Here is a 140299-nt window from a genome sequence, read left to right as displayed (position 1 = left end):
GTTTGTGTGTATTTAGCTATCTAGGATTACTTATTCAGCTATGTTTCTCAGTTGATTAATGGATTACTGTGGAGATTCATATACAATGATTTTGCCTATAAATAGTATATTCATGGATTGGCTGCTCGAGGAGTGCATTATTTGCATCGACCTGGACCACTGCTCCAGGACTTGGGATTTATGGCCCTTCCAGTAAGTGAATTGCTTCATTTCTTTTCCTTTCGGTTAGAGTGTAGTTAGTAGAAACTCACTAATCAGTTGGGCACTATCTAATCCTTTTATTAGGAGCTCGGGCAAGACAAAGGTTATCTTAGTGAGAGTATATTTTCTTCCATCTTCATCTCCTTTGTCTTGGTAGGTAACCCTTGCTGTTTTTCTACTTGATTGCTCCTGTTAGTCTTTTACTCTGTTTACCCTTCTTGTATGCATGTGTTCTCTTCTTGTATGCATGTGTTCTCATGTGTCTGTTCTTCTCATCTGTTAAGATAATGGTTCAAAATAAATATGAACTGAAAAGCCAAACACTGGTGGCATGTTGTATGGGTTAAAAGTTAGCCTGAGATTAATCTTGTTTTACATAAGAATTACACAGTTGATTGTTGTCGTGATCAGGGGCAGAGGCTCATGGAGGCAAAACTGGGCCTCCACCCCCCATCCTCTATGCTTTGGTAGTTATTAATCCTAGCTTTGGTAGACTGTAATCTCATAGATGCTTATAGACTGCAGTTATAGTCATATCTGAAAAACTTTGATAGCTAGGAGCAGCAGTAGTTTTTTCAATTTGTCCCTCCTTAATCTTGGTCCACCCTCCACCACTGGTCGTGATTGCTTTAAATGAAACCTGATTGTATTCATTATTTAGTCCTCCAGTGTATATTTGGTATTCGGTCTTTTGGGTAATGGATCATAGTCAACTTATCACATTGATTTTTTTTTTTGGTTTGGTTGCCATTTCTTGGGTTTAACATCTTTAATAGCAGCAGAAGTCAAGAATATATCATAAAAAATGTTTGCTGGAAACGTTAACTAACTGTTGTTCATAGTATCATTCTGTTTGACATTCTTTTGATCACGGGATCTGCAGTTCTTCCTTTCTTTTGGGCACTTTTTGTGACGAGCCATCTTATACTGTATCAAACTTGATCTCACAACATGATTATCTTTATGCAGTGGACTTTCCATCCTTTTATTTATCACAGCAAACGTTTCTATACTGTGCTAATCTGGCGCAGGGTGCTTGCTTTTTTAGTTGTAAGTATAGTGTTCCTAGTTTTCATCCATATATGTTTCTTATGTTTGCCCTGAAGTACTTAGTGTATTTCATATTCTTTTATCTAGGCTTCACAATTTTTAAGGATTATTACATTCTATTCGACCCAGCTCCCAGGTCCAAATTATCATTGTCGTGAGGTAACCTTTTCGTTTGATATTATGCTCTGTTCTGGATTGCAGCTTGTGAACACATGTCACTCTGTCATATATGAAGTCATATAGCATTATCTCTGTAGGGCTCAAAACTGGCAACTCTTCCACCACCCAATAGTGTACTTGAAGTGCTCCTGATTAACTGTAAGTCTATTTTGTTGGTCGGCAGATTCTGTATTGAATTCTCTCTGATAAACCAGCAATTTGAAACGCCCTTTGCAGTTCCTCGTGGAGTACTTTATGGTTGTGGTGATTTGATATTTTCATCTCACATGATTTTCACCCTGGTTTTCGTTCGAACTTACCATAAATATGGTTCGAAAAGGTAATTATGTTTTACACCTAATCTTTTTGTTTGAACCCTATCATGTTCTTACTGTCTCCTGTGATTATTCCTGAAATGAAGCTGAACTGTGTATATTGTATTCAGGTTTATTAAGTTCCTTGCTTGGTTCATGGCTATAATTCAGAGTCTCCTTATAATTGCTTCTCGCAAGCACTACTCCGTTGATGTTGTTGTTGCATGGTATGCTAACTTCTGTCTCACTTCTCTGTTCTTTGGGTACTGCCTTGCTGTTAAACTGTTTTTTCATAATGCAGGTATACCGTAAACTTAGTAGTATTCTTTGTTGACAACAAGCTGCCAGGTACTGGTTTATGTCATATTACGACTTATGATTTATGCACACCTTGGTAGGTATACTTTTTTTAACAGGGCTTGCTGACATTTCTGTAGAAATGCCGGATCGGACGAGCGGGCTACCTTTGCTTCCATTAAGCTCCAAAGATAAAGAGGCCAGGCAGAAGGAGGAGAAAGACAGTAAACTGAAGGATGAGTTCCACAAGTTACTGAATGGGAACCATGTGGATGCTACTGATCGGGTAATGTAGATTTTATACTAAAACAACTCTTTACCAGGCAACCCTACTCATCCTATTTGGATCTGCGTAGCCATCTCTGTCACAACTGCATTAGACTGCTAATTGTTGATCTTTGTTTTATCACTAATAACCCTTTTCAAGGATCTATTAGTTTAATTACTTCCAAACCTCTCCTGAATCCCTTTTGTCTAGGCATTGCTGCCTGTATGTGTTGTGCTTGTGCTATGTCCTATCGCGGCCCACAATGCTGTACTTAACCGTGCCTGTTCCTGGCTTTCAGCGACAGCGGGCACAGATGAACGGGAGGCACGACGAAGACATCAATCACGCGCTCTCCGAGGCCACTGCCAACGGCACGTAGGGGGCTGGCGGCATCTGCTTTTCGCCGGGAGCTTTGTCCTTGGCGCTCGGAGGAGAATCCTCGCGGGTGCCGAGAAAAACTGCCCGGTTTCGGCCGGCCGCCTGTTGTCCTGAAGCCGTCCGAGATTCCAGCAATCCAGCCGCAGCATTCACATGCATCTTCCTGAACCGCCGTTGCGTTGCGCTGCGCAAGAATCAGAATCTCGTGGCGTTCCTCGGTACAGTTTTGCATCATACCTCATTGCAATGACATTTCTCAGGATGGCACAGGGGGAAAAATGATCTTGTTGTACATATTGATCCGCTAAAACATGCGTGCATTCGCCGCGGCCTTCCACCTCGATGAGCAATGATGCTTCGATGGCTGGTGCCTGAAGTGTGCAGGTTGGTGTTCCTTCGTGCCAACGCACTCATATTCGTTTCGTGCTGCGCTGGATAAGGTCAGAGCAGTCCACAAGACGGCACGTTAAGGCCAAGCGACAGCGCGGGAAGCCCTGCACGTGCGTTCTGTTGCGTCGCGTATACGGCGGAGCTGGGACTGCGGGCAGGCGTCGAGCGGCGCATGTGGTGAGTTGTGGAGTCGCTTTGTGGGTTGTCTGTGGGAGCTGCGAAAGACGTGCGAAGCGTGCCTCGAGCGCCATCGAGTGAGGCAGCGGGACAACCTGTTTTCTCGAATGAACTAGATTCAGATGATTTTGGCTGTGACGCGCCTGGGCAGCATTCATCGAATCTGTGTCCGGTACGGCGGTGCTGCAGCCCAACTGTTCAGACGACGATTAACCTGGTTAGCTGATCTATCCTTCACGAACCGCAGATTTACCGTGAGTGATGCTGTGCTGCATTCAAGTCGTTGCATGGGACCAGCATAGCACCATGAGTCCACACTAACACACAAAAAAAGAAAGCTAGACTCTCGGTTGAGCATTTCATTTTTTTAACTTTTTTTTTTGAGAAAATTTCTTTTTTTTAACTGTTGATCATTTCATTTGAATCACAACGCAAGGGCTCCATGACCTTCTCCAGCCTCTGGATTGGGCTTAAGAGCAACTCGAAGAGATTCTTTATATTATTTCTAATCGATAGGAATAGAGATATCGAAAAAAAATACCCTCAAACAACTTGTTTAAGTGGTTATCTAAATATAGCTATCATCTATTCTGGATTTCTCGCTAGCCGAAGATAGATAGCGAAAATAGTTCTCTAGAGTATATACAAGATATAGAAAAGCTGTTGGAGTATGAAAGCATATAGAAAATGATTTTTTATGTAGATAACTCTTCAGTTGAGGTGTTGATGAAGCTGTTTTGCAGTCCACAATAAGGTCAGAGCAGTCCACAATAACTCTTCAATTTAGAAAGTGAATTTTTGAAATACTTTTGGAGATGCTCTTAGGTTCGAGACTTAGATTTGAGTTACTCTTAGGTAGTTTTTGGTTTAGTTTTTGGATAAAGGAGATTGAATGCTCCTATCCTAAATTTGGTGATGGCGTTATTTTTATTTCTTTTTTAGTTAAAAAGAGATAAGACTGTTTCTGTTTTTATGTTTGGTTTGGACTTTGGACACAAAACTAGAGATGAGATGGTGACATGGTGCTCCCCAAACGTTAGCCTATATAACATTTTTCTCCTTTATCCCTATGGCCACACGTCGTTGCCGCTTAACTCCTCATGCCTAGTCTTTTTCTCGGTCTGACCCCAAGTTTAAGGGTTTGTTTGGCATAGCTCACAACAGTTTTTATGAGCTATTATGAGTTTTTTTTGGCAAACGCTCATTTTCAAAATAGCTTCATGGGTGAAGGTGTTTTTCTTCACTTACAAAGATATGAGTTGAGATGAAACTGCAAAAAATAGCTTATCCTAGTCCTCTCCCTCATTTCTCTCTTTCATCCATGCATGAAGGTGTTGATGAAGCTGTTTTGCCAAACATTTTTTTTTTCAAAATAGCTCAACTGCGTCTAGAAAGTTGCTAATGAAGCTCACTAGTGAAGCTGAGCTGTGCCAAATGAGTCTAACTTTAACCTGAAGCGCTAGCTTTCTCACCAAGGCTCAAGATCTATTAAGACCAATTCTTCACTCTGAATTGGCAGTCTCAAACCAAGCACACAATTAGGAGCCTCCCAACAACAACTCCACCAAAGTCACATAGTCCTCTACCGAGACATTTAGGAGGTAACGAACTCGAAGAGTACCAAGTCTCCAATCTTCACTTGATCAAACTCTAAACCAAGAGCGCAAACATGAACTCATTGACTTGAATTGTCCTCAAACCCTTCACAATGCCTTCCATTATGTGTGTACCTATTTCGGGTCGGAGAGAGCTCAAAATAAGCAGCGGAACACAAATTAAATAGGGTTATGTGTGAGCATCCAACTATTAGAAAAAAGACTACTAAAGAAAGCGCCACCAGATGTTCCACCAGGCTCTACTAAAGAGTACAGATAAACGATGCAAAGTTTCATCGTGCAAAATTTGAGGATGAAGAAAATATACAAAAGAGAAGGAACAAAAAAAATGTGCGGGTAAGCGGGTTATGGATCGAGGTGCAACTGACCCAATTATATTATGACTATAATTCAAAGAAAAATCATATCATGATTTCTCTTTTCTATTTCTCCTCGACGAATTTATTTTATTCTAAATTTTTACATGAACAACTTGCATCATCTATTAATCTATTCCATTCATATTTTAGTTGTGTTTTTCAAGCACTTTTGTGTGTGTGTGTGTGTGTTTTTTTTTTTTGAAATGGAACCAAAAAAGTGGCTCAGGATATGTTCTCTGTGCCAAGACAGACAGATAGTAGCACCCTCAAACTTGATATATGGCCATATGGGTGCGGTCATGTGGATGTCTTCATCATCCTTCCAAAAGCAAGAGGCTAGACAGGACCACCTTTTTGGTTGGGAAAACCAATCAGACAATCACAGAAACTATAGAAAGCTAATCCTCTGATGAACCGCAGTTTAAGTAAAGGAAGAGTAGAGTTTACAAGCGCATCCGCAAGTGTTACGGTGTTGTTGTGATTTGTGAACTTCTCCGCCTTGTTTAGTTCCTTAAGAAAAAAAATTTCGCGACACTGTAGCACTTTCGTTTGTTTGTGTTAATTATTGTCCAACTATAAATTAACTAGGCTCAAAAGATTCGTCTCGTCAATTCCGGTCAAACTGTGTAATTAGTTTTTATTTTCGTCTATATTTAATACTTCAGCGTCTAAAGATTCGATGTGACGGGAAATCTTGAAAAAATTTTGGGTTTTTAGGTGGAAGTAAACAAGGCGTTATTTGTGAACTTTTCCTGTAACCACAGGAAGGCATGATCCTCGCTTGCTGTACGCACGTACCGTTGTACGTATAGATAGGATCCGAATCCCTGCAGCTCTGAAGAAAAACTCATTGCGCTATAGTACACTTCGAAATTCAAACACGTCCATGCACGTTAATTGCACTTGCAAGCCGCGTTTACTCGCAACGCCTCGATCGTGCATTTATAATCGGGCCCGCAAGCAGGAACGTATCCCGTGAATCAGATAGATCAGGTCTTTTATTGTGTTCCTCTGCCTCTCTGCAACGCTGATAACTGCAGGCTCCCAGAATTCTGAGGCAGGCAGATCGAGCTCACCCAAGGAAAAGGAAGGATCATGTCACTGCCCACCCTCTGTCTGCACTCCCCACCATGAAACAAACCAAAGACAACATGCGCAAAGATCAACGAAAAACGCAATATCGCACACAGAAGCGAGAGCATTTAACAACCTTTTCTTTATTAATTACTTCCAGAGACATGCCTCAACGAGAGTAACCAGCTCACCATTTCACAAGGATTAGAAGCATCGGAACAAAGCGCGATCTGAGAGGAATCCTCACATGATGACCCCAAATCAACACGCCAGAACAACAAAACCGTTTGGAAGCTAGAAAATGACTAGTAGACTAACAACCCTCTCACCTCCACTCCACACGATGATAACACCAACCACGAAGCAACAGATCTTCTATTCCTTGCTTTCAACTAACTACATCTAGATTGGGCAGAGAAAGAAACGCTCAATCATGTTCCCTTTCTTGCGGGATCGTCACCATCTCTGATCTTTCTCTCTTTTTACCAACACAAAGAGTGCATCATCATCATACATAAATGCACTATCATCATCATCCCCACCATGTACTCTTTCTTGTACTACCATCTTCAAACTTTTGCTTCAACCCAGCCTGTTCTTTCAGATTTTGCTAGATCTTACCGACATGTTTGGAGTAATGGCTTTGGAGCTTTTTATTCAGGGCCCATGTGCGCCAACAACTTAATTAGCCAGGGACATTGAAGTGAAAGAGCCAAGAGATGACGAAGGCGAACACCATGCAAGCAAGGAGGAAGTTGAGAAACCGATGCCCTTGCCAGAACCTCCGAGTTTCAGCCGGTGGCGCTTGCACTGCAGCTACGTTGCCTGTTTCACTCCACTGGTCACTGAACTCTGGATCCCCCAAAACTACTACGTTGGATGCAGTTGAGCTACATATCTCACAGATCCTATAGCAAAGAACACGAGAGACATTTAGTTCATATACGCTATCAAATTGCATACAAATCATAAGAACTATACGGTACTTTATTTTTATTTTCTTTTTCACAGCAGAAGGGTAATAATTCGATGTCTCTAAGCATGTAAAAGAGAACAAGGTAGCAAACTTGGCTTCATATCATGCAAGGGATTAAAAAGCAAAGACAATCAGCTGTCCTAACAAGTATAAGAGCTGATACTCCTCTGAAAGAAAGGCTTAAGCCACATGGCTTGAAACAGATCTATGTTCCAAATGGATGCACCGACGAAAGTGTTTTATGTTCTACACAACAGGCGTAGCCATCTCTGCGTGTATTATTTGGATGTTTGCCTAATTTGCATGTGGTCAAGTCAGAGCACATTTTTTTTTGACAAAGTGGCATAAAACATGAAGAATAAACACAGGTTCATTTACTTCTAAGGTTCATTTACTTCTTTTGTTAACAATGTTTCTGTCCTTAATTGCGATTGCTAATTCAAACTAAAATCACCAGTATGTGTTACAAGTTTGAACTAATTACCAAAAAAAAACATCCTACCTGTTTTAAGATTTATACTGTAGAGAAATTTAGCAGACAAAATGAATTTGTAGGGAAAACCCTTGTGCTCAATTTGTGACTCCTAAGCCCCAATATTGATTAAGGTGGCAGTTCTTGTTTCCAATAACTAGAGATAGCAAAGTACTCCTATTCTTCTGCAGTACAAAGTTCTATAAAGCACCATCAATCTACTGAACTACAGAATTCCAATGTGTGCTAAATACATAATTGAAAGCCGCTCTTCTCTAGAAATATCTGCACCTACTTCCTGTAAGGGAAACACTTATCAATGAGATTCAAGTGCAACACTTTATGATTGCTGACTGCTGCCCACATCAATTTTTATGAAAGCATATACCTTGTGTAGTGGAAAGTGACACAACTACACTACCCCCTATGCCACAAAACAAAAAACAAAAACCCATGTCACAAGTACTCAAGCCAGACCACGTCAATCTATCAAGAACACACTTGGTCAACACAACACTCCATAAGCTCTACAAATTCTTAAAGAAAAAAAAAGAACACTCCAAGAGCAAACAGATAATGCACAGAATCTGTGAGAAAGCAGACTGAAAGAACACATGCGAACTTTATCCTCTTCAACAATCTCAACATTCGGGAATCCTACAAGCCTACTAATTAATCATTTGCTTTGCTTTTCCTCCCCATTTGCTGCTTTTACCTTTGGCCACCTAAAGCGAACGAAAACAACCGCCACCTGCTAAGATTCCCTAACCATGTGTTCGTGCACCACCAAATGCATTACCTTTCAGATAAAACCTATATCTGCAGTCAGTAAACCCTGAAAATCTGTGTTGCGTTCGTAGGGTGTAGGCCTAAAGGGCAGGCCGGCGTTGGTTAGCGTGCGTTTAATGTCTTAGGCCTTGTTCAGTTCGCAAAAACTTGTGAAAAATGGCACTGTAGCACTTTCGTTTTTATTTGACAAATATTGTCCAATTATAGAGTAACTAGGCTCAAAAGATGCATCTCGTGGTTTACAGATGAACTGTGCAAATAGTTTTTGTTTTCATGTATATTTAATGCTCCATGCATGTGCCGCAAGATTCAATGTGATGGAGAATCTTGAAAATTTTTTGGAACTAAACAAGGCCTTATTACATCTGCATTGTGTATCTCCTACTTAAAAATTAGGAGGACAATTTCAGAAGGAAAAGAAAATGACGAGTTTGCACATTGCTCCTAAATCCTAATGAACTAAATTGAATCGGACTGAATCACCGAGAGTTCATGGAGTGGGACTTACTTGTTGCCTCTGATCTTGAACCAGGTGTCGGCGCACTGCTTGTGGGCGTAGGATAAGTCCCCCTTGCAGGAGCAGCCGAGCGTGATGCCGGCGCCGGACTCAGCCGCCGTGCTCTCCAGGCCAAGGTGGCAAATGCGGCAGTTCTGTTCGGCCTTCTCAGGACTGGCCTTGATGATCTCGCTCAGTCCGGCCTCCAGGTCAACGTCCTCCAGCGAGCCCTCTGACACGCATGACGACTTCCTGCAGTGTTCTCCAGCGGCGTCGCCATCGGCGTCGGCGTCGACGGAGCTCGCGCGGGCGGAGGCGCACGGCGAGATGCAGTCCTGGTAGGCGGTGGAGTCCTGGCGCGAGTGCGACGCCCACGACCGGTCCTCCGCGTCCGAGAAGTACTGGGTTTCTACCTCGTCCCCGTCGTCGCCGTCCGCAAACTCAGGCACGTCACGGCGCAGCTCGCCGCGCTCGAGGTCTTCGGCGTCAGGGTGGTGGTCCATGGACGAATGCTCTCCACCGCCCACCATCCTCTCCTCCAGGGATGGAAACAATCTACTCAGACGAAAGGAATTAATCACGAAAACCAGAACCAATTAATCTAGCTAGCGCTTGCCAAGATCAAAACCCAACTCATCAAGAACACAGATTTATACCAAGAAAACATCAGCCGCCGCCGCCGCCGCCGCAGCGCTCTCGGCTCTCCAAATCCCGCCTCGTCCAAGAATCAAGAGCGAACCAAGAGGGCCAAAAGAAAGGCGGGCAATGCGATCGCGAATGGAATGGAACCCACTACTAATGCGGTAGTGGACGGGTCCTCGAGGGGTGGGGTTCCCGTGAGGTTTCTTGGTCCATTGCCGCAAGAAGACAAGGAGAAACCGGGGGAGAGAGAACGGATTATTATGTGCTGCACACACACAGCGAGGGGAAAAGAAGAGCGAGAAAGGGAAAGAAAAGCCTGTGCTTGCCGGGGGAGAGGGTGAGAGCAGGAGGTTGAGCTCTGAGGTCTCAACATCTTATGGCCATGACCACGGCCCACCCATGGGTCAAGAAGGATGGACAAAGAGTGTAGCTCAAGACTGCTTCCTGTGATCTGTCATCTGTGGATAATAATAATAATGGGCGGATAGCCGGATACAGTGGAGTTGGCAATGCAGCGGCGGTTTCTTTTCATTGGTTTTTGCCACTTATTTCTTTCAATAAAACATCATATTATACATATACCATTTTTCATGTAAAAGGTACAAAATAGAAAATGCCAATTCCACATTGAAAGAGGAATGTCCTGTGTTTACGCATATATGGTAGGAAAAAACACCTTTGGTTAGATAGAGAAACTATACTTAGGGCCTGTTTGGTTCCCTTTGCTAAACTTTAGCTAGCTAAAATTATTTTAGTTACTCTTGGGTGACTAATGGGACTAAACTATTTTAGCTCTTTTTAGTCAATGTGTTTGGTACTTTAGCTACTAAAGTGACTAAAGTTTAGCTACCTAAAATTTAGCAAAGGGAACCAAATAGGGCCTTATATTGCGCATAACTTAGTTCGGGAGATAAGGGATGCAAGTTCTAATTACTTTGAGTTATTGGGGCTGAGCTTACTTAAATGAACTAGAATGATATTACTTAAGTTGTAAGTTGAGTGAGAGAAAAATAAGCTAGAACAATATTTATCTCTAATTAATTAGCTGACCCCAAAAAGAACATCATAGACACCCATTGGCATCCTTATGAGACGTATAGAATTGTTTATCTTTCTCATCATTTATTTATGACAACCACACATAGAACACATTGCGGTAGCAATGTTCGTTGCTTGTAGATATGTTTTATTTCTTTACGCTTGACATGTATAGAAGATTTCTCCGTCTTTCATATCATTTATGACAAGCGCGCATAAAAACATATGTCACAGTACCAATGTCATTTGCTTGTAAATATGGTTTATTTCTTTATGCCTAACATGGTTTAGCAAGAAAGAAATGTTTTTTATTTCTTAGATATCATGATAAACATCTCTCACACATATAAGTAATGCGAAAAGATAATTAACATCCGCAATGACGTATACAGTCCTCGATTTATCTATCTATATGTCTATATATCTATTACGTAAGCGTATCGCCGATGAGGTACCAACACTATGACAAAACTTAAGGAGAACACTAGGTTAGAGGTTTTCATATTGCATGTTTTAACAAAGATATTGTATGAGCTATTAGATCTCATTTTTTGAGACACAAAAAACATAGGAAACAATCATAATGTGTATACCTATAAGTATACGAAAAACACACATAGAAACATGTTACTACCTTGCCATTCAATGTGGTTTTATTTTCTTTACAATGTAATATGGTTTAGCACAAAGAGAAATGTTTTGCACTTATTAGATATCGTAAACAAAATCTCATTCTTAGACGTATGAAAAAATAATATCATATATAATTATGAATTCAGTCCATCTATCTATCTATGAAGAACAAATTAGAAACAAGTACACTTGTCTTGTATGTGCAAATATATGTATTTACTCTCTCTGTCCCCATTTATGTGTTATTCTAGCTATGCATTTGAGTAGAATTTATATAGTGGATTTTTTGTAAAAAAAGTCTATTTTTAGATTTTGTGTGGATGCATTTGTGCACTCCTTAAATATGATATACCCTGGCCTGTGTGCTTATCTATCTATCTACCTAATGATAGCGTCAATGAGAGTAAAAATTAAAGAAAAAACTGACAGATGTCTTAATATTGAATGTTTTATTATATTGAAGATATTTGCGGTAAGTACTGGTTAGATTACACAAGCAGGACGAGATGCGTGCAGTGAAGTTGTATCATTATGGAAAAGAAATTGATTCCCCGTGTGCATGAGTAGGTGGCAAGCCTACAGTATAATGATTTCACCTCGCCCGGATATGAATCATTTCCATGGTTTCAGTGAGGCGCCCTAACCTCTGACGCCACGGTATGACAGCTTTGGCAAATACGGCAGCTTTATTTTGACTGCCAATTGCCATCACTGTGGCAAAATACCCCACGCAGTCAGTAGTCAAATTGGCGCGTCAAATTGTGAGGCTGGACACGCCTTCTCCTTTGCACAGTGTCACTCTCATGGCTGCAGCGTTTCACCAATCGGAGCACGCGCCAGCTTGAAGCCTCTACATCTCCTTCCCATCCCGGCTTCTGAAGCGCGACATGATGCGACATGAGGTATTCTCGGCACGCCCTGCTCCTCCCTGCGCTACTCTCGTGAAGAAACGATGATGGCCTGGCACACAGACACAAGATGGAGGCGCAATACGTCCGACACTCACGTACGATGTGACGACTCCAGGTACTACTCCGTAGTAGGAGTAGGTAGCTACCGTAGCTATTGCATCGCGGTACTGGGGCTCATCGGTCTTGTTTAGTTTAAAAAATTTTGTAAAATTTTTTAATTTCTCGTCACATCAAATTTTTAGACGTATGCATGAAGTATTAAATATAAACAAAAATAAAAACTAATTGTACAGTTTGATCAAAATTGACGAAACAAATTCTTTTAAGTCTAGTTAGTACATGATTGAATAATATTTGTCAAATACAAACAAAAATGGTACTATTCTTATTTTGCAAAAAAATTTAAAACTAAACAAGGCCTTGATCTAAATTATTCCTTTTGAGAACATGTGAAACTTTGCACTCAAGCCAATAACTTTAAGATTAATCTTGCTGTACTTTTGCGCAAGAAAATTGACCATGTAGTAATCCTTATGTATAGAAAGCAAGTCTATCGATCATGGATGGCCAGACGACTAATAAGAGTTAGGCTGGCTCAGTTAGGCACGGCTCCCACTAGCTCTAGTATTTGGTCAGTCTCTTCCACCCATCTTGTACCAGTGGAGCTGTATAAGTCTAAAAACAAAATGTAATTGCAATGACTAGATACAAGTTTACCCTAAAAACAAAAAACTTTTCAAGATTCCACGACACATCTAATCTTACGGCACATGAATGGAGCATTAAATATAGATCAAAACAAAAACTAATTACACAATTTGTCTATAAATCATGAGACGAATCTTTTAAGCCTAGTTACATCATGATTAGACAATGTTTATCAAATAAAAACGAAAGTGCTACAGTGTCAAAATCTAAAAAATTTTTGGATCTAAACAAGCCCTTAGACTCTATGATAAGAGCGCCCTTACAGTTTTTATGGGGAGGACCCGAAGTCATACCAAACACGTCCTAGGAATTGGCGGTCATGATCTTCCTCGGTGCATCATTGTGTCCCCTGGGTGATCTGGAGTCGCATTCACCATTTGCTCTGCGGTCTGCGCTCCGCCACATCGATCATCGATGATGCCGAACTGGCGACGGGTGCGCAAAAGGTAGGCAGCCATGATTCATCTGCTGCAGGCTTCGTTCCAGCAAACCGATCCGACCCACATCGTTCAAGATCCAATGGCGAAAAGGATGGTGCCTGAACGATCTCTAACACACGTGTAAACCTGCATTTGCCGGCTAACTGTCGTTTCGTTCGAGAACAAGACTAATCGGTGTTTGCTGCCTTGCTGGTGGCAAGCGGCGTGTTGCTGCATTTGCAAGGTAGCTGCCACTAAGCATGGCCACCTCAGCGATTTAGGCCGCACTGTGTCAATTTGATATAGGCTTACCAGCAGCGCCCATTGGCAACCGAGTGCTCCTACTTTGTGTGTGTGTGTGTGAGCTGATAATGCTTCCCAACAAATCCAAGATAGGATGAAAGGAATTGATCCGAAATACTCGTTTCGCTAAAATTTGGCTTATGCTAATACTGAATAATATTGTTTGATGATTTGTCATGGGAGACAATGACTAATAAACGTCGTGACAAGTTGAAGCAAACAAGGTATGAGGTGGTTGTTCTGCTCGGTGCTTCCAAACAGGAGCAGCTAGCTAGCAGTTGGCATCAAGATGCTGGTGAAAAAAACCAGGACGTTTGCTCCATGAGACCATGAGTTCATGACACGAAGCTGGTGAGCACAAGTACACGCCAAGGGTACAGGAGCAACAAACAAACTTCGTAGCAAGAATCTAGGACCATAATTGAGGCTCAACCGCCGAAATGCAACGTCAACTACTACCACAGATCCAGATGTCCTAATCACAAACAAAGCGCACAGTATCTCTCATGGTTGTGTTGTCTCCGAGGGGTCAAGATGGACGTTTGGGCCCACCAGCCATTGATCCACCCTATGCAGTGAGTGAGTGACCGAGGGACTGTTTTTGTTGAAGGTATTAAAGTTTAATAGGTATTATAATATTTTTATTTTATTTGATAATTAGTGTTCAATCATAAACTAATTAAGCTTAAAAGATCCGTCTCGCAGATTATTTTCTAGCTGTATTTTTAATTTTATAATTAGTCTATATTTAGTACTATATATATATATATATATATATATATATAATATGCTGTAAGTTAAAATTTAGCACGACCGAGGCTGGAGCTTGCTTGTAGTAGACACTCCTATCCTTGTACCAGTATAACTAGACTAGACAAGAAAGATGCCAGGATGCCGAGCAACACCGATATCACCGGTCTCTGGAGCCCCGAAATGAAAAGATAATGGCCAAGGTTTAGGTGTCAACCAACTTCCTCCACTCTGGCATTAACAAAGGATCAGCACATACTGTACTGGCCTGAATCCTGATAGACTGATAGCATCAATCAGTCCCAACTTGCCTTTAAACAGCTGCTTAAACCCATCCTTTATGATGCAGCTACTTTTAGAGGCTTCAGAGGCACTCTTCACATCTTCAATCAATGTTATTAGCGAACTGGATGCAAGTAATCAATTTAGAGACGGTTTTGGTTTCACAGACTATGATACGGTGAAATTACTCAGGCAAGTTCACAAAAGTTACTCTAGGCTTTGTTTAGTTCTGATTTTTTTATTTTGAGTACTGTAGCACTTTCATTTTTATTTGATAATTATTGTCCAATCATAAGCTAACTAGACTCAAAAGATTATCTCACGATTTACAAGTAAACTGTGCAATTAGTTTTTGTTTTTGTCTATATTTAGTGTTTCATGCATTTACCGCAAGATTCGTGACAATCTTTTAAGCTTAGTTAATCTATGATTGAACAATGTTTGTCTAATAAAAACGAAAGTGCTACAATATCAAACTCCAAAAACTTTTTGTATCTAAACAAGCCCCAGATAGATCGTCCGAGAACTTGGAAAAAGAACACAGGTGACACGGTTGATAAATATGGTGCCCGGCGTATAAAGCACCGTATAAAGCACAGGGGACATAGAGATCCCAAACAGCTCGTAGAATCTGAATCATGGCGGTGCGATCTGCACCGTCAGATCGAGGACCAGATAAACCTCTGCATCTCCATAAATATCAACATCAATCACTAGTACATCAGTGGCGGCAATATTGCTGCTCATTACTCCCTCAATACGTTTAGAAATCACTACATCAGTGACTAGCACAACAGTATTTGAATAACGCTGTTGTGCTAGTCAAACGATTTGTTATACGACCAAATCTATATCTGTATACAACATTTAAAATAGTGAGCTTCTTTATTCATCCCTTATTTTCTCTTATGAGTTTACCACTTCTCTTCCATCTTTCATCTCTCATTTTCATCCTTTCGCTTTATGGATAACACACATAGATCCACTGAAAGTTTAGAGTTGCAGAACGTAAACCGCAAACATAGACTCGTGTTGTGGCATGGCCGCTTGAGCTCGTGCTCATCTGAAAGTATACATTTTCTGTAGACTTAGTTAAATTTTAGATAGTTTGACTTTGACAAAGCCTAAAATCGCATAGTTTCAAGATGATAAAAAATCTTGCTAGTCACTAAAATTCATTTTGTGTTTTTTCGAAAGATAGCTACTATTCCAGCCATCCTAAAATACAAAGTATTGAAGGTTCAAAATTTGCCTAAATTAAAAAGGTATTTTGAATTGCTTTTACTCCATTTATATACATATATGTCTGCTTTTTTAAACACATCCATGCATACATCAATGCATGTCTTTTAGACAAATGTGTGCAATTGTTAACTGAAGTTAATAACATTTGTGCATGTCTTTTTAAACTACTATACATTACTACAAATTTAAGGAAGTTGACAATCTAACTATTTAATTAATGACACAAGTTTCTCTTACTCTTTGTCCTTGTTTAGATCCAAAAAGGTTTTGTATTTTGACACGGTAGCACTTTTATTTTTATTTGACAAACATTATCCAATCATAGAGTAACTAGGCTTAAAAGGTTCGTCTCGCGATCGATTTACAGTCAAACTGTGCAATTAGTTTTTATTTTTATCTATATTTAATGTTTCATGCATGTGCTGTAAGATTCGATGTGACGGAGAGTTTTGAAAAGTTTTTGGTTTTTGGAGTGAACATGCCTGGCTTAGTTCGCGAAGGAAAACATTTCACGACACTGTAGCACTTTTGTTTGTTTGTGGTAATTATTGTCTAACCATGGACTAACTAAGCTCAAAAGATTCGTCTCGTCAATTCCGACCAAACTGTGCAATTAGTTTTTATTTTCGTCTATATTTAATACTCCATGCATGCGTCTAAAGATTCGATGTGATGAGAAATCTTGAAAAATTTTGGGTCTTTGGGTGGAAGTAAACAAGACCTTTATTTGGTCTAAAAATGGTGTATTTCAGGATCCTGACATGTTTTTTTAGACGATCGCGATCCTGCCACGTATTGACGCCATGCAGTGATTTGATAAAAAGTATGGCCTTGTTTAGTTCCGAAAAATTTTGGGAAATGGACACTGTAGCACTTTCGTTTGTATTTGACAAATATTGTCCAATCATGGACTAACTAGACTCAAAAGATTCGTCTCGTCAATTTCGACCAAACTGTGCAATTAGTTTTTATTTTCGTCTATATTTAATACTCCATGCATGCGTCTAAAGATTCGATGTGACGGGGAATGTGAAAAATTTTGCAAATTTTTCTGGGAAGTAAACAAGGCCTATACGCAGGTCTACGAAACGGACCTGGCAGATTAGTGCTCGTAATAATGCCGCTCCGATGTACGGAGTAGGTAAGCGCTGCGGTTCAATGGCACCATAGCACAGGAGGCAGCAGCAATTACCAGCGTCATGCAAGTCGCAGTGCAAAGTGTGCCCTCGCATTTACGAACCTGATGCCACGGAAGATCAAACAGTGTTAATTGTGGAGGGGGACACGAGAATCGGGGGCAAGATCACTCAGGTTCGTACCATGATCGGCGATGCAGCGCTTATTAACGGCCAAATCCGGACCGGGAATTTATTTCTGAATCAAACACAACAGAGAAATCAGCCCTTTTCGGGTGGGCAGACCATAGAGATCGATCGGGCCGTCGGCGTCAGCCTGGTTGTAGATCTCCCCGTCAGGCTGAACGCACTTTTCCGGGACGCGACGCTCGCCGAGCCCCTGTACAGCTTCAGGTCACCGAGCCGGTGGTCGTCGCGGCGACCGTCTCCACGAAGGCGTCCAGGGACTAGGGAGGCAGGGACTGTCGGAGGAGCGGGTCGAACCAGCGGCCGCGTACACTAGCTCGGCGTACTAGAGTGCCACATATCTTTCGAATGACTAACAGATTCGGCTGATAAGTTAAAACGAAAAGACAGATCTCCCAGTCCAGCACTCCAGCGTCAGGGACTCCAGCTCGCGCACCGCCGCTGCCATGAGGGGTGCCGTCTGAGGTCTCGTAGACGCCGAAGAGACGGTTCTCCACCATGTCGATGCGAGTTCGTTGAGCTCCGCGAGGGAGGCGGGCGAGAGGGATTGTCCGTTGATGGGAAACGGGAACGCCTGCGACGATGCCAAGCTCCAGATACCTGAACGGATTAAGCTCAATGTTAGTCCACTACAGGAATTGATACATATAATGTGAGACTGTCTATCAGGAAAGTTGCAAATGTTTATGTGCATATTTGCTAAGCAAGGATTTGTATTATGTCCACATGTATTTTACAGTCTCACATGACATTTTAATTAAAGCTTACTTTCTTCATCTAAAAAATAGTCTCATCTGACCCCTTTAAAAACTATACTGCTTTTACGTTACCTTCACTATCCCCTGTTTTCCATAACCTCATGATAGCTAGTGCCTAGGTTCCTGAACTACTGAGGCAGGCAATATAACTTACTTGGATCTTCTTCTTCTAAGGCCTTGTTTAGTTCCAAAAAGTTTTCGGATTTCGGTACTGTAGCACTTTCGTTTGTTTGTGATAAATATTATTCAATCATGGACTAATTAGAATCAAAAGATTCGTCTCATGATTTACAGCTAAACTGTGTAATTAATTTTTATTTTTGTCTATATTTAATGCTTCATGCATGTGCCGCAAGATTCGATGTGACGGAGAATCTTGAAAACTTTTTGGTTTTCAGAGTGAACTAAACGAGGCGTAACATAAAACGCTTCACTTTTTTTTTCAGTTTCGATACCATGACCTCAAAACGCTATCTCAATTCTCAACATCTTACAATCTCACATTGTTAAATATCCCAAGATTCATCATAGGAAAACATCCCTAATTATACTAATCATTTCAGATTCCAGGCAAACCCTGCTTTGGATGGGTTCTGTTCTGGTCTCCAATTCCGATGGACCAGGTGCGATAATACTAATGTCGATATTATATTATATATACATCCAACTGCAAGGGTCTCTATTCGCCCTTTTTGTAACTGCTTCTTGAGCAGCTTCTCATCCAAAAAAAAGCTGTAGCTGTAGAGCAGCCAAACGATTTGCTTCTAGACAGCTTCTGAGGAAGTGCTTCCCCCCACTACCCGCGTGTGCACGCCCCTCCTCGCCCATGGGCTGCTCCTGGCCAGAGGGCCTCCTCGTCCATGGGCCTCCTCACCTCCCTGCTCGAGCAATTCCTCCCTGAGATCCCATCTCTGGACCTCTCCTTTAATGAGCTTGGCTCACCCACGTGCTCCTCCAACAAGCTCACCTTCAGCTTCAAGCACTGGCCCAATCTATCAAACGCATAGGCTTCTCCAAAAAGTACTTCGGCTCCGAAGGTGCATTTTCTGGAGCAATAGACATCATATACTCGTGTGTTTGGTTGGAAGGTTGGGACTAACCCGGATGGGTTTGACCCGCTTTTAGGGTGTTTGGATGGGGGTTGGAGAAGGGATGGGTTGAACCCCAAAGGAATATTCGCTGATTATGCGGGTTGGACTCGTCCGCCAGATTTCGACGGACGGAGCCGCTCCCATCGGGTTGGCCTTGTTCACGTGCCGTGTGTTCACCCCCCGACGCCGCCCTTCATCTCCGACGCTCAAATGTTGGTTGCTCAAATGTTTGGAGTTGCTAATAAAATTACCATGTGTGATAATTATATAAATTATTGATGATGAAACAATGGGTGTGCATTATATATTTGGAGGGTAACCTCACCAATTCAATGGAAAGGTGACCACATCCAGATTTTGATTCAATCCATCCATCCAAACAGAAAATGGGATGGATCCAACCTCAACTCATTCCTCCAACCAAACAGAAAACGGAGCGAACCCATTCTCACAACCAAACAAGGGAAGAGTTGGAGTCGTCCCTAAAACGTGGGTTAGAGCCATTCCAACCCACTAGTCCCGCAACCAAACACACGGTACATGTCTTCCTTTGGCTCATTTGCTCGGTCCTCTCAAGGATATCACCCTACAATGAATAGAGAACAATTCACTTCATCTCGCATCAAAGATAAATATTGTGATTTACAGTTAAAGGCATCAACGAAGCAAATATGCAGAATATTAATGGCAATATATATTAATATTAATATGACAACATGCATCTTAGATTAGAAGTTTGAAATCTAACCATCTTGTAAAGTTGTGTACATACATGTAAAGAAAGAGAAATCATATTTTTTTTAGAAAATCAGAAGAAATAAACAAAATATCCTCATGACTAAGGTGCCACAAGTTCTGATCTCTGCTGTATATTGATTTCTTTGAAACTGGAACAGGTACATTATGTTTCTTTGCATACTCGCGTCCTCACGTCCTGTGATGTCCCACTCCCTCCAAGGTGCCACCACTTTCAGTTCAGGATTCAAAGCAAAAAATGTACTCAAAGCGAACCTGCAGAAAAGGGTAACATTACAAGATGAACTCCACATATTAACATTCATGCAAACAACACTGTTACCGATCATTACCTTTCCCTGTGCAACCACGAGCAAGTGAATCTGCACCAACTTCCTTGGCAACATCAACCATTGCCTACAGTGGAGATATAATAATTAATCAATTACATGTTACAAATTGCTTTGGGCGGAAGCTACTACCAAATAAAATAACATTGAAACACGTATGCAGCCATGGAAGGCTTCTCCAAGTTGTCCTGCATAGAAGAAAGTCTGAGCTAAAACCATGCAGGTAAAAATAGTTTCACAAATATGCAGTGTATGTGTGAATCCGTCTTCATTTGATTTGTGCTGATTGATGCAATCGTCAATTATGGTCCAGCAGTTTTGTGAAAAGAAAACAAAGGTGCATCCCTCATTTTTCAAACCCAAAAAAAAAGAAATTTATGACATCGTGTGTCTGTACTGTTTCGATACGAGCTCCCATAAGCCCTTTCCCTTTTCTGCTGAAACTGATGCAACATATGAATTTGCCATGGATCTCTGCAGGTAATGTTCTTCAGCACCTTAAAGGTTGCAGAAAAGATAACGCAGATAATAATTGCATCATCAATCCAGATTCCAAGTAAAAGAATTGAGACATCCACAAACACAAACAGAAGAACAAAAACAAATGAATAGAAAAGCATGAGCATCTCAGACAACTTTCCCGAACTGTTTCTTCACCGCGCAGCTCAAAGTGCAAGGATGAGTTAATGTTGAAGTAATGTAACATCACTGATGCTCCAAGGAAACCAAGCGAAAGAATTAAAAAAGAAAAAGAAAAAAAAATCACACAGCACAAAAATCAATAGCTGATTGAAATGAAAAGGTAGGCCAGAACTAGGGATTCCCATTTCCCAGCAGGAATAGAGGATCCATCCGCTGATAAAGGGACAAATTCAACTAGTGAAGCCAGTCACAGCCAGTCAGCCACCATGGTGGTGAGGATGAAATCATTCACAAGAATCAACAGGCTTCTTGTCTAGGTCTAAATGCAGAGTAGCAACAAGAATAAAATATTTAAGGTTAGCTGCCAAAAACCTTACAAATCAAAATAAACATATAAAGAGAGCATAAACACTGATATAAAGAAATAATTCACGCAAGAAATAAACCAAGCGCACATGTAATACCATTGAGTGGCTTGAATAGCCATATCCCACGGTGGAACCTGGGCAACGGCTACCAAAACTCCAGCCCTGGCTCCTTGAGTGATTCCAACAGATGGCAAACTAGTAGGCATGCCAATTAAACACAACTTTACTGCATTGTTGATTATTAGTATTCTCACACAACACACCATATGTGTGATAGAGAGCTCAAATAATGTTTGCTCATTTATCTTTTTTTCGTTTGAATCCCTATGTTTCTTATGTGTTACAAGTGTTGATGCGCCCTGCCCGCGGGATAATTCTTGTTCTGCTAATAGTTCTACCGCATTATGTCCACATGATTACCAATGGATTAACTGATCAGATCATTCCAATGACAAATAAGAGCCACTTTCTCTGCAAGTTTTATGGATTACTAGCGGATCAATCGACAAAAATAGTAATCCATAAGCTTATGGACTACAATCTTATGGATTACTAGCGGATCAATCGACAAAAACAAAAATAGTAATCCATAAGCTTGTAGTCTTGTAGCTGAAAGTTTTATGGAGCAAATAATAAGAAGTAAAAAGGTATTAAAGAAAAATTGACAAGTCTATGCATATAAGCACATCATGTTCTACTGAAACAGACATGAAATTCTACAGAAGAGTGAATGGCTACTAAAAGTCACATCAAGTTACATCAATGATTTCGATGTCAAAGTAATTGTAATACAAATAATATTTCTTCCAACATGTGCATTTGCACACTTTTAAACAATACACTGTAAGCCATAGTGTCAATTAGATCTCAAGAAAATGAGCAATATCTACTTTCAAGAAACGATACACAGTCTTGGTGATTACAATATATGTAAAAAATGTGATTTTTTGCGACTATGTAAAAAAATTGATTATGATAGCAACTTTACCTTAGCAATAACAGGCATTGCCATTGAAGTCCCAAGCAGATACTTTCTTTCATAGACTGCACCAGCATGTAGACAGGGGTATATATATTCACTAACAGATTCTTCTTTCAGATCCTTCACAACAAGCTGGCATGCACCACTAGCTTTTGCCTTGTTATCCAATCTTTCCAATTCAATGGCACCCTAACATGAGTTCAGCATATGTGTTAAACCAATTGCTATCTAGAATTAGAAAACCCTGAAATACGCGCATAAGCGTGCTCTCAAAAAAAGAATTAGAAAACCCAAACTAACCTTTTTATAGGGGGAACGATGATTATTTTTACCAAGCAAGGAGGAATTCCAAAGGCATTTGGATTGGAACACTGGAAAGTGTAAAAAAAAAATAATATGTTTTCATACGACAAGTATTTTTTTGAGGAAAGATAAAATTCAGAATGTGAACACAAAATGGGTGGTGCAGTGTGTGCCACATTGTAGGTATAGGGAATAATGGTCTAACATGTAAATAATGTTAGACGGTGGATTAAGTCTGTTAGGCTCAATAAATATCTTGGCTTGTAGGCTAAGCATATTTCCTTGTACCAATCTGTTGTAATATTTGAGTGTTGTACAAACTGTCTTGGCTATATTAACACGTACCAAGACCTCTAGGAGGTATCTCGTTCCACTCAATCTCACATGGTAATCAGAGCCAAATTCCTAATGGAACTAATCCATGGTACTCCCACTGTTAGATTTCGTAAGGGACCTATTGGGCCTGGGCTGGTGCAATAGCTCATTAGTGTTAGGGTTAATTAGAGATAAGAGTCGTTTGCTTAGGGGTTAAGTAAGCCTTGCTTGTAAGTCTAGTAAACCTCTCTATATGAGGAGAGGAGATGTATCAATCTAATCAAGCAAGAGATTAGAAGGAAATCCCTTCTCTCTTGCCTGCCGTGGGCAGAGCCCCGCGGACCGCTCCCTCAATCCCAATCAATCTCCCTCATCCCAGCAGCCACATAACACCCACCATCCTCCGCGGCATCGCTCCCTCGCTAAACTTCATTCCCATGAGCGAGAAACTCCCCAAGAACAACCACCAGATGTGGCGTTCCCAGGTGCTCTCGGCGCTATGGGGTGTCTAACTCGCTGACTACATCCACCCGAAGGCGTAGCCCCCAACGTCATTCCTTCCTCCATCGAAGGGCGACGACAAGAAGGATGCTCCACTACGCCCAATCCTGACTAAGGTGTGCATGGCTAAAGATCAGCAGGTCCTCAAATACCTACTATCTTCTCTCTCGCGTTGTAGAACTGGCGACGACAGCGTGGGATGACATTGGAGGAATGTTTGTGTCTCAATATAGGGCACGCGTCATCAGCACCTGTATGGCGCTCGCCATGACTCCAAGGGGGCACATCCATCAGTGAATACTTCACTAAGATGAAGGCATTGGCAGATGAGATGGCATTTGCTGGCAGAAAACTTGAAGATGAGGAGCTAGTGTCTTACATCAAGTGGCGGGCGCAACCATGGCAGCTCCTCCTCGGGTGTGAAAGAGGCATCAAACCTCTTGTAGCACCTCAGGACGGCGTGGCCTTCCTTGCCGTAGAGTTGGCAGATCACACCCGAGGAGTTGCCTTGGTTGCGCCCACCACAACAACCTCCTCTCTTGCCATGGCTAGATCCAAGACTGCCATCACGTTCATGGGGATTGCTCCCGTTTCCACGTCCGCCTTTGGTCACCATGTTGATGGAGGATGAAGACCTGCCACCATGAAGCTCCATACGTTGCTCAAAGTTGACAAGTTGGGTGTACAGCTCACCCACCAAGATGGGTTCCACCTGTGCAGCAACACAGGAGACAACCGGATTGAACTCGAGGTCCAACCCGGCGAGGATGTAAGACACCAGCTCATCTTCAAGTTTCTTGCTGGCAGATGTCATCTCATCTACTAGCACCTTTATCTTGGTGAAGTATTCACTGATGGATGACACCCCCTTGTACGCCGTGGCGAGGGCCATACGAGTGTTGATGATGCGGACCCTAGATTGAGCGCAAACATTCCTTCAATGGCAGCCCATGCCACTCTTGCTCCGTAGATGGATCCTAGCAGGTAGTGAACACCTAATCTTTAGCCATCCACACCTCAAAGTGAGGATTGGGAATGGCTGGAGCATCTTCTTGTCATCACGCTTCGGTGAAGGAAGGAACAACAGTGGGGGTTGCGCCATTAGGCTGATGTAGTTGGCGAGTTGGGCACCCCGTAGCACGGGCCACATCTTTTTTTTTTGAGATCGCGCCGTGGGCACGTTTTTCATTAAGAGAAGAGAGTTTTGTTACAACCCCGGTAATCCATAGATTACCAAACTCACCCCACAAGCACACATCTAGTGGTTGTTCTTGGAGAATTTCTCGTTCACGGGAATGAAGTTTAGCGAGGGAGCAACAAATGCCGTAGAGGACAATGGGAGTGCCTTGGATCAGTTCCTTAGAAATTTGGCTATGATTAGCATGTGAGATTGAGTGGAACAGGTCTGTTACATGTTAATATAGCCAAGACGGCTTGTACAACACTCAAAGATTACTCAAAGATTACAACGGGCAAAGATTACAATAGGGGAATATGTGTAGCCTACAAGCAAGATATCTACCGAGCGATAGACAATACCTGTCATATGGCATGAAATACCTTGGCCATTGCGAGCCTTGTTCTGCCACCAGCAAACCTTAACCGAAGTTGCGCCTTCGCTCCAGCCTAGCATCCACAAGTTACACAGGCGAGATTGCTTATTGTCCAAGCAAGTGGAAAACAGAGGAGGGGAAAAAAACATGTTTACCTTATGAATGGGGCAGGTCGCGCTCGAGTCCGGACAGACACCAATCCCTGCAGCACTAGCAAGAAAGTGTCAAAGAAGCCGTGCAAACACGTACCAAAGCCTAGAAACATCTAGGCGTCTAAGTAACACAGCCATGACCGGGGCAAGCACGCAATGCCGGACATGGGGATCCCCCGGACATGGGCGGAACGCGAAGAAAAGACAGGACGGATTGGAACGAACTGAAGCGAACGAGATGCGGCTTACCGACGAATCGGGAGGCGTCTCCAGCAGCAAATGCCCATTACATTACAGCAGGCGACCGGAGCTGCGGAGGAGGCGTGATTGGGACTTGGGAGGGGGGCGGACTGCGGTTTGCGGAACGGAGGCGGCGTCCTTGCGCGGAGCAGTTTTGATTTATACCCTAGGTTGCGTCCGGGGAGTTTTGAGGAATTGGGTTGGTGACGAACTGGCGGGGCCGCAGTTGGGCCGAGTCGGGCCGACCGGAGTCTAGCCGGATGGCCTGGTATTCACAGGCTAAAGCCCAAGAGAAACACTGCTTTGCACCGCCTGGTATTCTCCGTGACAGTGACGGGGACGCGCTCTGACGGGACTTCAGGCGAGCAAAAACAGTGTACCATTTTTTTTTTTGGAAGACACTTGCAATGGGAAGTATGAAGATCTGAGTGCACTGAACCAATTGCAGATCGCGCATGGGACAACCGGACAACAAACAATGCTCGTACAGCTTTATTTCATACAAAAAGCAATGCAGACTATCTCGGATACACGTACGTATGGCACTGCACAATGGTAGTATCCCCAACACTGTGCATCAACTATATATTCAAGCTGCAGTAAAAATCATTCTTCACAAGGAGCTTCCGCAGCCTCCGGAGCGGCGACCGGAGCGCCGAGCGGGGCCATCCCAGTCATCATGCGTCGGTTCCCAGCCCTGTTCTGCGCCTCGCACAGCGCCGGCAGCGACATACCTTCAGCGGCGGCGACGGTGGCGTAGAGGTGGACGACGTTGGGGCACCCGTCCCGGCACGCGGATGAGCAGAGCGCCCGGAAGGAGCGACGGTCCTCGGCCGCGGCGCTGGCGACGGGGAGGCCCAGCGCGGCGCGGTCGACCCCGCAGGCGCGCACGCAGGCGTCGGTCTCGACCCACCCGGCCAGTCCTCGCGCGCCGCTCACCGCCGACGTCTGGCACCGGTGCGCGCCCTCGGGCGTGCGCTCCAGCACGCACCGCCTCCCGGCCGACGACACCGCGAACGCGCACACGTCCGGCGGCAGCTCCTCGCACGCCAGCTGACCACCTACACCATGCATCCACCATGATTCGAGTCGAGCGCGTGCGTAAATAATACAGGAAGACAAATGGAGCGGCTTTTTTTGAGAGCACGTCACCGACGTGTTTTTCATTAAGCAGGAAATTAAACAAATGGAGCGGCTTTAACGTGTGGCAGCGGCCACAGGGATATGCATACCACGAGCAGACTGCACAGCGATGGCGATGACGAGGAGAATGGCAAAAGTGGCGGAGGAAGCCATTGACGCGGGCTAAGCTTAGCTTGCCTGAGATCAGCAATCTGTAATTCTGTATGTACTTGGTGTATACTGAATGCTGGTGAGTTGATGAATGATGAGGGACGAGGAGAGAGCTGTGCGTTTATATAACACTCACGCACGCGCGAGGAATAATCAGGTCTCAGGTCTGAGCGTGACGAGCCGAGACGACGCGGCACGCTGTCTAGAGCGATGGTCTGAACTGAACTCAACACTCTGCCTGCCGTGCCCGGCGTCTCTCTCTCTCTCTCTGACCTGCGGGTCCCATAGATTTCTCAATCAGATCGACGCTTGGTAAGTGCAGTACATCCTTGTCTCAGAGTGCAGGCGATTCACCGTATCTTTCGATTGTTTTCACGGGAAAAGGACGTTCAGGAGCTGGACTGCGGCATGCGCATCTGATCTGTTGGAACTTGGAAGCTGCACTGTGCGGCATAGGCATCTAGTCTTGGTGCAATGATCAGCTTTTTGGCCCACAATAGTACAGCTCATTGTGTATTGAAAATTAGGAGTAAGCAGGTAACTCAATATAATTGGCCTTTGAGCTAGGGTAAGCAGGTAGCTCACAGCTGACATATGTTTTTCAGCCCAAACGTATTGTTGCAATTTTTTTTTATGTCAAATCCCAGGGTCGTAACGAGGCAATTGTCGTGATATCTTCTTGGTCTTGGTGTATGCAATATTGGCATGATCTTAGTTCATAACTATTAAGTTATTGACTTAGCTTATGTTAATGGTTCATATGTGTTATATTATCAGTTGTTACGTTCGTCCAGGCTCTCGAAAATTTCTGGGTCCACCACTAGCAAGAGCAATGGCCAATGGCTTTATATTCCTTATCAGTGTTCTTGGGTCATTTTGCAAGAAGGGGTGGGTTCGCTGGTGCAAACTGTCTCATATTCTTCCTGTGGAACCTGAAGCTCGAGATGCAGCCCTTGCTGAAGTTGTTGATCTGTTGGTTCAGTTTGCACCCATGTTTAAAGTGCCTACTTGGTTACCACCGCCTCGGGATTGCGTTCTCACGTGATTCCTTTGGTTCCGGGTGCTGCTCCGTCAATGTGAGGCCGTATAGGTATCCACCTGCAACCAAAGATGAAATTGAGCATCAAGTGAGAGAGATGCTAAGTACTAGGGCGATTCGCCCTAGCTCCAGTCCATTTTCTTCATCTGTACTGCTTGTCAAGAAGAAGAACGCTACCTTTCATTTTTGTGTGGATTTAAGGCATCTTAACACCATCATAGTGAAGAATCATTATCCTGCGCCCATCGTTGAGGGATTATTGGATGAACTATCTGGGGCAAGTTGGTTTTTCATGTCTGGATTTGACTGCAGCTATCATTAAATTCTCGTACGCAAAGATGAGGAGCAAAGATTGCCTTTCGGACTCATATCGATCGTTTTTTTTTTCACCACGCCAAAGCGCATTTTTTTATTAAGAGGAATAGACTCATATCTCGATCTTATGAGTAGGGTTGGATATCGAGCCAACTTGACTTCTTTTGGCTCAGCTTATTATGGCTCGTCATACAAATATTGAGAAGACTAGCTAGCTTGGCTCAGATCGTTAGCGATCAAGCTAGCTCGTTTGGCTCGCGAGACAAAGCATAAAAAACACATCATATGCATATTTAAAATAAAATAAATAAAATACATATTACAATGGAATCGAAACTGGAAGGGGGCAAGGGACTCGTCCATGTGCACATGATGTTGTGGGGGTAGACTGGTGGGGTGATCGGGTGGGACCGTGAGGTCTATTGGTCTAGGGTTTTAGTGTTTAATCGCGTTGGGCATAGATAAAGGTATATATGGCCCGGTTAACGTTGTCTCGGTTAGGCTTTTACCGTATTGGGCTAGGCCAAGGGATATATGAGTCCATTGTAGTTTCTACTATGTGAATTACCTTGGCTCGTTATGGCTCATGAGTGGCTCGTGAAATGGCTCGTTAATTAAAAATTCAAACGAGTCGAGCTCGAGCCAAACCACTAACGAGTGAGTCGAGTGAGCTATCGAGCTATGAGCTTTTAGTCTAGGCCTATTATGAGTTTTGGGTGATGGCTTTTGGGTTGTCCGGGGTGCCACCAACCTTTCAGATATCCATGAATACCACACTGGCTCCACTGCTTCATTAGTGTATGCTTGCCCTAGCTTGTGTTTTTTATGACATTCTCGTTTATAGTTGGTCTTAAGAGGAGCTATTGTATCGTCTTCAAGTTGTTTTCCAGTTGTTGATTCAAGATCACTGGCTAGTGAAGCATTCCAAGTGTCTATTTGCTCAACACCAACTTAAGTATCTTGGACATGGATTTCATTAGCGGGTGTCGCTATTGACCTCCACGCTATATTCTTCAATGGTCTGCTCCAACTTCTTTTAAAGAGCTCCATAGCTTCTTGGGTTTAAAAGGTTATTATTGTTGGTTTGTTCGCCACTTCGGGATTCTTTCATAGCCGCTCACTGAGTTATACTGCAAAGAGGATGGTTCTTGAAGACCACTTTGTTGGGCCAACACCAATCCTAGTGAAAAAGGCCCAAGATGTGGAGCGCGAAAGCCTTACGGCCCAGAACAGGTGAACGATGTCCATGCTATGGAGAGGATAGCTAGAAGAGAACAAACTGAACCCAACTTCTTTCCCCCTGCTCTTCCAATTCAGATTCCGTTCCTTTCCCCTCCTCAAGCCAAAGGGTCGTTGTTGATGTGAAGATTGATCAGATATCAGCTAAGGCTAGATCGCCCAGGTTGCCACGGACCCAAGAACGCAGGAGGTAACCAACATGTTTTGCGATGAAAAACGGCAAGGTTTACGAGCAAACCACGAAAGGATAACCAATCATGCTTAGGTAACAAAGAACGCCCAATTTCCAGCAAATTAGCAAAGAAACCGTCGAAGCTCTCATTCGGGAGAGACCATGTTGGGGCAAAGGCGTTGTCAGGTTGTCCTAGGTCGGCTTGTAAGCCTAGGATGCCATCCTCGGTCATCGGATCAAGGGATGAACAACAACATAAGGGTTGGGAGAGATTAGAGAAAAGGAGTTATAGATTAAAATAGATCATTTGGTTATTGGATGTACTAAATCGATCATGATTCTCTAGTATATAGAGAGGGGATGGTCTTATCTCAGTACGAGACGCTTCCCAAACTTATTTTCCAAGTTTCCCGCAAGTTTGGAAAGAGTTCAAATCGAAATCCAAATGACCAGATCTAAAGTGGGTCTTTTATTAGGTATATGTCAGAAGTTCAGACTTCCGGCACCCATGTTTTTCATAACTTCTAACAAGGGTCGAGACGTTGAAGCATCTTGCAGAAGGTATAACTTTTTCATCTGAATTGGATGTCCCATATATATACCGACCATCTTGACGAGAGGAACACAATGGTGATGCCTGTTTCACATTTCAACAATTTTTATAAAATGGATAATTTTGGTTGTCAACCTTCGCTAACAAAGTATAGGAAATAGGAAGATCTGAGTGCAGTAAACCTATTGCAGATCGCGCATGGAACAATAAACAATGCTCGTATTCGTATATTTTTATTTCATACAAACTATGCAAACTATCTCGGATGTATACACACGTATGGCACTGCAAGGGTATCCCTAATTCCCTAATAACACTGTGTACAACAATTATTCAAGCTGCAGAAAAAAAAATCGTGAGTACATCATTCTTCACATGGAGCTGGTGCAGCAACCACCGGAGCAGCGACCGGAGCGCCGACCGGCGCCATCCCAATCATCATGCGTCGGTTCCCAACCTTGTTCTGCGCCTCGCACAGCGCCGGCAGAGACATACCTGCACCCATCATCAGTTTCCCGGACAGTACACGTTAGAAAATACTCCACAAGACATGGATGGCATGCACCATGCATGCATGTTCGATCTCTGTACTCTGTAGCGATCGATGGGTGCAGAGAGGTGAGCCGGAGCGCGCGCACACGCACCTTCAGCGGCGGCGACGGTGGCGTAGAGGTGGACGACGTTGGGGCACCCGTCCCGGCACGCGGATGAGCAGAGCGCCCGGATGGAGCGGCGGTCCTCGGCCGCGGCGCTGGCGACGGGGAGGCCCAGCGCGGCGCGGTCGACCCCGCAGGCGCGCACGCAGGCGTCGGTCTCGACCCACCCGGCCAGTCCTCGCGCGCCGCTCACCGCCGACGTCTGGCACCGGTGCGCGCCCTCGGGCGTGCGCTCCAGCACGCACCGCCTCCCGGCCGACGACACCGCGAACGCGCACACGTCCGGCGGCAGCTCCTCGCACGCCAGCTGACCACCTGCGCCATCGATCCACAAGTGCATTAGTTTAATAATGAAGGAAGATAGATGAAACGGCTTTAATGTGGCAGCGGCTGCAGGGATATGCATACCACGAGCGGACTGCACGGCGACGGCGACGACGAGGAGAATGGCGAAAGCGGCGGAGGAAGCCATTGACGCGCGGGCTAAGATCAGCAATCTGAATAGCCAAAAGGCACAGGCTAGCTGGAGACTCGTACTTGGTGAGTGCTGAACGCTGACGAGTTGGTGACTTGGTGAGGGGCTGTGAGTTTATATAGCAGTCACGTACGGACGCGCGGATCATCTCTCACGTCTGAGTGTGACAAGCCGAGACGGCGTGGCACGCTGTCTACGGTATGAACTCTGAACCGCAACACTCGGCCTGCCGTGCCCGGCTCCTCTCTGTCTCTCTGACTGCAGGTCCCCTAGATTTCTCAGTACATCCTTGTCGTAGAGTGCTGGCGATTCGCCAATCTTCGTTTGTTTCACGGGAAAAGGACGTCTATCGGCTCGGCACGTTGCACACGTCGGGCGGGAGGCGACTGTGATCGGTTCTATTTAGGGGACAGCTCGGTCCATCAGGGTGCACTATTTTAGTGAAGTCGCTATGAAAAACCAACGCGGCCGTGTGGATGTGGTCGGATCTTTTTGTCTTTTTGAGCTAAGGTACAAAACGGGCTCGCTTGTTAGCCCGTTCGTTTAAGATTATTGGTCAAATCTGTCAATCATTTAACATTGTTTTTCTCTCATAATAAATCAGCGAATAATACTTTTGCTGATTTGCTATGAGAGAAATAATATTAAATAGCTAGCAAATTTGGAAGACAATATCAAACGAACAAGCTAACAAGCGACCCGCTCTGCACCGAGCTCGCAGGTGCACGTAGCTGCTACCAAATCAATTGAATTGAAGCACGCAAGCGCATGTGGCAGTCAAAAGCTATACCTTTTACAAATAATACAGTAGTAAGTTAGTATGTTCATGCTATTGAGAGATTAAGGCCAATTTCACACTAAATGGCACCAGGATTCGGTGCATTTGTTATGGTTTCCTTAGTAGAAGATGACAAAAGACAGAAGATGTTGATCAATCAATAATGGATCAGCTCAATTGGTAGACATAGTTTTTCTCCGAAGTAAGAAAAGAAGATAGCGTGGCTGCTATGTCGCTCCCCGATAACTAGTTTGTAATAGCCGAAATATGAAGCTGACAAGAGGAGGGTGGGAGGGTTGTGGCATCAACACTTCGTGGTCCCCAGGAGCACGTAGCAACTTCTCTTTAGGATCAGGTTGAGTGACACAAAACTTTTCACATGACAAACCAACACACGTACAACGCCTGACATTGCTTCCACCAAATAGAATCATTGAGTTTACAAGAAGATACTTTGTTCATTAGAAGGTTACAATTTTTAGCTTCCCAGCTAGGTTCAACACTTTGATAGCTCACTCGATCAATAGAGTACTATCTCACATCGCCCAATCCAAGGTCTACTAGGCAGTGGTGAATAGAGTACTATCTCACATCCACTGGACAACAACACGTGCAAAGTAACTTAACGACAACACCGTGAGTACATTTTGTACTCGCAGGACTTACTTCCAACATATAATATTTGGTGGATGCTCAGGGGAATTAGCGGGTATTTGTATAAGTGCATAAAAGCGATGTAGCTCATTCAAGTATGATATGCCATGCTCTATATATAAAGAAAAGCTAATTACTAAAATGGTCATAATGATCATAATTCCACTTTCATGCTACCATGGGTATAGAAAGAAAGAACAACCAAATAGATCCATCCCGAGAGACTCTAGGCTTTCAACATTCTATAGAGGTGTACAATTATATCCACATAGAAACACGGGACTAACCTCTTTATTCTTGATCCTTGGAATAAGGGCTGCCTCACAGTTTTCAACCTTTCCCTAATTCAGTCTGAATGTCTGATGAAATGTTTGAGCGGTTGCCCAGTCAATATCCTCATTCCTAGTGCCTCGGGTAATATCCTAGACACTGCCGACCGATGCCAACCCTCTTGCCAGTTTCACGAATAAAATCGATAGTTACTCAACTTGTCGACCCCATCCATGACATGTGGTCTGTACGAGTGGTTACTCGGTCTCACATGTCCTACACGGTCCTTACTGCTCCACGAGCTATGTCATCGTTTGAGATCCCATCTCATAACGACCTACTCCTCGCGTGAGCAAGATATCCAAGTTATCATCAAGTGTCGTGGGTTTCCTATCCTTAGCCAAATTAGTTAGGTAGTCAAGTTGTAGCCTCATAGGTTTTAGTAGTTAATTATCCAAATGTAACATCCAAATGCTTGACTTCTACCGATATCCCACAACTACATAGTAGCATTAGCGTCTCATTCACATTGTTTAGATGAGAGGCTTCTACAGTTGACTATTCTGCATGTAGAGTGATGGTGTTTAGATGAGGAACGCCTCAGCTAGACTGCCGAGGGTGTCCATAGGGTTGTGATGTTAAGGAGTTTGATCAAGTTGTGGACTCATTGTCTCCTTTCATTCTCGTGTCCAGTATCGGTCTGCCTGACTTTATAGATAGTAAGGTGCCTACCTGACTTTGATATTCGAACAAGGTCGAAGTTGTTGACGATAGCACTCACACATTCCTTGCACTACTCGGCTCCTGAAAAGGACAAGGGTTGGGGTTGAGAGCGATCAAGAAAGGCTTAGGAACAAGACTTAACTAAAAGCTTAGGTAGAGGCTTCTATCTCTGGCTTTATTACTACTCTTGGTGGACAAGGTAATTGGCTTATTGTTTCTGGTTCTCGGGTAAGGTGACTAGACTTACACTCTCTATGTGTGTTGTCAGACGCTCCGTGCTAGATGATGGACGCTCCACTATACTAGGTTCTAGGTGGGCTGTCTTTGTTTCAGGTGGTGTGACATTCTATGGGTATCACAGATGCTCTGGTCGGAACTAGGTGCTCTCAGGTTTGCTTGGTTATAGTTCCTCATAATTAATCAGATGCTCCATCGTGAGTGGCGGATGCTCTGATATAGGTTTGATGCTCTTTGGTGCTCTAGTCTGTGCAACTCTTAGGATGCAACAGACACTCTGTCGTAGGTGACGAACACTCCCTTGTACCATTTAGAGAGGGCTTCAGGGCTATTGATGGCCAAACCGAGGATACACGGACATTCCATCGAGGTGTCGGATGCTCCATTAGTCGGGTGATAGAACCTATGTTCATGAGCGATCTTGGGATTCAAGCCTAGATGTGCTCAGTTGTGATCTATGCATATGCACGATATTGCTAGGACAATTTAGGTGGTTCACTAGGGTCAGGATAAGTAAGGTTAAAGCTCATTTTACTAAGTGTGGCTTGGGTTCTAGGATCAAGCTCAAGGATACAAGAACTTGAGAATAAACTATAAGATTGGGATAAACCTTTGCTCTGAGATCTGAGAGCTTCCATCACAGTAGATCATTGATCCAAGCTTCCTTTCACAATCTCGGCTGGACTTCATGGGACTTCCTCTTACACAAACCAAAGGGATGGATCAAGGCACTTATCCAAGAAATGGTGATGACCCCGAAGCTTAACATGGAGATTGTAGGGTTGAGTGTGTCCAGGGGTTGTTGTTGCTACTACTGCTCTCCTTCCTTCACTCCAATCTCTCTTCCAATCCCTCTCCAATCCTTCTTTTTCCCTCCTAGGGTTCTTGCTTGCTCAAGATTAGGTAGAGAGAGAGAGAGAGAGGTTGAGGGTTGCAAATGGGAGGATGAGTGAGAGGGGTGAAGCTTTAGCTAAGAAATATCTTCTCCACTTCATGCTAACATGTGGGTCCAACTCTCTTATGTGACAAATATCTCAATTCCCATTCTCTACTATTGTCCTATGCTCTGTTGGATGATCCGATGTTACTAACGGACTATTTGGTAAACTCTGTTGTCTAAGTCTTCGGCTGATTTAAGAATAGGTGATCAACTTACTCTTCTCAAGGAGTTCCTCTGACTGAATCGACACTAATGATGTTGGTTGGATGCTCTCCATTCTTTTCTTGGTCCTTCCTCCTTATTTTGATGATAAACCTGACCAGGATCTATCTAAATGGCACAAGGTGCTATTGGGTTTATTTTTCAAATTTATGCGGGACGACTCAGTCAAATGGCACCTCTATGTGGTTAAGTGAGGTTGCATCAGGTAAGATGGATTCAGATCACGGTAGAGCTACATCACCGCCCCCTTCCATACCCTCACCATTGGCTAAACTTTCTACTACTCCACTTGTTTTAAATTATAAGATGTTTTTATTTTTCTAGATCTATATTATTTTTATCATATATTTAGTGCATATTATGTATAAGTGTGTAGCAACATTTATATATCCAGAAAAGATAAATCGTCTTATAATTTAAGTTGGGAGTAGTAACTAAGAGCATCTCATAGAGTTTTTTATTTTAATTTTTGGCATTTTTTTTAAAAAAATCTCCGACAACTTCTTATCTCGACTCTCAATCTTTCTATGCTTAGTAAAATTGATCTAATCTTATGAAAATATACGAGTATCCATCAGATGACCCGGAGGTTCACTCGCTTGCACGCCCCTCCATCTATTGTCTACCATTAGCCTCTAATGATGTATTGCAGTTGTATCCATCCTTTTTTCTGTTAAAATAGATTTATTGTCGAACTGCCCATTACACATCAGACTTTCTCAAAAATGAATGCCTTATCATAAATCGAACTACGGGAGTTCTTGTGTGTCAACTATTGATTATACTCCATACCACAATCTGTCAAGGCTCAAAACTTGTGTCAACTATTGATTATACTCACAATCTGTCAAGGCTCAAAACTCAGACATAAGCTACCATTTTCGTTCACTGTTATGTCATTATTCTTGATGTTCGGAGAAAGGCTTCGTGTCCATAAATTGGGAGGCAAAATCATCTTGTATATAAATAAATTCATATTTGACAAATTTTGGCGTGCATGTGCTTGCCTCTTGTTAGTGCACATGGGATTGAAATTTGACATCTTCGTTTGAGTAAAAGATAGAATCTGTATCTCAACTTTTGTAACAAAACATATATATATATATATATATATATATATATATATATATATATATGAGTGCATTGTACCGATGAAAACAGATCGGATCAAAGTGTGTCTCTCATATCCTAACCTGTTTTTCTTCATTTGTTGGATTCAGATCGGAGCAAATAATATCCGGATGTGGTTACGAAAGCAAACTTTTTTTTTTTATGTCAGAAATGGCTCAGAGATAGAGCGTACTCAGAACAAAAACACAGACTTAAATATTCAAGTAATATGTGCATATAGATAAATATATGCTTGTCAAGACTTAATTTAGTAAATAACCTATAGCAAGTAGTCAGTACATATACTCAAAATTTTGATTCATTCACATCATTGCTGGGCACCAACGAGCTAAAAGTAACTTACACATGTGAAGGCTGGCACAGATATGACTGGACACTGACAAGATGATCTCCTTCATCAACAACATATTTTGTTTACTTCAATGTGATGATGGTGATGTCATGACGGAGCTTCAGTAATATATAAAAGTCTCACATAGTTATTATGCCATATATCACATATGCCCGACGACGAGCAAATCGAATTTTTAATTTAGCACTCACGGTGAACGAGCGGCCACCGCACCGCGAGAGACGGGCAAACAGCGGAGGCTAAATTAAAATTTACCTCTAAGCACACGTGCCCTCACAGCGCCACGAGGACACGAAACGTCATTCGTGGATGATCGTAGTCCATCTACCCTTTATTTGTTTGACCGATAAGGCCTTGTTTAGTTCTCCATTCAAAATTTTTTCGTCCATCCTATCGAATTTTTGGACACATGCATTGAACATTAAATGTACATAAAAAATAAACTAATTACATAATTTGATTGAAGAACGTGAGACGAATTTTTTAAACCTAATTACTCCATGATTAGCCTTAAGTGCTATAGTAACTCACATGTGCTAATGATAGATTAATTATGCTTAATAGATTTGTCTTGTAGTTTTCTGATGAGCTATGTAATTTGTTTTTTATTAGTTTCTAAAAACCTCTCTCGACATCCTTCTGACACATCCGATGTGACACCCAAAAAATTTTCATCTCCAATCTAAACAGAGCCTAAATTGTCGTGGTAGAAAAAACTTTTGTGAGAGATAGTGCTAAGTTCAAGCAGGCCGTAGTCCAAAAGGCCAAAGGGCCCATACGGCCACATAAAGTAGCAGGCATGGAGGGCAGGTGGTTCGTCTCGTGCGTAGCTGTTCTTCCTCCGGCGCCCAGGCTAAGTTTTTTGCTACGGAACTTCTTTTTCTCACAGAATGATTTAGAGATAAAAATTGCTCGAAATTTATGGTATGGCAGGCGCCATACCTTGCCATAAGAGAGCTCCGCCCATAAAGCTATACAATTTTCTACAAGTTAAACTTCTTCTAATACTTTGGCGTTGATGCCAGAAGAAGACATTTATTCCTCTTTAATCATGTATCTTATATATTCAAAATAATAATAATGAGATATCTGCTTCTTGAATGAGTGAATATGTCTCCCTTGCATTATAATTACTTTATTCATGTCGTTGTTTGGTTTTGGACCAAACTCAATGATCGTACAGCTTTATTTCATATAAAAACAATGGAGACCAGCTATCTCGGATACAAATCACGAGGATATCCGGAACACTGTGTGCATCAACTATTCAAGCTACAGTGAAAAATCGTGAGTACATCATGCATTGCTCTCATCTCATGCAGCTGGCGCATCAGCCTCCGGAGCGCCGACCGGGGGTATCGCATCAGCCTCCGGAGCGCCGACCGGGGGTATCGTCGAAGTCAGCATGCGGCGGTTCCCAGCCTTGTTGTGCGCCTCGCACAGCAGCGGCAGCGACATACCTGCACCCATCACCGGCCGGTTTCCCGGACAGCGCCGTACCGTACGTTAGAAAATCGTCAACAATGCAAACACGGCTGGCACGCTTGCAAGTACGATACTCTGCGATGCACGCACCTTCAGCGGCGGCCACGGTGGCGTAGAGATCCACGACGTCGGGGCACACGTCCCGGCATGCAGACGAGCAGAGTGCCGAGAAGGAGCGGCGGTCGCCCTCGGCCATGGCGCTGGCGATGGGGAGGCCCAGCACGGCGCGGTCGACGCCGCAGGCACGCACGCAGGCATCGGTCTCGACACCCACCGCCGACGCCGAGGTCTGGCACCGCTGGGCGCCGTCAGGAGTGCGCTCCAGCACGCACCGCCTCCCGGCCGACGACACCGCGAACGCGCACACGTCCGCCGACAGGTCCTCGCACGCAAGCTGACCACCTGCGCCATCCACCATGCATTCTCGTTTATAATTGATTCTCGTGTGCATAAATAATAAAGGGAAAACAAATGAAATGAAACGGCTTTAACGTGGAAGCGGCCGTGCAGTGATATGTGCATACCACGAGTGCACTGCGCAGCGACGGCGAGGACGAGGAGAACGGCGAAAGCGGCGGAGGAGGCCATTGACGCGGCCTAAGCTTGACTGAGATTAGCAATCTGTTGAGACACAAATGAGGCTAGCTGGAGAAGGGAGTACTTGTGTATACTGAATGCTAGCTGATGAGTTGGTGAGGACGAAGAGAGAGCTGTGCGCCTGTGCGTTTAAATAACACTCAGGTCTGAAGAGTGTGACGAGCCGTGACGACGCGGCATGCTGTCTAGTGATAGCGATGGTCTGTCTGACCTGCAGGCAGGTCCCCTAGATTTCTCAGACGCTTGGTAAGTGCAGTACATCCTTGTCTGAGGGTGCTGGCGATCCACCGTATCTTCGATTGTTGCACGGGAAAAGGCCACGTCTATCGGCTCAGCACGTTACACACACGCCACGTGGGAGGCGAGTGTGATCGGTTCTACTCACGTTAGCACTTAGGTAACAAAATCCGGCATGAACGTGAGGCTCTGCAATTTGCCAACTGCCGTGTCGTCGCATTCGCTTCACCAGGTTATTAGATCGTGTCTCACAAAGTAGCTCAGAGCTAGCTAATGTTGGATTTATACTAATGTAGAGGAAGGAGAAAGCCATAAACTGTCGTCGCATTCACTTCACAAGGTTATTCGGTTGTGTCCAACAGACTAGCTCGGAGCTAGCTAATGTTGGATTTATACTAATATAGAGGAGGGAGAAAGTCATAAAACCTCGTCTAGCGATGAGTTTGTAGCCAGTCGATTTGTGTATTTCAAAGTAAACCTTGGCCTACCCTCTTAACACTTGCTACTCTGGGCTCTAGCTCTGGAAGCCTAGGATTGGCCGGCTGGAATACAGATACGGCAATGAGAGATTGTTTAAAATAGTAAAAGAAGCTGATCAGTGGGCCTATTTTCTTAGATACCATGAACTGTTGAACAAGTGTGTTTGGTCCTCTCCCAAAGACTGGTTTCTACATGCTGATCGAGATCATAGAAATCAATTGTTACTGCTTTGGGAGAAAAAGATCGGTTTCCTCCTCCATACACCAGATGTTGTGCGTCAACCCAACATTCTCCTGATACCCAGTGGAGCTCACTCGTCGGAGCTCTCGGTTGCCCGGCGGAGATCACTCGTCGGAGCTCATGTTGGACGTTCGTCAGAGACTCGCTCAGTAGACCTCGTGGTGGCTCATTGGAGGTCGCGTGCGGAACTCCACACCACCCAGTGGAGGCCATGTGTGGAGTTAGCGGCCATCCAACGGAGGTCGCTCGGTGGAGCTCTCCTCGATGCAAACACATGCATGTCACAACTTCTTGCCTCCACCACACATATCCACGGCCACAACAACCACCTAGAGCAATACAAATCGCCGGGAGTGTACACCCGTCGGAGCTCACGTACGGAATTCACGTTGCCATAGGTTTCGTTGTCCCTATGTGGTGGAGGGCGGGAAGGAAGAGAGCTGGTACAGAGGATCCAACGAGAGGAGAGGTGAACAATTGGATAGACATAAGGGTAGAGAAGATGCATTGTGGAAGATAGTTTCTTCAAAAAGCCTAGAAATTAGAAATTACATGTAGTTTCTCCATTGTTAGTGCTCTTAGCGGGTGACTCTCCATTAGGGTGCACTGTTTTAGTGAAGTCCCACCGAAAAACCAATGCAGCTGTGTGGACATGTGGTCGGGCTTTTTTGTCGTCACCAGCATGGTCTCTCATAGGCTAAGGTACATATTGGGCTCCCTTGTTCCAATTGGACGCACACCACCGAGCTCGCAAGGACACGTTACCATATTTTCAGAGAAAGCAACTACCAAATTAAATGAATTGAAGCACGCAAGTGCCTGTGTCAAATGTTACCGATGCAAGCCCACGTCCACACGTCGGTGACCGTGCAACCACACCCGTCCTCCATGCCTGTCCCACCCCTGGACATCCTCCCATGCATCTTCCCCATGCTCGATGGCTCCCCCACCCTCCACCACTGGCCAGTGCTCGACCGTGGCGTGCTAGGGTTTTTCTGAAGCTCCATGGCCTGCGTCCGTGGAGGCCTCCTTGTTCCCCTCCCAGTCCCGCTCCCACTGCAGTTATCTTCTCCAACTCTAGTGACACTATCTTCTCCAACTCCGGCGACGTCCTCGCCCCAGCCTGGCCCTACTGTCGCCACCACTGCTAGGACCCTAAGTCGTCCGGCCACCATTCCCACCACATGGCCGACCTGCCTCGCAAAACACCCCTCTATATCGCCAGAATTGGAGAAGAAAGATGGGGAGGCTCACCAAAACCCTAGCCAGAGTAGGTGAGGAGGTGGAGGTGGCATGGGAGCGAGCGGAGGCCTAAGCAGACGCAGGGTCACATTGGAGCGGCGGCACACAAAGGTGGAGGTGGTGTCCGGACTCCACGTCCGTTCCATCATTACCGTTTACAAATAATACAGTATGTTCACGATGTTGGGAGATTAAGGCCCATAGGCATTGGCCAATGTACTGATATTGCACATAAAATATAATATATTTTCACACTAGATGGCACCTGGATTCGGTGCATTTGTTGTGGTTTGCTTAGCAGACGATAGGAGATGTTCATCAATCCATAACAACCCTTTTCTCCCAAATAAGAAAAGAAGATCACACGGCTGCTACATCAACGCCGCCTTCCATCCCCTAACCATTCGTTTAGTTGATAAGTCATGGCAGAAAATACTGTTGGTTGATTTGTTGTGAGAGAAAAATACTGCTGAATGACTAGCCGATTCGGCTGATAAGCTCAAATGAACAGGCTGATCATCTAAACTTTCTACTGCTCCACCTATTTAAAATTACAAAATGTTTTCATTTTTTGAGATCTATATTACTTTTATTATATATTTAGATATAGTGTATATATTATATGGTTTTGCTATCTGTATGTTGAAATACTGTTAATTTATATCTATGGATCATTCATTCTTGCTTCAAGATTCGTGCAGCCATATTCACCCGCTAACGGGTCCAAAACAGCGCATGTGGAACCCACGAGCCCATTACTTTTGAAATCCGCGCCCACTTTTTTTTTCCACAAACTTGTTTGCTGTTTTTTTTTTGCAATCTAAGCGCAGCTCGCGTCTTGTCCGTATGCGGCTGCATGAGCGGTTGTAAGGTCCTCTCGACCTTGCTGCATGCTCCCCTACGCCGCGCCCGACGGTGTGGGTGGGGTAGGGTGCATGTCCTCACTGTTTAATACATTTTGTTTACTTCGACGTGGCGATAGCGATGTCATAATTGAACTTCAATGACATAAAAACCTCCCTTAATTATTATACCATATATCACATGGCTGATGATGAGCAATCGAATATTCAATGACAAAAAGGTCAGCATAATCGAAGATTTTTCTCAACTTCGTGGATGTAATTAACCAAACGTGCCCAATAGACTCCGAGAATCGGCAAACTATATAATTTTCTATAAGTTTGACCTCTCTTTATGCCTAACGCTCAAGATGGAAGAAGACATTTATTCCTGTTTAATCATCTATCTTATATATTCAAAAAAGAATAATGAGATATCAGCTTCTTGAATGTGTGAATATGCCTCTCTCTTACAATATAATTATTTTATTCATGTCTTTGTTTGGATTTCGACCTTTCACAATGCTCGTACTTCTTTATTTCATATAAAAACAATGGAAACTAGCTATCTCGAATACACATGTGGCACATCACGAGGATATCCCGAACACTTGTGTGCATCAACTAATCAAGCTGCAATAAAAAATCAGATCTAACCGGATTGGATGAGGGCATCCCTTATTGATGGAATCGCTAGATATAAAAAACTGTAGAAAATCAGATCTGAATACAAAGGACTCCAGGGCTCATGTGCTTGGTTTCACACAACACGAAGGGAAGAGAAGGGTGGCCTGGTAGGCATACCTGTTGGGTGCTCGTCACCGACGAAGGGCCCGATGTAGACCTAAGCACCTTTGCATGAGGTGGTGCCATCTTCTCCCCAGTGTTCCGTATAGGGGAAGGGAATGATAGGGTGTGGATCGGGCATGGGTGAGGCGGCAGTGCAGGTCGAGGTGATGGCCTTGCGGCGGCGGCGCAGCACAACGGAAGGGGCACGACTCACGACAGTGTTGGTGACGTGCAGCGGTGCAGATAGGCGCCCCGGCCAATTTCCGGCAGCGAGGGCGACGGCGCGGGTGCGACGAACGCAAGGGCAGAGGGAGGTGAGAGGGATCGAGCCCTGGCGCTGCGGGAGGAAAGGGCGAGGGCGTGGGGGAGAGGTATCGAGCCGTCTGAGGAGGGGAGTGCGGGGGGATCCCATCAGAGTCGCGTGATTGGAGGAGATCGCGATGGCAAGGGAAGTCGCGATGGGGAGAAGCCGCGCAAGACGCCGCGGGTCGCACGAGCGCGGACCGACGGAACGAAACTATTGTCGCACCACGGAGAAGTCTTAATTTTAGTCTTTTTAGTTGTAGGAGACTGATAAGTTGTTGTAGAAAATATAAAACTTTTGTAAGAGATAATGCTAAGTTCAAGCAGGCCGTAGTCCAAAAAAGTAGCAGGCATGGAGGGCAGGTGGTTCGTCTCGTGCGTAGCTGTTCTTCCTCCGGCGCCCAGGCTAAGTTTCTTGCTACGAAACTTCTTTTTCTTTGATATGCTCAAGACACAGAATGATTTAGGGATAAAAATTGCTCGAAATTTATGGTATATATGGCAGGCGCCTTACCTTGCCATAAGAGAGCTCCGCTCATAAACATATATACAATTTTCTACAAGTTAGAATTCTTCTAATACTTAGCGCTGATAACAGAAGAAGACATTTATTCCTCGTTAATCATGAATCTTATATATTCAAAAAAGAATAATGACATATCTATTTTTTGAACTTGTGAATGTGTCTCCCTTGCATTATAATTACTTTATTCATGTCTTTGTTTGAATTTCGACCAAACACAATGCTCGTACAGCTTTATTTCATATAAAAACAATGGAAACTAGCTATCTCGGATACACATATGGCACATCACGAGGATATCCCAAACACTGTGTGCATCAACTACTCAAGCTGCAATAAAAAATCGTGAGTACATCATGCATTCCTCTCATGTAGCTGGCGCTGGCGCATCAGCCTCCAGAGCATCGACCGGGGGTATCGCATCAGCCTCCGGAGCGCCGACCGGGGGTATCGTCGAAGTCAGCATGCGGCGGTTCCCAGCCTTGTTCTGCGCCTCGCACAGCACCGGCAGCGACATACCTGCACCCATCACCGGCCCGTTTCCTGGACAGCGCCGTACCGTACGTGAAAATCGTTCAGGCCGGGAAGAGATTAATTAAACCGTTAATAGTCAATGCAAACACGGATGGCATGCTTGCAAGTACGATTCTCTGTGATGCACGCACCTTCAGCGGCGGCGGCGGTGGCGTAGAGATCCACGACGTCGGGGCACACGTCGCGCCATGCAGACGAGCAGAGCGGCGAGAAGGAGCGGCGGTTGCCCTCGGCCATGGCGCTGGCGATGGGGAGGCCCAGCACGGCGCGGTCGACGCCGCAGGCACGCACGCAGGCTGTTAGAATGATTCATGTGTTAACGTGTGGTTAGAATGATTCAATGTTAGCATAATGTTAGCATGTGGTGTTAGAGTGTATTCAGGTGCATGTGTTAGAATGATTCATGTGTTAACGTGTGGTTAGAATGATTCAATGTTTGCATGTGGTGTTAGAGTGTATTCATGTGCATGTAACGACCAAGCATTGGTCCATCCTAAACTTGTTGTACAACTGACACATGTAAGAGCTACCGGTGGGGGGCTATTCTCCATCAAGTATAAACATGCAACCGAGTGATGCCAGGAAGGCTAACTCGTTACCGCATATCATTTCACATGGTACCAGAGCCTTAAACAATCCCTACGGAACTTTCCTTCGGTCCTCCATGGCTTTCTCCTCATCCTCGCTTCCGACTGCTATCTCCCTCGGCCTAGCATTCATCCCCATCTCCGAGAAACTCACCCGCCACAACTACCAATCCTGGAAAGCCCAGGTCACCGCTGCCATCAATGGCGCTCAGGCTGCTCATCTCCTCAACCCAAACACCACACCTCCACCCCCAACCATCACACAAAAAAATGCCGAGGGCAAGGATGAATCTACACCAAATCCAGACTACGCTGTCTGGAAGGCTCAAGATCAGCAGGTTCTCAGCTACCTGTTGAGTGGCCTCTCCAAAAAAATTCTCGGTCAAGTGAATTCTGAGACAACGGCAGCCGGCGCATGGGCTGCCATCCAAGGGCTCCATGCAGCCCAATCACGGACGCGAGTCATCGCCACGCGCATGGCTCTGGCCAATGCGTCCAGAGGAACGTCTACAATCACCGAATACTTCGGTAAAATGAAGGCTCTCGCCGACGAGATGGCGGCTGGGGGAAAGAAGCTCGATGATGACGACCTGATCTCATACATTCTGACTGGGTTGGAGAACCATTCGACCCGGTCGTGTCCGCTGTTTCCCTGCGCGTTGAGCCGCTCTCGGTGCACGAGTTGTTCACCCAACTTGTCAACCATGAGGAGCGGATCGGCCTGCGTGTAGAGGGCAGCTACTCCTCTGCCAACCTCGCGTCCCGTGGGGGCCATGGTGGCGGTAACCAGTACCAGGCGCGTGGCCGCGGTGGCCGCTACCGCGGCGGTCCAAACCGTGGTGGCTCTCCTGGGCGTGGCGGCGGACGCAACACCGTGCCCTGGATGTCTGCGGGCGCACACATGGCCGCAATTTCGAGCACGGCGTCTTCTGCCAAGTTTGCAAGAAGGAAGGACATGGTGCAGATCGCTGCTTCAAGAGGTTTGACCAAAACTACACTCCACCTTCAAAATCCGCTTCATCTGCCACTACATCATACGGTGTCGACACAAATTGGTACCTCGACACTGGAGCAACCGATCATATCACTGGGGAACTTGACAAGCTGACCTTCCGTGACCGGTACACCGGAGGTGATCAAGTGCATGCGGCCAACGGATCAGGTTTGGAGATAGGTCATATTGGTCATGGTACTTTGCAATCCCCAACTAGCTCTCTCAATTTACACAATATTCTTCATGTTCCTCAAGCTAGTAAAAGTTTAGTTTTTGTCCATCGCCTAGCACATGACAACAATGCTTACCTTGAGTTTCATCCTGAATGTTTTTTCATCAAGGACCAGCAGACGCAGAAAATCCTTCACACCGGCAGATGTGAAGGCGGTCTCTACCCATTCAAGTCATCGTTCAATAAACAAGGACTTGGCATCACCAAACCTTCCAGTTCCATGTGGCACTCTAGGCTTGGTCATCCTTCCTCTTCAATTGTGCACCAAGTTCTTAGTCGTCATTCCCTTCATTTTGTTAAAGATTTAAATAATCATGTGTGTGATGCGTGTCAACAAGGCAAACACCATCAACTCCCCTACCCTAGGTCTAGTAGTGTGCCCACTAGTCCTATGGAACTTATCTTTTCAGATGTATGGGGCCCTGCCCCAATTTCAGTTGGTAAACATGCTTACTATGTTAGTTTCATTGATGATTATAGTAAGTTTGTGTGGATCTACCTTATTCGCCAAAAATCCGAGGTCTTTCGATGTTTTCAAGACTTTCAAAATCTTGTTGAACGACAATTTAATTGTAAGATTCGTTCAGTACAATCTGATTGGGGAGGGGAGTATCAAACTCTGAATAGCTTCTTCCAACGTCTAGGTATCACCCATCATGTCTCGTGTCCACACGCACACCAACAAAATGGGTCAGCAGAGCGCAAACACCGACACATTGTTGACATGGGCCTCACACTCCTTGCACACGCATCTATTCCATTAAAATTTTAGGATGAAGCCTTTCTTACCGCTGTTTTTCTTATTAATCGGCTTCCATCCAAAACACTTTCAGATCAATCCCCCTTTGAGCGGCTTTATGGGAAATCACCAGACTATACTTTTCTTCGCACATTTGGGTGTGCCGTTTGGCCAAACCTCAGGCCCTTTAATTCCACAAAACTTCAATTCCGCTCCAAAAAATGTGTTTTCCTTGGGTACAGTCATCTACACAAAGGATTCAAATGCTTGGACCCTGCTGAAGGGCGCATCTACATATCACGGGATGTTGTTTTTGATGAACACATCTTTCCATTTGCTTCCCTTCATCCGAATGCTGGAGCTCGTCTTAGAGGCGAAATAGCCCTTTTACACCCTTCCTTGTTAAGCCCTAACGCTAGCTTTGGGGATGCATTTTTTCGTGATCAATATACATCTCCACCTGTAACTACTAATATTCTGCCAAGTACTGTTGATCTCACAGAAAATGCAGGAGATAAATCAGTGATCAATGATGTTGTTTTACCATCGCCGGGGCAATATTTCCTGCGTCCGCACGGTGGTGCGAGACACGGATCAGATTCACCTGCCCCTCGTACTGGTGGATCAGCGTTGGATCATGCGCCTTCCTCGTCCTCAGATCGTACGCAGGCAACGGTGCTGCCAGGACCCGCAACGCTCGAGCCACCCGCACCAACCGGATCCTCTACGCCAACCCAGGAAGATGTCTCCGCCACACATGTACCGATTCAGCCGCACATTGATCTAGCTTCGCTGACACCGGATCCCGTTCCCGCTACGACGACCACGCCGACATAGGTGGTAGGAACGGAGATCTTGCCCGCTGGATTTTCTGCGCCTCTTAATCCTGCATCATCTTTCCCTCAACGCCCCACTACACGGCTACAACGAGGTATCATTAAACCCAAAACTTATACAGATGGTACAGTCCGATGGTGTAATTTGGCTTCTTCATCAACTGCTGAACCATCCTCGATTGTTGCTGCACTTAATGGTAAAAATTGGGTAGCTGCCATGGACAATGAATATCAAGCACTTGTTCGCAATAAAACATGGCAGTTGGTCCCTAGACCGAAAGGCAAGAACATCATTGCATGCAAATGGGTATACAAGATTAAAAGGAAAGCTGATGGGACCATTGATAGGTATAAAGCTAGACTTGTTGCAAAAGGTTTTAAACAACGATATGGCATAGACTATGAGGACACATTTAGTCCTGTTGTCAAAGCAGCCACCATTCGACTTGTTCTATATATTGCAGTGACCAATGCTTGGTCCCTCCGCCAACTTGATGTACAAAATGCATTCTTGCATGGGAAGCTCAGCGAAGAGGTGTATATGTATCAACCACTAGGTTACTCTAATAAATCCCACCCTTCCTATGTGTGTAAATTAGATAAAACACTCTATGGTTTGAAACAGGCTCCAAGGGCTTGGTATGCTCGACTCTGCAGCAAGTTAGTACAACTTGGTTTTGTACCCTCCAAGGCCGACACCTCACTTTTTCACTATAACAAAAATGGGTACAATCTTTTTGTTTTGGTATATGTTGATGATATTATTGTGGCTAGCTCCTCTCAGAAAGCTACAAATGCACTACTCAAAGACTTACAAGATGACTTTGCACTCAAAGACCTTGGTGACCTCCATTACTTTTTGGGCATTGAGGTCAGGAGAACACAGGAAGGTCTAGTGATGTCTCAACAAAAATATGCATCTGACATCCTGACACGGGCAGGAATGCGCAACTGCAAACCTGTTGATACTCCATTATCCACTTCGGAAAAACTCAGTCTCACAGATGATGATCCACTTGGTGCAGATGTCTCAACTAATTATCGAAGTATGGTTGGTGCCTTACAGTACCTTACACTCACTCGTCCAGACATCTGTTTTGCTGTCAACAAGGTCTGTCAATTTCTCCATGCTCCCACCACAGTTCACTGGAGTGCAGTTAAAAGGATACTACGCTATGTACAAGGATCACTAACTATGGGGCTCACAATTCGTAAGTCATCCTCCATGATAGTCAGTGCTTTTTCTGACGCTGACTGGGCTGGCTGTGTAGATGATCGCAGGTCTACAGGTGGATTTGCTGTGTTTTTTGGTGCCAACCTGATCTCATGGAGTGCTAGGAAACAACCCACTGTCTCTCGTTCCTCTACGGAAGCCGAGTACAAAGCACTTGCTAACGCGACTGCTGAAATGATGTGGGTACAAAAGCTCTTACAAGAGAATAGATGGGTGCCCGCCATTCTCCTGTAGCACGGTTATGGTGTGATAACTTGGGCGCCAAATATTTATCTGCTAACCCTGTGTTCCATGCACGGACGAAACACATCGAAATTGATTTTCATTTTGTTAGAGAACGTGTTGCTCAAAAGCTGCTGGATGTCAGGTTTATTTCTACCAACGATCAACTCGCCGACGGCTTCACCAAACCAATTTCAGCAGCCAAGCTCCAAGTTTTTTGTTCCAATCTCAACCTCATTCGTGGCTGAGATTGAAGGGGGGTGTTAGAATGATTCAATGTTAGCATGTGGTGTTAGAGTGTATTCAGGTGCATGTGTTAGAATGATTCATGTGTTAACGTGTGGTTAGAATGATTCAATATTTGCATGTGGTGTTAGAGTGTATTCAGGTGCATGTAACGACCAAGCATTGGTCCATCCTAAACTTGTTGTACAACTGACACATGTAAGAGCTACCGGTGGGGGGCTATTCCCCATCCAGTATAAACATGCAACCGAGTGATGCCAGGAAGGCTAACTCATTACCGCATATCATTTCACATGGTACCAGAGCCTTAAACAATCCCTACGGAACTTTCCTTCGATCCTCCATGGCTTTCTCCTCATCCTCGCTTCCGACTGCTGGCACATCGGAGACTCGCTCGGCAGAACTCGTGGCCGCTCATCGGAGGTCGCATGCGGAACTTCCGGCCACCTGATGGAGGTCGTGTGCGGAGTTCACGGTGGTCCAACGGAAGTCGCTCGGCGGAGCTCTTCCCGATGCAAACAGATGCATGTCCGGAAAGGACAAACCGCAATGGTATATGCGGCCGCCTCCCCTATCTGCTGTTGTGCATTCTGCACTGAGATTCGTGTTATTTGCTCTTACTTTTCTCTTTCTCTCTCCTTGCTTCTCACAGGTCCGCAGGATGTGGTGATGAGCTCTGTTGTGTGCCGTCAGATGGAGTATGCGGCCGTTACCCATTGCGAAAAAACCGGGTTGGTGGTGGAGGATAGGGAGGAAGAAAGCTGGTGCAGAGGATCCAGTGAGAGGAAAAGTAAACAATTGGATAGACATAAGGACACAAAATATGCATTTTGTAGAAGATAGTTTCTTCGGACAGCCTAGAAAGTAGAAATTACTTGTAGTTTTTGTTGTGGGTGCTCTTAGCATGCCGCTCTCCGTCAGGGCGCACTGTTTTAGTGAAGTCCCACCGAAATACCAACGTACCCATGGGGACGTGTGGTTGGGCCTTTTTGTTGTCACTAGCAAGGTCTTCGATAGGCTCAGGTACAGATTGGGCTCCCTTGTCCAGTTGGACGCACAACACCGAGCTCGCAAGGACACGTTACAGAATTTTCAGTGAAACACAACTACGAGATCAGTTGAATTGAAGCACGCAAGCGCCTGTGGCAGTCAAAAGTTTAACCTTTTATAAATTGGCCTCATGCGGTCTCGCCCGTCCTCCCGTGCGTGTCCCACCCTCGGCCATCCTCCCACGCTTCTTCCCCAAATCCGACGGCTCCCTAGCCCTCCACCACTAGCTACCGCTCTACCGTGGCACAGTAGGGTTTTTCTTGAGCTCTACGGCCCGCGTCTGTGGCAAACTCCTTCTTTTCCTCCCCCTCTCGCCACTGCAATCTTTTCCAACTCTAGTGATGCTATCTTCTCAACCTCCGGTGACGACCTTGGCTCGGCTTAGCCCTACTGCCTCCACCGCTGCCAGGATTCTAAGCCACCCCGCCACCGTCCCCTCCGCATAGGGTGGCTTGCCTCCCTAAACCCCCTTCTAAAGCCGCTAGAATTGATGAAGAAAGATGGGGAGGCTCGTCAAAACCCTAGCCAGAGCGAGCGTGGAGGTGTAGGTGTAGTGGGAGCGGGCGGAGGCCGAATCAGAGTGTCGGTGGGCACAAAGGTTGCAGCGGGTGCAGGGTTGCATAGGAGCGGCGACGCACGGAGGTGGCGGTGGTGTCCAGACTTGGCGTCTATTCCATCATTACCGTTTACAAATAATACGGTAGTAAGTTAGTATGTTCACGATGTTGGGAGATTAAGGCCCATAGGCATTGGTCAATGTACCGATATTGCACCTAAAACATAATACAATTTCACATTAGATGGCACCTGGATTCGGTGCATTTTGATTTGGTTTGCTTAGCAGACGATAGTAAATGCTCCTTAGTCAATAATAAACATTTTCTCCTAAACAAAAAAAGAAATCGCGCGCCTACTACATCACCGCCCCCTTCCATCTCCTGACCATCATCTAAACTTCTACTACTGCACTTGTTTCAAATTATAATTTTTTCATTTTTCTAGGTCTATATTATCTTTATTATATATTTAGATATAGTATATATATTATATGATTTTTGCTATCTATCTGCTGACAGAATTTATTAATCTCTGTTTGTTGAATTATGGGTCATTCATTCTTGCTTTAGGATTCTTGCAGCTTCTCGGCCATATCCACCCGCTAACAGGTCCAAAACGGCGCATATGGAAGCCGTGAACCCATTATTTTCGAAATCTGCGACCACCCTTTTTATCCTTTTTTGTTTTTCCATGGACTTATCCGCTTGTTTTTCGCAATCTGTCCGCAGCTCACATCTTGTATGCGCGCTGCTGCACAGGCGGTGGTGAGGTACTTGTCGTGCGCTCCCTTGCGCCGTACCCGACAATGTGGGTGCGGGGTAGGTCGCCTGTCCTCGCCATCCATTCCCCTGAAGCCACAGCGGGTGTGTTGTGGGGCAGGGCACTATATTGTCAAATTATATATTAATTAGACTTAATAGATTTATCTTGCAAATTAATCTCAGTCTGTATAATTAGTTTATATTAGTATATGTTTAATATTTTAATTTAGTGTCAAACATCCGATGAGACAAAAACTAAACTTTAGGTGGGGAAACCAAACATCCCCTAAAGCTCTAATCCTATATACTCAAAATTCTAATTCAAATTGATTCACATCGTTGCTAGGCACCAACGAAGCAAAAACAACTCACACATGTCCATATTAATGAAGGCTGACATATAGATGATTGGGCACTGACGAGGTGAAAGCCATCTCCTTCACCAACAACATATTTTGTTTACTCCGACGTGACGATGGTGATATCATGACTGAGTTTCAGCGATATGAAAGCCTTCTATAATTATTATGCCAAATATCACATATGCCTAACGGCGAGCAAATGAATATTTGACGACAAAAAGGGCAGCTTAATCAAAGATTCGTCGCAAGCTTGTCATGTGGAATCGGCAAACTACACAATTTTCTAGAAGATAGACCTCTTCTCATGTCTGGCTCTGAAGACACAAGAAAATATCGTTAATCATGTATTTCATATAATCAAGAAAGAATAATGAAATATCTAGTTCTCTTGAATGTATGCATGTGTCTCCCTTACATTATGGCCTTGTTTAGTTCCGAAAAAATTTCGGATTTCGCTACTGTAGCATTTTCGTTTTTATTTGACAAATATTGTCTAATCATGAACTAACTAGGATCAAAAGATTCGTCTCGTGATTTACAGACAAACTGTGTAATTAGTTTTGTTTTCGTCTATATTTAATGCTTCATATATGTGACGCAAGATTCGATGTGACGGAGAATTTTGAAAACTTTTTAGATTTCGGGGTGAAGTAAACGAGGCCTATAATTACTTTATTCATGTCGTTGTTTGGTTTTGGACCAAACTCAATGATCGTACAGCTTTATTTCATATAAAAACAATGGAGACCAGCTATCTCGGATACACATCACGAGGATATCCCGAACACTGTGTGCATCAACTATTCAAACTACAGTGAAAAATCGTGAGTACATCATGCATTGCTCTCATGCAGCTGGCGCATCAGCCTCCGGAGCGCCGACCGGGGGTATCGTCGAAGTCAGCATGCGGCGGTTCCCAGCCTTGTTCTGCGCCTCGCACAGCACCGGCAGCGACATACCTGCACCCATCACCGGCCCGTTTCCCGGACAGCGCCGTACCGTACGTTAGAAAATCGTCAACAATGCAAACACGTACGGATAGCATTCATGCTACGACTCTCTCTGTGATGCACACACACCTTCAGCGGCAGCCACGGTGGCGTAGAGATCCACGACGTCGGGGCACACGTCCCGGCATGCGGACGAGCAGAGCGCCGAGAAGGAGCGGCGGTCCTCGGCCACGGCGCTGGCGATGGGGAGGCCCAGCACGGCGCGGTCGACCCCGCAGGCACGCACGCAGGCATCGGTCTCGACACCCACCGCCGAGGTCTGGCACCGTTGGGCGCCGTCAGGAGTGCGCTCCAGCACGCACCGCCTCCCGGCCGACGACACCGCGAACGCGCACACGTCCGCCGGCAGGTCCTCGCACGCAAGCTGACCACCTGCGCCATCCACCATGCATTCTCATTTAGTTATTAACCGCCTTGATATATTCTCGTGTGCATAGATAATCAAGGATATAACAAATGAAATGAAACGGCTTTAACGTGGAAGCGGCCGTGCAGGGATATGTGCAATTGTGCATACCACGAGCGCACTGCGCAGCGACGGCGAGGACGAGGAGAACGGCGAAACCGGCGGAGGAAGCCATTGACGCGGCCTAAGCTTTACTGAGATTAGCAATCTGAAGAGCCAAAAGGCAGGCTAGCTGGAGAAGGGACTACTTGTGTATACTGAATGCTAGCTGATGAGTTGGTGAGTTGAGGAGAGAGCTGTGTGTTTAAATAACACTCACGCACGCGCGAATCAGGTCTGAGGTCTGAAGAGTGTGACGAGCCGAGACGACGCGGCATGCTGTCTAGCGATAGCGACGGTCTGCCTGACCTGCAGGTAGGTCCTCAGATGCTTGGTAAGTGCAGTGCATCCTTGTCTCAGGGTGCTGGCGATCCACCGCATCTTCGATTGTTGCACGGGAAAAGGCCACGTCTATCGGCTCAGCACGTTACACACACGCCGCGCGGGAGGCGAGTGTGACCCGTTCTACTCACGTTAGCACTTAGGTAACAAAATCCGGCGTGAACGTGAGGCTCTGCAATCTGCCAACTCATGTGTCGTCGCATTCACTTCACCAGGTTAGGTTATTAGGGCGTGTCCAACGAACTAGCTCGGAGCTAGCTAACGTTGGATTTATACTAACTTGGAGGAGGGAGAAAGCCATAAAACGTCCTCGCTAGTGACGAGTCGTAGCCAATCGATTTGTGTATTTCAAAGCAAAACTTGGCCTACCCTCTTAACTTAGCGCTCGCTGCTCCGGTTCGCTCCAGCTCTGGAAGCCTAGGATTGGCCGGTTGGAATACACATACGGCAAGGTGGGATTATTTAAAATAGTAAAAAAAAAGCTGATCAATGTGGGCCTATTTCCTTGGATACCATGAACCATTGGACAAGCGTGTTTGGTTATTGTTGCTTCACCCTACGTGTACCATCTCCGAGCTGGATGTTGACTCTTTTCAGTGAGGGTGCCCTCACACACAGAACAGAAACTACAATAGTTTCTAAGCACATTAATAAGACTGCAATCGAAAGACTTTGCTGATGTGTCAAGATAATTATTGAAGGGAGAGGAGAAAAAAGAGAGGAACCGTGTCTTATCAAGAAACAACGTCTACATGCCAATTGTACGTTACTCTTTGGGAGAAAAAGACTGATTTCTTCCTCCATACACCAGGTGTTGTGCATCGGCCCAACATTCTCCTGGTACCCGGTGCAGCTCACTCGTCGGAGCTCTCGGTTGCCCGCGGAGATCACTCGTCGGAGCTCACGGACGCTCGTCGGAGACTCGCTCAGCAGACCTCGCAGCGGCTCGTTGGAGGTCGCGTGCGGAACTCCCCGGCGCCTAGTGGAGGCCATGTGTGGAGTTAGCGGTCATCCAACGGAGGTCGCTCGGTGGAGCTCTCCTCGATGCAAACACATGCATGTCACAACTTCTTGCCTCTACCACACATGTCTACGGCCACAACGAGCACCTAGAGCAATACAAATCGCGGGGAGTGTACACCCATCGGAGCTCGCGTACGGAATTCACGTTTCTTAGGTTTCATTGTCCCTGTGTTGTGGAGGGTAGGATGGAAGAGAGCTAATACAGAGGATCCAACAAGAGGAGAGGTGAATAATTGGATACACATAAGGGTAGAGAAGATGCATTGTAGAAGATAATTTCTTCAGAAAGCCTAGAAAATAGAAATTACGTGTAGTTTCTGCATTGTTAGTGCTCTTAGCGGGTGACTCTCCATTAGGGTGCACTGTTTTAGTGAAGTCCCACCGAAAAACCAATGCAGCTATGTGGACACGTGGTCGGGCATTTTTGTCGTCACTAGCATGGTCTCTGATAGGCTAACGTACATATTGAGCTCCCTTGTTCCAATTGGACGCACACCACCAAGCTTGCAAGGACACGTTACCATATTTTCAACGAAAGCAACTACCAAATCAAATGAATTGAAGCACGCAAGCGCCTGTAGCAGTCAAATGTTACCGATGCACGCCCACGTCCACACGTCGGTGACTGTGCAGCCACACCCGTCCTCCATGCTTGCCCCACCCCTGGCCATCCTCCCATGCATCTTCCCGCGCTCGATGGCTCCCCCACCCTCCACCACTAGCCAACACCCGACCATGGCGTGCTAGGGTTTTGCTAAAGCTCCGTGGAGGCCTCCTTGTTCCCCGCCCACTCCCGCTCCCACTGCAGTTATCTTCTCCAACTCTAGTGACACTATATTCTCCAACTCCGGTGACGTCCTCGCCCCAGCCTGGCCCTACTGTCGCCACCACCGCTAGGACCCTAAGTCGTCCGGCCACCATCCCCACTGCATGGCCGACCTGCCTCCCCAAACACCCCTTATATACCGCCGAAATTGGAGAAGAAAGATGGGGAGGCTCCCCGGAACCCTAGCCAGAGCAGGTGAGGAGGTGGAGGTGGCATGGGAGCGGGCGAAGGCCTGAGCAGACGTGGGGTCGCATGGGAGCGGTGGCACACAAAGGTGGAGGTGGTGTCCGGACTCCGCGTCCGTTCCATCATTACCGTTTACGAATAATACAGTAGTAAGTTAGTATGTTCACAATGTTGGGAGATTAAGGCCCATAGGCATTGGCCAATGTATTGATATTGCACCTAAAATATAATATATTTTCACACTAGATGGCACCTGGATTCGGTGCATTTGTTTTGGTTTGCTTAGCAGACGATAGGAGATGTTCATCAATCCATAACAACCCTTCTTCGAAATAAGAAAAGAAAATCGCACGGCTGCTACATCAACGCGTCTTGTTCGTTTAGTTGATAAGTCATGACAGAAAGTACGGTTGGTTGATTTGTTGTGAGAGAAAAACGCTGCTGAATGACTGGTAGATTCGGCTGATAAGCTCAAATGAATAGGCTGAGATAAACTTTCTACTGCTCCACCTATTTAAAATTACAAAATGTTTTCATTTTTTGAGATCTATATTATTTTTATTATATATTTAGATATAGTGTATATATTATATGGTTTTGCTATCTGTATGTTGAAATACTATTAATTTATATCTATGGACTATTCATTCTTGCTTCAAGATTCATGCAGCCATATTCACCCGCTAACGGGTCCAAAACGGCGCATATGGAACCCACGAGCCCATTACTTTTGAAATCCGCACCTACCTTTTTTCCTTTTTTTTGTTTTTCCACAAACTTGTTCACTGGTTTTTTCACAATCTAACGGCAGCTCGCATCTTGTCTGTGTGTGTCTGTGTGGGCGGTGGTAAGAGCAGGTACAATAATAGGCTTATAGCCAAGCTAATACTGATGTGGAGGAAAGAAGAGAGGAGAGAGATAATATCTTGGCTCTCATGTAAGTACCAAGTTGGGCACGGATGCATAGGTAGTAGTAGGTCCAAATAGCAAGTGTTGTGAGAATAAATAGGAAAGAGAAGATATTTTAGAGACAAGTATGAGACAACTTATTGTATAACTTGGCTCTAATCACTTGGCTTATAGCCAAGCACTTGGCTCTATTATCGACCTCGCGATCTTGCTGCATGCTCCCCTACGCCGCGCACGACGGTGTGGGTGGGGGGTAGGGTGCATGCATGTCCTCGCCGTCCGTTCCGCTGAAGCCACGGTGGGTGTGTTGGGGTCGAGGCTCTGCGTCATCTGCTCGCCCTTTACTGCTTCCCATGTTGTTGATTGAAGGAGCTGTCACTGTGCTTCATAAGTTTCTTGTACATGTACTTTTTTGCCACTGATTTTGGAGGAGCTATTGCTGTTGTACAGCTTTGTGTGCTGCCATTTGCTTGGTCACCAATGTCACGCCCCGGGCCCTGGAAGGGAAGGGAGATTAGGGGTGTGTGTGGGTGTGAGCGGATGTTGTGGGGGCGGGAGAAGGCGGAGGGCACCGAAGAGGAGGAGCAGGGTGAGGTACGAACCGTCTATGTAGGCGATGGTCGCGGCATTGTCCCTAGCACGGTAGATAGCGAGGACGGAGTTGACGGTGAGGTCCAGGAAGGGAGACCCATGTGCATGACATGATTCTGTAGTGCTCTGTTTTCTTGAGATGCCATAAGACATTTTCTTGTGTAGCTCCATGCATGCACTTTGCTCTTGATCAGTTGATCTTGCACACTCATTTTAGTTTTATTTAGCAGCTGCATTCAGTTAGTCATTCCCCCTATTTTGCATTTAGCTGGTTTGATGTCTTCGAGTCTTCTTCATTTCTCGGGGTGCAGGCATAATTCTCACCCATGTTCTCTCTCAGTTCCCTCATGTTTTTTTTTTTTTTTGAAGAAAAAGTTCCCTCATGTTTGCTCACATTTTGAATGTGTTACATATTCTTTCCAGTTTTTTTTATCTTCCAGCAACTATTGACCAGCTAAATTGTTTGTCTATTTTTTCCATGTCCATGTCATAATAGTTAGTCAAAATAGCTAGTTGTTGAGGACGCTCTTAAGGTATGTTCAGTTGCTACCCAGATTGCTTTGTTAATTTGAATAACCAAGACCTTAGTGAGATCCACACTGAGTACTTTCAGGTAGAGCTTCGCTCTTTGATTTTTAGCTCTAGCTCTTTCATTTCTTTAATAAATTAAAAATGCTTCTTATTTGATTGGTGTCATATAGTTTGGTATGTCTAAACTTTCGACAACCTATGGTTGCCATTGCCATAGAAAGTGGCTAGCAAAATCTAAGCCACTTGTGATAAAAATTTGTTAAAGAAAATTAGTATGACTTTGCAAAGCCCTCAGAAAATATGGTAAGGGGGTGTATAGTTTCCCTTCTATTCTAAAAAATCACAATACACAATTTTTGTAAAAAGATACTTCTTCTTTATTTTAGATTTGGGCCTCAGGAAAAAGAAAATTCTGCATTTTAAATAAACTAAATATAAACTGAAAATTTTGATATTTTGTATTTCATCAGTGTAAAGTAGTTGGCATTTTACATTTTGTATTTTATGGAAACTAAACACCGCGTGACAAGTTAAGGTCACGAACCAATCAGAACATCTCCAACAATTTGGTATATGACTTGCTAAACTTCAAAATTTGGCAAAAACATGAAAAAAAAAACGTTCTCGAACCGTTTGCTAAACTTACTCGCCATCTTGTCTCACTTGCTATCCATCAGAGCCGCACGCATATATTTACGCGCACGCATCCAGCTTGCCATCGCTCGCCCACCCCTCTTGAAGCTAGTTCCCGCATGCAGTTGGAGAATTCCATGGCCTCTTCCCGCGCGCGGCTCCGACATTCGGGGCATTCGCCAACCTCCAGATCTCCCACGGCGTAGCTCCGCCGCCCCGCAGGGCCTCACGCCACAGCAGGCACCACCCGCCTTCGCCGTGCGTCCGGGCACTCCGCCGGCTGCTGCCCGGCCCGCGTTCTCTGGGAGCCCACCCGCACCGCCATTCATGCGGGCACCCACGGCGGCGACTTCTGCCTCGCCGCCCTTTGGCGGACAACCGAGGGTAGTGTCCCCACCACCGTTCGAGGCGGGGGGGGGGGGGGGGGGGGCTCTAGGTGCGGCATCTCAGCCGCCGCCCAGCTCCCCGACGTTGCAGTTGTGATTCGAACCTCCGTCACCGTTCGGATGTGTTCTGGCAAGCGTGGAACCTTCGCGTTTTCTCGAAGGTTCCGAGGTCTGTAATGACCCGACCGTTGACGGGGAAGAACCAAGGTCACGATGAAAAGGCATCGGGTAGCGTCAACAACCGGGCCATCCTCTCTTTTTTATTTGGCAAGTGAAATATAGCAAATTGTTGGAAATGGTTTCTTTTTAACTTGGTAAATAATTATAACAACTTGCTAAAATACAGGAATTTGGCAAATGAAATATAGCAAACTGTTGCAGCTTGATTCTAATGGGGAGCATATGAGAACTAATTTTAGACCGCTCCCACGAGAATCTGTTTGGCTGAGAAGTGATTCTCCCGGAGAAGCTGCACAAGTAACGCTGCCAAATGGCCCGAAAACTGATGCAACAAATTACTGTATAATTGAAGGACGGCGAAATTGCCATTTTCTCGGATCTCAGCAGGTAATGTCTTCTTCAGCACCATAAAAGGTTGCAGAAAGATAACGCAGAAAAAAGTTGCATCATCGATCCAGACTCGAAGAGAAACATGATAGCATCTCACATATCTTTCCCCGGTTATTTCCTCACCGCGCAACTAATATTACAAGGATGAGTAAATATGTGTGTAAGCAATCCACAGAAGAACAAAAAAAACAAGTGAAGAGAAAAACACCATAAGCATCTCAGGCAACTTTCCCCACTGATTTCTTCATCGCGCAGCTCATAGTGCAAGGATGAGTAAATATATGGATGTAACATCATTGATGCCATACCAGGAAAACAAATGGAAGAATTCGAAAAGGGGAATTCGAAAAACTTGATCCCGTCAGCGCAAAAACCGATGGATGATTAAAACGGAAGAGGTGCACCAGAAACACAGACTATGGATTCAATCCTGCTGAGACTATGGTTACAATTTTCCAGCAGGAGCGAGGATTACCCTACTGTGGCCGAGCTCTAGGCCCGCCGCCGCCGACTGGACGAGGGACAGGCAGAGCGGCGGCTTTGTGATTTTTGGAGTTGGCATGCCCTGTGGAGTCTTAAATCCTAACCCTAGCATCCTGGACCTGGTGGGCCATTTCAAAGACCACTGGGCTTTTTTTTGGCAAGAAATTCAACATGGGCCTTTCAAGCTTTCATCTTTGGAATGGTTTAGCTCAATCGCAAGTGGCGTACAGTCATTTTATAGAAAAAAATAATACTTATTACACTAAATAAGTATTCTTGGATTTCTCATAAAAATCGATTTGAAGTCTTAAATGTTAATGCATGTTTTATGAAATCAAACATATTTAATTTATTTACTTCAACTCTAATCTAAAATTACATCCTTTCAGCAGTACTGTGTCTTCGTACACTAGACTCTGTTATTGGTGTAAGTGACATGTTTGAATGTCCCACGTCACGTCATAGACGAACTAACGGCATAGAAAGATTTCATATGTACCCAAGGAAAACCAAGGGATTAAAACCACAACACACTAATAAATACATAAACATCTAATCCATGCCCATTAGACACCAGCTATTTTTAGATTAAGACAAGACAATAAACTGAGGGGTAGCTTAAGATCAACCGAACTGTATTTCCACTTCCACAGCAACCAGCCAAAATTTCGGTTGCGAACAACCTGCCGAACCACAGCTCTGCCGAGTACCCTATAACTTATATGCACGTCACACCATCTTTACAGCAACGTGGTCATTCTACCGGGATCTCTCCTAGGGGCGCCAAAAACGGCTGTACTGCCTTTTTTATCAACAAAGGCACAGCCACGAGTAACTGTGATGTTCGTAGTTTTCTTCCAGAAATAATAGTCCACCCATCTACATACTCGGGCTGTTTCCTCCTACTGTCGTGCTTCCTCTTCGTCATCGTTGTGTTCCTCTGTTTGCGATGCTAGCCTCACAATATCTTCCACGAGGATCTTTCCTTCTGTAGGCACACAAATAAAAATAATAATTAGGCATTTGCTACAAAGCTAGAGTGAACAGAGTTTACAAGTGTCAGGGGTGTGAATGGACCTTTGTCCTTCGAAAGGTTGCTGATGAGCTCTTGCACGCCTTCCTTCCCGATGGTGTCCTTCAGATAGACTGCCGCGGCAGCCACCTCCTCGGGAGTCACCTTGCCATCGTGGTCCCTGAGCATGAAGAGCGGATTAGATCAACATGCCGATGACACATGTGCAAGAAGATTTTGGTCAGCGTGTAAACACCAAGGTTTTCACTCATAGGTATAAGTTTATTGGGAATGACAGTAGGCTGGGTGTTGGGTCCCAACCGGCAACTTGGTTCCGGTAATTCAGTTTTTTAAAAGGCCTCCGCAAAATGAGAACCGAAGTGCTTGCCAGGAAAACAGGGAACAGTTAGGTATCCTGTAAAGACTCAGCACTTGTAGACACATCAGCACAAAGGATGAGCACTTCTTCCCCAAGAGCACCGAGGACCCATCCTAGCCTCGTCTTCGAGTTCACTCTCTCGTCCCAAATCAACACTAACCCCCATCCCAGCCTCATCTATCCCTTTTCTTCCATTCAAATTAACAAATCATCTCCCAATCTCCCTTTCGTATATCCTTTGGGGCATAGCTATGGGGGGAGCAGAAAGCTATGGGGGGAGCAGAAGAGAACCGTGTATGGAGGAAGCAGCACGAAACCACATGTATCATGTGCATCGCATGGACTACCGTCCAGCACTGTTGTATGGTTCACATGCCATGCTTGATGCCTCGGTGCCGCTGGTTGTGCGCCGCGCTTGGGGTATTGGCAGCTAGGACTAGTATTCTGGGACTGGGAGCCAGAGTGGAGATTTATAGTGGGGACTAGGGTACAATGCTGGGGTGGGATGGGTCAAATGACCATTCAGGTAACCAAGCAAATCAGACTGAGATCTATGAAAAAAATTCAGTTCCCTAAAGGCAGAACCGATCTAAGAAACATAACCCAAAGTCTCGATCCTTTGATTTCATTTTTTTTAACTAACTTCCACATGGACCAAAAAGGGATACTAATTCAATGGAGGTGGTTGGGTAAATTACAGAAACAGGTGGCAAAAGAAATGTGCTGCTCAGGGGCAACAGGGTAACAACCTACTGCAACTGAAAAAATGTACTCCCTCCATTCCAAATTATAAGTCATTCCAAGAATCTTGGAGAGTCAAAGCATTTTTAAGTTTGACCAAAAATATAGAGAGAAATATAAAGATTTATATCATAAAATAGGTACACTATGAAGATATAACTAATAAAGAATCTAATGATACTTGGTTGGTACCAAAAATGTTATTATTTTGCTATATAAATTTGGTCAAACTTGAAAAACTTTGACTCTCCAAGATTCTTGAAATGACTGATAATTTGAGACGGAGGGAGTACAAAACAATATTGCAAATCCAGATAAGTGGGTAGTGGGTACTTAAAAGCTAAAAAATGGACTGCCTGACTATTATGCAACATTAAACAACTCTCAACATAGAAGCACCATACCTATCAAGAAGTTGCCAACGGTTTCCAATTTGTGCATCCACATCATCAATCTCCTTTTCTAATTCTTGAAGCATAGCATCAACCTGAATGCAGTAAAATATATGTGCAAGTGAATAACCAATCCCTTAATCGTAAATAACCAATACCACTTGGTAGTTCGTGCCTCTTCGTGAGGCTTAAATGCAGAAATCATTTATGAAATTAGGTATCCTTTAAGGCTTTAGTGCTAGTGAGATTAGATACTCGTACTCCCTCCACTTTAGTTTGTTATAGGCTTTATTTTAAGTGAGCACATAGATTAAGTTACAAAACCTACGAAAAGACGAGTAAATGACCGAATCTTAGTTGATGCATGTCCAGGATTTTCCTCAAGCATGAAGATGACGGCAGTATATGGAGAATATGCAAATAGTATCATCGATAACTACACTAGAGTACAAATTTATGTGAAGTGCGTTCAAGTTTGAACTGTTTATGCTATTATATACCTCTTCATCAGCAGTTTACAGTATAAATTAATTGGCTCACATCACCAGAATCAAGTGGTGCACATTTCTTTTTGTAGCATTCTAGAATGTCAACACAGCCAGTGAGTTTGGTATCCTTATCAACTAGACACATTTGATATGATTGTTATCTCTAAGTAGCTACCAACTAAAGATTCAAAAAAATATAACAGCTCTATGAGGAAATTTTGATCAGGCTTTTAAAGATGCACAGACATTCGACATCCTTGAAATTTAAAAACAAAGGGTAGTAACTGTTAAGTATCATCAATAATAGGCCAAAGTTACAATCATCTGATATTGGATTATTGGTAGAACTGTCTGTAAGTCAAGGAAAAGTTTGCAGTCTTGAATCTAAACTTAGACATCTATTTATAGTTTTTAAGGGAAATATCCAAAAACACTTACCTTAAGAAACCCATCACAGGTGATATTTGCAAATCTAACTGTGGCTATAACACGCATTAAGAGGATTTCTTACCTTCTCAATCAGCGCTGACGAGACCTTTTCTTCTGCAGCGACCTCAGCATCATGGTCTGGCTCTTCCCTAGCAGCTACATATGCTTTTTTAGCTTCTTCTTCACCTTCAGTACCCTCTTTTTCGAGCATGGAGTTATATAGCTCTATCTGCATTGGGACATTTGCATGGCTAAATCCTATTAAACCTCCATGATGCATTATTTGTTATAACTGAAAGGTGAGTGCATAAATAATTGTTGCTTTAATCCCACTTCACACTATACCTCTTTATTGACAAGGCTCAGGAACTCTTGACGCTCCTTGCTAACAGACTGCAATGTAGAGATGAAAGTTGGAAAAAGGTCAGACAGAATTATTCTAGAATAATGGTGCTATCAGTGTCCATATGTACATTTACTAATAAAAGAATACACATAGACTAGGATCATACAGAGGCAGATGCGAGCACAGCCAATGCACGGCTGATATTGCAGAGCTTTTCCTTGTCATGTTCTTTTGCTTTTCTCAGTTCTTCTTCTTCCCTAGCAGTAGCATCAGTCATTTCCTTCAAAGCTAAATCTTCTTCAGCAGTGTCTGGTTCTTTCATCTTTGCCTCCTCTTCTTTCTTTTGTTTTGCCTTTTCTTCTTTCTCTTTCTTTTTCTCTTCCTCCTGAATGGTTTTTATATGCAGAACATCAATAACACAGATATGCAACATAATAAAAATGATCATAAGAAAACTACTGCATAAACAGATACTGTTCAGGGCATGCTCAGACACACACACACACACACACACACACACACACACATTGCCATAGAAAGCAACGAGCAAAATCTAAGCCACTTATGATAAAATTTGGTAAAGAAAATGAGTAGACTTTGCAAGGCGCTCAGAAAATATGGTAAGGGAGTGTTCTGTTTCTCTTCTAAAAAATTTGGATTTTGATTCATCATTTTACATTATAGAAAAACATCATGCAACATTTTTAGTAAAAAGATGATTATTCTCCATTTTAGATTTTGGCTTCAAAAAAGAAAAAACTCAAAAGAGCCTCAAAAGGCCATCGTAAGGACAACAAATTTTGTATTTTAAAATATAAATAGAACTAAATATAAACTTAAAATTTTGATATTTTGTATTTCATTACTCTAAAGTAGTTGACATTTTACATTTTGTATTTTATAGAAAAACACCCCCTGGCGTGACAAGTTACGGTCACGAACCAATCAGTCCCTCAGTTAATTCTGATGGGGAGCACATGAGAACTAATTTTAGACCGCCCCCACAAGAATCTGTTTGGCTGAGAAGTGATTCTCCCGGAGAAGCTGCAGAAGTAACGCTGCCAAATGGCCCGAAAACTGATGCAACAAATCACCGTATAATTGAAGGACGGCGAAATTGCCATTTTCTCGGATCTCAGCAGGTAATGTCTTCTTCAGCACCATAAAAGGTTGCAGAAAGATAACGCAGAAAAAAGTTGCATCATCGATCCAGACTCGAAGAGAAACATGATAGCATCTCACATATCTTTCCCCGGTTATTTCCTCACCGCGCAACTAATATTACAAGGATGAGTAAATATGTGTGTAAGCAATCCACAGAAGAACAAAAAAAAACAAGTGAAGAGAAAAACACGATAGCATCTCAGGCAACTTTCCCCACTGATTTCTTCATCGCGCAGCTCATAGTGCAAGGATGAGTAAATATATGGATGTAACATCATTGATGCCATACCAGGAAAACAAATGGAAGAATTCGAAAAGGGGAATTCGAAAAACTTGATCCCGTCAGCGCAAAATACCAACAGGAAATCCTAAGAAATTCAAGCATGTGATTCAGCAAGGTCACAGCAAAACACCAGTATATGAAGTTAGCATTTCAAATATCAGAATATCCAGGGTGCATATAAAAGTTGGGTTGTTAGAAAATACTAATCTATGGCTTAACTACTAAATGTATCTTTCTAGACTAGATGAAACTTAAATAACAAAACTAGGAGGTGCACATTCAGTGGATGGAAGATCTCTATCAGATACGCAGCACTCCCACAGAAGACCTACCCAAATATCACGGTAACAGGAAGCTAAGAAAAAGAACATTGTTCAGTCTACAGCTTTATATCACCTTGATAAGTTCTTCCTGCATCTCAAGGAATTCTAATTTTCTCCTCCTCTCAGAAACCGAATCTTCAGATGGCAATACTGTCCCGACTGTATCCACAACTTCATCTGGTAGAGAAGATAGTGTGGCTACAACAGCCTCCTCAGGCTTCATTCTCCCAGACACAGTAAAGGCTCTAAAAGCATTACAATATATAAGAGTGCAAGCACGAGCGGTAATAACGCTAGAAGTCAGGAAATATCAACCAAACTTACCTTGAAAGTATGAGAAGTGAAGATGGCACAGCGTGGTTAAGTGAGAGGTCCAACCAGTCTCGGAGCTGGGTGCAAAATGAAATTAATTGGTACAGTTTATAATGCATCTACAATTATACACAGCTGCTATATACACCAAATTTTAGTGCCATTGAGTTACACTTATGGTTTAAAACAAAAGCCAAGCAATACAACTCAGACGTGTTTAACTCAAAGTCGAAGCTGGGCGCTGGTTGTACTCTAATTCAACAGTACATCGGACTTGGGACATACTATACAAATAGCCTTTTGGAGCAAACAAAATCTAAAACATAACATTTCATTTAATAGGGAGAAGAGGAGAAAAGAACGAGAAAACACCCACTAAGAGAAGCAAACATGGCCCTGAGCTGCTTACAGAGATCCTTAAAGTTATCCAAAAAAGAGATAGAGAGAAAACATGCATTCTTTGATAAAACAGTGATCTAGGTCAACATGGATAACACTCCATTCCATACCATGTGTTACGTGTTATCCATGTCATCGTATCGTTCCAATTCTTTGACACAGTGTGTTAAGGCGTGACCATGTTAAAAAGGACCAAATTCATAGTTGCTGGAATGGCTAGGTACATCAGAAATAATTAACTATGCATGTGTTGTTGCAATTAAATGAAGAGGATATTAAATGGTGGGCAATAATAAAGAAGTGCTGAAAATCTGTCTCAAAAAGATAATGTGTTTTGTAGTGTGGAACAAGAACTGATGGCTCAAATAACTGTGATATGAATGGATAGCATAAAGTTATAAACAAATACAAGAACAAGTAAATATAAGCAGATTACTCAAGGCCATACAACACTAGATCATGCGCACATCATAATGCAACAAACCTGTTGTCGCATCTCTTCAGTTGACAGCAGGCCTAGATGACCACGCTCCCGGCAGGCTTGCCGGAGCTCTTCTTCAGAGAGAGATTCAACTCCCTCAGCTTGAATCAGCTTATCATCATTCTTAATGCTGAAACGATAAGGAATATTAACAAAACAAGCAGATATTTCGCACCAGCATTTTAAGTTCAAACTCGATGAAGCTAAAAGACACCAACAAAACAGACAGAAAAACAACTAGCAACTAAACCGAAGAAAGAAGAAATTATGAACTTTCTTATAGACAGAAAACAAATCTAGGTGCTGAACCTCTATTTGACTAACAGAAAATCGCTGTGGCATAAACAAAATGAAGATGATACCAAATGTCTTGTCTGGTAAGTTTACATGGCCACAGAAACACTGCCCATTGCAAAGTCTTTGCTTGAAAGTAATGCATGAATTTTACTATCATTAGTCCAACTAACTAGAATCAAAACTTTCCTTTTTTATAATTGATTAGGTGAGCTGAGCTTTCTATAAGATAATATCAACCACAAGTTTCCATCACTGTTTGTGAGAACTGATATACAAAATTCACCAATTCTGTTATATTGGCATACGCAGATAAGAATGCATAATGCTCCAGATGCAAGATAATTAGCATTCAGTTAACCTCTTCATTTAAATACTTACTCTTGCAGTTTTTTGCGAAGCATGAACCTCAGGTAGTGGTCTGTACCAAAAGGCCGGATACCCATATATTTGCACATATTAACCAAACGTGGTCTGCAGGATAGTGCCAACCAACTGTTTAGTCACTAGTGTATTTGTGAATATGAATTTATACAGTTACTTAAGGAATATCTTACCTGCTCATGTTATCTAGAGTAAGTTCATCATTGAATAGCTTTGCGAAATTCAAGATTTCGTCATTAGAGACACGTTCACCTCTCCTAACCTGGTTTCAAGGCACATTATCCAATCAATAATAGAGAATAAAGTAGTTCACTATGCATAGTTATTCCAGAGACTGAGCACACAAAGAAACTTATACCTTATTCAAAAACTCGTCCAGATCTTCAGCTGTCTGTTTCGTTTCTCCGCTACGAGATGTCTGGACTTCCTTTGCCATTTCTTTTGCGGTATCTTGCAAAAATTTTGCATACTCCATTCTTGCTTTCAATTTCCTTTTTAATGCCTCCTGTATAGGAAAAAGAAGCACCTGTGAGCCAACCAGATTGCACTGTGATAGTGCTTGTGGTTTCCATATAAATGGCACCAACAGGGTATGCTAATCAATCGAAATAATTATTGATAGTTTACTCGATACAGTTCGTGATTTAAGCATACACCATACAGTAGTATTTCACTTGCAGGGACACATGGCAACTAATAAGCAACATAACTTCAGGTAGTTGCAGCATACAAATAGTCAAGAACATACCTCTTCTTTCATTTTGTCCTGGAAAGTTGATGGAAGCATGTTTGGAAATAACTTGAGGAAGACTGGCAGTAAGAATTCCATGAATGGAACAATGATGAACACAGCAAACGGGACCAGCCTGAAGATATCTGCTGTTGTGCGTGTCAGCTGTTGCCTCTCTCTTCTTGAAAGACTCTTCCCACCAGCAAGTTTAACCAGCAATCTTGATGAGATCCTAACATCTGCCCAGAGTAGTTTTGTCCCTAACCAGTAATGCTGCAGTGTAGAAATGAATTCATCCTTCCAATGCTTAAGCTTTGCTGCCCAATCAGCCCTTAACAAACAAACAAAAAATTGTTTCGTAAGTTACAGAAGAAACAGACCAATCATTCATCTTATATAATCATGCATTCAGGTAGGAAAGAAAAACAATTGAGACCTGCTCATTGAAGCAACAGCACGGAGAGCAGGGCCCACACCCAGAATTCTCGCCCAAAATTTCTGCATGACTGATTGGCCAACCTTCAGAGATTCTTGTACCTGCTTAGCTTTAGCCATAGCTTTTGCAGTGCTTAGGCCTTCCACAGCCTGATCACATTCTTCTGGGGATGCCTCCTTTTTCTTTTTATTCTGCTTCTGGTCCTCACTCTGTTCATCATCTGTATCCATCTTAGGCTGCCCTGCAGTTGCAGTTGATGCTCTGCGGACTGACTGCAGCAAAGATCTAGCTCCCAAGCTCAAAGGCAGCCCGTATTCATTCTTTCCAATTCCACCATGAGAAAGAGAAATCACATAAGCTGGATGTTGCCGAAACCCATAACCAAAACCTAGTAGATCCTTTTTTATCAAATTCATACTGTGTTGCTCCTTCTCACATTTGGAATCCCCAGAACTACGCTCAAGAAATTGCTGTTCTGTTCTTGGCTCAACCTCAAAACTGAGTCTTCCATGTTGGAAGGTAGAGAAGGCGGACGATGAAATGACAGGTGTGTTAACATGATCCAAGAAATACTTCCTTCTGCTAATGATTGCCCTTGAAGCCATACTTGATTGCCTCTGACTTCACAATGGGAAGATCACACTCATGTACAAATCTGAAGTAATCCAAAATGGATCAACCAATGACTCAATAAGTGTAAATTTAATTATATATAATAACAGTGAAAAACTAACTAATCATTTCACTGGGCTCCAATTTGGTCCCCTCACAACCTCAGTGTGCATAACTGCATATAGAACCCAGAGTAGGCAAGACTCCATAATCGCTGATGCTAAATTCCCCAAATATATGGGACAAAAAAAACTAACTAATCGTTCAATAACTGGGCTCGACAAGGGCCGTTTGGTCTTGATGAAATTCCTTCGCTATTAGGAGTGGACCCAGTAAATGCACCGGCGGAGCCAAGGCCCGACCACCCTGGACAGCTGGCCGGGCTCCCACGGTAGAGCAGAGGCGGGAGGGGAGAGGGAGTGCGTACGCAGGGTCGCCGGTCGGTGCGCGGAGGACGGAGGCGAGGGCGCGAGGCGGCTCGCGAGAAGCGGGCGGGGGATCCGCTGACGCCGCCGGCGAGCCTGAGACTGCCTCTCCGTCGCTGAGGGCCCGACGCCGCCGCCGAGCCTGGGACTGCCCCTCCGTCGCTGAGGGCCGAGCCTGAGCGCCGCTGAGCGCGAGTTGGGGAAGAGCAGAATGGAGCGTCGGCGCTGCTAGGAAGGGTAGAGACTATGCTGCGGTGCGTGGGTTCACTTGTAGATGGGCCTAAATAAAAGCCCATATGATCTTTTTTTTCTTTTCTTTTCTTCTTTTTTTTTTGAGCAACTTCCACTTTTTTTCTAACATCTTTTTGACAAATTAGCACCTATATAATCAATATCTATATATCTAGAATAACATATTTACCAGTAATTTTGTGAATCCACACCAATCTCTATTATTCTCTATTGATCCCATATATTTGTAATTAAATTCCTTACTCCACTAGAAGATTGATTTTAAACCTCGACTGACGTTCATTGGGCTTCCTAGGCTCCTATCATGGTTTCGCAACAAATTAGATAAATAGCTTGAGAATTAGAGATTTAGAGAGAGAAACAAAATGGGGACGAAGAATTGAGATAGTTTTCTAAAACTGAGTTTCAGTTCTTCATTACGCGACACAGTAACCTCAAACGTTATATACCAACCCGATTCTTATCATAACAATCGTTAACTCATCACCAACTCACACCACTACAGCTGCGGTCACCCACACGAGACAGAGAGCATGGAGGTGGCAGTGGTCGCCCACGAGAAAGAGAGCGTACGTGGGATGAACGGGAGAGAAGAAAAGGCAGGAGTGCCGCACTCCTAGGGTTTAAGGTTGTGTCTAAAATTTTGTCATGACAGTAGACATTGAACATTTTTTTGAGATTAATAGACATTGAACATTTTAATAGTGTTTTAGTATGGCTTCTTCCCACATGGAGCTGTTTTCAGCTTCTCATAACTATAGTTCGGATGAAACAGTTTCTCTTAGAGCATCTCCAAGAGATTAGCCAAAAAGACTAGCCAAATTTACTGATTTAGCTACTCTCTAAAATAGATTTGATAAAAAGATATTAGAGTACTCCAAGAGACTCTATAAAGGATGGCTAGTGAGGTAGGCTATCCAAAAGTATAGAGCAAATAAGGTGGGATAGAGAGCTACTAAATTTGAAGAGTCATTTACAGAGTCTGTTGGACATTTTTTTTAACAATAGTCAAATCTACCTTTAGAAAATGATTTGGCTAATCTCTTGGAGATGCTCTTAAGAAGTTGTTTTTCTAGCTCCTCACTCATGAAACTAAAAATACTAACAGAAAAGCTATTTTACCAAACGTTTAGGAAAATAATTTTAATTTCACTGGGTGAAGCTAATTTATGGGACCAAAGAAAAAACTATTTTATTATCAAAGCCAAAGAAAAAAACTATTTCATCAATAAAGCTGAGTTGTACCAAACAGACTCTCTAAAAATCTAGAGTTCGAGAGTAGACTTTTTAGTTCTAGTTCCACAAGTAGCTCCATTGATGTAGTTGCAGTTGTTTTGTTTGTTAAACAGGTTGTCTTAATCTGGTGGATTTTTTCCCTATTTTGTTCCTTTATATATTTTCTCTATTTTCTATTCTTCCATGTCCTCTAGTTCTTATTCCATCTGTTCGTTTCCTCAAAGAGAACTCATCCCAGTGACTCCACACAGTCCTACTATTTTGCCACATGCCTCACTCGTCTTGTGCACATAGAGAAGTCGGCTAGCCACATTGCACGAAAGAGCTAGCCAGCTAGCCCGCGATGGCGACTCACACGCTTCGGAGGAGAGTCGCTAGCACGGAGGAGCTTCCCTTTGATCACTTCAATGCTAGAAGACAATATTTTAAAAATAGTTGACTTTTTTCACAATTGGATTGGAGCCCATATTTCATTGAGAAGAAAGGAAATTTAGATGTTACACTTGTTCTTCGAACTTAAGGCCTCCGATTTTGTTTGCAAGATGCAAGCGTCACAGGTCACCTAAGATGAGAACACCCTATCAAACAATTACAAATCATATTATATGACCATTATTGTTGCAATACTGGTAGCTACTTGAAGAATTATCGCCGTTCGCAACAAGCTGTCGAGCCCTGCACACCAAGCCTAAATCTAGTTTCACCCTTCTTCAACCATTGTGCCTACAAGGCCTATAGACATGCTTCCTAGTAGGCCCCTACTTCCCCCAGATCTTATTCGACGTGCGTGTGTCGCCATCTTCCTCACGAAATTAGGGGAGCCCAAGGTCACGAGGGCAGACTGGTGGCGCACGGAGCAGCATGGCGGCATCGTTGGCCACGGCCCACGGCCGAGGGCAGCGCCTGTTGGGGTTAGGGTTAGGGTTGGCGACTACCGCGGCACGACAATGGTGGCGGGTTGGTCGGTGGTGAGGAGGCTGTTGCGGCGCCACCGAGTGGGTGGGGTAGGCAGCGGGAGCCACTACCGACAAAATTAGGGGAGGGCAGTTTCGTCCACCGAGGATGGTCGGTGGACGGAGAGGTCGCCGGTGGCGTGGACAATGGTCGAGGTAGGTAGGGTGGGGTTGTGTAGGGAAGAAGATTAGTGGGGAGCTGGACGGGAAGAAGAAAAAACAGTGTGAGGTGGTATTGCTACTGGCGCGCTTTAGGGAATGGGATCACTACTTCCAAGCTCCGAGACCCTTTGAGCCTATTCATTTAAGTTTATTTGTTGAATATGTCAGCCATTCATTAGTATTTTTCTCTCATAATAAATTAGCGAATAATATTTGTAACCATAACTTTTGAGATAGGCGAACAAGATGGTATAGCAACCACTAAGGATAGGCTACATTGGAGCATGGCATAGCATCCAATACTTTTGCAGGCATCATGACAGGCGGGCTGGTGGAGTTGATGGACGCAACCTCTTGCTTCACATTGTCTAGCGTCAAACACCTAGGCCGTGTTTAGTTGGGAAAATTTTTGCGACACTGTAGCACTTTTTTCATTTATTTGTAGTAATTATTGTCCAACTATGGACTAACTAGGTTCAAAAGATTCGTCTCATAAATTCCAACCAAACTGTGCAATTAGTTTTTATTTTTGTCTCTATTTAATACTCTATGCATGCGTCTAAAGATTCGATGTGACGAAAAATCTTGAAAAATTTTAGATTTTTTGGTGGAAGTAAACAAGGCCCTAGAACATGTGGCGATCTGGTCATTAGAGCAACCACAATGTGCTCCAAAAGCAGTCCATAGGGACTAAATTATTCTTTATGGACTGGCTGAAATATTGTGAAAGAAGCAATAGAGGATTCTATAGTTAAAGTCGCCCATAGAACTATAGACCGTCCATAACAAATAAAAAAATATTTATCTCGAGTCTCTCTGTACCGGCCCTCGAGGCTGACGCTCCGACCAACCGCGCCGCCCGCGGGGCTGCAGCCAAGAAGATGCTGCTCGTTGGGACCATAGATTTTTTTTATTTTTACATGGACCCCACCTTATGGTTGGACATTGTGGAAGATGAAATAGTAAAAGACTACTGACGCTGGAGCCCACTCCTATGGACTAGTTTGCTATATACATTAAGCTTGCTCTTAATGGTGGCGATGGGGAATTGGGGATGATCCGAGCAACTGGTTGACCACCCAAAGAAATAGTTATCAATACCAATGATGTTGCTGCAGACACCAGAACACAAGTAGCATTATAGGAACCTACTACCTAGCATCAAACACTTGGTGTGCACCATCACCTAAAAGCTCGGTTGCTGCGATAGGGTTGGTGATGGTTGCTTCTGGTGATCCAGCGAGGTCATGGTATGTGGCAACGATGAGTGTGGATGCGAATTTTGCCACCCGCTGCACCGTGTTTAGGCACTCATGAACCATCTTGTGCAAGGTGGACCTAGGGTCTAGGCCCACCAGGCTCCCTCATGAGTGACACTAGAGCAGCGTAGACAGTAGTATAGGTCAGACAACCAACAAGCAAAGAAAAAAGAGCAATTTGGCTTATACTCGTGCTTACGCTGATTTGTTGTGAAAGAAAACTATTTTTCGTTCGCTAAAAACTATTTAACAGTATTTTATTTCCAAAACTACGTATGTTATTGACCTTTTCTTCTATTAGACTGTCTTCAATAGATCCAACCCAATTTGCGTTGCGTATAATAAAAAAAGTCTATAACCCATAATCTCACCTCTCCAACAACAGACACAACACATTGCCATCTTCCATCTTCCCTTCCTCCTTTCGTGAACCCCGCCACCTCTTCCCTTCCTCCCTGCCGAGCCCCAGGCCCGCCTCCCTTCTCGCCGAGGACTAAAGATGAGCAATGGGCCAGCCCAGCTTGCCCCGCCCTGATAGCCTGATAGGGCACAGGCCTATTTGGCCCGCGTGCCGTCGGGCCGTGCCTCCACAAGTCTGTCGGGCCACTTTTCGTGCTAGGTTAGCCCGATAAGCACGATCCTTTTAGTATGACATGCCGGCACGAGGCCCACCAAAGGCCAGCCCAAAGGCCACAACCAAATTTTCAAAAAAAAAATCTGGTCCGCTACCAAAAGCCAGCCAGATCTTGGTCTTTTTCTTAGCAGACAGGTTCTTAGACAGAATTACATGGATTTTTCGTGGGAACTAAACTACTCCAACACTATCAGTGGTTCATTCTTTACTATGTACACATCTGGTTCAACAGGCCTACAAAGAGAGCATTATACATTATTCTTAAGAAGAAGAGGTAATGATGAATCCATCCAAAGGTATGGTACCTTCCAAACCGAATTAATCGGAGACACCAAGAACTACAAACAGCAGCCACCGTGAAACATTTTTCCATCCAGACTCAATCCTATTACTTGCATCTGCATTCCTTGCTTTTTTTACAAATCTGTAACTTCTCACATTCTGCACCCTGCCCTCTACAGACCTCAGCTGCATGTGTTGTCTGTCAGCCTAGGAAAATAATCGAAACTGCTAGTATCAGTCAGTTTGCTAGCTCTCCCTCTGCCGAGCGATCCCTGTCATGCGGAGGAAGGTTCATCTCCATCCATGCTCCAGCTGCTGAAGCTGTCGCGGTATGTTTCTAAGACTGAACAATTCCAATTGAATCCATATCATCTACTACTCTCAACCCTTTTGCAGAGGCAGCCGGGGATTGGATTTGAGTAGAAGTATTCCTCCTGCCTTGGACTTGCACCGCGCAATCTCTCATACGGACCTCCGAGCCTATTCTCATGGTGCTTCCTCACCACAATCTGGAACTCACTCCAGGACATAGAACCTTCATCCAGCTTGTCAATAAGCTCCACAAACTTCAGCCTACAAACAAAAGAAAAATGTTTCATCAGGTTCTAGAATCAAGATCCAACGTCGTCTTTGCATAGCGTAGACTTCTGCATCCCAAACTATATTTCTGTGAAAAAAGGGACGGACCTGTCAGGGTTTATGGTTTTTCTGAAGCCTTCAAATCTCCTGTGCCCTTGCACGGCCCTTGCCATGTTGCCGTCGTACGTGTAGACGAACACATCGCTCTGCAGGGCCACGATGTAGTCGACGGCGGCGAGCCTGTTCTGGTACAGCTCCAGCGGCTCCAGCTCGTCCACCGTGGCGAGGCTGTAGTGCGTGTAGATGTTGGGGTACTCGGCCTTGAGCGCGTCCAGGCTGTGCGCCCCGTAGATCTCGCCGGCCACGATGTAGATCTTGGTGGTGGAGGGGTACCCCATGGCCTTGAGGAACACGGCCGCCTCGCGGGGCGTCATGGGGCACCCGCCCTGCACCCGCTTCTCCTCGCTGTTGATGTCCTTCTCCTTCCAGTGCCGCACCTTGAACCGCATGTCCGTCAGCTCCGCTGCCTCATACAGCGTCAGGTTGTGGTTGCAACCGGTGAAGGCCAGCATGTCCTTCTCGTATCTGACGATTAATATAAGGCAAACTCATTCATGGAAGTTCATTCATTGACTGATTGATCTGCTGATAATAATAATCTTTTCCATGGCGATCAGCCGATCGCTGAACGTACCTCAGGTGAAGCGCGATGTAATGCTCGGACCCATTTCTCAGCCGATCAACCAGAGTGTTGCCGAGCTCTTCGATCTCCTTCCTGTACTGGAGCGCCTTGTAATTCGCGCGGCACCGGAGTTTTTGCAGAGAAGGAGTGAGGCCGTTGTTCACGATCCGTGAATCCGTGTGCGTAAACCTCACCACTTTGAACCTCCTCAGGATCTTCGAAAAGTCTCTGTAGAAGGAAGCCTGGAAAACGGAGCTGACGATCCATCAGCCTATTCAGTATTCAGTTATTCTTATTCATTACACGCCTGAAAATTTCTCTAAGCTGCCAACAAGTTGTTGACTCGTACCCTGGACCAGGAGGTGGGTGCTCTCACGTACGGCTTCACCCTTCTGTAATCTGGTGGGAGGGAATCCACGATCACAATGTCTTCCTTCAGTGACTCCTTGAAGTGATCAACGTCGAATATATCTTTGAAATCGCTATATCATAAAAAATACTAATCGTCAGTCTGAATACTTGCAGTTTCTTCTCCAGGTTGATTCAGAGCAGCTAGATATATAGACAGAGTTACTGACCTTGGGTCGGTCCAGAATGACTGATGATCCAGAGTAGGGATCACCAGCGATGCGTTCATGATCTTCGCCACTGCAACCATATCACTTATCTGTAAGAATAATTGTGAAGGAATTAATGAGAGTTAGCTGAAAGACATTGCCATGACATTAGCACAAATATATACGTACTCCCATTCTCATCTGGTTCAGGCCACCGTTTGCATCAACGATCAGGTAACCGACAGTTGCGTTGTTTTTCCCTGAAGCAAAACATGTCCTAATTAAGAAAAATGTAGCTGAATCTGAAGCTGAAAGGAAACAAAGCGAAAGATGGACCCGAGGAAATTACTGTGGTGATTCTTCGGCCGTTCAATGCACTGGCTGTAACCCTCACTGTCTGGTTTCATCCATATATCAGGTATCTGTCAGTGTTTGAAAAAGGAACTTCAGTACATCAGGCACATCTAGTTCTTATTATAACATAAAGTTAAGTCAAGGTGAGCATGGCATGGAATCTGAATGAATGCCTTGCTTTTATGAATCGTGCATGTGAATTTTTGGCTGAATATATATGAACACTAGATAGCTTTCTGGCGGACTCTGCCAGGGTACCAAAACTTTCCTGAACTGAAGCTTGTTGTCCCTACCAAATTAAGTCACCGCTTTACAAGACGAGTACTGCAAAGCCACACCATCGGGCCTCACTGGATTTTAATTCATCTTTCCAAGATGATGTGATGTATAATATTGCAAATTCTGATTTTCCAGTATTATCAGCACGCTGATTTTTATAGGACCCATGATACGGGTTTAACACGGCAAAAATATCAAATTCCATAGAACTTAGTGAAAGGTTAGGATGATTCTTTTCTTAAAAATAAGAAATCAAATGGGGTTGGCTAAAAAATCTGCTAATTATCCGCGTAACCCTTTGTTTTCTTACTTGAAAGTTTGACAATTACAATGGAAAGCAACCTCGATGACACCAACCCCAACGCTCTAAACATTTCTTTTTGAGGTACAACTGGACCTCAATAGCTAAAAAAACGACCGGATGTGAAGAACTATAGTGATGTATCTCGCATGTAATGACGGTGAAATGCAGCAAAGAACATGAAAACCATTTTCAGGAAAACACAAAAGCACAGAGATAAACAGCTGCCTTGCTCCTCAACTCTGGAACTCACGTCATGTACCGTGTTCTTTTGGTTCCAGTGACTCACGCTAGCAACAAATACTGGTGGGATCGTTGTACTTTTCACCAATCATTTTCTCCCATATGAATACTCCATACCGCGACGAGGAGTGAGCCAAAAGCTCCAATCATTTTCAGAGAATGGAAGAAACTTGTCCCTTTTTATTTTCTATCAAGTTGTCAAGCGGTTGAGCTTTCTGTTTAGAATTTACCATGTTTCACTTTTTTTTTCGCACAAAAACTAAACATTTTGGCACCTGTCTTTTTTTTAATTACCAATTTTTATAGGCAATTTTGACTTAGAATGCCTGTTACACTTTTTCCCAAAAAAAGGTTAAAATTTTTGGCACCTCATTTTTTCCGTATTATACTGGTTGTTATGGGCGATTTAGACTTGGAATGCCTGACGCTGATTTCAACAGTGAGTATGATACTTCCCAAAATGGGAACCATGGAACTCCGAGGAGCCAAACAAATAAAATGACTCTTTCAGAATTTTGGATTACTTTCGGCGCCCAAATGAAGCTTGTAAGGCTGTCATGCATCAATTAATGGCCACTTTTCAAATTTCGAGTACGTGCACGAGTGGTTATGGCCCAAAGAGTGCGCGCGTACTAAGTTGACATGGCTTTGGCGCATGATCGCTGTAATAAAACGAGTGGGCGGGCGGCGAGCGAGCGAGAGATCAACGGCACAGCGAGGGGGGGGAGGTGCACGTACTCACCGGCGGCTCAGGCGAGCGGCGCGCAAGGGCCGTCAAGTTCTCCTCCGTCCACTCCATGACGTCGGCGTCGGCGGCGACCTCCACCCTGTGCAAGAGCCTCCCGCCGCCGTCGTCGGCGCCATCGCCCGTGGCCGCGCGTCGTGCGCCGCCGCCCCGGTGCGAGCCGAGGAACCCGATGACCGCGACGAGGCCGAGGAGGCAGAGCACGATGCCCCTCATCCAGGCCGTCCGCCGGCCGGGCGGCGCGCCTGTCGTCGATCGCTTCCTCCGCGCCAACAGCAGCGCCCTCCCGCTGCTGCTGCTGCTGCCGCAGGGCGTGGCGGCGGCGTGCCCGTGGAGGCCGCCGCACTCGGCGTCGTCGTGCGCGCAGGCGTGGAGGAAGTGGTGGTGGTGATCGGCGCCGCCTCCGCCGCAGCAGGAGCAGGAGCAGGAAGAGGAGTCGTCGTCGCGCTCGATGTCGTTGCCGGGCTGGCGCCTGCGGTGCGGGCCGGGGCTGGTGGACGTGGACGAGGACGAGCAGGTGGTGGACGTTGTCGTCGTCGCGGCGGCCGCGGCCATGGAACCGTGTGCGTGCGCGCGCGCGCCCCCCCGGCCCGCTAGGCGCGTCAGGCTAAGAATAGGAGCACCCCCGCGGCCGCGGGCGGGAGACTAGAGGCAAGGTAAACGTTAGTGAGTGAAGGGGAGAAAAGGCCGGGAAATAGCAACTGAAAACCGGTGGTGGTTTTGGTTCGCGATCGCACTGCCCTGCCCTGCCCGCTCGGTCTCTGTCTCTCTCTCTCTCAGCACACAGTCTGCCTCTGCCCTTGGCGACCGCCGCGACCGCCTTATTGCGCCCGCGGCGACGCTGCGCGATCGCGTCGGATCGTCGTAGCATTAGCGTAGCGTGCGCCCGAGGGCTGGCAGCGCTCGCCTCGTCAGGAACTCTGGATTCAGGAACGTAGCGACCGCGCGAGGTGGGGATCAGATGCATCGGTTGTTTTTTTTTTCTGTTTTCCGCTGAGAGAACACGGGGAGTCCAGTGCGGTGCTCTGTATGTGTGCGAGTCGGCGGCGTCGGCGTGAGTTCGTGACTGCCTCACCGCACCGCGCGTAGGTACGTTCTGGCTTCCACCATGTCGTCATCATCATCATACGTGTAGGACACGGATATTGAGAAAGGATGGACATGATGTGGTCGATAGTTCGATCGGGACAACGGACGGACCCGATCGACCACGGGCCGGCGGGTGTTCTGCCGGAACAAGAACAAGAGCTAGCTAAGCAGCTGGAGCTGGAGTGTAGGCCATCGCCCATCAGCTGGTCCCTCGAGCGATCGGATGACACTCGGACAAGCACCTTTACGTACGGAAAAGCGACTCCCGAGAGTGTGGACATCGAACTCCTATATTGTGTTTGTCCGAAACACAAAAACGCACTGTAGCAAGTTTCCATGTGACCTGTTATCCGTTTATGCGCGCTTGTGTGAACTTACGCTGTCTCGGTCCCTTTCGCCGCGCGGTCGCGGTCGACCAGTGTTGGGCAGTTATTTCCAAGACTGGGGGGGGTGCTTGTGTGCTTCACTCACTCGTCGAGATCCGCCCCGACCGGGTGGGAACAGAAAAGAGGTTAGGCGCACCACGTGGTTTCGGAAGCACACAACAAGTAGCCAAAGGGTTGGGTTGGCAACTTGGGCATGGTCAGCGTCAGGCTCGTTTGTTCTGCACCGTATACCGTTGCAATGCAACAAATCCGGTGCTGAACCTGAACATATACGCATGGCCTCTGAAATGTTTCGCAACATACTCTTTAATTAGTGCAGGAGCTTCAATTAACCCCGGCATGGACAATTGGACACGTATACGTACGATCGCCATGGGCCACGTACGCACTTGAGTCGTACGTGAACCCCAGCTAGTGATACTAGTACATAGTATGAGAGAGTTCCTTTTTGTCACCTTTTGATCATCACACAAGGAAGAAAAGGACAATGCAAGCTACTGGAGTTAGGTTCGATCGTGCCAATGGACCACGGGTCCACGGCGTGGAGCTTAGCTAGCTACTTAACAAGAGTGCGTACGTGTTTCCCATTGCTAGCTCTAGTTCCTGATGAGCGGTAGTGGTCCTTTTTTTTCCTCTTCGGCGTTTAGCTTATGGGATGTCCAGTGGCACAGTACTGGATGGAAGCCTCGACTTTTAACTGGAGTGGCGACTGATCATAGATACTAGCAGTGCTACCCGGCCGGAGATAGGGTGTGCATGCCCGTACGTTGCCCCATACGATTTTTCGACTGCTAATTAGGTGAAGCAACTCACGCTGGGTCTTCCTAGCTTCTGACTTTATATACGACGAATCGTACAGATACAGCCTCTTGTTTTGTATACGTTGCGCTTTTATATGCTACTACTACTGTATTCATTTAGTAAGACAATTTTAGGACGTACCGTCGTCGTGCCGGTTGTGGCAACGACGAATTGAAGCGCCCAATAATGCAAGCTAGCGGGGTTGATAAAGAAGGAAACCGAGACAAGCTTTGCGGTTCGCGTATGGATGTGGACCATGGGTGCCCTGCTGCTCGGTTGACGAGAAGTTGAGCTTGAGCCAAGCATGCCACGAGCACGACACGAGGTTTCCTCTCGTCTGCGTTCCACGCGCCGAGCCATGGAAATCGGACGCTGCTGACCCGTCGCGAGTGGCAGTATCCGGCATATTTACTGGGTTGCGCCACTGGTATCATCCAACGGCGCCGCCGCCGCCGCCATCGTTTGTTCTGTCTGATCCATCGAACCCGAACAGCTCCAGCTCATCGACCGGTAATATATATGTGCAGAAAAAATCAACCTTCATATACTAACTAACAATATGGTAATGACACGTTCCATCTCCCATCAATCAACTAGCGTGGCTACGAGACAACATAAGCTAAATAGGTCTTTATGGTTGGACCTCACTAAATTACGAACGTTCACCTATAACAAAGCAAACGGTCAATTTCAGTTATTTGGAAAAAAAATCTCACTTCTTTCTATTTTTGGCAACCGGTCAGCAAAGCTCACTGTGCATGCACAACGCTTCTTCCATACAGTGCCTCTATATTCATGCGCGCTTTTTAAGGATGGCTGACGTCATTAAAAAAGAGAACTTATGAACGGTGTATCTTTTTTTAATTTCGTCTGCACTGATGTGTTCTACGCGACGAGACGAACAAAACTAGATCCCACTTGCACATGTTTCAAAGATTTATTTTTCCTGCTACCAATTTATGTATATTAACTTACATCATATAACTTATGCCATGAAAGTTATAAAATATAACTTATGCGAAAAACTTAAAATCTTAAGAGCTATAAAACACCTTTTATGTATAAAAGTTATTAAACACAAAGGAACGAATTAACTAACTTGTGCCAAAACTACAAACACAAAAGTCATTAACAGACAAATGAATGAACCAAATTTTAGAAACACAAAAATTATAAAACACAACTTATGTAAAGTTAGACATATAAGTTATATTTAAAACTTATAAGTTATATAACTTAATGAATGGCTTAGATGTAAAGTTAGGTGTATAAGATATATTCAAAACTTAAATATACAAATTAGTAGAAATATGCTAAGTTATATGTTATAAGTTATTCTTATAAGTTATAGCCTATAAATTATATACTGTATTATTCTATGATATAGATAACTAATAAAATAAAATTCTTCGAAACATATGTAAGTGGGGTCTAGTTTTGTTCGTCTCGTCGCATAGAGCACAGTGATGAAGACGAAAATAAAAATAGATATACTATTCAGAAGTTATAACATTTTGAAATAAATGTTTTGCTTTTTTCAACCTGACATCATCAATGACGTCAACGCACGGGAGGGGGTTAAGCTCTATCGTTTGTTGTTAGATCGTTCGCTCGGAATGAATCTGCTGAACGACCGTATAAGTGGATTTGGGGTCTTTATGGTTCATTAGAATTTGTTCATATGTGCCTAGCCTATATAAAATCTAATGAAGTAATGAGTGATCGGTGTTGGAATAAGTGATCTCAGGCTCGTGGGCTCTATGGACCAATGCCTTAACCGCTCTATGGCCAAGTTAAGAGGAGTACGTGACTTGCCCATACATGCTGTAATCAGGGGCACTGTAACGTTACGAGGTTGTGACCCCTCGTCACACAACACTTATATAAGGACGGCTCCACTCCCCTAGAACATCGTTCCATGGGACTACGACCTAACCCATCTCAGATCCGATAATCAATAGATTGCTGAAGTGATAGGAAGGCCATTGTCATTCCTCTTAGGGGATCAACATCTACTTCACGCAAGAAAGACGAATCTACCGTTCCTTCTCCACCGATGGCGGACTTCCCTAAAGATCACGATTAGTCATTAATCCACTGATATGTTTCATGCTAACTAGATTGGAGATCCTGTGGTTTACTCCCTAATGTTTTCTAACAATCGGCTCATATTTGCGAAAAATACAATTTGTCAAAAGATGAGTATGAAAGTAGAATCAATCTTTGACTCATGTTCATATATGACAATGCAGGGCCACAACCCGCAGCTTCGTTTGTTCGTGGAGGTTGGCGCGAGAGGCAGAGTACTAGTAAAGGGTGTTTAGTTAGAGGTGATAAAATTTAACATGTATTGTAGTATTTTCGTTTTATTTAACAATTAGTGTCCAATAATAAACTAATTAGGCTTAAAAAAATCGTCTCGCAAATTATTCTTTATCTATGTTTTTAGTTTTGTAAATAGTCTATATTTAGTACTTGCATGTATCCAAACATTTAATGTGATGGGTGACAAAAAAAATCACCCAAATAGGGCCTAAGTATATGGGGGTCTGAAAGCTTGCATTAATAGAGCCAAGTCGATCTCGAGGGACGATGGAGCGGGAAGTGTGACACGTAGTAATTGATCATCGTAAAGGAAAGGGCCTCTAAATTTCCTATTAATTGAGCCATGTCATAGGAATTTTATTGGATTTTGGGACGGTTAATTAATCCTTTGTTCCAAAGAATCACAGAGAAAATTCCTATGGATTTGCAATCCTACAAAAATTTCTCTACGAATACTGTGTTTGAAAGAGGCCTTAGCGTACGTCCCGATCATAATTTTTCATACTAAGCATGCCATACAGCCAGAGCCGCATGGAATCTTAGGCCAGTCTCAGTGTATAGTTTCATGGCATAGTTACCAAGACTATAAACTAGGTAACCGAGTCATATGAGTTTCATGAGGATGAAACTCCTCTCTCATCTGATGAAACTCTTTCATTTAATGATCCTACCAAGTCGGCAATTTTACTTATGTGGCATCCTATTTAATGTGCATGACACTCTTATAAAACATGCATTGAGACTAACCTAAAGCCTAACGGTGTGATACCTACTACCCCAAATGGAGAAACTGGTGAGGTGGCGGGTTCTTGTTGGTCAAGGCTAGAGTACCGTGGGGGTCGCTCTCTGTCGGGCCACAGGTCGGTTTCCGGACACACGGGTCGCGTGCGGCAGCTAAAGCAGGGCACGACGCAAACTGCATCCATCTCTGGTTCTCCTCTTTCTTTCTTTTTTTTTTTCTGCAGTTTATGTATGCCCCCTGATACGCACCCACCACCCTTCGTGAAAAAGAAAGCAAATGAAAAATACACGCTCGCCAGGAAAGACACACTTTTGCCTAGTGTGCAATGCACCATGGCTTTACTCTGGGCGTCTAGCCTCTCAAACAAGATTATCGGTTAATCACGCTGCTTGCTCCTAAACAAAATGGACCCAGGTAGTAGCAGTTGGTGTGGTGCCTTTACCCGTGTAATGCAGAGATGTGCCATATACTAATCTTACAAAAGACTCTGAACTTCACCCTTTACTTTACATATGTGTATTCGTTTTTACGAGGCAAAAAATGAAAAAAAAAGTCTAATAGGTGGACGTTACAGCAGGGCCCTTCATAGTAAGTTCGTAGCAATAGGAAATAAAATAATACTGTATGACTCTAATCTCCTCGATTTGTTTGCGTCAGCCGTGTTCCATTGATCACGTCAGGTGAGCGCGACAAGGAATGATGATCACGCATAATAAGAGCATTAGCGGGTCGACGAGGATCTCATCTCATCTCATCTCATCTCACACATGTCCCTGATCTTGACATCTGCTCACATTACTCTGAGCTGAGAGTCAGACTGCTCCTCGGCAACGAATTGATGTCACTTGCCATGCATTAGCTTAGCATCACTGAGGCGCGCATCAGTGGAGCATCGACACGGCGGCTGGCTGGCGCCTAAACAATAATTCAGCGAGCTTAATTAATTGCCAGCGAGAAAGACACCACCACTGACGAGTAGTAGTCCAGCAAATTCTTCGTCTGACGCGGGCTTTTCCTGGCCCCCAGTTGGATCATGCGCGCGCGCGTCCGGTCTCCTGTCCATACTCCATACGCGTCGTCAGTTCGCGAGGGACCGGCCGGCCAATGCAAGGCCTTGTTTAGTTGCGAAAAGTTTTTGGATTTTGATACTGTAGTACTTTTATTTATTTGTGACAAATATTGTCTAATTATGGACTAATTAGAATCAAAAGATTCATTCGCGATTTACAGACAAACTATTCAATTAGTTTTTATTTTCGTCTATATTAAATACTTTATGTATGTGCCGCGAAATTCGATATGACAGGAAATCTTGAAAACTTTTTGGTTTTTGAGTTGAAATTGTGATCCGGCGCCGCTGCCATCCATGATTGGCATGGCAATGAGTGATGAGGTGATTTCAGCAGGACTCATTCCACTATGGCACTACTAGTGCAGCATGCAAGCAGCCAGGACGCCAACGCCATGCCGGATGATGCCTTTCCAGTTTCCGTGCTCAGCTGGAGATGCCGAGGCAGGCATGGACTGTCTGAACCGAAAGGTTGCATACATGTTTTCCATCGTTAGAGATCGACCGCCGCTTGGTGTTGTACGCACGGCATCACCACGACCGCGACATGCCACGGCCCCACCACGGAACTGCAAACATGAATTGAGCGGAGCACGGCAACACTGTTTTTCTTTCACAACAACGTCTATGTTTTAAATTGAGCGGAGCACGACAACAACATTTTTCTCTCACAACAACGTCTAGATTTAGGTTGGCTATGGAGCGTCTAGATTCCCCTCTCTGACTTGTCATTGGATGTTGCTATCGGAGCACAGCGACGTTCGTTAGGGAATGATGGATCACGGCCCGGGTTGAATGTCCAGTTTAATTCCTGATCGGTACTACCAATGGAGTGGAGGTGCCATGTACTAGACATGACATACATCCGTCCTGGCTTCAACCTTGCACCTACCAGCATCTTCACATGTAAGTACACAGTATGCGATCCATTTGATGCTCATGGGCTAATGTCTTTGTGGATATGACATGTACCTGTCATCTGTGCTGGTTTGAACGTTGGTGCCAACCGGCATCTTCGAACGTCTTTGCGCAGCTGATACAATCTCAATCAAGTATTGCTCTCATGAATAGTACAGGTTACAGGTGTGAATCTCTGAACCATGAGGTTACCGTAATGCCGTCAACTGTCCTTGTCTCCTTAATTCCTTTGAATCATAAGATCTACCAAACGGCTCAGGTAAAGCGTCAGCTTCAGCATAATTCTAGTTCGTTGGTTTCATACAGTTTCCACAAATGACAAATCTATATAGTGCCAGATCGAGCGAGAGCTGAGGAAGCGCCCTACATACGAGCGAGGAGGTTTCGAAGCTGGCTGCTCGGCCAGGCCTTGTTCAATTCTTAAAAAATTTTACAAAATTTTCCAGATTCTCCGTCACATCAAATATTTAGACGCATGCATGGAGTATTAAATATAGACGAAAATAAAAACTAATTGCACAGTTTGGTCGAAATTGACGAGACGAATCTTTTGAGCCTAGTTAGTTCATGATTGAACAATATTTGTCAAATACAAACGAAAGTATTATTATTTTTATTTTGTAAAATTTTTTGGAACTAAACAAGGCATTGCTGAAGTGCACAAGTCCAATCCATGGCACGAGATGGGCCAGGTGCCCAGGTTCGCTGACGGCCTTGCCGCCGGAGCCCCGCGCCCCGGGTAGCCGTCGCGGTGACGACAACGCGCACACCGTGCAAGCTCTTTTGGGAAAATTCCTTTGCTGTTTTTTTTTTCTCGCTGATGAACTCAACTGAACAGTGCACGTTTATAGCGGAGAATAATTATCGATCCTGAGTCCAAATCAGGGACGAATTTTAATGTATATATAATATATGATGAAGTATAAATGAGTTCTCTCCTGCAAAAATACACTGGCCGTTCTCTACGGATCCGAATCGTACGATCGCGCCCGTGATGGGCTAGGCTTCAACCTTTTTATCGTTCGTTGGGCTCAGCCCATATTGTGGTCTTGTGGACCACGAACCATTTTGTCTGTCTCAACAGATACTACATGCTCGAGGGGCCACTTTGATCAAAACCTTCCTCTTTTTCCATTTTGCGGACAATCAAAGCCGTGCTTAGAGCATCTCCAGTTATGCAATAGACTATGCCTTCTAGAAATTTGCTAAAAATCTTAAAAATTGCTCTCCAATAGTTATGCATTTGACTTATGCATTTTGGCAAACTTAGCATTTAATGGACCAAACTTGACATTTTTGCATAGGCACAATGGCTTAGCAATTTTGATATCCCGACTTTCCTGGACTCCTTATCGTGCACGACCTCCCCATACGTTGCGGTAGTTTTCCGCAAGGACTCCTCCTCCCCTTGCGAACTCTCCTTTCTCGCGCGACGTGAACTCTGCGACCTGCGACTTCGTGGACTACTGGCGCGCGACGGAACTCTGGCGAACTGCGACTTCGTGGACTGGCGGACCGGGAGGCCACGATTCATAGAAACGGCGGTGACTTGCGACTTCGTGGATTGGCAGCGACGGGCGACAAAAATTCCCGCGCAGAGGAAAAATCTCACACGAAGCGCGCCAAACAAAAAAAGATCCCGGACAAAAATAGTTGGGTCCACTATTTTGGGAAATGTCAAGTCAAAAATGCTAAACACTTGGAGATGGACATATTTTTTCTTTGGCAAAACGTTTAAGAACTTGGCAAATTCTAACAAATAGTAAATTCCAATTACATAACTGTTGGAGATGCTCTTAGCTGATAAAAAAAACCATGCTCTAGCTGTATCGGCGCCGCAGCAGGATTTGTTTCTTTAATTCTTTTAGAAAAGAAATATATTGAAATCCTACAGCATCGATCACTGTATACAGTGACTCAAAAATCCAACTACAAAATTTCATATCCAACTTCCACAATTCAAAAAATGTTTTGGTTGGTCCTTTGTTTTACTCTCTTTGACAAGGTTCGGTTCATTTTATCAGTTTTAGTACTTTTTCATTAGCTAACAGTGTTTTCTCTCGCTATAGCTTTTCAGATCAGCGATGTTAGGGCACTTACAGTGTAAGACTCTATTGCAGAGTCCAAGACAACTAATTACATATTATTTGTGGTATTTTGCTGATGTGGCAGCATATTTATTGAAGAAATAAGTAAAACTCCAAGTCTTATTTAGACTCTAAGTCTAGATTATTCGAAGTAATAAATAACTTTACACTCTATAATAAAGTCTGCATCGTGAGCCTACCATGTCCACTGTTATGGCTTTGGCTCGCAATCTCGCCAGCTGGAGAACCATCCGTCGAGCAGCGTCGCCATCATCAAGTCACGAGTTTATTTGGGCGACAGCGGCGGCGGAACCCCATCAGGATAACCCAATCCATCCACCCTCCTCGCTTTCGCAATCAAACGCCACCATCACGGCGCCTCGGCGTCGCCACCTGCCCTGCCCTCCCGGCCGTGGGTTCCCACGCTGTCAGTCGCACCGCAAAACAGCCCCTCCGCGTCCCTGTCCCCGTCCCCGTCTCCGGCCCGAAACCGCGCGTGTCGCCCCCGCCCATAGAGAGCGCAGTGCGTCGTCCTGGTGCTTTGGTTCGCCACCGGATCACCAACCCAAATCCTGCTTCTTGGACCGAGCCAGAGAGCCAAAGCCGAGAGCCGAGGAGGGACCGCCATGGCGACGACGCGGCCGGCGCGCAGCGATCCGCACCTGCCACCCGAGGAGGCGGCCCGGGTGGAGGCCGAGGTTCGGGACTACTTCGACAGCTTCGCGCCCAGGCGCCCCGCCAAGCCGCCGCGCAGCGACCCGTCGGAGGATGCCTGCGCGGAACCCGATGCCGTCGATGCTGGGGACCACGACTTGCCGGAGCTCCGCAAGCTGCGCGACCTCGAGGCGAAGCCCCAGGTCAGAGCTCTGTTTTTCTTTCCCCTTCACATTCCTAGCACAGTAGTGCTCGAGTTTTTGCTTCGTGTTTGCCTGTTGAAATCGATTGGTCGGTGTGAACGTGATGCCTTGTTGTCTGGTGTAGAAGCTGGTGTTGGACGGAGGAGGAAGAGGGGATGTGGACGGTGGGGAGGAGTACGTGGAGACGCGGTACTACGATGGGCTCATAGGCATCGACAAGCAGCATCACACGGTAAGCTTTGAGTGTACCTGTGTCTGCATTCTTCCCTTTCTGTCACTTTTGTTTCTCTCCCTGTTTATTCTTGATGGTGTAATTACGAATTTATGACGGATTATGCAAAATGGCAGAACTTTTTTCCATTATCGTAAGAGAAAGATACGCCATGCTGCTGTTATCAGAAAGTGGCCAGTAAGTTGGCCAAGTTTGTAGCTGCTTTTAAGGATTTGTGTAAGTTATAGTTCTCTGTTTCAGGATCCTTCTTAGGGTAATCAATCTATTATCCATCCATAGTTACTTATTGTCCTTTCTTTGATCTTGCCATGTTAATAACATCTGTTGCTAGTGTGAGATAGCTTCTGAAATCTTGATTGCAATCCTTCAATCATGACTGCTTCCAAGAAATAGATGTTCATTCACACAAAAGCCTTTATAAACAATTAAACATCGATCATAGAATTTTCACTGATTTTTTTTTTTAATTTTTGAATTTTCTTGCAGAAATGAGTGCCGTAGCCAGAAAACCAGAGTCAACTATCATTTTGCTAGTTTTACGGTCCTCTTTTAGCACACTGGCTAGTAGAGTCAGTAGCAGTTTCCTTGTAAAGTGCTATGGATTAGGTAGCCAAATGAATTGAGAAATCAGGGTTATCTTTAACATATGAAGTACTCCCTTTGTTCCAAATTATAGTTCACTCTGGCTTTCTCCAATGTTCGAAGCCAAACTTCTCTTTGACCAAGTGTTAAGAAAAATATATTAACATCTACAAATTCAAATAAATGCACTATCTAAACAAATTTGATGTTATACTTGTTGCATTTTTGTATGTACTCAATCAAAGTGATAGAAGTTGACTCAGGACAAAGCTAAAGTGAACTAGAGTTTGGAATGCATGGAGTGTGTCAATACTAAAATTTTGTTAATTGTAAATTTTGATAGGTTCTGAAGATGGCCTTTAATTAATAACACGAGCATGGCTAGTATTTCGTTGACAGAGAGTTCAGAATAGGAGTGCAAAGAACTTTTTCATAATGTTAAATGCAGTAGGTGAAACCAAGAAGCTGTATCGTAAGCCAAGGGTCAAACCTTGAGTCTCCACATTGGTTACTTCTGATATGCATGGGTAGTATGGTTTTACTAACAAGGAAGATAATTGATTTTGTAACCTTTGAACTGTAGGGTACTAGTTATCAATGTGTTTGTTCAATTGTTCCTTTTTTTTCTCGAAAACGTAGGAGATGCGCTTCATTATATTAAGAAGAGAGTAAAGGGCAAGAGCCCAAACAACACTACACACACGCGCGCGCGCGCACGAGCACGCGCGCTAGCTAGCACGCTAACTACAAAGCTAGCTAGCTACATTCGCGCCCGTGAAAAAACTACAAAAAGCGACCACTACAAAGCTATTCACTCTAACTACCAGGGAGGAGGGCAGTCAATGTTCAATGTTCCTCAAGACCTATTTTTCCAATAGTGGTAAGGACGACAGTTGCATCCTCCTATCTTTAGCATAGGCAGACTTGCTTTATGCATTAGTGTGGTATCAGTGGTACAAAATATAGGACAAATATCAGCGCTTAGTCATCAATTTATTTCTGGCTTAAGTTCTACAACTATGGTTTTAGGGGAACCGAGATAACAAAATCGTTCAGATGCTTGCATATCGGGGAAAACATTTCATCTGCTTGCCTAGAGGAACTTTGATAACGAAATGACATTAGGTACTTACTATGGACTAAGAGGTTTCAATATCTCTGCCTTTCTTGGTGCTTGGTATTACCAGACCAAGAGTAATATGCATGTTTTTTTTTCTGTCTTGGCAGTTCTAGACAGTCCTAACGGTGGACAATTTAGTCTTACATTCTAATGTAGTATAATTTCGTCAGAGTTTGTCCTCTGTAGCATCATTCTTTGGTATTCAACTCAGTTACATTTGTATGCAGACTGGTACAGGCTTTATCAAAGTGGAGAGACCCAATGGCGGCACCTTCAGTGCGACGACTAACGGCTACTCATCTGCCAGCTTTGTCCGCTGCACGAGCAATCCTGCAACAAATGATTGGATACCATCTTCTGAGACGGTATGACTACCAAACCGAAACATCAGCGAGCAGGTGAGCATCAAGCTACATCTTGTGATTTCCAACTGACCTTTTAATTTTGCAGGTCATCCCTGCTTCGAACAAGCCCAGCAGGAGCGACTCCTGAGTCCTGACCAGACTTGACTTGCCTTCAATTCAAGTGCTGTGAATTGCTTACCTATCTTTTCAAAGATAATAAAATGCACTGCTTCTGTGTGATACTAGACTGATAGTAGTGGAGGACGAGAAGAGGTCGAGACTCGACACTCTAGAAGTACTGGAAGGAAATCATATTGCCGGGCGCATAGGTTTGAGACGAGATGTTACTACTTCAACGAAGGATGTGTACGGGTGCCTTGCTGCACCTGCACACTGCTGTTTGAGTGTTGATAATGGACTACAGACCCTGAATGAATGTGACTATGTGAATTGTTTGGTACTTATTCGCAAAAGCAAAAGAGAATAGTTTGGTACTTTGATGACCCAGGTGTGCGGTGTGCCCCGTCCTGATATGAATCTTTGTGCAAGATGATGCGTCTGTGTAATATAGGATCAGTCGACTTGTTCTAGGAGCAGGCCGTCTCAGCCAGCCGCCCTACCGAGTCTTCGCTGGTCTAGTGCAGGTCACCACCTCAGCCTGGGCAGCGGCCAATTGCCCCTGCATGTCTGAAATGAAATGCGAATTCAGAACCCTCCACGAGGGGCTGTCGCCCTCTTGTATACATGTGAGCGTCCCATCCAGAGTGGTATACCGTATACTGAATGCGTCTGGAACACCTCTCTTCTCTTCCATAGTGGGCTAGTGGCTGAGGCTGGAAGCAGGTCGAGAGGTGGGAGAGGTCGAGGCGGGCTTCGTATGGCTCGAGAGGTCGAGGCAGGCCGTGTTTACCCAGGTCGTGGCCAGCTAGGCCATCATGAGCGACTCCTATGCCTGAGCCTTGGGGGTATCCCGCCGTTCAAATAACCCTGACACAAGTTCTGAATATTATATGAGGTTGTCTAGGATTTATTTTTTCTAGTGTATTTCTCGTGAGAATTAACATAGGGATTTTCTTTTGAGGATAAATGTGGAGGCTCTTTTTTAGGAACATAGTAAGATAAACATATTGCTAACCGTCACAACCCTTAATGAAAAGTCATGTACTTGGAGGTTAGAGCATCCGGAAAGTTTCCAAAACCCACACTCAATCTACATTTATTTCGTGATTGGAAAAAAAACTACTCACTAACAACTCTCTATCGTGCACGATAATATGCACGCGCGAATCGATCTAGCATTTTGAAGGTGGAAGAACGTGAAAATAGGCATTGTTTAGTTTAAAAAATTCAAGATTTCCCATCGCATCGAATCTTACGGTACATGCATGGAGCATTAAATATAGACGAAAAGAAAAACAAATTACACAGTCTGTAAATCGCGAGATAAATCTTTTAAACTTAGTTAGTCCATAATTGGATAATATTTGTCAAATAAAAACGAAAGTGTTACAGTGCCCAAAAAACAAAATTTTGGGAACTGAACAAGGCCATAATAAGGAGTAGGATACATTCCCAATGCAAATGTATTGCTCGATTTTTCTCAAGAGTTTTTTCTCCTAGCGCCGCCACCGCCACAGCTCCCGTCGTCCATCATCGTTGGTCCCCCTCCGTTCCCCTTCGGCATCTCGCCAGAGGTTGAAGGGAGTGGGGATCTATTGTTTCTAATAAATTTCTCTTTAGTAGATCGAGTCTAGGGTTAGTGTCTCTCCATGTCAAATTTTTTGGTATTGGAGTTTTATCTTCTCCTTCTCCTCTCCGGTGACGGTGAAGGAGAGAGGTGGAATCGGTTTCTTTATAGCGGCTCCGTTGAAGATAAGGACGACAACTTCGACGTCAGCATCTTCATCGACATGACGACATGGAGACTTTTGTTTCCGGACGGCGGCATCAAGGCAGAGATGATGTCACCGCCATGGAATAATTTTCTCCAGTCTCTTCTCCGTTTTATTGTGGTTAGATCTAGCCACAATGAAAGACTAGGGAGAATAATTTTCAGATTAGTCATCCTCACTCTTTGGTGGCAGAAAGAAGAAGAATGACGACACCAAAAAGAAGAAGGTCCTCAATTCCGTCTACTGGAATGTTGGCCGTCGTTCGTTGGGCATTTGTTCTCAAGTCATTTGCCAAGTGTTTGTCTATGCGGTCATTTATACTGCAAAGCATCTAACAGGTTAGGTTTTGAGTTGTGCTTTACACAGCGTGAGTACTATATTGTAATCCAAAGTGCCTATAATGTATTTGATGTACTCAGCTATCATATAATATAATTCTTCTTTCTTCGTAAAAAAATAAAAAATGCAAATGTATTGTAGAGAAAGAAAATATAAAAGTGACTAGAGTGATTTATAAATTTTGAGATTTTTTTATATAAAATTGTCTTTTATATTTTAGGAGCGAGATTTTAGACACTGTCGACCATTTTTTTTTCAGCCACTTATAAAGCTCGTTGATTTATGAATTATTATTTCGGAAACTTGGAGATGCTACGGCAATATTTCCTCCCAATTGAGAAATGTTGACATATACAAACACATGTACTAGCACGAATATATGATTCATCCATATTTTGTTGCTATCGCGTCACGGCCGCGCTTTGGCGTTGCCGTCGGTGACGCTGGACACCGGAAGCTCCACGACAGGTGCCTCCGATGACGGGAGCCGCGCGCGCCACCCACGGCTGAACACCTCCTCGATCTCCTCCAGTGGCCGGCCCTGCGTCTCCGGGCAGAGGAAGTAGAAGAACGTGGCCGCCAGCACGGCCAGCCCGGCGAACAGGAAGAAGGCACCGCCGATGGTCACCGCCTTGTACAGCGACACGAACGTCATGGAGACGCCGGCGTTCATGACGCGGTTGATGGCCACCCCGACGCTGGCGCCCTGCGCGCGCAGCCGGAGCGGGTACACCTCCGAGCTGTACGCCCAGGTGATGGGCCCCACGCCGACGGAGAAGGACGCTATGAAGGTGAACACCGTCGCGATGGACAGCACCACCGCCCACGTCGGCGAGTGGCGCGGCGCCGAGCGCTCCACGACGGTGAGGCCAAGGCCGAGGCAGGCGAGCGAGGCGATGATCCCCGCCAGGCTCGAGAGGTAGAGCGGCCTCCGCCCGATGCGGTCCACTAGCAGGATGGCTACCATGATGAACACCGTCTTGGAGACGCCGACGCCGATGGTCGCCGCAAGGATCTCGCTGCGGGTGGCGATGCCGGCTGCCTTGAAGATGCGAGGGCTGTACAGGACCACGGCCTCGATTCCCGTGAGGTGCTGGAAGAAGTGGACTCCGAAGGCGGCGACAAGGATACGCCGGACGGGGGGCGTCGGGTGCAGGAACATCTCCTTCCACACGCCATTGCCGACGGCACCTCTCGGCGGTGGTCTCGGCTGGCGGCCAGGTGCGCCTTGGGCTTGGGCCGCGGCGGCGGCGGCGGCGGCGTCGTCATCTGCCGCCTGCAGCCCCGCCGCGGCCTTGATCTCGGCGAGGCGAACATCGGCCTCGCCGGGAGTGTCGGACACACGCCTGAGCACGACGAGGGCCTGGTCGACGCGGCCCTGCATGACGAGCCACCGGGGCGACTCCGGCATCGCGAGCACGCTGACTGCGAGCACGGCGCTCGGCAGCGCGGCGAGCCCCAGCATGGCGCGCCAGCCGTAGACCAGCGGCAGCTTGCCTAGCAGGTAGTTGGCCACGTACCCAATCAGGATGCCGAAGCTGATGCATATCTCGGGGAGGGAGGTGACGGAGCCGCGGATCTGCGCGGACGAAATCTCAGCCGCGAAGACGGGCGCGATCATGAGCGCGTAGCCGACGCCGACGCCCGCCACGCAGCGTCCTGCCAGGAGCGTGCCGAAGTTAGGCGAGAGGCCCATCAGGACTGACCCCGCGAGGAAGATGCAGGCCGCCAGGGAGATGGTGCGGCGGCGGCCGATCCAGTCGGAGACGCGGCCGGCCGTGAGGGAGCCGACAAGGGCGCAGACGTTCAGGATGCCGGCGAGGACCTGGACCTGCGTGTCGTTGGTCTTAAGGTCCTCCTTGATGAACAGCATCGCGCCGCTCATGACACCCGTGTCTGCGATATATATATAGGTAACAGGTTGATGATATATATATAACAGATTGCATAATATAAGTAGAGAGTAAGTTGATGCATATATGCATGTTCATTACCATAGCCCATGAGGATGGAGATGATGGAGCCAATAATGGAGCACGCCACGGCGTACCTGTTCTTTCCGCCATGGCCATTCGGACGTTGCTTATTCTCTTCTCCCATGGCCTCTACGCTTATGTATACTGTATATATATTTCGATCTTCAAAACACGCACTTCTCCCATATGGCTTCTACGCTTGTATATATACTTGATGAGGGAAGCGGCAAACACTCCCAGTTCACTTATATACAACGACTAGTAGATCCGCTCCTGCCTGTTGCCTCTGCCTGCAGGCAGGTCATACCTGAGAAAACAATCTTAACACATGCATGTGGACTACATGTATAGGTCAAAAATAGGAGAGAATCAGCAACCGATCAACATCACCAATCTAGGTGCTGCCTGCGCACTACCAGTGCAGCGGTAGGCACGGGCACGTAGAGAAGTTGAACTCTGCACACTCCCGGGCATTACGACACTAGGTGGCTGTTTAGTTCCCGAAAACTTTTTGCAAAGTTTTTAAAATTTCTCATCACATCGAATCTTATAGTAAATATATAAAATATTAAATATAGATAATAGAAAAAATAATTAATTGTATAGTTTGTCTATAATTTGCTAGATAAATCTTTTAAGTCTAATTAGTTCATGATTAAACAATAATTATCAAATAACTTATTAACTAGACGAAGGTGTTATTTCTCCACCTATTAGCAGATTTTTTTTTTACAACAGCAGATAATTATTTGATTCGGTCAGATACTCCTAGTTGTTATATTTACAGGTCCAACTAAAAATTTGTTAGTTTATTAATTATACCTGTTTAGATTTAATTCTAAACATGGCCTAAGATGAATTGAGAATGCTGAAAATATCTCCTACTCTGGCCAATGACAAAACAAGCTAGTGGAAGGTACATATACATCACCGCCCAAAGATTGAGTAGCAGACTATGCAGAGTTCTTCTCTCATCGCGGGGACGCGGACAGCCATACACACAACACGGAGATAGACGCATGTACAGTACATGGGCCATTTCGCACTTTGGTTGTGCGCCTGCCTGTGCCCCAAGCCGCCACGGAGTGCTGCAAACTGACAACTCACGCATGCCATGGCTTTTGTTTTTTGTCTTGGCAGGTAGTAGAGTGCTTATCCGATCCACATTGTATTGTACTATTGTATATATAATTAGAAGAACCAGCAGCAGCAGCAGCAGCTAGAAGCTGCTGAAGATGCAGGCGCCGGTGTCGAGGATTGGATGATCGATCGTGACGCAACGAGTGAACGACAACGTCGTGGGTTATCGACTCTCTTGCCGCTGGCTGGCCGTCCGCTTTTCCAACGGTACCCTCTCTGCTTCTTATTACGAGGTAACTAAATAAATCTGAGTCATTGATTATTTTGAAGTTTTTAAATTAATCAACTAATTGATTAACCTAAAAAAGTAAAACAGGATCTTAAATCCTCAAATCATGGGAGACATATGAGTGGACGCATTGCCCCTTCCTTGTTTGTTTCTTTGCATGTAAAACCTTTCGAACATGCAAAAATTAGCAACGACCCAGAAATCTCCAGCGGCATGAAAAAGAAGTACGCCAAAAGTCTTTGCAAATCTTATTTCCTAAATTATCATTTAGAGAACTATTTCTATAAAAATCATTTTCTATATTTCTTTATTCTCCAATAGCTTTTCTATCTCTCATGCGCATTCTAGAGATCCATTCCCATCTTCTATTTTTGGCTTAGCGAAAAATCCAAAATAAAAGATAGTTATATTTACATAACTATTTAAACAAGTTGTTGGAAGATAACTTTTCATCAAGCCTTTATTCCTAGCATTTAGAAAAGATTTAGAGAGTCTCTTGGAGTTGCTCAAGAGGTTAATTATTTAGCCACAAACTTTGGCTATCTAAAATGTTACATGCTACTCCCTCTATTAGAGCATCTCCAAGAGATTATCTAAAAGTACTAGCTAAATTTGCTGATTTAGCTACTCTCTAAAATAGAATTGATAAAAAAAATACTAAAGTACTCCAACAGACTCTGTATCAAATGGCTAGTGAGGTAGGCTATCCAAAAGTAGATAGCGAGGGAGATGAGATGGAGAGCTACTAAATTTAGAGAGTCATTTACAAAGTCTGTTGGAGACGTTTTTTCTTCAATAATAGCTAAATTTACCTTTACAAAACGATTTGGCTAATCTCTTGGAGATGCTCTTATCTTTTTTAGGTGTAAGATGTTTCTTCATCTTTGACATTAAGGTCAGTCTCAATAGGAAGTTTTATGTCCGATTTTGGGAACAGTGCAGAAGTATTCATGGGATGAAACTCTCTCTGCTCCTATAAAACTCTTACATCTCTCATTTCATTAATACGGTGCCATATCAGCATATGTCCATAAAACTTTAATGAAACCGCATTAAAACTGGCCTGGGATAACTACCGAGGCATGAATTAAAAAGCAAGCTTCTGTATTTACTCATCCATATCAAATCCAAAGTGTTTCTGTTGATTGTAATTGGTTAGTTTGTCTTTTGAGCTACTAAATGTCAGTGCACTTTTAAGCTACTATGAGCATATGCTATCCATGTTATCTAAGCTATTTTTATATTTTTAAAGTAAAAATTAAAGTCTAATAGGTGTGCTATCTGGTTTGCTAAAATAACAAGTTTGTTATCCCTAAACTTTCACTTGTCATATATAGCATATCGTCCTCACTAGCTATCATATACAAAGACTGTTGTAGAACTCTATGTTTTAAGTTTTTTATTTTACACAATGACTAAATCTTGTAGTTTAGAATATAATTTTACCTAATCTCTTGAAGATGCTATAAGGGGGTGTTTAGTTGGGGGTGTTAAAATCTAACGGGCAATATTTTTATTTTATTTAACAATTAGTGTCTAATTATTGATTAATTAGGCTCAAAAGATTCGTCTCTCAAATTATTCTCTAACTGTGTTTTTAGTTTTGTAAATAACATATATTTAGTACTCTATGCATGTGTATAACATTTGATATGTCGGTAGTTAAAAAAAAATCAGGAAAAACCAAATAGATGTCACTGCATGCAAGGATACTACGCATAATGCTCCACGTCTCTTAATCCTCTACCTAGCTCTCACAAATTCCTTGGTAAATATGACACTCCGCGCCTAAAAAGGATAATGGAGGAAGTAACATGCTACATAGTTGAGAGTACATATCACATAATTGAGAGGATCTTTTAAAAAGTGCTACACCTTTAACTGTCACACGTAAGGGGAAAAAACTAATAGTAATAGTTGTACACACGTTTGTGTATAATCACGTTCTAAAAAATGCATCTGTATATATCACGTTCCAGAAAGATTAGCTGTATCATACACACCTCTGTCATGTTATTAAAAAAAAATCATTGTTGACTCTCTATCATGTTAAAGAAAAATCAGTACCAAACTTTCTAAAAAGAAATAGAAAACATATTTTTACACTTCATTTCCTTCCAAAATTAAAAATAATTAAATATGTAATTTTACTATTACCTCATAGAAAGTATTATTATGTGATAAAACACATCCAGATCAGTGGTCCATAGTTATTTAGAAGTACAACATAACCATGGCGATCTTGCTTTTTATATTCGCACATCATCTAATCTAATTGTGTAATTCTCCGAATTCTTCATTAATCCCAAACTTTACTATGATGCGACACGATTCTTAGTTCCTTACATGCATGCTGGCCTATCGCATTATATAATATCACAGTATATAATACCTACCACGAGTGAATCAGCAACGCGTGATAAGCAGACGAGTGAAATCAAAACAGGTCACCAAGAAAGACAAAGAAGCCATATAGTTCGGGTAGCCGACGCACCTGCTCACCGGAAGCGGAATAATGGCCGCTTGTCCGCCGCTAATGGCCGCTTAGCTTCTTTGTCCGCCGCTGATCTGCCCTCCCCAAGTCGCCGCCGCAAGGAGGAAGACAATTAAATAGAATGGTGATCTCGCGTACCAACCGCGCCGCACGATTCAGGGATACCAGAGCATATATATCGATCCAAGCTCTCGATCTGTCGAGTTATTAAGTGTGTGCTGATCACCCAGGGGATCTGATCTTATCCTATCCATTTCCAGTACACTACAGATCCCGGTTTGTCCATTATCCGGTGCGGCAGACTCGCTCGCCAAACTGACGGACGTACTTGCATGCTTAGGTTAGCAGGACCGTCCACCTGTTTCTCACGATGCATCCGTGTGTATAACCCTAAACCTCTCGCATGCCGTTAGATTAGCATCCGTGCATGATGGGATTTTGTTGACCGTGAAATCAACGGGGCAGTTCCAGGGTGTATCGCTGTGCCAGAGGATGATACATCCGTGCATGATGGATTTGTTTTAATCGCGAAATCACCGGGACAGTTACAAAGCTGTATCGCTGTGCCGGCCAGAGGATCATCAGCAGCAGAGCAACCACCGTCCGCGTGAACTTGATGGACGGCATCGAAGACGTGCTGCACGGGTGCTGATGTGCATCACGAATGCATACAATTTTTTTTTTCTGGCAACAAGGGCGAGAGGCGGTAGTGGCAGGTTGTCTAGTTGTGCGCCCGCATGGGTGTCCGTCGACCGGTGCAGATCATCTCTGTCTTACAGGTGGTTGCATTGCGGTTGTTGAGTACTGAAGATGAGCAGCGAGAGCACGTACACATCGTATTTGTCGAAATTACAGACCAAGGAAACTGAATGAGCCGAGTAGTGGTATGCTCCAGATTTTGACAGATTGATAGGAAGATGTATTGTATGTACATGACTTTTACATTTTCTTCGGCCTTGTTTAGTTTGCAAAATTTTGGTTTTTGGGCTACTGTAGCACTTTCGTCTTTATTTGACAAACATTGTCCAATTGTGGAGTAACTAGGCTCAAAAGATTCATCTCACAAATTATAGGTAAACTGTGCAATTAGTTTTTATTTTCGTCTATATTTAATACTTCATGCATACGACTAAAGATTCGATGTGACGGGGAATCTTGAAATTTTTTGCGAACTAAACAAGGCCTTATTTATGTATGGATTCCTTCCTTCTCTGGTAGTGGCGAATTTTGGATTTTAGCTTAGGATATGCTGTCTAACAAATTTCATATCCAATTCGGCACTAATTATAAATTAACATCGTAATTCGGTATATGTATGCACTAATTAATTAACACGATAAGGTTTAAATTGATGGATTAAGTTGAAACCATACACTAAATACAATATAAATAGTTCAAAAGACATACCCATAATTGAAGTATAGGTCTATAAGAGTACGGAGACTTAGAGCATCTCCAACAACTTGGTATTTCAACATGCTATCCTACCAAATTTGCTAAAAGCATAAAAATCCTCCTCCAACAACTCCTTATCTCAACTTGCTAAATTTCCCAAGTTGCTATCCAGAGGTTTCTACTGCCGAGATTTGTCAAGTTGCTATCCCAAGTTGCTATCCCGAGCGCAACTTGTTGGAGACACATATTCTTTTACCAAGTGAGCGGGTCCCATCTGTCATCCTCTATTTTTACCAAGTGAGAATAGCAACTTATTGGAGACACATCCTTTTTTTCTTTTGCTAAACAAATTAGCAACTCGCTATAACTTAAGATTTGACAAGTGAATTTTACCAAGTTGTTGGAGATGCTCTTACAATGCTATTTTTCTAACTATTTTATTTAATATTTTTAAAGAGACATAAATAAATATCTTGATCATATCATCTTCATCAACTTCAAAGAAAATATCTTGCTTAATGAAAGTGACTAGACAACCATCAAAAAGACTATCTCCCATCTTATTTTGTAACTTTGTTTTTACTAGAACCATTGCAGAAAATATCCTTTCAACACTTGATGTTGCCACGGGTAGAAGCAATACCAATTTAGGAAACTCATAAACCATATCATACACTTTGTGCCTCTTTGTTTTAACAAGCTTAACTGAGAGATCAACAGTATTGTCTAGATCTTTGAGCTATCATCCTAGCTCATGTCATCAATATAATTATGTAGCTGCAATGTAACACCGGAAAATTTGCATTCTTTTAAAATAGCTCAAATTGATTTATTTATGCCTCCCTCCTCTCTGCTTAGAAGGCCCAAGTGGATGTGGCCCAAGTTGCTCTCCTCCCTTCTCGCACGCGAGCCCTTCCCGCGCGGCCCAGTGGCACAGGCCGGCCCAATGCCGCGGCGAGACAGCGTTGAAGCACCCTTCCCCCCTCTCTGTTACATTTTAGATTTCCTTCTTATTTATTTATTTATGCACGTCCTTTCCGAATGCTTTTCTGTAGCTTGCCCACATGCAAGATGCAACGATATTTGCACATGATTTTTACACTTAGCAAACTGCAATCAACCTCCATCTTATTCCATCCTTGGGGAGATACAAATTAACATTGGTACACTTTGGGATTCTGCGTCTGCACAAAAGAATCATTACTGGCATTTAGCAAGTTCGTCTCAGTCAAAAATCAGGTCGCCGGTTGCGTAGATGTTGTAGAAGACGGTGGCGCTGAAGTAGAGCGCCGCCGTGAGGGTGAGGAAGGCCTGGAAGGACCCTAGCCACTGGACGAAGTAGCCGGTCCCGATGGTGCTAACTATGGCGGCCACCGTCCCTATGCCGTTCGTCAACCCTGTTCACGCAGCAGAAGATATGTCAGATACAAAGCCTGAGGACTGCAATGATTCTAAGTGCAAATGCAAATTTATATACCGTGCAAGGATCCAGCATATTTTGGAGCAATGTCCTGCTCGAATAAACAAGGAAAACACATTCAGTCAAATCAGAGAACAGATGGGTGGAAGTAACACTTCAGAAAGTGGAACATTGACCAGGGCATGAAGGAAAGGAAACAATACCTGTATATTGCAAAAGTATCCGGCTTGGCAAAAAGAACTCAAGCTCAGGGCAGTGGTCATGAGAACTGCAGCAACTGATGGAGTTTGGGCAAATCTTAAACATAGTAATGACACACAAGGCCCCATGAAACCAATGGACTGCAGCAAAATAAGATTTGAGATGAGTGCTTTGTTTCAGGTTGTGCAATTGAGCAGTGCAAGGCCAAGGCAAATCTCAGCAATGCTTTTACCTGCATAATTTTCCGAACTAGTCCAATAGAGTAACCAGATTTGATCAGGAAATCTGCAGAGGCTCCTGCAACATAACCGGACATCGCCATGACTGCCCAAGGTATGGCGCTGAACCATGCTGCTTGTTTCAGATTGACGTTATAAACCTGTTGTAGGATTATGGTTAGAAACAATATTGAGTTGTGAGTGGTACAAATTAAAATGCCTTTTATAACATACCGTTTTGAAGTACACAGGCATCCACGACAATAGGACAAAATAGCCCTGCATGGTATTTTGAATTTGCAATTGTTAAAATTCATACACAATGTGGCCAAATTGTCATTTTGCTAATAGATCATCCTTACCCAGTTGTTGACCACATTGGCCAAAGTGACAGCTAAGAATTCAGTCCTTGAGAACAATTCCCTTAGGGATGGGAATTTACTGCCTTGGACTTTAGATCCAGTTCTTCCAGCTAGAATTAATTCCAATTCAGATTTGCTTATAGTACGGCTGTCAAGAGGATCACTTTCTACATTTAACATCCATACAAAGAGCCACACGTAACCAAGCGACGCGAAGAAGGCAAATGTTCCCGAGAGGCCTATGTGTGACATGATGATCGGTGTTGCTAGGAAGCTTATGACATTTCCAAGATGGAATCCACCCATGGAAATGCCAACAGCAGTGGAACGCTCATGTGTTGGGAACCACCTGTTTCATGTTCAATGTTAGATAAATCACAAACTGAAATCTTGTTCAATTACATGGGCACAAGTTGAGGGCAGTTGTTTCATTTTATATACCTTGTAGCAGCTAGAGTTGATATCAGTAAAAAAGAATGTAGGCAGAGAGTCCAGAAAGTATGGTAAAGAGATGATGAAGGCTTGTATGTGCACTTGAAAGAATGGGTCTAGACTACAATAAAAAGATTTAATTTAAATCCCAACTAGACATTCTTAATTTCTTTTCTGACTAGTTCTTTCAAGCTTCAGAGGTTAATGTTTCTTAAGCTAGGCTGTCAGAAAAACCTCAATTATGAGCAAAGTCAATGAGTGAAAATTGTTACTCACTTTGGTAAGAAGGTGCTCATTGTCGGAAATGCAACACCTTCTGCAAGGCCAAAGAGTGCACGTACAGCAAGCAACATGATGGTGGAGCGGGAGGCGGCCCAAGGAGTGAGAATTGTAGCCAAGGACCAGAGTGCAGCAGCACCTGCCATCACCTTCTTCCCGCCATATTTGTCTGCCAAAGCTCCTCCAACCATGGATGAGAAAACATATCCCCATAAAAACGACGACTGCAGAAATGGTAAGAAAATTTAACCTCAGTCAATTTCTGCTTAATAGCAAGATAGCTGTGCTTGTTCAGGGCTATAGTCAATGCATTGGGCATTTGGGCTTAATGATTTGAGTCTTCAGCAAATTAAAACGTATATTGAGCTACAGGGCATACATTGCAGCTTTTAGTTGACTGTTTCTATTATTGATTTTTTTTTTGGTAGTACAATCTTCCTGTTCCTGGTCACACCGGCACCGGGTAAAACTCGACCCCAATAGCATGGACATTTCCATAAGCCCAATCATCGAATCTGAATCCTATCTGTATTAGGAAACTTTGGTGCCAATCAAGTTGCTGACCCTTCACTTCATAATTCTGGATTGTGCCAAAAAAAAAAGGCCTTGATTTACCTATGCATTTGTATTCTGAAGTGTAATACTACAAGCAAAGTATATATTGCTATCGCCCGTGAAAAGCAGCAAAGGCAAACATCAGTTTCCACTCTCAAATTTATCGTGTTCTGCTGACATTTTGGTAACTTGGAGCTGCTCTGCGTGGCACACGACAAGCGCAGGACTGTAGTGTGAAGCTGGCAGACCGACCGTCTCCCATCATTGCAGTTCCGCGTGCTTCCAAGACATATTGTTTCCAGTTCCAGTCGTTTTCTCATGGCGTCTGGCGTTAACGTGCCGATGCAGGGTTGACTTTGTTGAGCCATAGCCATGAACAGATCGTCCGAGACAACACATTTTGTTGTTCAGCGACAGGGCAGCAAATGTGTTGCTTAATTTCTTGAGAAAAAAAGGACCTTTGCTTCACTTCTACTTTTAAGAGACGAAAGAGTGAGAGGAGAGAAGGCTGTGATAGGTGATCTACCTGGACGATGCCGACGAAGGAGCTGGACCACCCGTACTGCGCGGCGAGCGGCACGACGGCGACGGACATGACGACCCGGTCGGCGTTGCAGAGCAGCATGATGGCCGCCACCAGCGCCACCACCTTGACGCGCTCGGGGAACGCCGCCGGCACGGGCTGCACGGCGCTGGCCACGGCAGCGCCGGCGCCGGCGGCGGGACGGACCCCGTCGAAGCTCGCGCTGCACATGGCGAGGACCTCCCGCCCGCCGCCCCGCCGGATGATCCTCGGTCCATCGCCGCCGAGCACGCCGAGACCGCCGCCACTGACGACGACGCTACCCCTCCCGCTGCTGCTGGCGCTGGCGCAGCCACCGTCGCCGCCGAGCGCCAGGGACGGGGACCGTACGCGCAGCCTTCCCGGAGCCCCCAGACCGGCCGCCCTGGCCCTCGTGGATCTGTACCTGACCGGGCTCACGGCGGACTTCACGGACACGCACGACCTGACCGACGCCATGGTTGGTCAAGCTTTGATCCAACAACCCCGCGCCGCGCGTGGGCGAAGGAGAAGGAGAAGCCGAGCCCGACACACGGCAAGCACTCAAGCAAGCAGGGGCTGGCTGGCTGGCTAGCTCTGCCTCTCAGTCTCTCAGAGGAGCACGGCGGGGGTCGACGAGAGCGTCGCGCGGCGAGCCTGGCCCATGGCAGTGCGGGCGGCGGGAGCGGTTGATCGGCGGTTGGGTTGGTGGTAGGGCCCTAGTTGGTGGGGTTAAATTAGGACCACCTCGCGGCGCGGGGGACGACTGACGAGGCCACGACGGGGTCGAGCTGAGGGCGGACGGTAGGTGGCACTGTGGCGGCAGCAGGCAGATCGGAGCCGGAGCGAGGGAGGAGAAGAAGAAGACAAGCACGGGGAGAGGAGAGTGTGGCCGGCTTGGCAGTCACGTGGCTTACTTAAATCGGCGACGAGCCGTTTGGTTGGTTCTGGCCAAATGGCAGTGTGTTTTAGCGGTGTCGCCGTGTCGGGGCCGGGGGCCGGACGCCGTGCCGCCGGCGTTCCGGTGGGACGAACCGCCCGCACCTACCACGGCTCGCTCGATTCGCCACCTACCCGGCCACGGCGAAAGCCAGACGATGACTTTGACGCGCTCGGACGCCGGTAGAGAATGAGCCTGCACACGTGGTCGTCGTCTCGTCCTGTGATGACCAGCGGCCGGAGAGTCCCGGGGGGTTGGTTGGCGGCCCTGGACGGACGTCGACGACCATGACCATCCTGATCTCCGGTGATTAGTTTGGTGGCGCCAATGACACAAGCGCGGGAGGTATGCTCGCGCCCAAAACCTATCTGGACCATAGTATACACCAACCACGTTTTTCTGAACCGGAATCGTCGTCGTCGCCACGAGCCCGTCCTTGTCTCCTCCAGCACATTGGCACTGACTACTATTTCCTCTGATGGCAAGTATAAAATCCGTTTATGTTTGTAACCTTTTTGTAGGGCCAAGATGTGAGTGGTTGAACGTAGGAATTGATTCTTCCGACACAGGCAGAGCTTCGTTAGGGTCAAGATGGGCCAAGGCCCCCTATGTTTGTGCAAACTCCAAACTCCATAGTAAAAGTAGTGTGCTTTTGTGATTTTACTGATTAATTTTTGAAGTGACCACTATTGTCATTGGTGTTGGCCCGTCCTGATTTTGTGTCCAAGCTCCGCCACTGTCTTCCGGTGCACTAGCGGAGCTAAATGCTTTTAGGAACCTAAGGATTCTCTCCATACAAACATATTTAGCTACCAAATTACAGTGTTCCACTTTGATAAAAGAAAATTTTCTTTTCAACTTCGCCCACGAGCTTGTTCACTTGAGCTTTACCAGCTGAATCAACAGTGTTTTTTCTTTCATAATAAATCAACTAACAATACTTTCTGTCATGACTTATCAGCACCGAAAAAAAATAGCGGGCTATTTTTCCGCTATAGCGCCGCTATAGCGGGATATTTAAAACGTCGCGACGATATCAGTCATTTTCCCGCTATCAGCGCTATTTCCGCTATTTTCCGCTATAGCGCCGCTAAACTGCTATATCGGCTTAGCGCCGCTATTTTCCGCTAAACCTGAAGTGGCATTTGGGCCGAAATTGAGCCCGAACTTTAGCCCAAACTGGAGCCCAAAACGTAACCCTAACTCAGTCACTCTGCTCCCCAGCCACTCTGCTCCCCAACTCCTCCCCCGACTCCACCCGCGGCGGCGCCCGCCCCCCCCCCCCCCGCCCCCAGCGCGACCGCCCGCAACCCGACTCCACCCCACCGCGGCGTCCGCCCAGCGCGACCGCGAGCGGCCTCCGCCCAGCGCGACCCGACTCCACCCCATCGCGCCCGCACCCCGCGGCCTCCGCCCAGCGCGACCGCGAGCGGGATTGCCCCAGCGCGACCGCCAGCCGGCTCTGCCTCGGCTCCAGCGCGACCGCGGGTCCAGCGCGACCAGCCGGATCACCCCAGCGCGAGCGCCCTTCGCCACCCAGCCGGATCGAGGAAGGATCGTCAATTCGCCACCCAGCGCGACCGAGGATGCAGGGACATACTGACTCTGCCATGAATACCCCAGGTGCAAACAATCGAAGCCCTGAGCGAAGTGCACCGCCAGCGCTAGCGCCAGCGCCAACAGTAGGCAAGTTCCCGAATCTCCCCTGTTCTACTGCAGTTCAGTTAGTCCTACAATGAGCAAGCATTTATTATCCCTGTTATGTCCACTTTGTAGGCTTATCTAGCACTGCATCCACGGGCATTGAATCAAATGAACCAACTGACCCAGCTTGGAAGTACTGCACAATGCCAGATGTGAACAAGAAAGGTTCTCTCCAGTGCACCTTCTGTAGCGGCATCTATCATGGTGGAATAACAAGAATCAAGTACCATCTTGGTAAAGTTCCTAAATCCAATGTTGCAAAGTGTAAAAAAGTTCCATCTGATGTGCAACAAGAAATCCTTGAAGTGCTGGCCATAAAGTCAGATAACAAGCAAAAGAAGGCTGAGGAGAAAGAAGAAGATAGAGCTGTAGTTGATTTGAGTCATTCTGAAGGAGAGGAACACAGTGATGCAGAAGGAAATTCAGTTATTGTGGTGAAGAAGATGAGTAGCAAAGGTCATTCAGGTCCTATTGATAAATTCTGTAGACTAACAACAGAAGAAATAGTGGCTGCAAGGAAGGGCAAAGGTGTTCTTTCTGAGAAGGTTCAATCCAAGATATCAACTGAAAAAAGAGAAGAGAAGAGGGATAGAGCATGTGAGTACATCTGTAATTTTTTTTATGATGCTACCACACAATGTGACGACACTTCCAAGCTTTGAGCTCATGCTTGAGGCTATTGGAGACTTTGGCAGGGGCTTGAGAGGTCCAACTCCATATGAGATGAGTGGGAAATTCTTGCAAAAAAGGAAGAGGAAAGTGCAAGAATTAGTAAAGGCTCACAAAGAGTCTTGGGAGCTACATGGATGCTCAGTTATGACTGATGCTTGGACAGATAAGAGAGGTAGAGGTGTGATGAACTTGGTAGTTCACAATGCATATGGTGTTTATTTTCTTGATTCTGTGGATTGCTCAGCTGTGAAGAAAGATGGCAGATACATTTTTGAGTTGGTTGATAAGTGTATTGAGGAAATAGGGGTGCAAAATGTAGTTCAAGTTGTGACTGACAATGCAAGACCAAATGAGGCAGCGGCTAGTTTGTTGAGAGCAAAGCACCCCTCTATTTTCTGGAATGGTTGTGCAGCCCATACCATTGATTTAATGTTGGAAGATATAGGAAAGATGCCCAGAGTTGCTGCAACAATTAGCAAAGCAAAGTGCTTGACTGTTTTTCTTTATGCCCATACTAGAGTTTTGGACCTGATGAGGAAGTACCTTTCTAGAGATTTGGTGAGGTGTGGTGTTACAAGGTTTGCTACAGCTTATCTCAACTTGAAAAGCATGCTAGAAAACAAGAAGCAGTTGCAAAGGCTTTTTAGGGAGGATGAGCTCCATGAACTAGGCTACCTAAAGAGTGCCAAAGGGAAGAAAGCAGAGAAGGTTGCCAAATCTGAAACTTTCTGGAGAGATGTTGAGACTGCTGTTATTTACTTTGAGCCATTAGCTCATGTCTTGAGGAGAATGGACAGTGATGTGCCAGCAATGGGTTTCTTATATGGGTATCTACAGGAGGCTAAGAATGAGATCTCTAAGAGGTTCAATAATGACAGGAGAAAGTTCGAGGAAGTTTTTCAGTTCATTGACAAGAGGTGGGACAGTAAGCTGAAAACTCCTTTGCATAGGGCTGGTTACTACCTCAACCCTTTCTACTATTATCAAAACAAGGTGGCTATAGAGGACAATGAAACATTTAGAGATGGTGTCATAACTTGCATTACAAAGCTTGTTCCAGATATAGAGACTCAGGACAAGATTATTGAAGAGCTTCAAAAGTTCCAAGATGCTGAAGGATCCTTTGGCAAAGAAATTGCTAAAAGGCAGTGCAAAAATATTCATTTTAATCCTGGTATGAAAAATTGTCCTCTACCTCTAGCAAATAAATTTCTTTGTTGGCAAATAATTTACATTGTCCTCTATTTTCCACTTCTTTGTTGTATTGTAGCTAAGTGGTGGCTGAATCATGGAAGTAGTGCACCAACCCTCAGAAAGCTAGCTGCTAGAATTCTCAGTTTGACTTGCAGTTCATCAGCTTGTGAGAGATGCTGGAGTTCATTTGAACAAGTAAGAATTGGTCTTGCACTCTTACTCTTACATTCTTAGTCTCTTAGACTCTTAGTCCCTTACTGATTCCAATTGTATGTAGGTCCACACCAAGAGACGCAATAGGCTGCTGCATGACAGAATGAGGGATCTTGTGTTTGTCAAATTCAACTCAAAACTGAGACAAAAGAAGGACAATAAGGATAGAGATCCACTTGAGAAACCTGTTAGTGATGTCTTAGAAGATGAAGACAATGAGTGGATCACTGGTGTTGAGCAAACAGAAATGGAAGAGGATGAGGAAGGAGGAATTGGAGGTACCTCACAAGAGGTTGTAGCTGCACCACCACCAAGGAAGAGAGGTAACCAGAGCAGGAAGAGAAAGAGACTGATTCCTACTGGTGATGATGAGTTATCTGCTTCATCTTCTGATGGAGAAAATGACACTATGATGCATTCTGATTCCATTTCTGTTTCTGATGAAGAGATGCAGTAACTTGTGTGCTTAGTGCTTGTCATTTCATTTATGTAATTATGTTTCATACTTTCAGTTGCTTATTGATTATTGAACTATGGCACTTGTGGCTTTATGCCTTTTGCTTTTGAATTTGGAATTTTGGATTGTAATAAATAGACTATTAGATCATGGGTTGTGACTTGTGAGTTACTTGTCACTTGTGAGATTTTAGTTTTAAACTTTTCATCTGGTGCGTGCTGTATTTAAATAGCGGGCTATAGCGGCGCTATGCGGAGCTATAGCGGCGACACAGCGCGACCGCTACGTCGTATAGCGTAGCTATAGCGGCGCTATAGCGGAAAATAACGGCCAGAATCAGCCAACGCTATTTTTGATAGCCCGCAATTTTTTTCTTTGCTTATCAGTCAAACGGTTGGTCGCCTGGTGTCTCCGCCACTGGTTTTAGCAACTATATGAGGAGTATGAAAATGAGTGATAAGGGTTGGTGGAAGGAATTAAGATGGGAATTGGATATATGGTTCCAACCCCTTATTTGGTTTGTTGAAGAAAATAAGAGGGAATTCATATCACTCAAATGTTGCGTAGAGTTTTGAATATTATATAACAGGTCATTAGTCATGATGGATGGTAAGGATGCATTCATCTTTCACTAAGAGTATAATTCTCACTCACTTATTGTCCCATCCCCTGAGGAGTGATTGTGAGAGTTAGCTCTCTAAACTTCCACTCACCATCCCATCAATATTCTATTCCCACTCTTAGAAAACACTCCTTCAATTAACATCTCAACCAAATGTGCAGTTCTTGTAACAAGCGAGACCTGATTTCTCTAATTGAGAGTGAAACCGGATCATTTTCTATTATTATTTAAAAACATTGATTTTTTTGACAACTTAAAAAGATTGATTTCATTGGCAAATGCTGCGCAACTTGGCGCTTCGACGTCCAAAGCATGTACGGGGCCCCTCAGGAGTGGATGTGATTTGACTTTACTACAGAAGATGACGGCCAACGGTCACCTTAAGTGCGCAATATCGGAGAATAAGAAGTTGGCCGAAGGCTTTTGATGGATCGGTAGCCGCGTGGGTAGATTCGTAACACACGTATAGCAGCCTGAATCACGGGAGATGATCTTGTTTCACGTTTGAGAAACTTTGTTCTTAAAAGAGGAATAGGAACATAGAAAAACATCGTTCCAAACGCCTACGACGGAACAAGTTCATACAAGTTGTCTTAGACTCTGTTTGGTTAAGCTCGTTCAGTCTTCCGTTTCATCAGAGGAGCTAGAGCCGAAAAAGTGACAAATCATAGTTTTTCTCACCTCTACATTCATTCTACACTAGGTAAAAGAAAATTTGTTTCTGTACACAGTGTCGCTGCAGTTGCTGGTGTAGGAGTAGCCCACCAAAGAGGCCCAAAACATATAATAGGTTCCTCATTCCAGTTATACTAGGTACGAGTTCTCTATCCCCCTGAGAAACAAGATAAATAGGTATAATCCTTCACACCATAGTTTTAAAAGTGATGTCCCCACATTGTAGGGTCTCAATTCCTCGACCCCAACATTCCGAGAACCTAGCTCCTAACTCTATACGCAAGCATCTAACACATGCGATTGATACAACTCTCCCTCACTAGTTGAGCAAAATTTCTTTCTTTAGCTTATGGATCATCTATGAAAGTGAAAGTGGTGTTGTTTTGGTAACAACGTTTCGTAAAACAACTTCTAATAGTACACCAAGAGGATGAAATATCTATAACATCTTTGTGTTTTTTTTTATTTTTTTGCTTTTTTATTTTTTTCTTTTATTCTCTCTCATTTCATCTTGTCACTCCCCTCTCATCCTACGGCTTCTGCCGAACTCTTCTCCTTCATCGTCGTTGCCCCTCTCGCTCGACCTCCAACAATCACCCCACCCCTCCCATCGTGTCGCCAAGCGAAGACGTGCCTCATTCGCTACCCCACACCTCTCACCACGCCTCTCGCGCCACCCCATCTCTTGTCGCTCGTGTGTCATCTCCGTTGTCGACTGTGTGCTTGAACAGGGGCGTCCCGAAGCCCTTGCGGGCTGTGCAATTGAACTGGGCCTCCAAAATTTATGGTCCCTAAAATTTACTAAGTGTTCTAAGTATATATATTAATTTTAGGTTTATTTTAATTAGTAAATTAGTCACAGAGACTCAATAAACAGGGTCTGCTACTTCCTTCGAGAGAAAGCACATTGAGTCTATGATCGTGAGTTAGAAAAATAGATGGCCGGTAATTCTTCTTCATATAAGTATATAAGTTTGTAATCCTTTGTGAGTTTGTGGCTTTGTCTCTTGAACTTGTTCCTCGTCTTGGGTGTTGTTCGTCGCTCAACACAGTAGTAATCCTAGACGGCCGGACCCAGATTAGGACACCAGACGGATATTATTGCCCGGTATAAATTCCATGCACAATTCCTATTTTATTTAATTAATCTTTTATATATTTCCTTTGTAATATATCGATATTTGATATTATCTTTTTAGATTTTGACAATAGATGCTAGGCCTCCAATTGTTGTTTTGAACTGGGCCTCATATTTGCTCAGGACGCTCCTGGCTTGAAGAGGGGGGAGTCGCTTGGGCTTCTTCTCCGCCTTTGGCTGTGTGTGTGAGAATGGAGGAGGAGCCCATGGGCCATGAAAACTACTTTCTTTAGCTTGTCCATCTCTGGTGGCTCTCCTTCAGGCTTCAGCGTGTTTTTGGGAGATTCATTCGAGGAGCTGGTTGCCGTGAGTCTATTTACCCTCACGTTCAAAACATCTTTTGAAATTGCTTAAGAATCACTACTAAATGGGGATTTAGTTGCAACAGTTGGAAAAAATATTATGTAAATTCATGAGAATTATTATTCTTAGATGTTGGATGCTTACAGATGAATACAAGATCGTAAATCCTCACTAGATGACCAAAGTCACTTCATGATAACCATCCCGTCGATTTTCCCCCATTGACGGCCAACAGGTTGTGATCGTGTGCATACATCATTTTGCCTATATCTCTCGCGGCTCTCTCTCAGCGTGTTTTTTAGAGATTCGTTCGAAGAGCTAGTCGTCGTGAGTCTGTTTAGCCTCACGTTCGAAACTACTCTTGAAATTGCTTAAGAATCACTACCAAACGGGGATTTAGTTGTAACAGTGGAAAGAAAAAGTATTGTATAAATTCATGAGAATTATTATTCTTAGATGTTAGATGCCTGCGGATGAATATAACATCGTAAATCCTCACTAGATCACCAAAGTCGCTTCATGATAACCATCCCGTCGATGCCCCCCCCCCCCACCCCCCCAAGTTGACGGCCAACAGGTCGTGATCGTGTGCATATATCATTTTGCCTACATTTCTTCGGCTTGTGCTCTGTTTGGGTCCACAAGACCTGTGCGCTGCAGTGGCCAAATCAAAAATGTTTAATTTGTAGAGTCCAGCTGCGGTGAATGATTTGAAAGGGCAGAACAATCTGAATCTTTTTTTTTTCAGTGATGACAGAAGAACCAGATTGTATGTGTCTTGCTACTGAAACACATCTTTTCTTTTTTGTGTGACGAACCGAAATAATAAGTCGATTCAATGTCTCAAATGAGCCGGCGGCGATACGCGTGCTGAAAAATTAACACGGTGAAGTGTTGAGGTCTTGTTTAGTTCTAATTTTTTTGTAAAATGGACACTGTAGTATTTTTATTTGTATTTGATAAATATTGTCTAATCATATATTAATTAGGCGTAAAAGATTCATCTTATAAATTATAGATAAACTGTGCAATTAGTTATTTTTTTATCTATATTTAATATTCTGTGAATGTGCCGTAAGATTTGATGTGACGGAAAATTTAAAAATTTTGTAAAACTTTTTGAAACTAAACAAGGCCTGAACTGTATCGAGAACACTTGCCTGGGCTGGCCATTCCCCCTGGAAAGCCCAGGTAATTCGGAGGACTCTGCGCTGAAAGCCCAGATGGTCATCTGGTGCTGGAGCTGGACTGTGGTGCCTTCAGCAGGCTCGAAACTAGAGCTGCCTGGACTGCTTTGCCTGGATCGGGTTAGAATTTCACATTTCAGAACTAGCGGGTTCCACCGGCAGAGTAAGTAGTAGAACAAACGAACTTCTCACGAGAGATAAATTACCTAAAAGAAGACCGACAGATTGTATGTATTGTTTGCTTTGCACTTTGCAGTGAAAATGAATCCATTAACCATCTGTTTTATGATTGTTGTATTGCTGTCAATATATGGAACACGGTAGCTCAAATCTTGCAATGCGATATTGGTTCTGATTTTAAATAAGTTGCTGGATTCTGGTTATGTGGTAAAAGTGCTCTTGCAAAGAATTTGTGCACTTCGGCTATCCTTCCTTTGGATTTTGTGGAAATCACATAGTGCAATTTGTTCTCAAGGAGAATGTTGGGAGGATGTGACATGTGAGGATGATTCTGAAGATGGCGGCAAAGATGATAAGAAGATGACACCTACCGTACTAACTCCATTTTGTATTTCGACCATGTAGTGAATAGTTTGGACCTCAACAGTTTTGGCGGACGCGCCTCAAATACATACATTGTAAGGGATCAAACGTTTGTGTGCGCTTGTTTCTTCGAAAGAAGGCAGGGGAAACATTCTCCTTTTTTCCACAAAAGAAAAAGAGAGAGAGAAATCATTGGTGATCGATATGTCGTTGATGAACTGAACCTTGCGTGGCTTCAAAGGGAATCCTGCCAATTGTCGTAGTGCGTCCACCTGCAGCAATAGGAGAGGAGAAAAGCTGTCCTAACATTTTTGTTTGAAATTCGTTTCGACGAGGAAAATAAAAGGTGGCCTAACAACATGTACCTGAACTCGCAGGAATCCCGGCCGACCCTGGCTCATCTGAGCCGGCCATGATCAACCTGTCATTTCGATTTTACATGCATCATGCATACTACACGCATCCAGGCACGAAAGAGACAATCTTGCAACCAAGGCAAGGAAACGGCCGACGGGAGGAATTTGTGCTCCCCCTCGATCGTGCAGGCGTCAACTTCAACCAGGGCAACGTTGCCCCTGAAATAGTCCTTCAGCTGTAGGTCCTTTGGTTTTCTCACTATCGTGGCAAACCAATCGGTCATGAACTCATGATCCGTGGAGCGTGTGTGCGTGTGGCTACCATATGAAGATCGTGTTCGATTGATGCTTTTGGATTAGGCAGGTACGTAGATCAGGTCGGCAACAAGCAGGGGCGGAGCCAAAGGGGGCCGGCAGGGGCCATGACCCCCCTAACATCACAACAAAATGTTTTCACTCGGTATATAATTAATATAATATATATTTATATAAAATATATGATAAAAAGTTCACGTATATATATATTTTCGATGTCTTCTCGACAACAAAATGTATAAAATAAAATTTGATTATATTTTAGAACACGTTATTTGCTACTATACTAGGACATATTTAATAAAACTTTAGGTTCTACTAAATGTATTCTTACATTTTGTTGTATTTATATTTTGCTGAATACATATATAATTAACTAATAATAACAACGCAGCGGTCATCGGTACTTTATGGTCATCACATCAAGCTTATTGAACAGAACTACTATTATATGTCAACTCTCTTTTCATTTCGAGAGACACTGTCACCAACTACATGACAAATAATATTATTAAATCAACAAATACTATAATAAATCGAGGAAAGTAGGAGCAATTTTATTGATGACAAACTTGAGTGGTCAGTTTTCACCATAAAATCTACATAGATGAACTAGCACAGTTCGTATATATCGATATCTTTTGACCAGCCCCCTATGTATAATTCTCGGCACCGCCACAATATGACGAGCAGTAAAGCAAGTGTCGAAGCTAAAACAATTGTCTACTGATCAGGCATTTCTACATCTAATATAGTAGAATGGAAGACTTCTTTGCACAATTTATAAATGTTGAACCTTCTTTATCCAAATAATTTAGTTATGGAATATTTTATTTCATGTTTAATTAGCAAAATTATCTGTAGAATAATTTCCCTCTCTCTGACCGAGATGATTGGCACTTGGAGGTGGGCTAACTAGCAAATATACCCTTAATTTGGCTTTAGTTAAAATTACACACTTCTTAAAATAAGTTCCTCTCTCATCTCTAATTTAGCAATCAAATCTAAGAGCATCTCCAACCGTTTGGCAAAATTTGTTTTTCAAATCTTGTTGTTTGCTAACTCCCACAATAATATAGGGAGGAAAACAAGATCTCATCTCTAACAGTTTGGCAAATTTCATTTTCAAAAACCTACAAATCCGCTAACAAAACGAAGAGCCCCATTAAGTTAACAGTGTCCCGCTAAACATGAGGAGAAAGACCGATGCCAAGCATGGAGTTCGCGCGTATATTTGCGCGCTAGACAAGGAGATATACCAAGTTGAAAAAGATAGGGAATTAGGATGTCAAACTGTTGGAGAGAGTTTTTTCTCATTTTACTAAAAAAATTTATAGATGAGAAGTCATTTGCCAAACTGTTGGAGATGCTCAGTTTGAAAATTGGGGTTCAGGTTTACCAAATTGCAAGTTAAATTAGAGTTAAAGAAATATGGACACCGGAAACATTGCTAGAGACTGTCCAAGAAAACTGAAGGCTAAATTATATTCCTAATTGTTATTTTCTTTCTTTTAGGGTTCCCAAATGTAGAGAAATTATTGATGCTAGTGTGCAGCTTAGATGATGAAGTGACATAGGTTCAACCTATACATGCATACTAATGGAAATAAGGTGGTTAGTAGGAGATTGTCCAAGAAAACTAAAGGCTAAATGCTATTCCTAATTGTTGCTTTCTTTCTTTTAGGGTTCCCAAATGTAGAGGATTTATTGAAGCTAGTGCGCAGCTTAGATGACGAAGTGACCTATGTTCAATCTATACATGCAAGCTAATGGAAATAAGGTGGTTAGTAGGAGTCTTACGCGCACCAAGACGAGTGTTAGGGGTGGATCTAGTACACAAGGAACGGGGGCACGTGCCCCCACTTAAATTTTTGGGTTTTAAAGAAAACATGTCTTTTTCTATGTAGCTATAGAGGTCCACTAGTAAATTAAAGACCGCCACTCACATTTTATGCTAGTTTCATCTCTACAAGTATTGGTGCTTATTGGATGAAAGAAACAAATAGCCGATATTACAGAGTTAATATTAAACAAGCATCTTCAACCATGCCAAATGGTCTCTTTGTGGGGATGGATCGTCTTGGAAAAACCACATTAGTTGGTGTTGTTTATGTAAACAAGTGAGAGATTTCTTTGTGGGAATTGGATGGTACGGTTACGGTCTTGGAAAAACACACTAGCTAGTGGTATTTATGAAAGCCAGCGGTGGAAACAAGAGTGTGACAGGGGCCATGCCCCCCTAACATATGATAAAAAAGTCATTAGTATAATCTTACAATTTTTCCATATTTAGTGAAAAAATATAGCAAATTATTATTATATGTGCTTATTAATATCTTCTACTTCCTTCATCTAATAAAAAGTATCATTCTCATTTTCGAAGAAGTCAAATATTTTTAACTTTAACCAAATATATATAAGAAAAGATTAATATAATTAGTACATTAGATAGATCATTCAATATATTTTCATAATAAACTTATTTAGAGATATAATATTACTATTTTCAAGAAACCTAGTCAAAACTAACGCGAATTTCATAGCAACACTTTTTATGAGATGAGGGAGTAGATAAGAAAATTTTACAAAACACAACTAGTAATAAAATGATCCCTATGAACATGTTTGCAAAGGCTAAACTAGTAGATCTCGAGATTTATGAAGTCACCACAGAGTCTTGCTTCAATGGCATATCACATACCAGTGAAAGAGCAAGGCCTTAGATTTTAGAATACCTATATGAAAATACGAGCAATCATATTAAGTGGTGAATTAACACAGACTATCATTACGAAAAGCCTAATCCATTGAGCCACGCTCAGTTTTTACATGTTTTTTTTCAGCCGGTCCCCTGTTTATAATTTCTGACACCGCCCATATCAATAAGCTTACATAGTCTCACAAAGAAAGACTTGACATTTTAAAATTTGTTACACAAGAAATACGCTATAACACTATTTGGCATTGCATCCCTGTTATTGTTGGCTAGTTTTCAGAGTTATCCTTGTTATATCTTGTTTGGTTATACTAATATATCCTATAAATCTTAGACAGTACTCTCTCCATCTCATAAAAAAATGATGTTTTTTTTTTACTTTGAGACATCTTATTTGACTGAAAATTTTTTGAATAAGACAAACAGTCAAACAAAATATCTCAAAGTTAAAAACATCATTTATTTTGAAACGGAGAGAGTAGTGTCCTACTTTTTGTGGAGGGGGAGTATTATCCATAAATTCACTCGATGAACCAGATGGCATACCTGCCGACCGAACATCCTGATCCACATCGGCGAAGAATTAATGGCGAGCTTAGTGGGACTGTACCAGGTTACTCTTTGGTACGTACTACTACGCACCAGTAAACACGACACAAGTCTTTCTTCAAATGTTTCAGATGAACGACATCGCATCTGAAGCAGCAGTACTATCATCTGGCTATCATTGCGGGGAGCTGCCCATGCATGCGTTCCATGCACATGTACTCCATGTCTCCATGCATGGAGCGAAGGAACGGGAGTGCGGTGCCCTACACTGCAGTGCAGCGCTCTCCGTGCATTATGGGTTTGTTTACTTCCAAATTTTTTTACAAAATAGGAATAATATTACTTTCGTTTGTGTTTGACAAATATTGTCTAATTATAGACTAACTAGACTTAAAAGATTCGTCTTGTCAATTCCGACCAAACTGTGCAATTAGTTTTTATTTTCATATATATTTAATGATTCATACATATGTCTAAAGATTCGATATGATGTGAAATCTGAAAAATTTTGTAAAATTTTTGAGGAAATAAACAAGGCCTATATATATACGGCCACAGGACCATACATGCATCCAGGTTGGGAGCGTGCACCGTCCATGTAAAAGCCCTGAGACCAACCGGGCAATGCGTGATGGCCTGATGCGTGGTGTCTACGACTACGACCCTCCGGGCACTGCATCTGCATGCACATGCACGTATTGTCACCTGTACCGATGAGTGGCCAACTCATGCCCGCCCTAGTCCATGAGACATCGCCTCCCTCGTATCAGATCCTCGTATCAGATCAGATGCATTTCGAGCCTAGTCAGCATCTAGACTGGACTTCACTCCTCATTTGCGTAGGACATGGGTGGCTCTATAAATGTACATTTGGCCCGTTAAATTTGGCCCGGTCCGGTGCTTGCGGGCCACGGGCGGCCCGGTCCGGCCACACCCTCGGCCCGCAGCATGGTGGTGGCCCGGCTTGACACGGCCCGCTCATTTTGTTCTATATGTTGTGGTTTTGTGCTCTTTCTCTTTGATATAACTTGTGAATTGAGATATGTTTTGCTTGAAACAATAAAATTGTATGGTACTTCTTTCATATGCTGTGATATGTGAAAAAATTAACCTTTGTTTAAAAAAGTGGTAAATTAAGACATGATATGCTTGTCGGGCTGTGGGTCGGCCCGGCCCGACCGAGTTGAACGGACGGCACGGCCCGATCGGCCCGTGGCCCGACGTGGCCCGCCCCGTGCCGTGCCGGCCTGGCCCGTTGTAAATCTATAGGTGGCTCCATGCATGACATGAGAAGACGAGAAGTTACATCCCACTCAAGCGAGGTTTAGTTTCCAAAATTTTTCACACGTCTCATCAAATCTTTGGATACATATATAAAGCATCAAATGTAGATGAAAAAAAAAACTAATTTTACAGTTTAATTGTAAATCACGAAATAAATCTTTTAAGATAATTTATGGTTAGCTATAACCAAAACTGCTACAATACCACATATACTAATAATAATGGATTTCTTATGTTTAATAAATTTATGTCGTAGTTTCTAAGCAAGCTATGTAAATTATTTTTTATTAGTATTCGAAAACTACTCTTGATATGCTTGTGACATATCTAATATAATACCTAAAAATTTTCTTTTCGCAAACTACAGCGTCAGACGCATTTTGAGCTGAGGCCTCCAGACCGGAGATAAGATGACAAGCAGACAAGCTCGCCATTGCTAGCTGTTGATGGGAGATCGAGCTAGCGATGGTACTAGTACGGTGATGGTGGCGCCGTCGTACTCGTAAGCTCTGACACATGATATTCGCTCGCTCGCAGTTGTATGTTCGCTTTCACTGCGGGGCGAGCAGCCAGGCGCCATGAATGCGATGCACTTAACAGCGAGCGTCAGAGCAGAGGCACTGGGCCCTGGGCTTGGCAAGCTGGGCCAGTGGCCTTGCTGCCATTTCTCTTTACCTATGTTGAACTATAATTGTTGTCTAGTATAATTGTTGTCTAGTAATTTGCTTTTCAAACTCTAAAACCGGATATCTTTACACCTTCAACTTCAACATTCAAAACTGGTAGCTCTTTGCACCGGTTAGAGGTGGTTTTCAAGGCATTTTACCACTTTTCGTTTAAAAAATCAGAAAGATAAGGTTTTTGAACAAAGAAAAATGTCTCTAAGCATTTAAATTTGTTTAGAAAATCATAGAGATACGTAGAATATATGGCAAACCCAATTAAAATATTTAGAGATTGTCAAAGTACCCGTAAAAGCTTCCAAAAAAACTATACTTACCTTGAAGTATCTCTAAAATCTTCCAAAGAGTGAACAAAATATGAGAAGTCCCTAAAATTTCTAATTGATGTTGAAAACTTTCTAGAACAAAAACATGAGATGCAACCACGATGAATGCATAGCATGAAATTAAATATGTGTTGCATTCTTGTTAGTCGCATCTCATATTTTTGCTATGGGGTTCTTAAGTCTCATTTAGACATTGAGTAGAATATTTTTGGAATTTTTTATTTTTTCCTATTTTTCTAGAGATAAATATAATTTTGAAAACTTTTAGAGATATTTTCACAAGCTCTAAATATTTCACTCGGATTTTTCATGTCCCAATCTATATCTATACGATTGTTTCGAAAATTTATAAGCTCATAGATGTTTTTGTGGTTGAAAAACCTTATTAGATATTTATAAAAAGAAACTATAGAAATGATGAAACCGACTTGAAAAGCACTTTTAACTTAGGTAGAAACGTAATTTCAACGGCTTTGAGAATCAGTGAGGTACGATGTTTAGTTTTTGAGTCTGAGAAGAAAAATCAGATCATGAGATCGAATAGTTTAAATAGGTAGTCATCGGCTACAAGAGACAGAGGAGGCTTTGTTGCTAGGGCTGGACGTCTTACAACTAATGACGAATAGTAGAAGGGCATTTGACGGTTGTGTTCTACCGAAGACAAGAGCTGGTAGCCTGGTAAGCGAGGCAGACTGGCAGAGGCATACAAGGAAGAAATATGCCTCGGACTAGGAAAGCTAGCTGACAAGAAGTAATAAGGCCATATTTAGATTGGAGATGAAAATTTTTTGAATGTCACATCGGATGTGTCGGAAGGACGTCGGGAGGGGTTTTTAGAAATTAATAAAAAAAACAAATTACATAGTTCATCAGGAAACTGCAGGACAAATCTATTAAGTATAATTAACCTGTCATTAGCACATGTGGGTTACTGTAGCACTTAAGGCTAATCATAGTGTAACTAGGCTTAAAAGATTCGTCTCGTGATTTTCAACCAAACTGTGTAATTAGTTTATTTTTTATATATATTTAATGTTCTATGCATGTGTCCAAAGATTCGATGGGATGGATGAAAAAATTTGGGGTGGGAAACTAAACAAGGCCTAAGTAGCATTCATATGCTCTCTGTTCAGTGGGGGTGAGCAAAAGTTTTAAAAAAAATATACACGAACAAGCGTATAAAAAGCAAGCATATAATTTTCCTTTGCAAAATGGGCAACAGTACGTAATTCTACGATTTTATCAATAAAAGCAATAGTTGATTAATGGTCGAAGGTTGCCATTTTCAGGTACGTGGTGGCGTCTTTCGCTCCGTTAATAGAAGAACAAGAAAGAATAATGTATGTATTTCAAAAGAGATACAATTGTCTTAGGGAATGCTGGTTAGAAACCGGCAAAGAAGGCAGAGGTAGAGGATAGACAAACCATACCCAATGCTTGTTAAAGTGAACAAACAGTAAGTCGAACCAGTTTGTTCGCTTAAGTTTATCTGTCTGTCAGTCATTCAACAGTATTTTTCTCTTACAATAAATCAGCGAACAGTACTCTCAGTCTCAGTCATAGCTTTTCAGTCAAGCGAACATGTGAAGCATCAAGTCAAGTAAAGGATAAGATCAGTCCGTATGAATATGAAAAGATACCTTTCTAATTGTGACTTCGGTTATGCACAAGAAGATGGGAGTTATTGGCAAAGGTAACGACCATCATTAGGTAACCAACTATGCTTTTCCAAGGCCATAACTACGAAAGGAAATGATGAGTGAACTGGTTGATAGAGAATCAAGTAGAACCAATAGAAGCTTTAGTTGCCTTATTTGAACATGGACCAATTGACAATCTTTTCTTTTAAAAAAGCGGAATCATGTTTCCAACTTATAAAAAAAAAGCATAGAATAATTTTCCATGGATGGCGTCCAAGCTGGGGACAAACTGTAAATTCGCTCACAACATGTCTAGGTAGTTCAAATCCAGCTCGACTAAAAAAATCTAGGGCTACATGAATAAGAACTAATCCATTATTTTTTATGGAAGAAAAATTGTATTAACCATAGAAACAGAGGAATAAAAAACAAAAAAATTGTTAATACTAATTACCCTGGCGGCAAGTTTGCCATTCATAACCACTAGAGACACGGGAGGAGGGCAGGGTAGCGGAGCTTGGAGCATGCCGGTGGAGGTTGAACCACGAGATATATTGGGCCTTCAATGGCCTGGGGTTGAAGAACTTATCTCTACCAATGGATTTACCTTTTTAGTACAAGTGGGTTTTCATCGTAGGGACTAAAAATCAGGTGCTAGAGACATCCTCAGTGACAGCTTTTTCATATAATCGTTGACACTCAAATTAGGCCAAGCCAACTTTAGAATTGAGCCATGCTAGTTTTGGCCTAATCTACGGAAAACTCTATGAAAACGACATGAAAACTCTATGAAAACGACATAAAAATAGTACCACATTAGTTTTTCAACGAGATAACACCATCCTATTTCATATAATGGGGTACACGGTCAATTGAGATATCCAACTAAATAGTCGGTCTTTTATCGATTTCCCTTGATGAGATGAGATTTGTGGGTGTTCTACTATGTGGTCTTGTGGATCCTAAAACACTCCGGTTGTGTGTCTCCCCGACGGGCCGTTCGTGAGTTTACCGGCGAAGTACGAGTGCCTAATCGGCCTTGTCGGCCTGATAGTCGGCGGCCTCTAGGTGATTTAGGCTCTACTGATGTGTTATGGCTCTATAAGAAAATCTTACGAACATGTGGGTGGATTTTTTTTATATATATAATAAGGCCTTGTTTAGTTACCAAAAAAATTTGCAAAATTTTTCAGATTCCCCGTCACATCGAATCTTTAGACACATGCATAAAGTATTAAATATAGATAAAAATAAAAACTAATTGCACAGTTTGGTCGAAATTGACGAGATGAATCTTTTGAGCCTAGTTAGTCCATAGTTGGACAATATTTGTCAAATACAAACGAAAGAGCTACGGTGTCGATTTTGCAAAATATTTTGGAACTAAACAAGGCCTAATAGTAATCGTGCACATGCCCGTTGATGCACTGCATTAGCACGAGAAAATCCCCACGTCAGCCTAGATCCGGCGCCGCGCCGATTACTTAATCGGCCCCTCGCGGCCATGTCCATCTGTTCACAGGTCCCGAATCAGAATCGCCGGGGCACCTCGTGCTCGTGGATCCCGCTGCTCCCGATCGGAGTCCGGAGTCCACAGTCCAGCAACAACAAACCCGTGCAAGCGCCCGCGTTTCGCTCTTGGTCGCACGAGGCCAAGCGAACAAACCAACCGACCAGACCAACCAAGTGGAGGAAAACGAGCAGCGAGCACCCCCGCTACGCGGCGCCGCGCGCGGGGCGCGGCAGCACCACCACCACCGCGGCGCGCACGGGAGCCAGGTGGAGTGGAGGAAGAATTGGCTTGGGCACGCCGACTTTTTGAGGCCCAGCGGCAGCGAGTGGCGCCTAGGGACCAATGGAATATGGGCGCCGCCTTTAACGGGGTCCGACGCGGCGCGTAGCCGCTACTACTGTCCCTGAAAGTGAAATGACCGGGACAGTGCGACTAGCGTGGGCGTGGCGTCCGGCCCCGGGGACGACGGAGTCCAACGTCGCCGCCGCCGAGCTTGCCGCCGGCAATGGCTGCATCACAGGGATGACAAACTGAAGAGAAGAAGCATCTGGCGATTGAGAACGAAGCCACAGAACAACAAACAGCACAGAGTTTAAGTCGTGATTATACGAGATTAAACTTGATTTTATCCAGCCCGCGAATGAACAAAAGGATCACTGCACTAACACTACACAAGCATTGTAAACGATTTTTGGTTATACCACCACCGCCCAAGCACCTGAATGAACATGTAAGCCATCAGCTACTACTGCCCTACTACTGAAACGAAGCAGCTTGACCAGCAGGTCGCCGGCCGTCGTCAGTCAGTACTCAGTACAGCCCCAGCATCGTCCGCGCGAACGACTGCCGTCCGCCTTTTACCGGGAGGACGGCGGCGGTACGGCGGCCGCTGGCGCTCCGAATCGGCGTGAGGTAGAACCGCAGCATGCCGTTGTCGCCGGCGGCGATGCCCGGCGAGTGCCGCGCGCTGCGGTTCCGCTCCAGCGCCGCCGCGCAGTACTCCTCGCGCCTCCGCTTCACGTGTCCGCCGTGGGCGTGGGCGTGGGCGGCGTCGGCCACGTAGCTGCGCCTCGAGCTGCCCAGCCCCCCGCCGCCGCCGCTGTTGCTGCTGAACGAGCTCCGCGCGCTCGCGTTGCTGTTGCACCGCTGCATCATCCGGCCGTTGTACCCGCGGACGCGCATCATCTCCGGCCACGGTTCCGAGAACGCGCGGTCCGCGCCGACGTCGGACGCGCCGTTCCTGCTCCGCCCCGCGGCGCGGCGGTGGATCAGGCCCCAGAGGCTCCACGCCTTGCGCCACCGCCGCGGCTTCTTCGCGGGGCCCCCGTGGAAGGCAGCGTCCAGGCTGGCGGAGAAGTCCTCGACGAGCGACGTGGTGCTGAAGCGGTGGTCGAACAGGTCTTCGGCGTGGTGGAAGTGGTAGAACTCCGAGCTGCCCATCAGAGGGGATTCCCTGCCGTTGACAATGGCCGCGGCCGGTGGTGCGGTCACTGGAACAGGCACTGGCACTGGCACTGCCACTGGCTTTGGGTCGGTGACTTCGAAGGACCTGCGCACAGAGCTGGACCTGTCAAGGCTCCGGCGCCTCCGGCTTGACGTGTCCATGTAGTAGTCTCGCGTCTGGGCCGTGCCCCCAGGGACGTTCGCGTCGGAGTCGGGCTCCGGCTGGGAGTCGTCCTCCACGGGGATTTGACCGTCGGAGCGCTCCACGATGCCGGCGGGGGAGTCTTCCAGAGCCGAGAGGATGGGAGGTAGGCGGGAGAGCGGCGGCGGCGCGCGGCCGAGGCCAATGCCGGTGCCGGCGCCGAACAGATAGCCGTCCCACGACGCACGGGGCTCGTCCCAGTTGAAGCCCATGTCGTCGACGGACATGCGGCCGGCGTCCAGGGAGAACCGTGGATCCGTGTCGCACGAGCGCCGGCCGCCGGCGAACTCGGAGCCGCCGGCTTCACCACGGCGGAAGCGGCTACGCCTGAGGAGGAACGATGGCTTGGAGGGCTTCTCCGGTGGGGGCATTGCCGCCGCCGCCGCCTTGCTGCCCGCGGCCTCCTGCTTCTTGAGCTTCTGCTTGCGCCTCCACTTCTGCCACTTCTTGCTGAACACCGAGGCGGCCAGCCAGAAGCTCCCGGCGATCTCCTTGAGGTCCTTGGGCGGCAGCTTCTTGTTGGGCTGCTGCTGCGACTGCGAGGACTCGAGATCTATGTGATCCTTCATGGCCCTGACATGCCGCGCGGCCGCATCAACCTCCGTCGTCTCCATCTCCCCAGAGGTGTCCACCTCCAAGACGGGCTCCACCACCGGAACAATCTCGTCAGAATCCTCCTCGGCCACAACAGCAATCTCCCCCTCCAAGAACATCTCAGGGACGCACGCCGGCGGATGAGGCGGCGGCGGCTGCGGGGGCGGAAGGACCTCGGCAGCGAGCGCGGCCGCGGCGGCGGAGGACGAGGCAGGGAAGGCGCCGAACGCGGTGCCGTCACGAACCCGCTCGCGGTCATCCTGATGGAAGAGCGCCCAGAGAGTGCTCCGCCCGCGCACGTCGCACGAACGCCGCTGCGGCTCGTACGCCCCGGCCCCGCCGGCGCCGCCAGCGCCCGCGAGGACGGCGGCGGCCAGCGCGTCGCCGCCCCCGCGCCCGCAGGAGAAGGACTTGCAGCGGCGGAGGTCCGGCATCGCGGCCGCGGCGGCACCACCTGAGCCCGAGGGTCCCCCGCCCCCGCCCCCGGCGGCGGCGGCAGCGGCGAACAACGGGCGGGAGAAGAGCGAGCGGATGGCGGAGGTGGACTTGCGGCCTGGCGCGGCGCCGGCCGCGGCGGCGTTGGCCTCGAGCCCCGCCAGGCGCTCGCGGAGGCAGGCGGCGCAGAAGCCCGTGAAGGTCTCCCCCGGGTGCAGGTCGCAGGTCGTCGACACCGACCGCCGCGGCGGCGGCACCGGCGGCTCCATCTGCAGCGTCATCGCGCGCGCGTTGTTGTGTTACCCTGGACACCTACCTGGCTGGCTTAAGCCGCGGCGCGCCCTCACATTGCTTGCTTGGACACGCACGGCACGGCGGTGGGCACACTCGGGGGCCGTGGCAGCTGTGGAGCGCGGGCGTGAGCGCGGCGGATTCGAGGGTGGAATGGTTTTGAGGATGCAGCGTGGGGAGCAGAGAGTGAAGACGAGGAGAAGGAAAGCGAAAGTTGAAGGGAATCACGGGGCCCGTCGCCTGCCTGCCTCTCTCCCCTCACTTGTTCTTCCACACCACACCGTGATGTCTTTTGCTCCTCTACCTCTCTGTGGCCTTCTCGGGGTTCGCTTCGGGGCTGCTGGCTTGCTTTTACTCCTTTTCCCAAGGGAGGGGACGGGGGATCGAAGCTGAAACGCTCTCAAACCACACTCCGTACTACTGTAGCTCCAGCTGTGTGCTGTGCGTGTCGATCGGATTACCGCGGGCTGTGATCTGATCTCGCCAAGATTGGCCTTTTTCGGAGTTGCTTGATCCGAAGGTGATCACAGGCCTAAAGCATATTCTGCGTGCGTGCGAGCAGTGAGACCGTGCCACGGATCGAGCAGGGGAAAAAACAGCAGCTGCAAACGTGCAAAAATCATGTGTTTACAGCAGCCATATGCACAAGCACACATACATGCCACACGAGTAGTAGTATGGATGGATGGCTGGGGCAGTTGGCTCATGACTTCATGTGCGGTGGCAACTTCGATCACGAGTTCACGACCAGGACAAAAAAGACCCGGTTCCGGCCAATGTTAAACAGAAACTGTCTGGATGTAATCGCAATGGACCTGGAATCGGTCTTTGGCATTCTTATCAAAGTTTTTGCCAAGTTATATTTTCATCGGCTTTGGACAGTGACTAATAAAGCTTGTCGCATCCCAACAATTGGCACGTCTGATGAAGATGGACACACGCCCAACAAGACACACCATGTTTTGCTACTAGCACTGCTACTGTACAGCAGCTCTGCTACTGTATAGCAGCTAAAGGCCCAAGAGATGATGTATCCTTCCAGTATAGTACCACAGTATTCTAGTTGCAGTGTTGGGATATGGCCTAAGGACTGCGGTACTTGTAGCTGCTGGACCGTAGCGAAGCGTAGACATTATTATGATGGAGTTGGCACGCTCGTCAGCAGCTAGCAACCAAAGAAACGTGGTTTAAAAAAAAATACTGGCATGCGTGCCCAATCTCTCCATCCACCGGAACCGGCGTGACGGTTTCTAGTAGGCACTAGCTGACTAGGGACCAAGTGTGGACAACCGCCGGCATGTCCATCGTTCACAAACACACAAGACGGTTTTACCCGGCCGGAGGAGGAGCTTCGCGTTTCAAGTTTTTCACTCTGCACTTGTGCAGGAGAAGACGAGCAAGCAAGCGTTGAGGCGCCGGCGAAATTGCTAGACCACCGGCAGAACGGCGACAGTCAACAGCGCAGATAAAAATTTTACCACACAAAAAAACAGAAGGCGAGCAACGTAGGCGAGGCTGCACAAAAGTGCCGGATCGATGCTCAGCTCTGACAGCCGGGGGTGGCCGGCAGCTTCTGTGGCCCGGACGGCCGGACGACGGGCCACGTGAGGTATCTGAAGCTAATCAATTCCTTCATCAGCGAAGGCTCGAAGAGTGAGAGAGAGAGGGATCGGAGGCCCGTCCCGTTCGTCTCCGGCTCCCTCCTCCCTCGCAGTCGTGATGCAGAATGGCAATGCCCCCATGAAATGCACGGTTAAAACTTAAAAGTAACTATATAGTTGCATATCCATTTGGTTAAAACCTCAGCCGGTGTCATCCAATCAATTACCAGGCATGGATTTTTAATGAAAAGAATTAAGAATCAGTCGGAGATGGGACAAGTTGAGGGAATCTCGCCGGTGGAATGGAATGCCATTGAATAATGTCACTAAACAGAAGTTACTCCTGTAGAAGGCATTTCTACTACGGTGATATTAGAGTAACTGTAATAATTCATCTGTTACCTGCCGTCAAAAACGATGATAAAAAGGCATGGCCTCCCCCAAAACCACAAAACACAAGCTTTTCCGTGATGACAACAGGCGTGAACGAGCAAGAGCTTTCACTTTCCAGCTTTCCCTTTTTAACCCCACCTCCATGTCCCCTTCCCCCGTTTCCCACTTCATGGCATGGGCCGCCACAGCATGGCCCAAATGTGCGGGGCTAGTTGAGTCATTTCCCCATGCGGCCACCATGCCATGCCTAACAGGTGCGGTGCAGCAACAACAACAAGAGAACAAAAGTAGAGCATGCATGGCATGTATGCAGCTGGGCGGGCGTCGCTGTCCGTCGTCTCCTCCAGATTTGTCCTTACTTAGGCAGCGGCATAACCCGAAGCCCAATTTGAGACAAAAGAGAGGCATCTGATGACCACCAAACAGCTCAGCTCAGCTCAGCTACGAGAGGCCGGAGGAGCCTTATTATTAGCCGTGTTGTGTCACTAGTAGTAGTAATAAAAGGAAGAGGGGAGAGGAGACCTGCACAGCACAGCACAGCACAGCACATGAGGGCAAGCCAAAGCTGTCGCCTTCTTCTCGAGCTCAGGAATGATAAACAATCATGGCACTAGCCTTTGCGTCCTTTCTTTGATCGGGAACAGTGGTACGTGCTATACTACGCTAGTACCCTTCCCTCCCACCCGGACCCGGCCGGGCTCACATGTGTGAAAGTGTGATCGACGCGGCCGGGCGGATCCAAGTGTACGTTGCTGCCTGTTTTCTCATGCTTCTTTTGACGAGAGGCGACGAAAGCCCAAGTAGGAAATGGACACTGTCGCAACCTTCTAGGCGGAGGAAAATGGATCGATCGACGATCTGGACATCCTTGTGGTTCTTTTAATCGCCGCGCGCCCCGCCGGAATCTTTTTGCTCAGACGGGTGAAGATTTTGTTCCGGGTGTGGATCACGTTCCCCCGGAACCAACGGCCGGCCGGGGCATTGACATTGATAGTTACTAACGTGCAATAATTAACAAAGCGTCACTCACATTGCTAGTTAACCATGCTCAGTCACACACCTCACACGGACACGGCTACCGGCGCTTAATAATAAACCAGCGCATGATGCTTTGGTGTCTTTTTGCACGACAGAGCCTCAATGGAAATGAGGCATGGATGGATGGATGGATGGACAGGCAGATCTATGGGTAAATCGGTAGTGTTATGATTAGCCTAATCGCGTCACTTCCGACGCTACGCTTAGGGCTTAGGCCACGCCTCTTTTGAGCAGGCACAAAAAGCGAACTGCCCGGGGGCTGGGCGTGGCCCTGCGCGTGAACACAGCCGAGCCGAGCGCGCGCCCCTTTTGATCGATCGGACGGGAAGCGCGCATCGGGATCCACCGCGTCGCGTCGCTCGGACACGCAAGCAAAGCAGGCGGCTGGGCCGAGCTCGAGCTCGTTCATTGGCATTAACAATGCAAGACTCTATCATAGAGTCCAAGACAATGAATTATATATTATTTATGGTATTTTACTAATGTGGCAGCATATTTATTGAAGAAAGAGTTAGAAAAAATAAGACTCCAAAATCTTATTTAGACTCTAAGTTCACATTGTTCGAGGTAATAAATAACTTTATACTCTATGATATAGTCTGCATTGTGAGTGCCCTTACCGGCCGGGCGCTGCCTTTCTCGCTCGTCGATCCGCCTGCCTGCCGGCGAAAAAGGGCAGATCAGCTCAGTCGCGAGCGAACGCACGCACGCACGCACGCACGCATAAAAGAAGCGCGGAAACGTATGGGAATGAGGGGAACGAAACGAGCGGCCCATGATTTTGCCAGGCCACATGTGGACGGATTCCATCGGCTTTCACGGTCGGGGACTCGGGATCGCTCGGCGCCCGCTGTGAACTCGGGACCGGCGGGACGGCTGCCGACGAGAAGGTGGTGGGAAAGGAGGAGAAATCTAATCCGCTCCACCACGCGGTTCCCAGCTCCGTGCAACAAGACTGTTTGTTGTTTCCATGCAAACGCGGATCCCGAAAGACAGAGAAATGTGGGTGCCAAAACAGCGAAACTTGCCACCCGTTTCCGTTGGCCTTGTGCAGGGAAGAGGTGTGCGTGTGCAGCAGTGCCGCAGGAGCAGCAGCTGAAGGAGCAGGGAGCAGGAGAGTGCTCCACACTTGCACAGTCTTGTTGCCGAGGCACGGAGCAGTCGAGGAGCGCACCCGGTAAAAAAAAAAAAATTGGAGGGTTTCTATTCTACAGTAGTACTTGGGCCAACCGCCAGTGGGCCTGCAAAAGGAAACCGCTAGAGCCCTGCATGCCTGCTGCCGCTGCAACAGTGCACGTTTCTGTGTCAGCCCTCGGGATTTCAAGTTTTTAGCGTCGAGTGTTAAACTCGGGCATTTAGTTGACTCTGAAAACCAAAAAATTTTCAAAATTCCCCGTCACGTCGAATCTTGTATCACATGCATGAAATATTAAATATAGACGAAAACAAAAACTAATTACATAGTTTAGCTGTAAATCCCGAGACGAATCTTTTGATCTTAGTTAGTCTATGATTGGATAATATTTGTCATAAACAAACGAAAGTGCTACAGTACCAAAATCTTTTCACTTTTCGGAACTAAACAAGGCCTCGGAATCCAGGTCCATGAACTGCCACATGATTTGCCGCCTGAGGTTTTGGAGGATTTGATGAACATGATGAAGGGTTCGGCTGGCCTTGTTTAGTTCCAAAATTTTTTGCAAAATCGACACTGTAGAATTTTCGTTTGTATTTGAAAAAAATTGTCCAATCATAGACTAACTAGGCTCAAAAGATTCGTCCCGTTAATTTCGACCAAACTGTGCAATTAGTTTTTATTTTCATCTATATTTAATACTTCATGCATACTTCTAAAGATTCGATGTGACGGAAAATCTGAAAAATTTTGTAAAATTTTTTGGGAACTAAACAAGGCCTAGCAGATCAGGCTCTGAATGCCTGAATTTCGAATCATACGACGGGAGTATTATATAATTCCATGACAATTGACGCTGTGATTACGAGTTGTGCAAGAGGAGTATTTTACAGTCTGACACACATCCAAAGGATCTCCTTTACCAAATGCTAGATTTTTTTTTTTGAAAAAAAAAAGAACTTTACGGGACGCAACTTGCTGGTGCTGAGTATAATAGCTCGGAGCAGCACGCGTTGGAGGGCTTGGTCCTTGGAGGGGAGCTGGCGTCGCAACTCGCAAACCAGGTCAGCCATGGATGGCTTTCGTCCTCTGCTCGCCCAGAAGAGTGGGGGCCGGAAAAGAGCAAGACCATTGCCACAAAGGCCTTGTTTAGTTCCCAAAAGAGCACTTTCGTTTGTTTGTGACAAATATTATCCAATTATGGACTAACTAGGATTAAAAGATTCGTCTCGTGATTTACAGCTAAACTGTGTAATCAGTTTTTGTTTTCGTCTATATTTAATGTTTCATGCATGTGCCACAAGATTCGATGTGACGGGAAATTTTGAAAACTTTTTGATTTTCAGGGGTGAGCTAAGGCCTTGTTTAGATACACCCAAAAACCCAAAACTTTACAAGATTCCCCGTCACATCGAATCTTGCGGCACATGCATGAAGTATTAAATATAGTTAAAAAGAATAACTAATTACACAGTTTACCTGTAAATCACGAGATGAATCTTTTAAACCTAGTTACTCTAAAATTAGACAATATTTGTCAAATAAAGACGAAAATGCTACAGTATCAAAAATCCAAAAACTTTTTGCATCTAAACAAGTCCTAAACAAGGCCAAAGGCGGATTTGTGGTTGTTTGTATTGCACCACTCCATTTGCATAGGAATCATCACCTGTTGCTGCATGCCATGCCGCTCTGGGCCACTTTGGCTTCAAGTTCGAGTTCAAGGCCTTTAGTTTTTTTTTAAATTTTGATACGGTCGTAATTTCGTTTCTGTTTGATAAACATTATCTAATCATGGAGTAATTGAACTTAAAAGATTCGTCTAGTAATTTACAGACAAATTATGCAATTAGTTTTTATTTATATTATATTTATATTTAATGCTCTATGCATTTACCGCAAGATTCGATGTTTAGTTAAAACTAAAAACTTTTTGAAGATTCTCCGTCAAATTGAATCTTACGTCACATACATGAAGCACTAAATATAAACGAAAACAAAAAATAATTATACAATTTACCTATAAATCACAAGATAAATCTTTTAAATCTAGTTAATTCATGATTAGAAGATAATTATTAAAGAAAAAGAAAGTGCGATAATTAAAATCAAAAAAATTGGAACTAAAACAAGGCCTTGTTTAGTTCCAAAAAATTTTACAAAATAGGAATAGTAGCACTTTCGTTTGTATTTAACGAATATTGTCTAATCATGAATTAACTAGTCTCAGAAGATTCGTCTCGTCAATTTTGACTAAATTGTGAAATTAGTTTTTATTTTTGTATATATTTAATATTATATGCATGCATCTAAAGATTTATTAATGTGGTAAGGAATCTTAAAAAAATTTTGCCCAAGGCTGAAGTTCAATTTCCAGCCATGCCACCGGGCAGGGCGCGCGCGCACAAGCCGTTCGTGCAGTGCACAGACTACAGGTACGTACAGTGGGGGCCAGTGGTAGCCTGGTACTAGCCTGTATAATAGGCGCAGTCACGCAGAGCATGCAGTGTACAGGTACTGGTACGTGTACAGTGTCAGTCCCGTAGTAGTTGTAGGCAGCAAGCTAGCAGACGCAGAAGATGGCGAAGATAAAACCAGATCAGAGAATTCAGATTCAGATTCGTCTCATCTCGCCGTCTGGAGGTGGTGCACCAGCACCAGCGGCGAGCAGCATGATGGAGAGGCATCTCCGGCGGCGCGCATCTCGATGCGGCCCAATATTACCTTTCATGATGGCGGTTTACCACGATCGTGATGGCTTTCACGCATCGAATCACGCACGCAAAGAGCCCTCTCTTTCTTTGCCTCTGTTTTCTTTGCCTAATCATTGCCTGGGCGCTGGGATTTCGGGGGCACTGTCGCCGGTCCTGCACTGCACGTAGGAGTAGTATTTGGCTATTTGCCACCTCTACGGACTTTTCCGAGTAAAACCTAGGGTGTGTGATCATGGTCTTCCTCATCGGATGCCTAGTTTGGTAGCCGGCCGGAGCGAGCTGTTGTGTTGGTGCGGGCGTGCAGAGCGCGGCATCGAGAGCGCCGGACACATGCCAGTTTTCAGGCCACCCGGCCGGAGTTTGGCTTGCATGTTCAGATTTCAGTAGAGACTTGCATTGTGACCATCCATCCATACTTGCCTTTTTTTTTTCGCCTTTGAGAGGAGCTATCATGAACCGCCAAAGGATATGCTGAACGCTTCTTTGTGCACTGCTGACCACATCGTGAAGCAAAGAATGGGAACAAGAGTTAACGGTGGCCTCCCAATACTAGCAAGTACAGTAGCAAACACAAAACAGTACTATTTTTTTCCATACAATACAAGCATGCATGACACGCAAATCTTGGCGCGTTGCAAAGGAAAATTGGAAGATGATGATTGTAATTTACCTCGAGGCATGCATGCTGGTCCGTTACGATCCGAGCTCGACGAAGAAAAAGGCGCGCCTGAAATGGACTGGACGTAGTAATAGGCGAAAGGGCCCCTGCCCCTGCCCGTCGGGCCTCGTGGGATCAGGTGATCAGAGACGTGTATCTTCAGGAATCAGAGGAACCAAACCCCATATGATGATCACATTCCACATGGAGCAGTCAGAAATCCCTTACTGTTGCTGCCAATGAGTGTCGCAACAGTCAACAACATGTTGCAAGCCGGAGCCACGCAGGAAAGAATGTCAGAACCATGGCAGCAGGCAGCCCCTGCAGTGAGCATTCGTGTACCTGCTCCTCCGTCCGTCCGTCCGTCCGTTCGTCCTCGCGTTCTGGGACCTGGAGCGACAGGGACATCTGATTGGCAAAAAAAGGCTGTTATCATGCATTCGGCGTGGGAGACGCTCTGCCGAAACTACCGTCGTTCAACAAAATGTTTTTTATCTGGTAGCAAGTCAGGCCGGGCGCCGCGCCGCCACCGGACCGCGGGAGTCGGGAGCCATGCGACATGGCCGCGGCAACCGGCAAGTTGAGAACATGCGTGCCGTCCGCCGCGGCCGCGCGATTTCACATCACAGGGATAGGCAGGTGAACGATTTTCACAGGGCTACGGTGAAGTGAGCTGCATTATAACGGCCCAGCGGTGGCGGACTGCCGAGCAGCCCAGGTGAAAATGCGCGGGCCGCTGAGGACCCTTGGTGCCATTTGTGTTGGTGGGCTTGACTCGAGCAACTGCACAGGTTTACTGTGCGTGGGCCGACATGCTTGAGGCCCTGAGTAGTACTACTTAAGAAGGCCGGGCGGCCTACGGGCCTTATGCATAGACCTCGCTGTGGGCTAACGGGCCTGTTTACTATCTAAGTGGGCCAGATGCTGATCTGGTGCCACTACTAGTTTTCTTGGCCAAGCTACAAGAGAAACACCGAGAACATCTTCACGGCTCAACTTCTACTACCACCGGTTCAGTGGACGAAACCAAATGACCTATCACATCATCCACACATACACAACTCTTCCTCTCTTTTTTTGGCTGCCATAACCGGCATCAGATGCCTTGCTTGCGCCATGCCCTCCTCTCTTTTCCAAGAGGAGGAGCTCACACGACACGCTACGCCATCGCCATGCTTTGAACCAGGGCGTGCGGGCGGGCGGGCGGGCGCGCGAGCTCCTCTCCCCTCCAACCGCATGCAACTGTCGCCGATGCCGATGAGCCAACCACCATGCCGCGCCCCCGCACGATATTCCTCCCTCCCCAGCCTTTAATTTTGTTTCTTCTCGCGGAAAAGGAGCTAGAAAAACATCAGTCGCTTTTTTGTCAAAAGAGAGGGGAAAGAAAATATAAACTGTGGGAGAAAAGTTGCCCCTTCTCTCTTTTTTTTTTCCATGAAACGGAACAGTATTCATGTTTGGGAATCTTTATTCCCTCTCTGGCTTGGCTTGGCTTTGCTGTTGTCAGCAGCGTTTGGTGCGCTTTGTGTCCTGTCCTGGCAACGGATCGGAGCTCGAGAGCTTCACATAACATGCATGCGTCTGGCCAAGATGTCAATTTTGGTAGCTTTTGTGAGGTCATGTGATGGAGGCATAGCATAGAAAAAAGTGCGTATTAGTTTATTTTGAAGAAGGCATCCCTTCATTACCCCAAAGAGCAACCTCGCTGCTCTTGGATCTATTACCCAAAGGGGGCGACGAAAAGGTTCCAAAGCTGTAGTACGTACTATTATATGGCACGCACAGGGGGCTGGACTGCTTTTTTTTTCAGAATGGAGGTCGCAACTCACTCACGAGAGGACCTATTGGGTTGGGCCTGTGATTGGTCAATAAAAACCATAAATTATAAAAAGATGTTGCAGCCTTGTAGTACTACACCAATATTCGTAGCTGAACTGCCCATGCCGTACTTATAAAGAACTCTGGAAATCAGAAATGACTTGTTTATGAATATATGTGGTGGCAAAGTGGGAGGTACTTATATATACTAGTACAAATAAAAAAACCCCATGGAGTAGCTTCATTTTCTCCATTGGCATGGGCTGTGGTCAAGTGTGTGCCCATTGGGCCTCGTTCAAACGCAAACGAAAACACGCAGAGATTTGTGAAACACACAAGAGGAGAGAGAGAGAGAGAGATGCCACATGGGCGTGCGGTTGATTAGCGAGCCAGCCGTAGCCCAGGAGGTTGTGATTGGACGATTAGGGATCGCACGCGCCCGTGGAATCGGTGCGGACGGAACGCATGCATGGCGCTTTGTGATTCGGCGGGGAGTTGGAGCTGGAGTGGGGCCTAGCTAGTAGTAGTATTTGATTTGTCGTTAATAATAACGATTGGTGTCACGACTCTTGAGACGGGTCGTTTTAGTCGCGCGCGGGGCGTTGTCATTGGCTGGCAACGCAAGTACATCGAGAGCCGTACCAGCTTAGATTAGCCCGAAAGGGACTATCATTTCATTTCAAGCAGGGATCTTCTACGCCAGTACTAGTACTAAGGCCAGTCTCAATGGAGTTTCATACACATTAAATATGCAGATGTGGCGCTATAGTAATGAAGAGAGAGATGATAAGAGTTTCATGAGAGTAGCCCATGAAACTCCAATGCACTATTTTCAAAATATAGATGTATTGGAAACTGAGCTATGAAACTCCCATTGAGAATGGCCTAATCATAGACCACTGCCTGAGAGAAAGAGCAGCCTCGCGTGGCATTCAGGCAGCTGGTGTGGGTTGCTTGTTGTGTGGTTCTGTTTTGGTTTCTTCGGAACTCATAAGTTTTTTCTGAAGCAAAACTAGTGTTCTACAATAGTATATGAGTTCCAAATCTCACAGTCAAGTATATATAGAGAGGTTAGGTCACAATCTCACACACCTTTCTGACACATGCATGGGTGTTGTGAGAAAATTTGCATTGCACTTGATAGGTAAGATTAAGTTTTGAATCTTTTCCCAAGTTCCAGCATTCTAGAGTCTGCATATCTATCTTCATTTCAGTTAGAGCAAGATAATTACATGTTGTAAGTAGGCTAGCTGTTGAGCGGAGGATATAGGAGAAGAGAAAGAGGATAAGTGGTCTGTAACCTTATAGTCGGCTTATACAAAAGAATAAACTTTAGGACATAGAGACAAGTGGATCATATGTTAATAGTGAAAAGCTAACTACTGTAAGAGTGAACCGAGAGATGGGCTGTAACAGTCGCTATATTTATTAACCTTGCTCTTATGAGGTTCTCAGCCGTTGTTTCATGTTGTTACATACATTAATCACCGTCTTCCGCGAGCCTGTTTGGTTGTGTCCATAGTCAAGTCTGCCTGGGCAGGCACAATTCTTGAGCATTGGATTCCGGGTGCCTGGTGCTGAGATTGTTGCCTGGCAAGGCCGCAAGGCATGATCCAAACAACCACTATATGCAAGAAGTTTAGGAACATGGAGCAAGTAGTTTTGACAGTTAAAAAAAAGGTGGCATATGCATGCTTCTTCTTCCTCTGAAAAAGAAAAGGTTTCCCACCCGATTATTTATCTTGGCCTTGGGCTACAACACATGGCAGTAGGAGCAAAGCAAAGCGATCCGATGTGTTGTTGTTCCAAGTCTCCGGCTTTAATTATTCCGGCCGGGATGGCCGCGCATTAGCCGTCAATGGCCACTCGACACCGCACACCACTCCGGACCAAAGACGCCAGGATTCCTGCGCATCCCGTACGCACACAAACAGGTGCCCACCGCCCACAGGGCCCCCGTCCCATCCATTCCTCGTCGACGGTGAAATTCTCAAACGAGTGAAGGTAGCAGACTTTGTAATTTCAAAGGTGAAATTCTCACGGCGCCGGTGAAGCTTCCTCCTCGACCGCAGTTTACATCATCCTGCAGTAGTGGGATTCAGTGCCCGTTGAGTTACAGTAAAGCCCTTTTTCCTCTCCAACAAAGGCTTTGTATTCCCCGTCACATCGGATCTTGTGGCATATGCATGAAATACTAAATATAGACGAAAACAAAAACTAATTATACAGTTTAGCTATAAATCACGAGACGAATCTTTTGATCTTAGTTAGTCTATGATTGGATAATATTTATCACAAACAAACGAAAGTGCTACAGTACCGAAAACTTTTCACTTTTCGGAACTATTTAGATACACCCAAAAACCTAAAACTTTACAAGATTCCCAATCATATCGAAACTTGCGGCACATGCATGGAGCATTAAATATAAATAAAAATAAAATTAATTACACAGTTTGTCTGTAAATCACAAGACGAATCTTTTAATCCTAATTACTCCATGATTGGACAATGTTTATCAAATAAAAACGAAAGTGCTACAGTGTCAAAATCCAAAAAGTTTTTGGATCTAAACGCCCAAATAGCATTTCCGCAGCTGAAGTTTTTTTTTTAAAGAAAAGAAAAGAAACTGAACCAAGTTACGTACAGTACTCGGTACTCCTACAGTGGCCTTGTTTAGTTCCGAATTTCTTTGATTCTGGGTACTACAACATTATCATTTTTATTTAGCAAATATTGTCTAATCACTCAAATCTAATAAATAAACTGTAGGGGTAAGACCCCTCCAGATTTCTAAAAAATATTATCTAATCATATATAATTAGGCTCAAAAGATTCATCTCGCGATTTACAGGTAAACTGTGTAATTAGTTTTTATTTTTATCTATATTTAATGCTACATATATGTGGTGCAAGATACGATGTGACGTAGAATTTTGATTTTTTTTTGTTTTTTAGGCCTTGTTTAGATGTAAAATTTTTTTAGATTTTGCTATTGTAGCACTTTCGTTTGTTTATGGTAAATATTGTATAATTATAGACTAACTAGGATAAAAAGATTCGTCTCGCGATTTACAGTCAAACTGTGTGATTAGTTTTTGTTTTCGTCTATATTTAATGCTTCATGCATATGTCATAAGATTCGATGTGACAGAGAATCTTGAAAACTTTTTGGATTTCGGGGTGAACTAAACAAGGCCTTAAAATGAACTAAACAAGGCCACATTTGTAGATTGATGGCACGAGAATATTCTTGGAATCAATCAGGCTCTGCACAGCTTGTGCTTATGGTACTACTGCAACTAATCCCGTTAGGCACGGACAGCGTATTGGTGTGTGCGTAACGGTGGGGACTGACTGGGTGGGTTTTTTTTTTTTTTTTTTTTTTTTGTGTGTGTGTGTGAATGAAAGGGACTGGGTGGTGGTTAGTCACGTCGAGCGTGGAGCGAGAGACGGGTCCGCGGCGTGGGGAGCGACAGCGAGGGATGCATGCATCCTCACGCGTGCTCCAATTCCCGTTCCATCGATCACCCACCCATGGCCATCCGGATCGGCCATCGACGGCACGGGCCGGGGATCACGATGACACCGGACGACCCGTGCGGTCGTGCCTCGCATAAGCCCCCTCAAAACCCGAACCCTCGATGATGTTGGCGCGTTTTGATTGGTGTACATTACAGGCTACACTTAAGTGTGTGTGGCGTACTTTTGTAGTGGAAAAGAAATCATCTAACCTATCGTGACAATCGTTCTATCACAAATTCACAATTATATTTGTTTGAGCTTTGTGTGCCCCATTTAGTAATGTTTTTTTCTTATAATAAATAAGCAAACAGTATAAAGCCATTTGGATCCACAAAACATTTCGAATTATCTTGAGAATCAGCCAGAACTAAAACGCTCGTTTCACTTTCTTTGCCTACGCTCCTAAATTGGTTGGAGGGTAGTTTCACGGCGATTGTACTTCATTTTTTTCGCATTCCAGCATGGGCTATCAATTTTATTTTTTTATTCCTTTTTAGCGTAAAAAGTTAAAATAGATTGTATTTACGTTGTTTTCACCTATAAAAAATTTGGATTCTTTTAAAACATATATATATATATATTAAGAATATTTCTCTTATCTTGAATTAGAATCTAGTCTACTAGCCAAATGGTCTCACAAAGTGATTCTAATTCTTCTTCTAAAACGTTTCTTCAAAAAATCTAGATCCAAAACGTTTTTTATGAGAATATGGATGCATTGAACCTCATGGGAAATTTTCTGTGGTCTCATCAACTTCTTGTGTTCTTTCTACGAAGTTTTTAGTACTTTTCCATCCATTCGATTCTAGATGATAGGGCATTTAGTTTCTAATTTTTTCCCTGAATTTCTAGGCTCTATATGCTTGTCTCATAATTGGTATTTTTTTGTCAATCCGTAATGTTTTTTCTTACAATAAATCAGTAAACAATCTTTTTGGTCATGGCTTTTCAGATAAGCGAACAGTCTTAGTCAATTTCTGTCACCTGTTACATCAACCTGTGGAAATGAAGAGGGAATTTTGGTACGGAATTGGCAAATTGATAGGATCGGCCAAAGAAAATGTTAGGATCCAACATTTCGGCCTTGTTTATTTCCCAAAAAAATTTGTAAAATTTTTCAAATTTCCCGTCACATCGAATCTTTAGACACATGCATGAAATATTAAATATAGACAAAAATAAAAACTAATTGCACAGTTTGGTTGGAATTGACGAGATGAATCTTTTGAGCCTACTTAGTCCATGATTGGACAATATTTGTCAAATACAAACGAAAAAGCTATAGTGTCGATTTTGCAAAATATTTTAGAACTAAACAAGGCCTTCCTGATGCGCGAGCCGGAAATGCAGGAGTTTACGTACGCCATTACTGAGAATTGAAAAAGTAGCTAGGGGCTGTCTGTCCGGCCGGCTTGGACAGCGTAGGATGGGGCTCCTCGCCTGCACCTGGTACCACTTGCTTCGGACGAGCAGGGACGAAATGTTATCTGCTGCCTCGGCTTTTGATTTTTACTACTCCTCCCCTGTTATCTTCCTCCTGAGTTAATTCAAAAGTGAGGACACTAGTTAGACCTGGTTTAGTTACACCTAAAATCTAAAAACTTTTCAAAATTTTCGGTTACAACAAATCATGCGACACGTACATAGAACATTAGATATAAATAAAAAGATAACTAATTACATAATTTATTTGTAATTTGAGTGACGAATCTGTTGAACCTAATTAGTTCATAGTTAGATAATCATTACCAAATACAAACGAAAATGTTAGGGTACCCAAATCGAAAAGGTTTTCATTGGAGTATATGTGTAGGAGTATGCAGCTAGTATGTCCGTATGTACATAGGACGATA

General features: G+C 44.7%; 14 protein-coding genes across 23 annotated transcripts in view; 3 read left to right on the top strand and 11 right to left on the bottom strand.

The window, feature by feature from the left end:
- Window positions 1–3028, top strand: part of LOC8072529 (phosphatidylinositol:ceramide inositolphosphotransferase) — a 5038-nt gene extending 2010 nt beyond the window's left edge. The window contains exons 3-12 of the mRNA XM_002441155.2: window positions 106–192; window positions 286–354; window positions 1171–1251; window positions 1339–1410; window positions 1509–1569; window positions 1648–1750; window positions 1856–1951; window positions 2026–2072; window positions 2162–2307; window positions 2588–3028. Of these exons, the coding sequence (XP_002441200.1) occupies window positions 106–192; window positions 286–354; window positions 1171–1251; window positions 1339–1410; window positions 1509–1569; window positions 1648–1750; window positions 1856–1951; window positions 2026–2072; window positions 2162–2307; window positions 2588–2668 (843 nt within the window). The 3' untranslated portion in view covers window positions 2669–3028. The remainder of the gene's footprint in view (window positions 1–105; window positions 193–285; window positions 355–1170; window positions 1252–1338; window positions 1411–1508; window positions 1570–1647; window positions 1751–1855; window positions 1952–2025; window positions 2073–2161; window positions 2308–2587) is intronic.
- On the bottom strand, window positions 6405–10081 carry LOC8072528. Its single transcript, XM_002439856.2, has 3 exons — window positions 9673–10081; window positions 9029–9571; window positions 6405–7191 (listed from the first exon to the last, which is right to left on the bottom strand). Exons 2-3 carry the CDS (start codon window positions 9544–9546, stop codon window positions 6969–6971), a joined length of 741 nt encoding a protein of 246 aa, XP_002439901.1. The 5' UTR covers window positions 9547–9571; window positions 9673–10081; the 3' UTR covers window positions 6405–6968.
- LOC8072527 (argininosuccinate synthase, chloroplastic) lies at window positions 19358–25413 on the bottom strand. Of its 8 annotated transcripts, none has more exons than XR_002447180.1 (7): window positions 25269–25413; window positions 25023–25077; window positions 24875–24940; window positions 22202–22384; window positions 20207–20270; window positions 20019–20129; window positions 19358–19704 (listed from the first exon to the last, which is right to left on the bottom strand). XR_002447180.1 is itself a non-coding variant. In XM_021446836.1 (7 exons), exons 3-7 carry the CDS (start codon window positions 24858–24860, stop codon window positions 20119–20121), a joined length of 336 nt encoding a protein of 111 aa, XP_021302511.1. In that variant the 5' UTR covers window positions 24861–24940; window positions 25023–25069; window positions 25269–25413; the 3' UTR covers window positions 19791–20118. The 8 variants fall into 8 exon arrangements, 3 of the variants coding, with proteins under 3 accessions (XP_021302511.1, XP_021302510.1, XP_021302512.1); XR_002447181.1 differs by having other exon boundaries at window positions 20038–20129; XR_002447184.1 differs by lacking the exon at window positions 19358–19704 and adding an exon at window positions 22496–22566 and having other exon boundaries at window positions 19791–20129; window positions 24854–24940.
- LOC8072525 lies at window positions 25788–26608 on the bottom strand. Its single transcript, XM_002439853.2, has 2 exons — window positions 26492–26608; window positions 25788–26320 (listed from the first exon to the last, which is right to left on the bottom strand). The coding sequence occupies exons 1-2, from the start codon at window positions 26553–26555 to the stop codon at window positions 25866–25868; spliced, it is 519 nt and encodes a 172-aa protein (XP_002439898.1). The 5' UTR covers window positions 26556–26608; the 3' UTR covers window positions 25788–25865.
- LOC8072524 lies at window positions 30094–31071 on the bottom strand. Its single transcript, XM_002439852.2, has 3 exons — window positions 30935–31071; window positions 30515–30841; window positions 30094–30365 (listed from the first exon to the last, which is right to left on the bottom strand). The coding sequence occupies exons 1-3, from the start codon at window positions 30996–30998 to the stop codon at window positions 30235–30237; spliced, it is 522 nt and encodes a 173-aa protein (XP_002439897.1). The 5' UTR covers window positions 30999–31071; the 3' UTR covers window positions 30094–30234.
- Window positions 37410–38521, bottom strand: LOC8072523. The gene is made up of 3 exons (XM_002439851.2): window positions 38318–38521; window positions 37884–38195; window positions 37410–37768 (listed from the first exon to the last, which is right to left on the bottom strand). Exons 1-3 carry the CDS (start codon window positions 38379–38381, stop codon window positions 37623–37625), a joined length of 522 nt encoding a protein of 173 aa, XP_002439896.2. The 5' UTR covers window positions 38382–38521; the 3' UTR covers window positions 37410–37622.
- LOC8072521 lies at window positions 43209–53081 on the bottom strand. Of its 2 annotated transcripts, XM_021447333.1 has the most exons (4): window positions 52929–53081; window positions 52481–52783; window positions 52269–52360; window positions 43209–43473 (listed from the first exon to the last, which is right to left on the bottom strand). In XM_021447333.1, the coding sequence occupies exons 1-4, from the start codon at window positions 52990–52992 to the stop codon at window positions 43414–43416; spliced, it is 519 nt and encodes a 172-aa protein (XP_021303008.1). In that variant the 5' UTR covers window positions 52993–53081; the 3' UTR covers window positions 43209–43413. The 2 variants fall into 2 exon arrangements, with proteins under 2 accessions (XP_021303008.1, XP_002439894.1); XM_002439849.2 differs by lacking the exon at window positions 43209–43473 and having other exon boundaries at window positions 52094–52360.
- Window positions 59884–69256, bottom strand: LOC8072520 (LETM1 and EF-hand domain-containing protein 1, mitochondrial). Its single transcript, XM_021447695.1, has 15 exons — window positions 69029–69256; window positions 67990–68644; window positions 67572–67884; window positions 67182–67328; window positions 66997–67085; window positions 66821–66913; window positions 66149–66275; window positions 65278–65342; window positions 65027–65198; window positions 63350–63568; window positions 63183–63230; window positions 62920–63066; window positions 61933–62015; window positions 60474–60589; window positions 59884–60384 (listed from the first exon to the last, which is right to left on the bottom strand). The coding sequence occupies exons 2-15, from the start codon at window positions 68592–68594 to the stop codon at window positions 60299–60301; spliced, it is 2310 nt and encodes a 769-aa protein (XP_021303370.1). The 5' UTR covers window positions 68595–68644; window positions 69029–69256; the 3' UTR covers window positions 59884–60298.
- On the bottom strand, window positions 73590–78420 carry LOC8061751 (uncharacterized protein At1g04910). The gene is made up of 8 exons (XM_021447023.1): window positions 77542–78420; window positions 75972–76044; window positions 75812–75882; window positions 75644–75732; window positions 75415–75547; window positions 75078–75307; window positions 74492–74968; window positions 73590–74377 (listed from the first exon to the last, which is right to left on the bottom strand). Exons 1-8 carry the CDS (start codon window positions 78097–78099, stop codon window positions 74173–74175), a joined length of 1836 nt encoding a protein of 611 aa, XP_021302698.1. The 5' UTR covers window positions 78100–78420; the 3' UTR covers window positions 73590–74172.
- On the top strand, window positions 87310–90599 carry LOC8072519. Its single transcript, XM_002441154.2, has 4 exons — window positions 87310–87818; window positions 87943–88050; window positions 89980–90117; window positions 90203–90599. The coding sequence occupies exons 1-4, from the start codon at window positions 87588–87590 to the stop codon at window positions 90242–90244; spliced, it is 519 nt and encodes a 172-aa protein (XP_002441199.1). The 5' UTR covers window positions 87310–87587; the 3' UTR covers window positions 90245–90599.
- LOC8072518 (probable polyol transporter 6) lies at window positions 92594–98381 on the bottom strand. Of its 2 annotated transcripts, none has more exons than XM_002439846.2 (3): window positions 98167–98381; window positions 94322–94610; window positions 92594–94223 (listed from the first exon to the last, which is right to left on the bottom strand). In XM_002439846.2, the coding sequence occupies exons 2-3, from the start codon at window positions 94425–94427 to the stop codon at window positions 92737–92739; spliced, it is 1593 nt and encodes a 530-aa protein (XP_002439891.1). In that variant the 5' UTR covers window positions 94428–94610; window positions 98167–98381; the 3' UTR covers window positions 92594–92736. The 2 variants fall into 2 exon arrangements, with proteins under 2 accessions (XP_002439891.1, XP_021302902.1); XM_021447227.1 differs by having other exon boundaries at window positions 94322–94593.
- Window positions 100655–104854, bottom strand: LOC8061750 (probable anion transporter 2, chloroplastic). Its single transcript, XM_002439845.2, has 8 exons — window positions 103555–104854; window positions 102471–102697; window positions 101763–102111; window positions 101635–101679; window positions 101415–101561; window positions 101185–101322; window positions 101039–101072; window positions 100655–100958 (listed from the first exon to the last, which is right to left on the bottom strand). The coding sequence occupies exons 1-8, from the start codon at window positions 104047–104049 to the stop codon at window positions 100786–100788; spliced, it is 1608 nt and encodes a 535-aa protein (XP_002439890.1). The 5' UTR covers window positions 104050–104854; the 3' UTR covers window positions 100655–100785.
- Window positions 106357–108749, top strand: LOC8072517. Its single transcript, XM_021448176.1, has 4 exons — window positions 106357–106810; window positions 107049–108059; window positions 108156–108274; window positions 108357–108749. Exons 1-4 carry the CDS (start codon window positions 106357–106359, stop codon window positions 108747–108749), a joined length of 1977 nt encoding a protein of 658 aa, XP_021303851.1.
- Window positions 123171–125967, bottom strand: LOC8061749 (UPF0503 protein At3g09070, chloroplastic). Its single transcript, XM_021447087.1, has one exon. The coding sequence runs from the start codon at window positions 125552–125554 to the stop codon at window positions 123410–123412; it is 2145 nt and encodes a 714-aa protein (XP_021302762.1). The 5' UTR covers window positions 125555–125967; the 3' UTR covers window positions 123171–123409.

The sequence above is a fragment of the Sorghum bicolor genome, chromosome 9, assembly GCF_000003195.3.
Source record: "Sorghum bicolor cultivar BTx623 chromosome 9, Sorghum_bicolor_NCBIv3, whole genome shotgun sequence".
Classification (NCBI taxonomy): Eukaryota; Viridiplantae; Streptophyta; class Magnoliopsida; order Poales; family Poaceae; genus Sorghum; species Sorghum bicolor.
The sequence above is the reverse complement of the archived record's forward strand: the minus strand, read 5'-3'. Positions and strand labels throughout refer to the sequence as shown.

Coding starts and splice junctions, on each gene's coding strand:
- LOC8072528 (XM_002439856.2), bottom strand. CDS start 9,546: ATGGTGGGCGGTGGAGAGCATTCGTCCATGGACCACCACCCTGACGCC. Junction 7,192..9,028: donor TTCAAGATCAGAGGCAACAA/GTAAGTCCCACT, acceptor TCTTTGCTATAG/GATCTGTGAGATATGTAGCT.
- LOC8072527 (XM_021446835.1), bottom strand. CDS start 25,306: ATGGGCATTTGCTGCTGGAGACGCCTCCCGATTCGTCG. Junction 25,078..25,268: donor AGACGCCTCCCGATTCGTCG/GTAAGCCGCATC, acceptor CTTTCTTGCTAG/TGCTGCAGGGATTGGTGTCT. Junction 20,271..22,201: donor CAATGCCTGTTATTGCTAAG/GTAAAGTTGCTA, acceptor TCTCCACTGTAG/GCAATGGTTGATGTTGCCAA.
- LOC8072525 (XM_002439853.2), bottom strand. CDS start 26,555: ATGGCTTCCTCCGCCACTTTTGCCATTCTCCTCGTCATCGCCATCGCT. Junction 26,321..26,491: donor CGCTGTGCAGTCTGCTCGTG/GTATGCATATCC, acceptor TGCATGGTGTAG/GTGGTCAGCTGGCGTGCGAG.
- LOC8072524 (XM_002439852.2), bottom strand. CDS start 30,998: ATGGCTTCCTCCGCCGCTTTCGCCATTCTCCTCGTCGTCGCCGTCGCC. Junction 30,842..30,934: donor CGCCGTGCAGTCCGCTCGTG/GTATGCATATCC, acceptor TCGATGGCGCAG/GTGGTCAGCTGGCGTGCGAG. Junction 30,366..30,514: donor CACCGTCGCCGCCGCTGAAG/GTGCGTGTGCGC, acceptor TGATGGGTGCAG/GTATGTCTCTGCCGGCGCTG.
- LOC8072523 (XM_002439851.2), bottom strand. CDS start 38,381: ATGGCCTCCTCCGCCGCTTTCGCCGTTCTCCTCGTCCTCGCCGTCGCT. Junction 38,196..38,317: donor CGCTGCGCAGTGCACTCGTG/GTATGCACATAT, acceptor TGGATGGCGCAG/GTGGTCAGCTTGCGTGCGAG. Junction 37,769..37,883: donor CACCGTGGCCGCCGCTGAAG/GTGCGTGCATCG, acceptor TGATGGGTGCAG/GTATGTCGCTGCCGCTGCTG.
- LOC8072521 (XM_021447333.1), bottom strand. CDS start 52,992: ATGGCTTCCTCCGCCGGTTTCGCCGTTCTCCTCGTCCTCGCCGTCGCT. Junction 52,784..52,928: donor CGCTGCGCAGTGCGCTCGTG/GTATGCACAATT, acceptor TGGATGGCGCAG/GTGGTCAGCTTGCGTGCGAG. Junction 43,474..52,268: donor CCCCGGTCGGCGCTCCGGAG/GCTGATGCGCCA, acceptor GGCGCTCCGGAG/GCTGATGCGATACCCCCGGT.
- LOC8072520 (XM_021447695.1), bottom strand. CDS start 68,594: ATGGCTTCAAGGGCAATCATTAGCAGAAGGAAGTATTTCTTGGATCAT. Junction 66,276..66,820: donor CTTCGCAAAAAACTGCAAGA/GTAAGTATTTAA, acceptor TTATCGTTTCAG/CATTAAGAATGATGATAAGC. Junction 63,569..65,026: donor TGCAGGAAGAACTTATCAAG/GTGATATAAAGC, acceptor AAAACCATTCAG/GAGGAAGAGAAAAAGAAAGA.
- LOC8061751 (XM_021447023.1), bottom strand. CDS start 78,099: ATGGCCGCGGCCGCCGCGACGACGACAACGTCCACCACCTGCTCGTCC. Junction 75,308..75,414: donor CACCCACCTCCTGGTCCAGG/GTACGAGTCAAC, acceptor TCCGTTTTCCAG/GCTTCCTTCTACAGAGACTT. Junction 74,378..74,491: donor AAAACCATAAACCCTGACAG/GTCCGTCCCTTT, acceptor TTTTGTTTGTAG/GCTGAAGTTTGTGGAGCTTA.
- LOC8072519 (XM_002441154.2), top strand. CDS start 87,588: ATGGCGACGACGCGGCCGGCGCGCAGCGATCCGCACCTGCCACCCGAG. Junction 88,051..89,979: donor TCGACAAGCAGCATCACACG/GTAAGCTTTGAG, acceptor ATTTGTATGCAG/ACTGGTACAGGCTTTATCAA. Junction 90,118..90,202: donor GGATACCATCTTCTGAGACG/GTATGACTACCA, acceptor TTAATTTTGCAG/GTCATCCCTGCTTCGAACAA.
- LOC8072518 (XM_002439846.2), bottom strand. CDS start 94,427: ATGGGAGAAGAGAATAAGCAACGTCCGAATGGCCATGGCGGAAAGAAC. Junction 94,224..94,321: donor CTCCATCCTCATGGGCTATG/GTAATGAACATG, acceptor TATATATCGCAG/ACACGGGTGTCATGAGCGGC.
- LOC8061750 (XM_002439845.2), bottom strand. CDS start 104,049: ATGGCGTCGGTCAGGTCGTGCGTGTCCGTGAAGTCCGCCGTGAGCCCG. Junction 102,112..102,470: donor ATGAGCACCTTCTTACCAAA/GTGAGTAACAAT, acceptor AACATGAAACAG/GTGGTTCCCAACACATGAGC. Junction 101,323..101,414: donor TAGTTCGGAAAATTATGCAG/GTAAAAGCATTG, acceptor ATTTTGCTGCAG/TCCATTGGTTTCATGGGGCC.
- LOC8072517 (XM_021448176.1), top strand. CDS start 106,357: ATGCCAGATGTGAACAAGAAAGGTTCTCTCCAGTGCACCTTCTGTAGC. Junction 106,811..107,048: donor AGAGAAGAGGGATAGAGCAT/GTGAGTACATCT, acceptor ATGCTTGGACAG/ATAAGAGAGGTAGAGGTGTG. Junction 108,060..108,155: donor AAATATTCATTTTAATCCTG/GTATGAAAAATT, acceptor GTTGTATTGTAG/CTAAGTGGTGGCTGAATCAT.
- LOC8061749 (XM_021447087.1), bottom strand. CDS start 125,554: ATGACGCTGCAGATGGAGCCGCCGGTGCCGCCGCCGCGGCGGTCGGTG.